At 44.5% G+C, this 128,787-nt stretch overlaps 2 protein-coding genes, 1 long non-coding RNA gene and 1 pseudogene across 3 annotated transcripts; 3 read left to right on the top strand and 1 right to left on the bottom strand.

The window, feature by feature from the left end:
• The first annotated feature begins 26,419 nt into the window (after window positions 1-26,419).
• On the top strand, window positions 26,420-29,569 carry LOC123135022 (ethylene-responsive transcription factor 1-like; annotated as a pseudogene).
• Window positions 29,570-41,704: 12,135 nt separating this feature from the next.
• Window positions 41,705-44,612, top strand: LOC123139789 (haloacid dehalogenase-like hydrolase domain-containing protein At2g33255). Its single transcript, XM_044559490.1, has 5 exons — window positions 41,705-42,242; window positions 42,335-42,377; window positions 43,349-43,409; window positions 43,828-43,962; window positions 44,307-44,612. Exons 1-5 carry the CDS (start codon window positions 41,720-41,722, stop codon window positions 44,493-44,495), a joined length of 951 nt encoding a protein of 316 aa, XP_044415425.1. The 5' UTR covers window positions 41,705-41,719; the 3' UTR covers window positions 44,496-44,612.
• An 8,707-nt stretch (window positions 44,613-53,319) lies between these two features.
• On the bottom strand, window positions 53,320-55,419 carry LOC123139680 (uncharacterized). The gene has a single exon (XM_044559414.1). The coding sequence runs from the start codon at window positions 55,417-55,419 to the stop codon at window positions 53,320-53,322; it is 2,100 nt and encodes a 699-aa protein (XP_044415349.1).
• Window positions 55,420-76,025: 20,606 nt separating this feature from the next.
• LOC123135021 (uncharacterized) lies at window positions 76,026-76,349 on the top strand. The gene is made up of 2 exons (XR_006465799.1): window positions 76,026-76,139; window positions 76,218-76,349. It is a non-coding gene; the product is annotated as an uncharacterized lncRNA (long non-coding RNA).
• Window positions 76,350-128,787: the final 52,438 nt, after the last annotated feature.

The raw sequence follows: 128,787 nt of genomic DNA, 5'->3' as shown, positions 1-128,787 counted from the left end.
TGAAACCCTAGCATCTACATCATCGCACCCCTCGCCCTCCCACGACGGATTCCGGTTGTGCCCGAGGCCACCGCGCCACCTGTCGTCGCCCATCGCCGTTCGTCGTCGACAACTGCCTTCCCGACTCCTCCCCGAACCAGCGTCTCTCACCTATAGGCCCCCTGTGAGCAGCCTCTATCTCCCTCCCCTATTTCTCCTCTTCCAATCGCCCACCTGGCCCCGCCGTAGACGCCGCCCCCGAGCACCCGCGCTCTCTTGGTCACGCCCGCTCGTCGATGGCCGCGCCCCACCTTGCCTTGCGCACGTTCGGAGCGCTCCGCCCCCGCCCCTGGCCACGTCCGGCCACGCACGCCGTACCCTGGCCGCGTCATGCGCGTGCCCCGCCGCTGGCTGCTACTCCCCCTAGCCCGCGCTGGCTGCTGCTACCCGCTGCGTCCTTGGGCCCGCAACCTCTCGCCCTGCTCGCCCCTCGCCTCCTCGCCCTGCCCACTCACTGCTGCTCCGGTCCCCGCGTGCGACCGCCCCTGCGGCTCGCTCCCGCCGCACGCCCGGCCCACGCGTCGCCCTTGCTCCCGCACTGCTGCTCACTGCGGCGGCCGCCAATGCTGCTACTTCCGAGCCTGCAGCTGGCCCCGGCCGCCCCGCCTCCGCCGCTCGCCCTCCGCTCCTGGCCGCGCACTCAGCCATGCCCACCCCCGGCCGGAGCCCGCCGCTGCTCTTGGTTGTGGCCGCCGGGGTCCTCTGCTCCTGTGCACGCCCAACCGTTGGAAAGGAGCGCCGGTGCCCCTGACAAGCGGGGCCCGCCCCTGTAAATAAAAATAAGGAATGAAAAATATATAGATAAATAAATGATTAGTAATATACTTAATAAACCTAAACTTAATTAGTTCAATTATCTAATTAGTTAGTTAATTAACTCTAACAGAAACTGACATGTCGGTCCCCTGCCTAGTTGACCAGTCAACTGGTCGACAGTTGACCTGGTCAGCCGGGCCCACTGTTAGCCTTAGGTGGCCCTGCTGTGTGCACTCTGCTGGGCGCACATAGCAATTTCATTTTATTTTCGAATTAATAATAACTAGCACATATGCATGTGCATTACAACGGGAGAAAAACATAATATGCATTTAAAGTTACTGAGAATTATATGTGTAAGCAAAACCCTATCTGCACGTGAAAATGAAACATTTACCTTCTCGATTTTGTCGGGTGTGAAGTAATCAATCTGCTATTTTAATTCATTGACCGAGGGCAATTAAGAGTTATGTTATGTCATCGTACGCCAGGAAGGCCCATGAATTATTCAATCTATTTTTTCTTTTAATCGAGGAGATTTTAAGTTATGAGTTTCTGAATATTGTAGGAAACATGAACCATTTTTAAATCCTGAACTGGTTTTCGAAAATTATGTACACTTTCAGAAAAACACGAGAAAATGTGAAAGAGGAACATCTTTTAAAATTCACATTCTTTTTAAAACACTAACATTTTGCATAAAAACATGGAAATTATTTGAATCTGTGAACATTTTCCTTAAAACAGGAACATGTGTTAAAAATTCATAGCATTTTTCGAAATTTAGTATCTTTTATACGCGAATATTATTTTGAATGCTGAATATTTCACTAAACCAACAATATTTTTTGAATTCGGAGCATTTTTTAAAATATCATTTTCTTTTTAGAAATCTAGAACAATTTTGCAAAGCAATTGTTTTTTGAGAAAATGGGAAACTTTTTTTTCAAGTTCCAAATATTTTTCAAAATAGCAGCTAAAATTTGAAATTCTGAACAGTTTCCACAAATTGATTTTTTAAAAATTGTGAACGTTTTTTGAGTATATTGAATTTATGAAATAAATTATATAAAAAAACTAAAGTTGGGAGGGAAAAAAGAGATGAGGGAAGGACAATAAAAATAGAACCAAAACACAAAAGGAAAGAAAAATGGCAGCCCATTATTGGTTGTCCTGTGCGAAGGTTCAACTATTTATCGCCCAGTGCGGAAAATAGAATTTTTCCACCTCCATGAAAAGAAAAATAAGTGGGTTGGCTTCGCTGGGCCGCACACATGGAAGAAATTATGGAAATCTTTTTTTTTCTAGCGAGCGAACGCATAAGAATTTAGTACCATTTCGGATAAGAAAAAAAATTCTTTTCGATGGTGAATGATGAAAAAATTGAGGAAACACACCTTGCTTTATTAGTTAAAATAATAATTACAGAAAATGATTAAAGCTTTGGAATTTATTATAAAATAATTCGTAACTCGGATGAAAATAATTTATATATGAAAGTTGCTCAGAAAAACGTGATGATTCCGAATACGCTCTCCGTTCATCCGTCACGTGCACCTAGCATAGCGAACATGAAACCATCCCCCTCCGTTTCATTTGTCCAAAAAATGCCAAACACTGGGAAAACATTCCTGGATGTTTTCCCCCTTCGCCAGTAACGTGTAGTACTGCGTTAGATCACCCCTAACACAGCGTATTGCTATGTTATGCTTTGTGATGCTTGTTTGCTCTATATTTGTTGTTTCTTCCCCCTCTTCTCTCCGGTAGACCCTGAGACCGATGCTGCCCCTGTGATCGAGTACGTCAACGACGACCCTTATTCCTTTTCAGCAGAGCTTCCAGGCAAGCAAACCCCCCTTGATCATTCCGATATCGCCCATTCCATTCTCTCGCATGCTTGCATTAGATTTTGCTACTGTACTTGATTGCTCCTAACGGATGCATAGCCTGCTTTTATAACCTACTATTGTTACCTACCTTTTTATCCTAAACTGCTTAGTATAGGTTGGAGAGTGATCCATCAGTGACCCTTCACCTTGTCCCAGTTGCCCCTACTTTATGTTCGATGACTCGATCATCATGATCGACGTCCAGAGCCCCCCTAATGACACGGACACACAGTTACCTTTACATGTAGCCCGCATGTACTGTTACTGCAGGACTGAACGGATAGGCGGTACCAGCCCGTAGAAGTGGACCTGAGTTCCTGACAGTCTCTGGATAGTCGGGTTGACCTGGAGGGTACTCGCGAGATAAAGACGAGGCACGACCGGGCTGGCAGACCGCCCCGGAGTGGGCTGGGCTAGCCCTTGCCGTATTTCCTCGAGACGGGGCGACGGGGTCACATGATCGGGAGTCTCTGCTCGTCTCCGCGAGCTCCCAATACACTAAGTATTTGGGTATTTGGTCTGAGTTGGCCACTGGCCTATACGCACTAAACGCCAGGCGAGAACAGTTATGGGCACTCGGCGTCGTACGTTTCTTTCGAAAGCTCTGTCAGACGTCCAGTTCAATATTGTGGGCCTGTCGGGCTAGTGTCATCCAGGATGAGGTGGTGCTCGTCCCGACTCATCGCATAACGACCCGAAGTGCAAAGGGTGATGGGCCCAAGACCCCGGAGCTCTTAGGGTGTAGACCGACGGGGACCTCTCTGTGGAGCCTAGGTAGGACTATTACGTGTTGATCTTCCAAGGCCGGGCATGACCTACGAGAGTATGTCCGGCCGGAGTAATCAAGCGTGTTGGGTAATGTGGTGCAACCCTGCAGGGAAGTTATCTAATCGAATAGCCGTGTTCAAGGTAATGGACGCTCGGAGTTGTATCCCGGTCTATTACAAGTAGAAATGGATACTTGAGATATGTGATGGATATGTTGGTTCCGGGATTGCTTTCTCGCAGGGAGCAGAGGAAGGATCTCTGGGCATTAATACTACAACATGCTTGTTAATTATAAAATGCTATTATGTACTCTTCTGAATGCTGCAAGATGCTTCAAGATGCTAGTCTTTGATAGGCTAGACTTTCCCTTCTCATCTGGCATTCTACAGTTCAGTTCACAGATATAGCCCATTCATTTGATACTGATGCATATTTAGTATATATCTGATGTCAGACTGCCGAGTACTTTGGATGAGTACTCACAGTTACTTTGTTACCTCTTTTTTCCCTATACCCGGTTGATGTGATCAGATGGTGGATCACAGGAGCCAGATGCCCCCGTCGACTACTACTACCCGACGGAGCCTACTACTACACGGAGACCGACGACGACCATGAGTAGTTAGGAGGGTCCCAGACAGGAGGCCTTGCCTTTTCATTCGTTGTTACTTTTGTGTCCGCCTTCTTAAGGCAGTCTTGTTTAACTTTATGTCTGTACTCAATATTGTTGCTTCCGCCGACTCTTGTGTATTCAAGCTTATCTATATGAGCCCTCGAGGCCCCTGACTTGTAATATAAAGCTTGTATTATTTTAATTTGTGTCTAGAATTGTGTTCTGATATCTTCCCGCGAGTCCTTTATTTTGATCGTACACATTTACGTGTATGATTGAACTAGGGGCGTCACAGCCACTGGCACAAAGACCAACTGCATCAGGAAGTTAAACAAGTTATATCACGATTAGCAATCACTCGCTTTATTAATTGTCCCCATAAGTCGTTATCGTGAATAGAACCCATCGAGGCGCAAAGACCAACTACACCAAAGAAGAAAAGCAACCAATAGAAAACATGTCGGGTGGTGTTTTATTCCATCTCTATCGGCATTTCACCATTGCGGGCTACAACAACAAACAGACAACCGCATAGAAAAATCCTTTCAGGACTATGAACAAATACGAATACAACACTCCATACAATATGCCCGACCACATTAGCAACTTGCGGATGATTTCTTTGTACACGTGAGTATATATGGAGTAAACTAAAAGCACCCACATTGGCGTTGTTCGTCATCCACTCGAAGTGGCGATCAGCCTGTGACAATCCAGGAACGTCACCATTTCTAGGACGCACATCACCATTTCTTTGCTCACATTAGCGCTTGTTCTTTTTCTCAACGAGAGCAATACCTTCGCTCCTCTGAGCGCTTAGAGACATTGGGAGCCATCTGCATTCTTCTTCTTGAAAATTTTCTTGCCACCACTGCCGGCAAAGAAAGCACCAACACTGAGAAAGCTCCCTTGCCCCTCAACCATCGAAAAAGGGACACCAGATCCCCCTTGACCGTCGCCGGCACTTGTTCCATCTCATACACCTCCGTCATCATCACGTCGTAGCGCTCCTTTGGCTCAAGCTTGTTGGCCCGAACACCGGCGGCTTGCCAGCGTAGGCATGAGCGCATGCTCTTCCTCTGTCGGCTCAGTAAGATCAACTCCAATGGGGCGATACATTTCGTCTGCCCGCGTCCATTTGGATCAGCGCGGATAAAAGTGGAGGCCCAATGCGCCGACCCAAACTTAAATCATGTCTGTCTGGCGTCCGCACCGACCCATTTCCGGCCCAAAATTGTACCTGGAATGCGCCGGCGCGGACGCGCCGCGCGTCTCCTCGCCGTCCGCCGCGTCCCCACTTGGCGGCCACCCAACCGCCACCGTCGTCTGATTTATGACGACCACCGACAGCGGGCCCACGCGTCAGCCAGTGGAAGCGTCCTTTTTTAACCACACGTGCGGCGGGGTCGGCCTCATCCACTTCTCCCGTCCACATCTGGCCCCCCACCACTCCCTTTGCTTCCTCGCTGGCGACCGCAAACCCTAGCGCACCCATGGGCCTCTTCGGCAGCAGCAATGGCAAGGGCAAGGGCAAGGGCACCCCCGGCGCCTCGTCCTCCCGTGCTCCCCTTCCCCCTCCTCCTCTGGCGGCGCCGCGTTTCCGCCCTGGTCGCCGGCGCCTGCACATCCCGGTGCACCAAGCGCGGTGGCACTGGGAGTACGGGCAGCCACTGTCGTACCCCGATGTCACGCTGCCGCACCATTGGCATCTGGATCCGCAGCGTTTCCCGGTGTCGGCGGGTTCGCGTAGCCAGCAGGCGCACGACGACGAGGTGCGTAGGCGCCACGCGCAGCTCACGCCGGAGCAGCGTCGGCTGCTAGAGTACGCCGCCGACTCCCCCAACTAGGAGGCTGAAAGGACATGCGGTGCCCCCATATGTGGTTTTGGTAATTGATAACATTCTCTATGGACTAATGGTTGCATTGATTTATATTTGAAGGATTTGTCCATAGGCATTTCTTGAAGTCCATGTGTTGGTTTCAAGGAGTTTATGTGTTAACCAAGGTGCTATTAAGGAATTATCCAACGATTGGTCATGTGAGTGTTGTGCTTATTGCAAGCATGTCTTGAAGAAGAAGATTGTGTGATCATTCATGTTTACCTTGAAGACATCATCCAAACGAAGAGAGTTGGAAAGATTCAAGGTTGATCAAGACTAAGTCAAGAGTGAATCAAGTTGATCAACTCACAAAGCGTAAAAGATGTACCGAGAGGGATCAAGTGATCCCATGGTATGGTAAGCATTGTCCATTGCACTTTGTGTACTAACCCATGGTCTATGTGAGAGTTCTATGTGGGGTTAGGTACGTGTCCATGGGCTTGCGTCAAGAGGAGGATATCATACAACCCATGGAAAGGATGACATCAAGTGGTGATCGTAATCAAGGTTGTGTTGTGCAAGTTCAAGTGGAGCATCACGAAGAAATCATGCTTCTAGCTTGCCGTCCATTGTGGTGACAATGGCTTGTGAAGGTATACCGAAGAGTGACTCACCCATAATGGAGTATGGGGGAGCAATCAACTAGCCTTCATCGAGCCAACGCGATCACTTGTGAAGGTGTACCGAAGAGTGACTCACCCATAGTGGAGTATGGGGGAGCAATCATCTAGTCTTCATCGAGCCAACGCAATCAAGAAAGGTGGTCCAACTTGAGGGAGTCAAGATCGTCATCATCTAGCTCAAGTGGACCATATGCAAGGCAAAGGTTTGCCCTTGATATGTTTTCTATTTTACCGGTCTCATGGTGGTTGTTGGGAGACCGGGTTATAGGATCGTTTGCCGTACTATCAAGGGGGGCTCTCAAGTTGGTAGCTTGATCATATCGTTAGTAGAGAGCTCAAACCATTGCATACTTGCATCATGGTTCTTGGTTCTTGTTTGGTTCTCTTTGTGAGTCTTAGATCTTATGGTCATCTTGATGACAAGCTTGAGTTCATCAAAAACGGAGTTCGCATGCGTCTTCTATGATGTTTTCGGTGTTGGAGGTTTTACCGGTCTTATGCGAGGAAGGGTTCTCACCATTTTCTTATGGGCCTTTTATCATTTGCTTATTATTGATATTTATTTCAAGATTGTGTTAGCCCATGTCGTTAGCTTTCCAACAAACTTGGTTTCGTCGAATTCGGAGTTCGTTTGCAGAAGTTGTGGTAGTTTTGGTGTTCTGAAAAGGCTCCAGCGGTACTACCGCAGACAGGAGCAGATGTAATTTTTTACTACCGCTCTTGGGAGAGGTACTACCGCTTGGAGCGTTACTACCGCGACTACTTCCGTGGCTACTTCCTCTCCGGACCAAAAACACGTCACAAGTCCAGTGGTGGTAGGCACGGATGTATTTTTTTAGTACTGCTCGCAAGCAGTAGTACCGCAACCCTTTGCGGTAGTACCGCTACCCCTAGCGGTAGTACCGTGAGGTCGAGCGGTATTACCGTGAGGTGCGGGCTATGAGCATTACGGTTGGTTTTTTCCCCACCTATAAAAGGGGGTCTTCTTCCCCAATGAACCTTATCTCTTGATCTCGTGTTCTTCCCCCATTGTTGACCTTCTTCGAGCTTGCTAACTCTCAATCCCTCCATGGATTCTTGCTAGTTTTTGAGGGGAAAGAGAGAGGAGATCTAGATCCATATTTCAACCAATCACTTTCTCCTCTATGTGAGGGGAACCCCCTGGATCTAGTTCTTGGAGTTCTTGGTGTTCTCCTTCTTGTTCTTCCTCTCATTTTCCTCCCTAGAATTAGTTGCTTCGATGGGATTTGAGAGAGAAGGACTTGGGCACTCCGTGTTCCATTGCCATTGCATTTGGTGCATCGGTTTGAGTTCTCCACGGTGATACGTGGAAGTTACAAGTTGAGAAGCTTATTACTCTTGGGTGCTTGGTACCCTTGAGCTTGTTCCTCTTGGGTGCTTGGGCGCCCTAGACGGTTGGTGGTGTTCGGAGCTCAATCATTGTGGTGTAATGCTCCGGGAAAGCGTCGGGTCTCCAATTAGGTTGTGGAGATCGCGCCGAGCAATTTGACGGGTTTTGGTAACTGCCCCCAAGGGTTGCCAGAGTGTACGGGTTCGGTGACCGCCCCCAAGGGTTGCCATTTGTACGGGTTCGGTGACCGCCCTCAAGGGTCCCTTAGTTGAATCACGACATCTTGCATTGTGCGAGGGCGTGAGGAGATTACGGTGGCCCTAGTGGCTTCTTGCGGAGCATTGTGCCTCCACACCGCTCCAAACGGAGATTAGCATCCGCAAGGGTGTGAACTTCGGGATACATCGTCGTCTCCGCGTGCCTCGGTTATCTCTTACCCGAGCTCTTTACTTATGCACTTCACTTTGTGATAGCCATATTGTTTCTTGTCATATATCTTGCTATCACCTAGTAGTTTATCTTGCTTAGCATAAGTTGTTGGTGCACATAGGTGAGCCTAGTTGTTGTAGGTTTTGTGCTTGACAAATTAACCGCTAGGTTTATTCCGCATTTGTTCAAGCCTAAATTGTAACTATTTTAAAGCGCCTATTCACCCCCCCTCTAGGCGACATCCTCGATCTTTCAATTGGTATCAGAGCCTCGTCTCTCTTTATAGGGCTTAACCGCCTAGAGAGTAAGGATGTCTACTAGGGGTTTAGGATTCTCTAACACTCTTAGTTTCAATGGCACAAATTTTGATGTTTGGGTAATTCGCATGCTTATTCTCTTTAGGGTCATGGACCCAAATTTAGAGTGAATTGTAGATATGGATTTTTCTCCTCCAAAGGATCCCCAAAGATTATCTTTAGAGGATGAGAAAAACTCTTATCTCAATGCTCAAGCTTCTAATGTGCTTTTTGATGCTTTGAGCAATGTAGTTATTTTTCCACTCATGCCGTTTCGGGGTGCTCATGAGTTGTGGACAAAGCTTCAAGATAAATATGGCGTGTCCAAGTTTTGTAGGGATGATTGTTCTCCCTCCACCTCCGGCCGTGTTGCTTTCTCAACTTCTTATACTTCACCTACATGTGGATTGCCACAAGGTAATGTTATGGTGAGTAGTGGTGTTCATTGCAATGATGATAGTGTGCTTATCGTTGATGATTCCTCATCACTATCTTATTGCAATGCTCCATCTTTGGACTTCAACACTTCGAGCTCTCTAAATGTTTCACATGCTTGTGTGATAGTCCTTGCATATTATGTAGAAATTGCTTTACTAAATATCATGATGATATGCTTGCTATGTCTTGTTACCATGATAAAAATGCATCTATTTCCTCGAATTGTTGTGCTAACAATGTAGACGAAGACCAACACTCCATGGAACAAGATGTGGTCTTGAATAGTGCCTCAAGGGATCCTACATCATCATCGATTGCATTTTGCCTTATGGCTAAGGCTTCAAAGGTATCTCCCACTTTGAATCCCAATATATCTTGTGATGATATTGATGATGACAAGAGTGATGATGATGATGTTGATAGTGATGAAGAGAATGATAATGTTGCCTCCTTAAAAATTAAGGGGAAATGATTTTTAAAGCTCTTCATAAGAATAAAATTGCTCGTTCCAACTTCATGGAAATCATGTCTATTGCTATTGAGGGCAAGAAATATATTGATGAGTTGGAATCTCATCTTGAGGAGCATGAGGTCACCATTGACAAAATGGAAGGTCATGAGTGTGATTACGCTAATGAGATTGCAGACCTCTCCCAAGCTCTTGAACTTGAACAAACCACCAAGGAATCTCTTGAGGAGACCTTTGCTCTAGAATTATCTAGAGTGAAGGAATCTCATGAAAGAGCTCTTGAGGTGGCCAATGTTTTTAAAACTAGAAATGCTAAGCTTGAAGTTGCTCATGCTAGACTCCTTGAGGATTTTGAGCACCTCGAAAATGGCTCAAGGGTCATTAAGGGTGAGCTTATCAAACTCACCGAGTCTCATGATCAACTTGAAGCTTCGTATTCGAAAGAGCTTGCCAAGTTGTCTTCTCCTCTTGTTGTTAATGATGATGCTTGTGCTACTAACTCTACCTCTTGTGAAGCATCCATATTGAAGGAGAATGTTGAGCTAAGGGCTCAACTTGAGTTGCTATCTAGCAATTATGGGATGTTGGAAGAAAATCATGTGAAGCTCTCAAGCTCTCATGATGATCTTCTAGTATCCCATAATGTGCTAAAGATAGCTCATGAGGCCATGATTGCTAACGTAACATCTAGTGAGCCTCATGTGGATACTAGCACTACTTCTAGTCAAAATGCTATTTTGCCATGTGCTAGTCCTTGTAATTCATCTACTCACAACATTGGAACATCTTGTGATGAATTGCTTTCCTTGCCTTGTTGCTCTAACAATGAAGCTTATACTTCCTCTAGTGCTTGTGTTGAGACTAACCATGTAGAGGAAATCAAAGAGCTCAAGGCCCAAGTCACTTATTTGAAGAAAGATTTGGAAAAGTGTCATGAAGGGAAGGCCACACTCAACAATATCTTGAGTGTACAAAAATCCCCCAATGACAAAGGTGGACTTGGATTCAACTCCAATAAGAATAAGAAGTCCAAGAGCAACAACAAGAAGGGCCAAAAACAAGTCAAGAATTCGGCCAAGATCATTTGCTTCAAGTGCAAAATTGAAGGGCATCATGTTAGATCTTGCCCTTTGAAGAAGAAGGCCATTAGTGACAAGCAACAAGGGAAGCGGCCACAAGTTCACTCTCATTCTCAACCTCAAGTTGAAGAAATGCCTCTTCCCAAGAAACCTCAAGATAATGCTTCTCAAGTTGAGAAATCAAGTGAGAAGATAGTGAAGAGTAGACGTTGCTACCTATGTCGCGAGAAAGGTCACCTTGCTTCCTCATGCACTAGTGGTAACTTATCCAACCCAATTATTATTGATGATATCTATTCTCTTAGGAAGGATAAGGTTGGCAATGTGTTTGTTAAATTTGTTGGTACTCAAAGTGGTGTCAAGAAAAGAACCATTTAGGTAGTGACTAACCTCTTAGGACCCAACTTGGTTGGGGACCAACTAGCTCAAACTTTATCAATATGTGTTGTTGGAGGGCATTGGAGACTTGGCTACATTATGAAGAATTAAGGGAACTTCATCACTCTTATTGTCTCAAGCCAAGTCAATTGAATTATCAAGTTTATATCTTATATCCAATGTGCCTCCTTGCGGTAACTTATACTTAAATTGCTTACATTGAAAGTTACTTGCCCCCTTGCATGTTTTGGTTTTGTTCCTTGCATGTGTTTGTATATGATGTGTCTCCAAATTGCTTATGTGTATGTTGGTTTGCACATCATGTACATGTGTGTCGTACGTTGAGCCTTTGTGCATCTTGTTCGTATCTTAGTTGGCTCTTGTGAGAGATTAATGGAATATCCCATTGTAGGGGAGTGACGTGCTTTGTGCACCTCACAATCCTATAAATGTGTGTACATGATTAATACCATCTAGTATTGATATTACAAGATTATCTAGTCGCTATGTGGTATGTATTCTCATGAGAAATTCAAATTCTAAATAGTCCATTAATTATCTCTTGTTGGATCCTTTTAATTGCCTCTTGTCTATCTTTAATTGGTATCACATTATGGGGGAGTAATATGCTATGTGCATATTACAAGCCTAGAAAATGTGTACATTTGAGATATTGTCACCTAGAATTGATATTGTAAATTATCTTGTTCCTAGGTGGCATGTTAGCTCTAGAAGTTGCAATTTGCTTATGTGTGGTGTGAAGATGATGTTTGATATCCTTGCTATCTACCAACGGGAGTTATTTCCAAATACTTCTTGTCTTTTGACAATTGGTACTCACTTATGTGTGGTAGAAATTATTGATCATCTTTACATTGGCCTTTGCTTTTATTTGCCTTATCTCTTGCCTAGGAATGTATCAACTCCCTTTGTCTTCCATACCACTTGTGGATCTTGTTTATTTCTTGATCTTGTCTAGTGTTTTCTAGATATAGTGAAAGTGGTGATCTCACCTTGTGCATTTTGCATTCAAATAAAAATTCTCTATAATGCACTAGTCTTGGGGGAGCTATCCTATTTTCTATAAAACACTCATCTTGCGATCCTTATCAAGTGTGTGTTGGTGGAAGGCAAGCCGTTTTCGTTTTGGTACTTTGTGCCATCATGAAAATTTGTAGAGAGCTTGGTTTGTTTGGAACCATCCTCTCTTTTGGGAGTTTGATATCTTTTATTTTGAGTGTATCAATGGATATCTCAGTCCTTGATGTATCTTTTATGGATATCCTCCAAGTGATGTTTTATTCATTTGGTATCTTTTCTTCACTTGGTTTTTCTTTGTCATTTGGTATCGGTTCTTGAAGGTCTTGAGCATGCATATTTACTTCATGTAGTCTCTGTGCCATGCCTTCTTTATTTGACCCAATATATAGGGAAACTCCACCAAGTCTCAAATTGGATGAGATGTGCATGAAATTCATTTCCTTCTCTATATGCACATATTTATGTGGAGTTTGTCCTATGTATATTTGTGTTTCTAACTCTTTTGTCCCAATGAGTTTGGGTACCATTTGTTTGTGTTGTTGTTCTAGGAACAATTGGAGATGCATTGGATGCTCGGCTCACTCACAAGGAAGGTGGTGTCACCATGTGCTTATTGGAGTCAAGCTAGGATTCTCAATGAACTACTATCTACTACTTTCCATTGGTTTCTTCTACATCCTTCCAATGATATCTCGGTAACAAGTATCTATTCATGCATTATTTTCTTGCATTCAACCTTGTGTAGGTTGCATCTTGGCATGCTATTCATTCCATCTTGTGATACTTGTTTCCTTTCTCAAAGCATCTCAACGACGATCTCATGTTGCTAGTTGTGATGTCTTTGATGGTTGTATGGTAGGAATTCATTTATATACAATAAGACCATATCTAGCCATGTGCTATGCTTCTAAGCAAATATCTTATTGGTATATGTATGACTTCCTTTTGGATATCTTGTTCCTCGTGTTGTAACTATTTCGGGTGTACATCCTTCTTTGCAGATATATATCATCATGATTTCGTCTACCTAGAACCTTATACACTTGAGAGAAATTACATCTCTAGATGATATCCTTTCTTTCACGTCCACCTTGTCTTTCTTGTGTTATTTCTTTGGTGGCTCCGTGAAAGCTTTTGCCTTGAGTGCGTGTCTTATCTCGTTGCATCTTGATGCACTCTTGTGTGGTGAAGATTATTTTCCTCATGCTTATCTCTACGAGGCTTTTGCCATCTTAATTGGTATCCGTCATCTTGATGAGGCTTTCATTTTCTATCTTCACCATGGGTTGTCGCAAGCTTTGTTGTTATCTTCTTAGTGAGCTTGTGAACCCATTTGCTAGTGGGTGTGTGTGGGAAGGAATGTCATGCACCGTGTATCTCATTTATCCAAGACTATGTTGATGCTTAATGCTCATCCTTATTTTAGTCTTCTCAAGTGCTTTGCCATGACTCACACACATCATGTTGGTTGAGCCTATTCTTAAGTTTCCTCTTTTACATGTTGCTCAACCATGTGTTGTTGCAAGTGCTAGTCTTTGTTTCCTATATGATCACTTACACTTGTTGTGAGTTTCTATTGATTTTGGGGGAGCTATGATCCTATTTTGTGCACTTGGTATCCTAATACAAAAAAATCTTATGTGTGCACAAATCATGGGGAGCTCCTCTAGTTTTCTTTAGAACACTCCTTTACTCATATCGTAATATCCTTATTCATGTGGCTCATAGGATCTTCAGTCTAGTTGGTTCAATTGATATCCTTTGTTTTCTTGCTTCAATTGGTATCTTTTGATTGCTTGATTGTTTGTTTCTCTCTTTTTATGTCTTTGTGGCATATTATTCTTTTGCTATCTTTGTGCCTCAATATAGTTTGTGTTCCTCCAAGTATTTACCTTTGGATATGTGTGTTGCATTCCACTCACTTGTTAAGAAATACACAATTTATGGAGGACCACAATTTATATTGGCCTTCTAAGATTTTCGCCCATTTTGGCAATCGATGCCAATGGGGGAGAAGTTTCACAGAGTTTTGTGGAGAAGTTTAGAGAGTTGTCTCTTCTGGCTTTGGTTTGTTCCTAAGCATATGCATCTCTAAGTTTCAGAGAGTTTTGTGGAGAAGTTTAGAGAGTTATCTCTTCTGGCTTTGGTTTGTTCCTAAGCATACGCATGCATTATTGGTTGTTGCATGGCATGGTGATGCATAATTCCTTATATAAACTCTCTTGAAAGTGATTGTCATCAATTACCAAAATGGGGGAGATTGAAAGGACATGCGGTGCCCCCATGTGTGGTTTTGGTAATTGATGACATTCTCTATGGACTAATGGTTGCATTGATTTATATTTGAAGGATTTGTCCATAGGCATCTCTTGAAGTTCATGTGTTGGTTTCAAGGAGTTTATGTGTTGACCAAGGTGCTATTAAGGAATTATCCAAAGATTGGTCATGTGACTGTTGTGCTTATTGCAAGCATGTCTTGAAGAAGAAGATTGTGTGATCATTCATGTTTACCTTCAAGACATCGTCCAAACGAAGAGAGTTAGAAAGATTCAAGGTTGATCAAGACTAAGTCAAGAGTGAATCAAGTTGATCAATTCACAAAGCGTAAAAGATGTACCGAGAGGGATCAAGTGATCCCATGGTATGGTTAGCATTGTCCATTGCACTTTGTGTACTAACCCATGGTCTATGTGAGAGTTCAATGTGGGGTTAGGTACATGTCCATGGGCTTGCGTCAAGAGGAAGATATCATACAACCCATGGAAAGGATGACATCAAGTGGTGATCGTAGTCAAGGTTGTGTTGTGCAAGTTCAAGTGGAGCATTCGAAGAAATCATGCTTGTAGCTTGCCGTCCATTGTGGTGACAATGGACTTCTGAAGGTGTACCAAAGAGTGACTCACCCATAGTGGAGTATGGGGGAGCAATCAACTAGCCTTCATCGAGCCAAACGCAATCACTTGTGAAGGTGTACCGAAGAGTGACTCACCCATAGTGGAGTATGGGGGAGCAATCATCTAGTCTTCATCGAGCCAACGCAATCAAGAAAGGTGGTCCAACTTGAGGGAGTCAAGATCGTCATCATCTAGCTCAAGTGGACCATGTGCATGGCAAAGGTTTTCCCTTGATAGGTTTTCTATTTTACCGGTCTCATGGTGGTTGTTGGGAGACCGGGTTATAGGATCGTTTGCCATACTATCAAGGGGGCCTCTCAAGTTGGTAGCTTGATCGTATCGTTAGTAGAGAGCTCAAACAATTGCATCCTTGCATCATGTTTCTTGGTTCTTGTTTGGTTCTCTTTGTGAGTCTTAGAGCTTATGATCATCTTGATGACAAGCTTGAGTCATCGAAAACGGAGTTCGCATGCGTCTTCTATGTTGTTTTCGGTGTTGGAGGTTTTACCGGTCTTATCCGAGAAAGGGTTCTCACCATTTTCTTATGGGCCTTTTCTCATTTGCTTCTTATTGATATTTCTTTCAAGATTGTGTTAGCCCATGTCGTTAGCTTTCCAACAAACTTGGTTTCGTCGAATTAATTCGGAGTCTGTTTGCAGAAGTTGTGGTAGTTTTGGTATTCTGAAAAGGCTGCAGCGGTACTACCGCGGACAGGAGCGGATGTAATATTTTTTACTACCGCTCTTGGGAGCGGTACAACCGCTTGGAGCGGTACTACCACGACTACTTCCGTGGCTACTTCCGCTCCGGACCAAAAACTCGTCACAAGTCCAGCGGTGGTAGGCACGGATGTATTTTTTTAGTACCGCTCGCAAGCAGTAGTACCGCTACCCTTAGCGGCAGTACCGCTACCCCTAGCGGTAGTACCGTGAGGTCGAGCGGTAGTACCGCTCGGTGCGGGCTGTGAGCATAACGGTTGGTTTTTTCCCCACCTATAAAAGGGGGTCTTCTTCCCCAATGAACCTTATCTCTTGAGCTTGTGTTCTTCCCCTATTGTTGACCTTCTTCGAGCTTGCTAACTCTCAATCCCTCCATGGATTCTTGCTAGTTTTTGAGGGAAAAGAGAGAGGAGATCTAGATCCACATTTCCACCAATCACTTTCTCCTCTATGTGAGGGGAACCCCCTGGATCTAGTTCTTGGAGTTCTTGTTGTTCTCCTTCTTGTTCTTCCTCTCATTTTCTTCCCTAGAATTAGTTGCTTCGATGGGATTTGAGAGAGAAGGACTTGGGCACTCCGTGTGCCCTTGCCATTGCATTTGGTGCATCAGTTTGAGTTCTCCATGGTGATACGTGGAAGTTACAAGTTGAGAAGCTTATTACTCTTGGGTGCTTGGGCGCCCTAGACGGTTGGTGGTGTTCGGAGCTCAATCATTATGGTGTAAAGCTCCGGCAAAGCGTCGGGGTCTCCAATTATGTTGTGGAGATCGCCCCGAGCAATTTGACGGGTTTCGGTGACCGCCCCCAAGGGTTGCCAAAGTGTACGGGTTCGGTGACCGCCCCCAAGGGTTGCCATTTGTACGGGTTTGGTGACCGCCCTCAAGGGTCCCTTAGTGGAATCACGACATCTTGCATTGTGCGAGGGCGTGAGGAGATTACGGTGGCCCTAGTGGCTTCTTGGGGAGCATTGTGCCTCCACACCGCTCCAATCAGAGATTAGCATCCGCAAGGGTGTGAACTTCGGGAGACCTCGGTTATCTCTTATCCGAACTCTTTACTTATGCACTTTACTTTGTGATAGCCATATTGTTTCTTGTCATATATCTTGCTATCACTTAGTAGTTTATCTTGCTTAGCATAAGTTGATGGTGCACATAGGTGAGCCTAGTTGTTGTAGGTTTTGTGCTTGACAAATTAACCGCTAGGTTTATTCCGCATTTGTTTAAGCCTAAACCGTAACTATTTTAAAGCGCCTATTCACCCCCCTCTAGGCGACATCCTCGATCTTTTAGAGGCGTGGTTCTCCCTCGAACACGAGGAGTAACGGCGCTCAGGTGTCGACACCGTCCCGCCACCGTTCCCATCGCTGCCCCCGCAGGTAGACCCGGAGGACATGGAGGCGGAGGCGGAGTACCAAGCCGCCCTTGAGGAGGCCCTGCAGCACGCGCTGGAGGCTAGCCGCCTCAGGAGGACGCGCACTGGGATGGGCTGGAGCAAGCCCTTGCCCTGTCGGCGGCAGGGGACTCCGTCCACACCCCGATCTTCATGCCGCCACTGCCACCGCCGCCACCCATCCAGCCCAAGCCGGAGCCGGAGCCGACGCGTAAGCGCTCCCCGCCTCCACCCACTTGGCCGGAGGAGGCCTACTCGTGGACGGGCTAGTACCGCGAGTGGGTGAGCGCGCCTCCCGTCCACTTCACCGCAAAGCCAGAGCAGGAGGAGGCCCACCTCGAGCGTTGGAAGGAGCACTGGCTCCGCTAGGGGCAGGCCGACGACGAGGAGCAGATGCGCTACGAGGCCATGCTCCAACATGACGCGGAGGCACTTCGGCTCGAGGAGGAGGAGGAGGGGCGCGCGCGGCTGGCCGCAATGCCGCTGCCCTAGCAGACGCCGGAGGAGGCTGCCCTGGCAGCATACCAGGTGGCTTTCGGGTGGGCTGGCCCTGCTCCGGTCTTCATCGACCTCACCGACGACGGCGGCATCGGCGTCAAGGGAAAGGGCAAGGCCGACGATGTCTAGGGCAGCATGCGGGGCGGAAGCAGGCGGGCGCAGAATTTTTAATGTTTTATTTAATTTTTATTAGATTTAGGTGGACTTTGGTCGGTGTTTGGCCGGCCACTTTATGTTTAATTATGTTTATTTCGTGCAACTTGTTTTTTTTCACGCTGGCACATTTGGGTCGGTCTCCCGTTGGACGGTCAAGCCGGCCCATTTTAAAATGCGGATGCGCATGTCCGCCTGGCCGACCCAAACGGATAAAAAATGGACAAAGCACGCATCCGTTTGGGTCACCCTTAGAGTTGCTCTAAAGAAGCTCGCGGAAGGAGAAATACCAGAGGAAGATCACCGGCTTCAGCAGATGAGGAGGATATGGAAGGCCACACCAAACAAGAGAGCACGTGAAGTGCTTTTGTAAACAACTTGGGGAGGGCAACCGACGTCGCACGTCCCATCCATGATAGCCGGTCAGAACCATGGACAGCTCGGGTACGGGCAGGCCAAGCCTCTGCATCCGGGAAGGACAACCACAAAGCGTCCGAGCAGACCAAATCCCTCCATGGCGCCCTCTATATAGCGGGGTGGACGCAGTGCCAACGCACATGGGCGTTGCACCACGCATGCCACACCTGCGTACCACATGGGGACCAATGAAATAGCCGGAAAAAGGCACCGCGCGTAACCCGACGCTACTACTGGCATGCGCCCCTGCCTGGCGGGACCGAACCATCCCGACGCAAGGCAAAGGCGCCGATAGGTGGGTCTGACTAGATTGTTGTGCGCAGGGGCGCAAACGAAAAGGCTCTCATTGGCGGCAGAAATCACATATTTGACCTGAGGGCGAAATCAAATCACAAACTGACCTGCTCACGAATTTTTTTCACAATGGTGACCCTCTCGTGTGGCGCCCGACAGCGAGGCGCCGCACCCAATGCTGCAGCGCCCTTCCCTTAGCCGTCGCACATCCAGCCAGCGTGGCAGCCCTAGTCTAGTTGCGGCCCCACAGACAGTAGTGCAGCGCCTAAGGCTTGGGCGCCACTCTGTGTAAAGTGCAGCGTCTATCGCTTGGGCGCTGCACGTTGACTTAAGCCGCACCGGGCCAGCCCCTCCCAGGCAGTTCTTTCCCCTCTCCAGGAAGTTGCTCTCTGTACAGAGAGCGGCGACGGCGCCCCCTTCGGATCCCCCCCACACCCCTCTCAGATCTGAAGATTTGAGGCCTGGATTCGATCTCCAATCCCTCCTACTAGGTAAACTCCTCCGTTCCCTTTCTTTTCCTCCGTAAATTCGTTGCAATTTTAGGGATTTGCCCAAGATTAGGTGGAACCTTTGATTTGCTTGGTTTGGATCTTTATTTGTCCAAGATTGGGTGTTGTGATGGAGGATGTGTAGTCATATTCGGTACTATATGATTCTTGTTAGTGAAACCTAGATTGTTTTTTTTAGATATATATGAGATGCCTAGTTTTGTAGATAATTATGAGATGTTGAGTTTTGTAGCTATATCTGAGATGTTGAGTTTTTTTAGATATATATTAGATGTTGAGTTTATTTGAAATATGAGATGTTGATTTACTTGAACACATATGACATACGAGGTATATATGAGAATTTACAATCATTTATTCATTGTGTGACAAAGAGATGTTGAGATTCTTGTAGATGAATACATATGAGATGTTTACATGAACACATATGAAATGTTGAGTATATACCGATATTTGAGATGAACTCATATATGTTTATTGTTTGAAATTTGTAAGGATGGTTTGGCTTCTCGACGATGTCTACGACACGAAACACCGGGCCTACATGATGCGCGAGAAGGAGATGGTAATAATGAGTAATCTAAATATTTTGCAAATTTGCCTTTAGTTGAAATTGACATGCCCTAAGATTTGTCATTACTTGTTTTTTGCAGAAGCTTGAACCTCTGAAGATTCGGTATCACGTGGTCTCTGGTCCTGCCATGCCTTACGTTGAGCGGTACACACCGTACATCAAGCGGGCAGGACTACTCCCGTGGATTCAGTTGGTCAGCCGGTCCACGCCGAATCTCAATGCTCCACTGGTGTCCGCTCTTGCTGATCGGTGGAAGCCGGAGACGCACAGTTTCCATCTTCGGACTGGGGAGATGACCGTGACGCTCGAGGATGTCTCGTTGATCACCGGTCTTGTTATGGACGGGAGACCTTTCTGTATGAGCACCGATTCTGATGGGTGGCGCGAGCAGATGATTGCTCTTATCGGTATGGCTCCTACTGAGGCTGAGGCTAATGTAGAGGAGGGAGAAGAGAAGATGAAGAGGGAAAGCAAAGCAGCCAGAGCTGCTTTCACGTGGATTCAAAATAACTTTGTGACGTGCCCTGCGGATGCCACTGATGATGTGATCCAGACACATGCTCGTGTCTATATGTGGTATGTTGTCTCGAGGACTTTGTTTCCTGACTCCACGGGCAAGAACGCTCCATGGATGTGGCTGAAGGCGTTGACCATCTTTGATAGCAAATGGAGCTGGGGTTCAGCGACTCTTGCATACTTGTACCGACAGGTAGTTGGTTTGTTTTTTTATCAACTCATTTCTTCATTGCCAATGCAACCTTGCTGTCAACTTAACATTGTTTTTCTTTCATATGCAGCTGGACGATGCATGTTGCAGGATCACAGATAGTGCAGGCATTGGTGGTAATATGCTTCTACTTTCTGTATGGAGCTAGGAGCGTCTGCCTGTTGGACGCCCGAAGAGTGTCAGGTTCAATCCTTGGGATGAAGATGAAGATGATGAATTACGGCGCCCCACTTGGGCCTACAAGTGGGATGTGGTTTCCGAGATGACGAACGATGTCAATCTCATGTACCAAAAGTACATTGCCGAGTTGGACACGATTACGCTTGAGCAGGTAACGAGGTCATTACTTCAGTCATTTCTCATGCTTGCCTGAAAAATAGTCATCAATTTATCATTGTTGCCCTATTTCATAGGTGGTATGGCAGCCATATGGCGCCGATGATAGAGTTGGGTACACCGAGGAGTTTGGCATTAACCCGATGTTCTTGCGGGATAGGGATCTCTGGCTTATGCGGTGCCCATTGATATGCAACTGGGTGATTGAGTTTCATTTGCCACATCGCGTGTTTCGTCAGTTTGGTCTGTTCCAGCCTCACCCGCCGGAATGGGTGGATATGGACAAAGCACTTCATAGTTAAGATAGCATGAACCGTATTAACTAAGCATCGTCACTCCTTCTTGATTTTGCTAATGTTTGGTTTTGTACCATGCAGGTTGGACAGGAGAAGGCAGCGGAAGATAAAGGACTGGGACAAGCATCATGCTTCGTATGTTACCCGCTTCCATCTTTGTGTGGAGCAAGCTCGTAGCAGTGCACACGCCCAGCTTCGTGAGCATAACTCACTTGCTTTTGATAACTACATACGATGGCTTCTTGAAAATACTCGAGTTGAGATATGCCCGCCGGCATACAATGAGGATATTCTTGAAGAACCCGTAAACTTTGAGGATCTATCAAAGGGGAAGTACAACAGAGATGTCAGGGAAGGGCAAGGAGTCCCTGCTGTTCCGGTGATTAACTATGTGGTAAAGTGTTCCCTTCTTTACTTTCTCGTTGGCCGTATTACACATGTTTGAATGGCTAACGTGTTCGCTCTTTCTCATCCGCAGCGCACCGAGATCAAGAAAGCAGCTGATGAGAGACAGTCTATTCTGGAGAAGACACCGGTTGGAAAAGGCAATGATGATGGTTCACTACGAGCATTCCTCAAGGTACATGTCGCATTCACTATGAGAGCCAGTCTATGTTGCGGAGTTTGATATCTTATACATTTGTTCATGTTACAACGTCAGGCCAAGAAGTTAAGGCAGTTATGGAATCTTCTCGGTTGCTGTGATCCCGAATTTGATGAACCATCTGCCTCTAGGTCTGCCACCATCAGACCCCTCATCTCACCATCAGGGGGACGATGTGACTTCCTCATAGACTTATCTGGATGATGAGGGTGCGGTCACCCAAGAGGTATGACTAATCCTTTAGATGTGATTCTCACTTGATTACGACGCCGGTCTTCACCATATTGTTTGATTGTGTGATAGGGCCATGAGCATGATGATGACATGACTTTGGCGGACGCTCAAGTTCGGTCCGATATGTTCAAGCCTAGGCAGCCCAGACGCTTGTACATGCCCAACGACTTGGAATTGGCCAGTGCCGTATTCTCCACCGCCACCACGGCCCCATCCGTCCATGTCACCTCTAAGACGCTTTGTCTTACGTCTTCCCCATCTAATGACCTTCAATTCCGGGTCCGGCCATAGTTGAACTCCATGATACTCCGGCCATTGTGATTGGTCCAAGTACGGCTCAAACCGGGGAGCCCATGTATTCTTTACCGTCATGATTGAGAACTCGGACTCCCGCACGGTAAGAGGGTGATTGACATCAACATTCCTCACATGGGCTGCGTTTAACAAGTGCGAGCATGGTAGATGAAGAAACGATGGCCTCATGCAGCTGCAATCACACCGTGTTAGGGAGACCTTGAACGTGCAGCCTTCGTGTTGGTGGCCTTCGTTGTCGTCATATAGTACAGCTTCTTGGGAGTCTGCCTTTCATGATTGAAAGTCCAACCATTCTTCAACCTTTGGTGGGAAAATGTACTTGTGCTTATCCTTGTTCTCACCAGCAATCTGCTTATCCGTCTCCATTGAGTACTTTAAAAAGTATCCATTCATCTTGTCAAATGTGTATTGAACTATTATCGTCACGGGTAATGCACGTACACCCTTGAGCACCTTATTGAAGCATTCTGCCATATTGCTTGTCATTTGACCGTACCTTCGGCCATCTTCATCGAAAGCACATGCCCACATATTCCTTTCGACAATGTTCCTATTGAGAAATTCAAGACCACCGGGGTCAAATTTCTTGTGTCTGAGCAATGCATTGAACAATGTGGCAAACCGCTTGTTGGTGAAAGTGAGACAACAATCTTGAAGATCATCGGCCAACTCCTTGATACCACATGCCCTATAGAAGTTTGCACAAAAGTTCCTCATGCACCATCGATGGTGCAACTTTGTATGTCCGGGATGTCAACCACCACTGCATTTAGAATTCCTAGATGGCGATCCGATATGACACAAATTTCCCTTTCAACCGGTAATACCCTTGTTCTCAGTTGACGCAAGAACCACTTCCAGTTCTCATTGTTCTCCACCTCAACCAAAGCGAAAGCCAAAGGCAACACCCGGTTATTGGCATCACTTGCTATTGAAACCAATAAAGTGCCCTTGTATTGTCCGGTCAAGAACGTGCCATCAATGGCGATGATGGCCCGACAATGCTCAAAAGCCCTCACGCATTGCTCAAAGGCCCAAAATGCACGGCCAAATACTTGGACGGTCGTTATGAATCAATGTTTGGTGCAATGAGGCTCAACCACGTGAACCATGCCTGGGTTTGTGGCGGCCATAGCTAACAACAACCTAGGGAGTCGGTTGTATGCTTCCTCCCAATTGCCATAACATCTTGAATGCGGCTTGCTTCGCCTTCCATGCCTTGCCGTACTTCACCTTGTAATGAAAGATGGCTTTCACAAGGTCAATGACACTCTTGATGCTCATTATTGGAAGTGTGGATATTTGGTTGGATAACCTGTAAGCAATGAACTCGGACGTGAGTTGTCTGTGTTTTTGGTACACAACCTCGCCATCCGCATTCTTGTGCCGGCACATGTGAGTTGGGAGACAACTCACTATGCGCCAAGTGGGACCTCCTTTCCATGGCCTTGCACGCACAATCCATGGACATCTTGGCACTTCACATTTGACCGTGTAACGCACATTGAGTCCGAGTTGGCCACTTTATGTGGACGATAATGCGTAACCGAGTAGTTGTCGAGCCACATCTTCAATTCCAAGAAGGATTGAAACTCACCACCGGGATATATCCCGTTCTTGTCGTCTTACAAATCACGGTGAGAACTTGGCCTAGCTCCAAGAGATATGCATTTGCCACCATCCACAACGGCTTCATCCGCGAGACTAAGATCCTTGAACAATGGTGTCTTGTGATCCCGCCCGAATACCTTCTTGAATGCTTGGGCCTCCTTCGGCGTGAACCCCTCCTCATCATCTTCTTCATCGGGACCATCGTCATCCGAGTCCGATGCATATGCATGGGAAAAAGGGATGGATTGGTCCATTGTCTCTTGCACATGATATTGGTCGAGATCACCCACATTGTTGTCATGGAGATCAACTTCGTTGTCATCCTCCTCGTACTCATTATTCTCCTCTTCAAAAGCTTCATTTTGGTTGTTTGGAGTCGGGCTTAATGTTGGCCAATCTTGTTGCGTGAAATGAGGTTCACTCATTTGATCTTGGTTCACGGGTGGGGGAGTGCTAGCAACCAATGGGGAGGGGTTCCGGTTCAAGTCCAAATTCAAAGTAGACTCAACCTTCTTGGAGGCAAATAACTCAAGAGCCTTGTCTAGAGATTCGGCAACCGTCTCCTTGTATGCAACCCAACGTTGCTCGGAGTTCACACACATTGTCTTCCAACGGATGTGCATTCTAAAACCAACATTATGCCTTCCCTCGAACTCAACAACGTCACTTGGGTCCATCCAATTCAAATCCTTCCTCACTTGTTCCAAGAGCTCCGCATAGCTAGGACTACTCTCAAACACCATGTTAAGCTCATCCGGGTCCGGCTCGACATTGACTTTCAAAAAGGCCTCTTTATCCACATGATGAACATAAACACATGTTCTCCCCATCCCTACAATAATCAAAAACACACATATATCAAGTAAGTACTTAACAAAAATATTTGCACAAAATACATATGCCCTAACATATATATGAATTAATAACCCTAACCCCCACATAACAATTACCACAACCCTAACCATAGCATAACCCTAACACCAACATCAAACACACATAACCCTAACCCTAGCATACTATGAACGCCTAACCATACCAAATTAGCAAAGAAACATAACATGATTCAACACAAAATTTCCAAATCGAAGCCAAAACTAGGGTTTCCCCAAACTAGCTAGATTTGAGCAAATGTGACAATTCCTATGGATGAAAACAAGGGGATCGGAGGATTACCTTAAGGGAGGGGTTGGCTTCGAAATCCACGGTCAAATACTCTGGATTTGCAAGATTTGAGAAGGATTTGAGAGGGGGAGAGAGGAAGAGAGGAGGGGCGCAATGCTAAGGGTTTGGGTGGGGTGGGGGTGTGTGGGGTGGGGGTGGGAGGGGAGAGAGGGTGGGGCCAGCCTAAGTGGCACACAGACTGTGCAACACCTAAGAAACGGGCGCTGCACATTACAAGTGTGGCACCTAAGGGCTAGGCGCTGCACATTACAAGTGTGGCGCCTTGACCTTAGGCGCTGCTCAGCTATCTGTGGGGTCGCAACTGGACCAGGGCTGCCACGCTGGCAGGAGGTGCGACGCCTAAGGCCGAGGCGTTGCATTGTAGGGTGCGGCGCCTCGCTATCGGGCGCCACACTAAAGGGTTAGCAGAGTGAAAAAATTTCGAGAGCAGACCAGTTTGTGATTTAAGTTCGCCCTCAGGTCAAATATGTGATTTCTTCCCTCATTGGCGCGACCGAAGTCACCCCATGCCGATGGTGACGAGTGCGCCCGCGTTCCACTCGTCATCGACCACCAAGGTGGGTTGCCCAGTTGCGCGTCGTCCAGGCAGATCGCACAGCACAAAGAACCCATGAGAGACCCACGCGGCACGCAACCTGGAAACGGACAGCATGGAGGGCACTCTTGCCCACGAAGCATCCTAGGAGGCGGATACTCTGTTATACTTTAAAGGAGTAATAAAATAATCCAACATGCATAGAAGAAAATGCTTGGCTTAAAAGTCCCTAACAAACCAATCACCCACAACAATCTAACCCACCAAAGGCTCGGCCCAACAAACAAATGATGTCATCTTGGTTGTGACATAACTCTTTCACACATCTATACTTGCCGTAGACAAACCCATTCACATAACTTACGTGTATAATGATGACGCTAATAATTTCACACACATGCTACGAACTCAATGAAGTAGTGTTTCCATAAATAACTCGGTGGACTAGTGGCCATGAGTGATTTGCAAGGATGAATTAGACCCTTAATATCTTTATTGGAAAATGCTAGTGAGTACAATACGAGTATAATATAGTAGTACATGAGTGTCTTACAAACTTTTTCTCAGGGTAGGGGTGCTGTACAATCTTGAGCAATTAAATGGCGTGCTACTAAAGATAAATAATCAATTATCCACCCATTCATTTCCTAGGGGCATTACTAGAAATACCACTTCTCTCAAGGGGCCGGCACAAAAGATTCCCCCGAAATGGAAATGCTCGCTTCCGGATCCTACATCATGCCTTTCACCCACTCCATGTCCCCTCACCGATGTGTGGGCCCCACCACGGAAGCCCTCACCAGGGTGAAGTTGTCATGTGCCTCCTCATATATAGGGGACTGTCCTCAACCCCATCTGCCAACCTACACACCCACTTCCCCCACTTCCTTAAAAACTCTGCCAATTCCAGTGAGGCTCCATTCCCCCAATGACTACGATGAGGTACTAGCGGCCATATGCGGCGGTGTGATCCTCGCGAACCTCAAGACACTCGCGGTGACGTGGAGGGTGACGGAGGCAGCGCGGTGGCTTGAGGAGAAGAAGCCCCGACAGACGACACATCCTTGGGCTCAACAAGTTTGGGAGCAGGCTTAGGATGGAGAACCACTATGAGGGGTTAGAGGTTGAATCCGGGGACTCCGACTTGGAGCTCGCGCGTGATGGGGTGGCTGATAAGGATAACAACCACAAGGTTGTGGAGATTAAGCCGTTAGCTGCCGTCAGGATGTCCCTCTCCAAAGGTATCGGTCCCATATCGTGATAACTGCTTTTAATCCATGTATTAGGGTTAGTTTTCATCCTGTTTGCTGTAAAACATATTGTACAACAATTTCTTCTTCTTAGGTAGGACACAAAGGTTTGAAACCGCATATAAGCCTGGCCACAATAAACATTTTCTATTATCATGTGGTTTACACTATGTTTCCTGGTTTTGTGTGGTTTAAGCTTGTATGTCTTTTTAATTTCACGCGATTTACACTCCTTTTCTCTCTGTAAATTGAGTGCCGACAAAAATTCATGTATTGATCCCATGGTAACAATGCAATTTTTGCATCAACCAACCGAGAAAGACTTGGGGCCCCATTGTTAGGTAGAACAAAGGTTTATAAGCCATGTGTATTGTTAAATCTTGGATCTTCATAAAATTTTGTATTTATGGTTTGCAAAATGTTAGATCTCCATACACATGGTTAGTTCAAGGATGCGATGAGAAATTTGCAATGCTAACTTACAATTTATATAACTACCATATGATAATGCTGTCAATTGCACATGAAGTACATGCAAGTAACTCAATGGAGTAACTCTTTGTTTCTTTGAGAACAATGGAGTGACTAGCTATAGGTGATGTACAAAAATTCTAAAGTTATACACAATCAATTATGAGAAGATATTGGTTCAACTTTTGGTTGGATGAACTCATCCAATAAACCCAGACGGAGGGAGTATGACAATGGTAATAAAGCCATATTATTGGTGTGTACTACAATCTTGAGCTAATAAATGAAATAACTAGCTATGAATTATTTGCAGGTATCTTAAAATTACATACAACCATTTATGAGAAGATATTGCTTAAACATTTGGTTGGATGAACCTGTCCAATAAACTCGGACAGGCGGAGTATGACCGTAGTAGTACACTCATGCTAGAGGTGTGTAGTATAATCTTGAGCTCATTAATAAATAGAGTAAGTAGCTATGAGTGATTTGCAAATACCTTGGCATTATACACAATCATTTATGAGAAGATTTTTTAGCATTACACACCATCATTTATGAGAAGATTTTTGGTTAAACGTAGGTTGGATGAACCCGTCCAACCTACACAGACAGATAGTGTACGACAGTAGTAGTACAGTCATACTATAAGTGTGTAGTTCAGTCTTGAGCTAATAAATGAAGTAACTAATTATGAGTTATTTGTAAGGATCTTAAAATTACATACAAACATTTATGAGAATATATGAGTTAAACGTCCACAAGGGAGGGGCGATGACTATGAGAAGATATTGGTTAAAATGTCACAAGTGTGTAGTACTATCCTCACGACCCTCAAGCTACCGACGGTGATGCGGAGGGTGGTGGAGGCGGTGTTGTGGCCTGATAAGAAGAAGCCCTGGTGGTGTGGTGGCGGAAGTCGAGGCTTCATGGGGCTAGGCGGGCTTGGGGTCGAGCTCGGCTTCGACAACGACGACGTGGGCTTGAAGGCCAATTTCAAGGAATTAGGTTAAGGGCTAGGCCATTTTTTATTATCAGCCATGTTTGCCTGATTAGGCTGGTAGGCTAGTTTCGGCACTATTCCTTCAGAGAATCAATTTTGGTTGCTAGGTTGTCGATCTTGTGATTCATATTTTTTGTGAGATTTGATGGTGATTCTTATGTTTACTATTTATAGTCAAAAGGGATTGAAAATCTACAGAGAAGGGGTTGAATTTCGCCGTTTTGTATGGAGGTCTTGGCCTTTTGGGTTGTTGCCTTGTTTTAGATGGTTGTAGATTTGCATGGGGATTTTTCTATACTTGGTTCAATTCTCATTCTGAAGGATTATTCTCGTAATTGTTGAGTCCTACTAGAAAACAATCCTTGATTTTGCATCGTCGATAATCAGATTTTTGTCAGGTGGTCGATAATGAGATTTGTAGATTAATAATTATAGAATGATGGCAAATGTATATATCATGTGTTTGTTTATCAGAAACAGGATTTCTATAAGTTGTGATTTACTTTTTTTGTGGGTGATTAATGCTTTTACCCAAACCTAAAGAGGATTGCATCCATGATGGTTCAATGTTCATAATAATTGTGATATCATACATATGAATTCATGTCCATGATGACATTAATTACTTTTTGTGAGACAAGCTTGTCTTTCTTCCTCTCTCTTAGCAATGACATCGATCTTCCATTGTAGATGACTTAAGCACCATGACTACTGATTTTGATGGTCCAGCACAAAGGTCAGCAAAAAGGAAGAGCAAGAACCAATTCATGGGTATCCGGCAGCGCTCCCGGGCTAGGTGGGGTGCGGAAATTAGAGATCCTATCAAGGGTGTCCGTCTCTGGCTTGGTACTTTCAACAGTGCTGAAGAAGCTGCAAGAGCTTATAATGTTGAAGCACGCAGGATCCATGGCAAGAAGGCCAAGATTAACTTTCCAGAGGAACCAAAACTTCCTCAGAAGAGTCGTGCTCCCCCTGCTTCTCCCAAAGTACCCAAGCCAAGTGCAGCACAGGAACATAGTTTCATACCAGCATTCAACAACCTTGTCAACCAAAATGCTTTTGTCTACCCATCTGCTCACTTTGCATCAAAGCAGCAGCTTGTTCAGCCTGAGAATGTGCCATTTGTTCCTCCAATGAGCACTATTGCCCCTGTTGAAGCTCCTGTTATGAATATGTACTCTGACCGGGGAAGTAACTCCTTTGGCTTCTCTAAGTTGGGTTGGAAGTATCACACCAAGACTCCTGATATATCATCCATTGCTCCCATTTCTACCATTGCCGAAGGAGCAGAACCTGTGCTTGTCGAGAATAACACCTACAACTCATTGGTGCCTCCTGTTATGGAGAATAATGTTGTCAATTTTGAACCTTGGATGAGATATCTTATGGATGATAGCGTGGATGAGATGATTGATAGCCTACTGAATTTTGATGTGCCTCGGGATGTCGTTAGCAACAGGACCTTTGGAGCTTCAATGCCATGCCCATCCGTGGCCAATTTTTCTGAGGGAAGCAAACCTTGTATATAGGGACAAAGGGTAAGCCTTCAATTATGGATGTTCAGTCCGAGATGATAATCTTTTCATTGCTCTGAACTTTTTGTTCTGTGTTTCAGGAATAAGGCTATGAAGATTGGAAAGCACCCTATTGTCTCCTCCGGCTAGCATATGCTTATGTCCAAGCTTAGATGAAAAAATGTTGCATCACAATTCTCTACTGTAATCGACCCATTACCTAGTTGACTGTCGCTATGTGGCAACCATTTATGAGTCCGATGAACCGTTGTCTTGTCTTTTGCCAACTTTTATGTCGTCACTACCATTTTTGAATGTGAAGAACATGAATCTATGTCCAGTTTGCTTTAATCTGTGCACTTCTTCGCATTTCCTTTCCTTCTGGATGTTTATTTATTTTTGGAGATAAAAGTAGCTTCTAAGATACCATGTTTATGTAAGCCGAGTAGCTTATATTGATTTTCAATACTCGGCTTATATTGAATTTGGTGTCAAGTTTGCTTTAATATGTGCACTTGATTGCCTTTTTCCTAGTTCTGGAGTACCAGATTTACTAATATTTGATACTAGATGTGTATGTGTGATCATACGTGGAGTCATTCCTTCTATATGTAGTTCTTCTCACCGATGTAGTTAACTTACACAAACATTTAGTGCACCTAATTCAATATTTGATGGATCTGTTCCATTTTAGTGCATTCTTGATTTATTGCTATAACCTTCACAAACTTTCAATGCATTTTAATTCCCTCGACACCTCTCAATGTGAGAAGACAGGTGAACCACATATACGTTCCACTTGATTTATTGCTATAACCTTCACCAAATTGGAGGTCTCATGTCACTGTCATGTTAGGTCCTTGATTTGATTTAACGTCAGCATAAGTAGTGCATGTCGCCTTCTTATGATGAGCATGTTATTATTACTCGACAGTCACATGGCGCTCATCATAGATAGTTTCCACGGAGGCTATTTTATTACTCACATGGAGGTAGGTTTTCATTATCCGCAGACTATCAGGAAGCAGGTCCCTTTGGTGATCATGTCTCTGTAAAGAATTGGTTGTCACTTACATGGTTCTTTGACACGTATAATGCTACGTAAAAGGAGAAGGAGAATGACTCATGGTCGAGATTAAATCAAAGTGAGGTATGAAGACAACTTCCATGCGAGTGCTTTTACAGCTACCAACCGTGCAAACAAGCTCCAAACTAGTCCGAGCAGGCCAATAATTACTCAAATCTTCTTGTTGTTTTGACGATTCATGGCTAGAGCTAGCTGGAAGCTGTTATGGAGAGCCAATTGTTTTCTTCCTGATGGCTCCTAATTCTAGTCCAATCATACAGCTATGTGGGGCTACCATTTTATCATTGCACTTGTCTTGTCCCCGTTTTAAGGACAACAATTGTGTTTTTTGAGTTCCTTGAGAAGGGCATTTTGGTGACCTGGCTCCCGGAATTTTTGAAAAAAATAAAAAGTCAAAATTCACGATTGAAAAAAAACTTAAAATATATGTAAGGATGCAAAGCTGAAATTTATATGTGTGTAAAAATTCAGGAGGAAATACCTTGAATGTACAAAAAAATCATGGACTTTGAGGATGAATAGTACCATGTGCAAAAAAAAGTCACTCAATGCATGGATGTGCTTTCTTGGCTGGTGGGTTTTCCATCCTAATAGATACCAAATTGTATTAAGCTAACAATAACAAAGTAGATTTTATTTTTCATAATATAGTTTCATTATAATCAACATATTTGACTTGTGTTGACTTTACACATTCTTAAGTGCACTATGAAAAAATAGAAACTTGTCTTATAACACTATTCAAATTTCATTGTATGTCGAGTGTTTGTTTGTATGCCTAGAGTCAAACCACGGGCTCTCGGCTAAGATATATACTCCGAGAGTCATACTCGGAAAAGTCAAGCACACGGGAACGAGATGTTGGAAATATGAGCAATTTACTGAATGATTTTATTAACAAAAATAGTAGATAAAGTATGACTAAAATAGCAAATATAAAGCAAGTCATGCAATCTGACAGAGAGAAGGTAAACATCGTCTGCATATATGAACTTGAGGTAAACACTTCTAGAACAGACACTAGATGATGTTGCTTATAAGAAACAGAACCTAACATACGTAGGGCAGAAACTAGAGCCAAGAACTGTAGGAGGACTTCTAATAGAAAGGAGAAGAACACGTACGACACAGCAGCAGCAGAAGCGCTGGACTTGGGGTCAGTGTCCTCGCCTGCCATGTCGTCGAGGAGGTCGTGGACGTCGGGGAAGAAGTCGTCGTCGGGGAAGTAGTCGTCGACGACCGGATCGTCCGTGATGAAGCAGCCAGTAGTCGCGCTGAGCGCTCCCCAAAAACCTTATCACCCTTCTCCCGTACAGGACTCAAAAAGTGCGGTCTCGGAGGCCTACTGTCCCGACGTGCGGTGCACGCCGCAAGCCGGGATGAGGAAGACAACAGTAGCGCAGAGATTGGAACTGTGTGGCGAGAGGAAGAGGACCTTCTGATGTGTCTCTCGGGAGAGGAGCGACCTCTCTTATATAGGCACAGCAGAGGGACGCGAACAGGCTGCGCTGGGAGGCGGGAGGTGAAGCAACGGAGGGAGACGAAGTGAACAGACAGCACGCGAAGAGGTGCGCCGTTCGTATTCATTATCCACTACCGCAAAAACTTTTCAGCTCCTAGGTGACCTTTCGTATACCCGTAGTGCGTGGCAAAAATTAGACATCGGCTTGGCTCATTCCCGCAACCCGCGGCGCGTCGCGTCGCGTCGTGGCGTGGCGTGGCATGGCGAGGCAGGCGGCGGAGGAGGAGCGCGCGTGGATGTCCCTCTTGTTCTCATGCTCATACAAGTGGGGAAAGAACCTCCCTTATAAGGAGGTCCAATTCCCACTCAACTAGCAATGTGGGACTAAACTTTAGTAGTATCCCTTGCCTTGCACAAATGCGCTAAGTGGGCCTCTAGGATTTATTAGGAATTTCTGAAATAGTTATTGGGCTGCCCCAATATAGACTAAATTCCAGCAATCCCCCACCAGATCCCAGAGGCACACAGAAATTTGCCTTTGGTTCCAAAACACTGTTTTATATACCGGTACTGCAGTGGAGACTGTTAAGTTGAACTTCCACCTAGAACTCTATGCTACACTAGTAAGCAACTTGAACAGTGGACTAGGCCTTGAACTGCAAGTTTTCTGCGAATCTAGCTTCACATAAAGCCTTGACCGATACGTGGCTACCGTGGGTCTTCCCCGCGGGTGGAGCTTATGCGTCATACTACGTGACCTTTCATGAGTTTACTAGAGAGAACCCTACTCTCATAGATTGCGACGTTTGACAATCAGATTCATATAGGTGTGTTCTTCAAAAGATGTTCTGCAGGATAACATCTCTGCTTAAATAAGCCACTTAGAACACATTAAGATATACATCAACCTGCCAGGCAGATTAGGAGAGTATTGCATCTTCATGGAGTGGTATTGTGAATAGTAGGGATACTCTCCTCTCAGTTGACCAACAGCTTGTCTTCCACATCTAATTCACGGGATCTCCGATCACAAAGAATATGTTACCACTGTGAACAACTCATATTGTGGGTCTCATACCCATCTCCCTCGATGCATTATCTATCACATTACGCGATAGACCCTTAGTAAAAGGATCTGCCAGATTTTTAGACGTTTGGATATAACCCAACGCAATAACTCCAGAGTTTTTCATTTTCCTGAAAGACTTTAACCTTCTTTGAACATGTCTTGATGACTTCATGTTATCCTTTGAGCTGCTCACTTTCGTGATCATAGTTTGATTGTCGCAGTTCATAAGGACACCCGGTACAGGTTTCTCAACAACCGGCAAGTCATTCAAGAGCCGGCGAAGCCAATCTGCTTCAACCGTAGCTGTATCTAGTGCTGTGAGTTCTGCTTCCATTGTTGACCTCGTTAAGATGATCTGCTTGCAAGACATCCAAGAAACAGGGCCACCTCCATGAGTGAATACATATCCGCTCGTGGCCTTTATCTCATCAGCATCTGAGATCCAGTTTGAGTCACTATACCCTTCAAGCACCTTTGGGTGCCCGGTGTAGTGAATTCCATAATTTGCAGTGCCTTTCAAATAACGCAAAACTCTCTCTAGAGCTTTCCAATGCACATCTCCTGGTTTTGAGACAAACCGACTCAGTTTGCTAACAGCAAAAGAGATGTCAGGTCTTGTAGCACTGGCTAAGTACATAAGCGAGCCAATAATCTGAGAATACTTCAATTGATCTCTAGCAATTCTTCGATTCTTTCGAAGCAGCACACTAGCATCATATGGTGTTGGAGAGGGCTTGCAGTCACTATAGCCAAAGCGACTCAAGATCTTTTCCACATAGTGAGATTGAAGCAATGTAATCCCACCATCATCATCTCTCAACAACTTGATGTTCAGAATGACATCAGCCACTCCTAAATCCTTCATCTCAAAACAGCGAGATAGAAAATCCTTGACCTCCTTAATAACATTCAAATTTGTTCCGAAAATCAGTATGTCATCAACATACAAGCAAAGCATAACTCCCTTGCCCCCACCATGGCGATAGTACACACATTTGCCAGCTTCGTTCACAACAAAGCCTGCAGCTGTTAAAGTTCTTTCGAACTTCTCATGCCACTGTTTGGGTGCTTGCTTGAGTCCATACAAAGACTTCAGCAACTTGCACACTTTCCCTTCCTGACCATCTATTACAAACCCATCTGGTTGTTCCATATAAATTTCCTCATCCAACTCTCCATTTAGGAAAGCAGTCTTAACATCCATCTGATGAACGAGAAGACCATGTGAGGCGGCTAGTGAAAGTAGAACTCGAATAGTGGTCAGTCGAGCCACAGGTGAGTAAGTATCAAAGAAGTCTTCACCTTCCTTTTGGGTATAACCCTTAGCCACGAGCCGAGCCTTGTACTTTTCGATAATACCATCAGGCCTAAGCTTCTTCTTGAATACCCATTTGCATCCTGTAGGTTTGCACCCATAAGGACGATCAGTTATCTCCCAAGTTTCATTCGCCAAGATGGAATCCATCTCGCTACGAACTGCTTCCTTCTAGTAGTCAGCACCTTCAGATGCATAGGCCTCTGAAATAGAACTGGGAGTGTCATCTATGAGATACACAAGAAAATCATCACCAAAGGACTTTGCAGTCCTCTGTCTCTTGCTCCTAGTAGGAACTTCATTGTTCTCCTCCACAGGACTTTCAAAGTGTTCCATCGAAATGCCAGGTTCGGTAATTGTAACTGGTTCCTGATTCGATGAACTAGGCATCTCCTGATTAGATGAGGTAGCCATATCCTTCATGGGAAAGATATCTTCAAAGAAAGTCGCATCATTCGACTCCATGATCGTACCGACATGCATGTCAGGTACCTCAGATTTTACAACCAAGAATCTATAGCCAATGCTATGAAAAGCATATCCCAGGAAAACACAATCCACAGTCTTTGGTCCAAGCTTCCGCTTCTTTGGAATTGGAACATTGACTTTCGCCAAACAACCCCATGTTCGCAGATAAGAGAGTTTTAACCTTTTCTTCTCCCATTCCTCGAATGGAGTTATCTCTTTGTTCTTTGTGAGGACTCGATTTAGGACATGACATGCTATCAATATCGCCTCCCCCCACCATGCCTTGGAGAGACCCGATGTGTCTAACATGGCGTTAACCAAATCAGTTAGAGTACGGTTCTTTCTTTCGGCCACCCCATTTGACTGAGGTGAGTAGGGAGGCGTCCTCTCATGGATTATACCATGTTCCGCACAAAAAACATCAAATTCATTGGAAAAATACTCTCCACCACGGTCGGACCTAAGCCTCTTGATTTTTCGATCAAGTTGGTTTTCCACTTCAGCTTTATAGATCTTGAAAAAGTTCACAGCCTCATCCTTAGATTTCAGAAGATACACACGACAGTATCTAGTGGAGTCGTCAATTAACATCATGAAATATTTCTTTCCACCTTTTGTCAAAACACCATTCATTTCACATAGATCTGAATGTATAAGTTCTAGTGGTGCAAGATTTCTCGTCTCTGCAGTCACGTGAGACTTACGAGGTTGCTTAGCTTGCACGCACACTTGACACTTAGATCCCTTGACAATGGTGAAACTAGGGATTAAGTTCAACTTCGCTAGTCGCGACATGCAACCAAAGTTAACATGACAAAGACGTGAATGCCACACATTTGATTCACTATTGTTGCAAATATGATTAACAACTTTATTGCAAACGTCTGACAAGGATAAACGAAACAGGCCTCCTGAGTCATAGCCTTTACCGACAAAGGTTCCATACTTGGATATTACAAATTTATTCGACTCAAAGACAAGCTTGTAGCCATCTCTACACAGAAGAGATCCGCTAACAAGATTTTTATTGGCGGAGGGGACATAATGCACGTTCTTCAGCCGCACGATCTTCCCCGAAGTAAACTTCAGATCGACCGTGCCAACACCACGAACAGAAGCACTTGAACCGTTGCCCATCAGCACGGTTGAAGTCCCTGCGGTCTAATAAGACGAAAACATGGAAATATCACCGCATACATGCACATTAGCACCCGTGTCAATCAACCAATCAGGAGAATGACATACTGAAAGAACAGTGGGAAATATACCATACCCAGCATCTTTCATGTCAGTGTCTCCAATGACAACATTAGCAGTCTTGCCGTCTTTCCCAGGATGACGCTTGTCATAGCGATTAGGGCAGCTAGGAGCCCAATGATCAGGATCTCCACACACATGACAAGCACCTTTCTTCTTGCCATTCTTCTTCTTGAAGTTCGTGTGTTGCACAGCCTTGTTCTTTCCATCAAACTTTGCTTTACCATCAAACTTGCCCTTGTTCTTGAACTTGTGGGGCTGGAAGTTCTGCTTCTGTACCACATTGGCACTAGATCCTCCCTCAATACCTCGAGCACGTGTGTCCTTTGCTCTCGCCTTTTCTTCCACATCAAGAGTACCAATGAGATCCGGAACAGAAAACTCCTGTCTCTTATGCTTCAGTAAGGTAGCAAAGTTCCTCCATGAAGGAGGAAGCTTAGTAATGATACCCCCGGCAACAAACTTGTCCGGTAGGACGCAATTGAAGTGCTCAAGTTCTCTAGCAAATGACTGTATCTCATGAGCCTGCTCAACCACGGAGCGCTCTTCAGTCATCCTGTAATCATAGAATTGCTCCATGATGTACAACTCAGTGCCGGCATCCGAGACCCCAAACTTGGCCTCTAGTGCGTCCCACATATCTTTTTCACTGTCAATTGACGCATAAGCATCAACTATGTTCTCACCAAGAACACTCAAGAGAGCAGCCTTAAACAAGGTATCCATTATCTGAAAAGCTTGTGCCTGTTGGGCATCTTGCTCTCCTTCAGGTTTGCCAAGAGTGGCGTCATAGCAGCTCATGGTCTGAAACCATAAGACTGCTCTCACGCGCCACCTCTTATAGTGGATACCCTCAAACATAGGAGGTCGCATGGAAGCAGCAAAACCACTCGGGGTAAATTGCCTATAATAAGGTTTTTGGATTGTTGGAAATATGAGCAATTTACCGAATGATTTTATTAACAAAAATAGTAGATAAAGTATGACTAAAATAGCAAATATAAAGCAAGTCATGCAATCTGACAGAGAGAAGGTAAACATCGTCTGCATATATGAACTTGAGGTAAACACATCTAGAACAGACACTAGATGAAGTTGCTTATAAGAAACAGAACCTAACATACGTAGGGCAGAAACTAGAGCCAAGAACTGTAGGAGGACTTCTAATAGAAAGGAGAAGAACACGTACGGCACAGCAGCAGCAGAAGCGCTGGACTTGGGGTCGGTGTCCTCGCCTGCCATGTCGTCGAGGAGGTCGTGGATGTCGGGGAAGAAGTCGTCGGCGACCGGATGAAGCAGCCAGTAGTCGCGCTGAGCGCTCCCCAAAAACCTTATCACCCTTCTCCCGTACAGGACTCAAAAGGTGCGGTCTCGGAGGCCTACTGTTTCGACGTGCGGTGCACGCTGCAAGCCGGGATGAGGAAGACAACAGTAGCGCAGAGATTGGAACTGTGTGGCGAGAGGAAGAGGACCTTCGCCTAGGTGACCTTTTGTATACCCGTGGCGAGGCGGGCGGCGGAGGAGGAGCGCGCGTGGATGTCCCTCTTGTTCTCATGCTCATACAAGTGGAGAAAGAACCTCCCTTATAAGGAGGTCCAATTCCCACTCAATTAGCAATGTGGGACTAAACTTTAGTAGTATCCCTTGCCTTGCACAAATGGGCTAAGTGGGCCTCTAGGATTTATTAGAAATTTCTGAAATAGTTACTGTGCTGCTCCAATATAGACTAAATTCCAGCACAAGATGTTGTTGCCGAGTTGAAGTAACAAAGAACACGACGAAGGAAGCATACTCAACAAAAACAACACATGCCAAGAGCTAAACACGGCAAATAGATGCCACGTGGCATGTCTGTTTGCGCTTGATTTGCCGAGACCTCAGCCCGGGCGCTCCGCATATATTCTCAAAAAATAATTCCTCCCGTATAATTTACAGCAATCGATGTGTAGGCCTCATTTGTTAGTGACTGCTACTTGTGAGTTGTGTTGGGATTTTCCCCAAAGAGGAGGGGAGATGTGGTACAATAGAGATAAGTATTTCCCTCAGCGAGAACCAAGGCTTATCGAACCAATAGGAGAATCATGCAAAGCCTCATGAATAGCACCTGCACACACAAAAGCAAATTTTTGCACCCAACGCGGGCAAGAGGGTTGTCAATCCCCTTGAATTCGTTACTTGCAAGGATCAAATTTTGTAGTGGTAGATAGATAAATTGCAAAACAAAATAAAAGAAATAAAAATGCAGCAACAATAATTTTGTTTTTATAATGTGATAAAGGTAGACCCGGAGGCCATAGCTTTCACTAGAGGCTTCTCTCTCGAACACATAGCATACAGTTGATGAACAAATTACTGTTGGACAATTGATAGAAAATCGCATATTTATGACGCTATCCAAGGCAATGATCATGTATATAGGCATCATGTCTGAGACAAGTAGATCAACTCTTGCCTGCATCTACTACTATTACTCCACCATTCGACCGCTATCCAGCATGCATATATGGTATTGAGTTCATAAAAACGAAGTAACACCTTAAGTAAGATGACATGATGTAGACAAAGTAAACCAAATCAATATGAATAAACCCCATTGTTTTACCCTTAATGGCAACAATACAAATATGTGTCTTGCCCTTTTCCGTCACTGGGATATAGAGCACAGCAAGATTGAACCCATTACAAAACACCTCTCCCACTGAAGATAAATCAATATAGTTGGTCAAACCAAACGGATAGATCGGAGTAATACAAAGTTATAACAATTATGCATAATAAAATTCAGAAAAGACTCAATTACTTCCCATAAATATTCTGATAATAAACCCAATTCATCGGATCCCAGCAAACATACCGCAAAAGAAGATTACACTACTACCGTCCACGCGTGTTGACTTTCATGTGATATGCGCCGCGGCGCCTCCCTTGGCGCGGGAATGTCACCGTCCGCACCGGTCTTCGACGCGCTGTCGGGTTCATTATCGCCTACTTCGAGCACCGCCATCACGCTCCTTCTCTAGCCACCGCCGCCGCCTCCTTAGGCCTCCGCCGCCGCTGCTCTTCTTCCGCGGCTCCACGGCGACTACCTCGACACCGGCGACACCCGACTCGACACCGACCACGGCGTTCTTCGCACGGCTACCTCGACTACGGCTACACCACCTACGCTCTCGGCTACCTCGACAAACGGCACAAAGGGTTACCGCCTTGCTTGAGCAACCTCGTCGGTTTCCACTCCAGCCACGCCTTCCGCGATGCGTCGACCGTTACGACTGTGGGGGGGGTGTCCGTCGGCTTGCCTTCGGAATCTTCTCCTGTCTCACTGTCTGCGTTGCTACAGTTGTGACTGCGGGGGGATGTTGAGTATCATTGTTATTATGGAAACATGGGATAGTGTAGGATCTTTCCACCTTGCCTTGTACTCCAAGACGACCTTGTACTCCTATATATATGCCTATGAGGCTCAAGCAATAAAGAATTATTCCATCAATCCCCTCTCTCCCTTTTAACATTATCTTCTACATTCTCGAGATAAAAATTTCTCACACGCTTAATCCTTTTTATTTTCTTCTTTTCCCTCGTTGTTGTTTCTAATTATGATGAATTTAACCCATACTTTTTTATTTCTATTCCACTCTTTTATCTTTGCCATTTTACGATTTTATCATGAGTTCTTTGTTTGCGGGTAAGATTTTATCATGAGTTCAATCTATTATAGAAGCTTTCACATCTGGTTCCATACTGATACTAACAATTGTTGTAATGCATCCTAGATACCCTCTTAGTGTTGTGATGGAAGGTGCTCTGCTAAAAAGATTTAGCAAGAAATATGTACAGCTTAATGTTTATCGTTCCAATCAGAATAATATGGGAGCACTGGAGCACTAATCCCTCCATATTGTACAGTCTAAACTTTGTTATGGTTGACCGAAAAGGTGAGAGCAGCTATTTTTTGTAGTTAGATTTGTGTTGCTTAGTACCTTAGTTAAAAATGACAGATAATGCCATTGATTTTCTTTATACGAAAATACAAGATGAGCAAGTTCAGAGACAGAAACCCAGTGGAGCGGTGTACAAGATTGAACGACATTTGATAATGAAGGCAAAGGAAAAGTACAAAGCAACATATCACATTATATAACCTTTTGTCGGCAGAACCAACGTGATTCTTATAAATCCTCGGCCATCGGGCTTTCCTATGCTTTGCTTCTAATGTGCTTCTGCTTTCCAAGCTTGAAAAACATATATGATCAATTGTGCTTAATTATGTCAGGTTAGTTTGCATGAATTTTAATTTGTGAAATTCAACTTCCTTACCAGTTTGCTCTGTCCTACTTTGAAACTCTTGCATTTTTCTGAATTTATAGATGTAGTTGGTTTGGTTACTGTTGTTGCCAACCTTTTGCCCCCTACCGGTGCTGCTAGAGAACCAAGACACCAAATTTCCAGCACAGATGAAGAGTGTGTATTTTTATTGAGATCATGGCATCATACATTTTACAAGTAGTTTCATCGCATGAAATAACTCGATAATGAATTGTGAAGAAAACATGCAATTGTTACTCTTTGGGGGAGATTTTGTGCATGACTGGTCTAAAAAGGAAACCCATTCTGATATTGTTTGTTGGAGTAATGGACCAGTACAGATGCATGTATAAATATTGGCCAACATGTGTTCAGATTTCGTTTGTTCACTGAAACTTGCGCAAGCCACCTAAACAAAATGTCTCCAAAATGTTCAGGTGCAACGGCTTTCAAGAACACATTCTCAACTGCTCTCATGTTATAATATTTCATTCTGATCTCTCTGATGCTTTGTGCACTAGCTAATTATGACATGTTGTAATTGTATAGAATTAGGAATGATCCTAGACAAGGCCGTCGAGAAGCAAGTGAAACAACTATCAATGCCTTGGCTGGTGTAGAACCTAATGATTCTATGGTACCGTGAAAATATCTTGATGTTGCTTTCATTGGTATGCACATTTTGGGCTTAAACACATATTTTCAACCCCTATGCAGAACCAGTCTTACAAGCTTAAGACCAAGATCATTGAGGTGGTTTCCATTAGCGAATGATGATATATGGGTTGTAAAGTTTGTTGGAAGAAACTGAAGATTTTGAAACAACACATGGGTCCTTCGGCCATGGGTCCACTACAACAATCTCTCGATCCTTTCATGGCAAAATCTGAATAATATCCTCGTGAAGACCAGGAAGCCCGCTAAGCATGATTTTATAAGCTAACTGTCCATGAGTCGCATGAGAACCACACTGCCAAATACCCAGGGTATGATAATGCAACGGCTGGGGAGACGACTAAAAACTCCCCAGCCAGGCGCCAGGCGGGATGCAACAGCAACTGCAAACCTGTTTTTTTTTCTCGCATATACCCGTGACCCATACTGGAAGACGTAAAGCAGTTAGATACCTGTAATAGCTGTGCGTGATCCGTACCGGAAGACGTAATCCCGTTGGAGAACCATGCGGTGCGTAATCCAGGATCAGAGCCACACGCGCGGGCTCCGACTCCCACCCACCACACGCCCAGCCGCCGGCACGCGCGCGCGCGCGCACGCCACAGACAGACGCGGCCGGCCGGAGACCGCGCCACGCATGCTCCTCCCCCGCCTGCTCCCCGCGCACCGCCTCCTCGCCGGCGGCCCCCGCCCTCTCCTCCTCCTCCCACGCCGCCGCCTCGCCCCCCGGCCGCCCGCCGCCGTCTCCATGTCCTCCTCCGCGGCCGCCGCCCGCCGCAGGGGGCCGCTGCGGGGGGTGGTGTTCGACATGGACGGCACCCTGACGGTGCCCGTCATCGACTTCCCGGCCATGTACCGCGAGGTGCTCGGCGGGGAGGCGGCCTACGCCGCGGCGCGCGAGGCCGGCGGAGGCGCCGTCGACATCCTCCACTGCATCGAGGCCTGGGGCCCCGACGAGCAGCGCCGCGCCTACGAGGCCATCGCCCGGTTCGAGCGCGACGGCCTCGACCGCCTCCAGATCATGGCCGGTGAGCCCCTCCCGGTCGCCCCCCCCCCCCCCCCCCCCCCCCCCTGCGTCGGATTCTGATTCCCTTATCGGCGTGTGACGGTGCTTGTGCAGGGGCCTCGGAGCTCTGCGGGTTCCTCGACGCGAGGCAGATCAGGTGGGATAAGTTTGTTCTGAAATGTATCTCAATTTGCATACGGGGATGCTCAGTTCAGTTCAGTTAGTTGTACAGTTCACTGTGTGCTCAATTGCACTTTGTTTTCAGAATTGATTTGGTGCAGGTGTACACCTGGTAGTACCACTACCACGCAGTTGATTAAACGTTGATTCATGCCATGATTTGGGGCTTTGCTGTATGAATAGTGAAATGTCTGTCGATTGATGCACGGACTAACATTTCAGGAAGTTAGAGAGGTTGTTTTTCAGATGATAGGAAGAGTGCGTTGTAGGCTATATAGATTGGATGGCTCGAACTTTGATACGCAAACTCATGCTGTTGCAAATCCGCGATTACAATATGCAGTTATCTGTTCGCACAACACTATACCTCACTTAGAAACCTCACTTCCTAATGATCAGTACGTCTTGCTCTGTCAACTTTTTGATGACATCGTGTTATTCCAAGGAATTCCCATACATCTTGGAGTGGGAACTTCCACTCTCTGGAGCCATAAATATCGTGTCACAAAATCATGCATTTTTATTCTTAATTGGGTTGTGAATTACTAGATCACTAATTATGAATCTTCAACTGACTTCTTAATACCATCAGCCCTCGTGATCAGTAAGAAGCACTCTAGCAGCAGGTGCCTTACTAGTTTATTGTTTAATTGTATATAACAGACACGGTTGCTTTCGTTCATATATTTTTTTGAGCTACGCATCAGATTTGGATGTTGCTTACTAGTTTGTTGTTTACTTGTATAGAAGTATATAACAGGCACTGTTACTTTTTTTGACATGTGCCATTGAGTTCATGTGTAGCATCTGTTTTGTTATTGTAAAAATCTGCCAGACTAATGGTACCGAAATAACTGCAATTATTAGTGGCATCTGTATGTAGTTAATTTATTAGATTAGAGATATTTATGTTTTTTGTTACTGATTCCTACCATTGCTATTACACAGGAGGGGTCTAATCACCCGCAATGTGAAGGACGCAGTTGATTTGTTTCACCAAAGGTTTGGTGTAAGTTGTTGCACTAAACTCATTCTGTTCATCTCGTGGTTATACTTTTAGTATGATATCCATTTTTCTTGCCCATGTATATTACTGTGATATACGCACATTCAACCCAATCTGTGTTTATTTTGGTAATGTTCTGCAACTAGTTTCTTCTTTCTTGCGCCTTTCTGAACATACCTTCATGTTGATCTCCCCAATCCTTATGTCATGTGGAAAGGCTGAATGTTGATATTTAGCCAAATTATGAGGTTATGTTGTAACTCTGCATAATATATGTCTTTTAATATTAATGTGTTACTGCTCAACCAACTTGATTTTTTGCTAGTCATATATTGGTATGGTGAAGTGAAATAACTTTCCAGGATCTGTAATATTGCAATCATCTTCAATATGCTAATCTCGCACTATTAAACTTATGCAGATGACATTTGTGCCTGCATTAAGCAGAGAATTCCGCCCATATAAGCCAGATCCAGCTCCATTGCTTCATATTTGCTCCACTTGGGACATTCCACCAACCGAGGTGATCATGGTTGGTGACAGCCTCAAGGATGACGTGAGCATTTTTCATCCCATTATGTAGCTTAGCATATGAAGGATTCCTTTACAGTTGACTTTGTGCCATGGTTTGAGTTATCAAGGCATACTATCAGGATTCCTAAATTACTGTAGATATTATGAGTTCAAAATTTGAAAGCTCCACAGTAAGTTATAGTTTCATACTTCCATCATACCCATGAATCAAAAGGAATTGTGCTTGTGCTGCTTTCGCTAAATGCTCCTTGATTCTACTACTTACGTAAGCCGGAGTTCAGGACAGTTTTTGTGAATCTTGAACTTTTCCGATAACTTGTGCGTGTGTACTGATTCATCTGCCTTGCCTTTGAAAACCTTGCGCAGATCGTTTGTGGAAAGAGAGCAGGAGCATTCACTTGCCTACTTGACGAAACAGGGCGATACGACCCCCACGATTCTTTGGCTGAAGATGTTAAGCCTGACTTCATGGTGTCTTCACTCACCGAAGTACTGTCGGTGCTGGAGGAGCATTTCGATGTGGCTCCAGTGTCTGTCGCCGAGAGTAGAATATGACAGGAAACGTCGTACACCTTGAATGTAATATTTTGGTATATGTCGAGCTGTATCGATCAGTTTATCCATACCCTCCAAAAATATGACTGCTACTAGAAAGGAATTTGTTTGCAGTTCTGACCGTGATGCAGCTTCAAGCAATGTGTCGATTAGGGATGCATCAGGCACCAAGGAATTATGACCGTGAAATTTGCCTGTCATGAATACCTAATGACCATATATAGGTGGTGACTGGAATTTAGTAGTAGAGTATAGTTTCTGTCGAAAGAAAACCATAGATGATTGTGATTGTGTAGATTTCCAAGGCATCGCAGGTACGCCTTTAAACCTTGCCGCCAGCTGATAAGCATTTTTGCATCCACCCTTGCACATGTTTTCAGATTCTTTTAAGTATCTATAAAACATCCCTCCTTCGATTTCCCCACACCCGTTGGAAGGCCCACTCTCTGAAAGTGACTCATTCTGGGCTTCAAGAATATTTTTTACACTGGCTCGCAGCCCTTGCTAAAATAAATAGAAGACTTATCAACATTGATTCTTTGTCTAGTCGCATCACAATACCTTCTCAATAGATCCTTGATCCGTACATCATTGACACTGGTTGCTTCAAAAAACAAGAGACTGTCATTGGCAAACACGAGGTGATTTACTTCTGGTGCAGTTGGTGCCACTGTTATACCCCGGACTCCATCAACATGAGTTTTTGAGCAAGCATGAAAGCCCTTCTACTGCTAGAAAGAAAAAGGTATGGAGAAATAGGGTCCCCTTGTCGCACTCCCTTAGATGCCTGAAAGCATCCAAACCACCACCATGAAAAGCACCGAGAAAGAAACTAAAGACACACACCTCATAAAAGTTTCGATGAAACATGGGCTAGTGGCTTAGTTTAAGCATAACTTCCTTCAAGTAAGGTCATTCCAGTCTATCATATGCCTTCATCATATCCAGCTTTGAAGCATAAAACCGGTTACTCTTGACCCTTTTTGTTTTCATATAATGCAAGCACTCATAGGCTGTAATAAAGTTTTCCGTAATGAGGCGTCCATGAACGAACATCATCTGCTCTTATGAGGTTATCTCGGGGAGAATTAGTTTCAGACTATTCGCTAGGATCTTTGAAGCAATTTTGTAAATTACATTGCATACGCTGGTAGGCTGGTAGGCCGAAACTGTCCCAAAAAATTTGGACTTGTAATTTTGGGAATCAAAACCAATGAACGTGCAATTAATCTCCTCCGGTGAGTCATCTCCATTGAGCCTTCTGAAGTGTACAAGTTTGAATAAAACTCATTAGTCATCTGCACCATCTCTGCTTTGATCAGTAACAGAAGTACCATCAGTTTTCTCTAGCTGCTTGATCTTGTCCTTTCCCGCAAAAAAAAAAAAAAAAACCAAACAAAAAACAGCCCCCTCGGTCAGCCATTGGATGCAGGACCTCTACCTCATGATGATCTCCTCTGTGTACATCAGTTCTATCATGTGACGTAGGGTCCTTAGCTCCTGCCGTACAGAACCAAACGTCACCTGACCCCAGCGGGATAAGGACCTTGCCACGACTTCCAGTTTCCTTGCTAAGCCGCCCACCGACGCCGCAGGTGCATCGGCTTGCCATGCCTCCTCCACGACACCGGCTGAAATTTATGTTGGTCTCCCGCATGCATTCATACCTAAAAGGTTTCTTTAGTCGGTGCCGAGCACTGTTTTAACTCCAACTCATCTGATTTTGCGGCCATCAGCTCTATGGAGCATTGTTTCTTTAGTTCACTGATTTTTCAAAAAGTTCATAACATTTTAAAAAATCATCGATTTTGAAAAAAGTTCATTGAATTTTAAAAAAAGTTTATTGATTTTGAAAAAAACTTCATCGCGTTTGAATAAAGTTCATGAATTTTTTAAAAGTGCAAAATTTGAAAAAAAATCATCAATTTTAAAAAGTTCACCGCTACACTGACCTTTTTAGTGGACACATCAATTATCTCTCTTGTTGCTTCTCGCAAAACAAATTCTTTCGCGTTGCAACACACGAGTATATGTGCTAGTGAAAAGAAAAATGGAGAGCAAATGGCACAAGAAGGGTTCGTCTCTCCACATAAAGTACTCTGTTCGCCTAAGAACCCGAGAGATTAACACGAGGGACGTGCTCCGCTCTTGTAAGGCGCGGCGCGTACCCTGCCCGTGTTGAGTAACGACCCGGCCGGCGCCGGCGAGCACCACCAGGATGTGTTCTTTGTGTGTGTGTGTGTGTACACGACGCACACATACATGTGTCCCCGGCGAGGGGAAATACCCTTTAGTTTCTGGTTGTATATACACCCTATATGGGAATTATTTTAATAATTAAAAAATAAAATAGTTCAAAAGTAGTTTTAGATTAAATTCAACTTTGTTTTGCATAGTATATAAATTTTCATGAAAAAATAACCAACATTGACTTCAGGGCAAAAAAGACAAAACTTATATGCTATTATAGGTCACTATTCACACTATTTTGACCAAAAATTTGTCCTTTTCGAAAAGAAGTCAAAGGGTGATTTTTTTTCGTGAAAATTTTCTCACAAGTAATAGAAGGTTAAATTTATTTCAAAAATATTTCCAGAGTTTTTTGACTTTTTGTTGAGGAATCAAATCCCGCCCACCTCGGCGTGCCCTTCCCTTCCCTTCCTTCTGCTGCTTGTGTTGTGTTGCTGGCCCTCCACTTTCAGCAGGCGGACTCTGTACCTCCCTTGCTTTTCACAGGCCAGCGCCATCCCGCCGTTGTGAAAAACAAGGGAGGAGGAAACCTAGGTCCGCACGGCGACACCCGAGTGCACAGCATGACCCGCCCTCTACCCCCGTACGTCGCCGATGCGGCATTGGTTCTTGCTGCCGTCATGGGTGAGGCCGATGCGGGTCGCACGCTCTGAGGAAGCCAACACGTGCTTGTCTATGAGGTCGCGTGCCTTACCTCACGCCTTTTCGAACTCCGTCGCAAGGTGGCAGCACGGAACTGGACGCTGCAGACCAGATTTCCGACTGCACGGCGCGCGCGGAAGAGGCTGGCCACCAGGCCGCCGCGGTCCGACTAGACGCTGGACAACGGCCCTGTTTGGATACTCTAACTTAGTTAGAGGTTAGAGTTAGTTTCTAACTTGTGTCTAACCCTGAACTAACTCTAACTTTGGTGGTGTTTGGATGAGAGGATTAGATTGACAATAAATGCACTTTCTCAATCATTTGGCCCTCTTTTTAGCCGGATTTGTTGTGGTCGGCTCTTGTGTGGCCTCCTTCCGCTCAGAAATGACATAAACAAATTATCTACCGTCACGGTGCGGTCGTTTGACCAGCGAGCTCGATCTCGACACTTTCTACCGCTGCACACTAGCTAACTAACCAGTAGCTCCACCAATAAATCTAGCTATGGAATACTCTTGCTGACTTGCTGCACAGACGGACGCGTATGAGGAGGGAGAACACAAATACAGAAGGAACGGACGGACTCACCTCTCGCTGGATCCCTGACAGATGCGTCGCCTCCCGCACGAGAGAAAGAGAGAGAAACGACCGGGAGCGGGGCGAGCTTCGGACTGGGGAGGACGAGCGGCGGCCGGAGGAGGTCGAGCGGCGGCCGGAGGAGGTCACGGCTTGGGCCGGCGGCGCGATGGGGAACGAGAGGAAAGTTGCGCGAGGGGGTGTTGGAGTGAGGGTGGGATCTGGTACGGGAGGGAGGGATGGGAGGGCGATTTTTTTAGTTATTTTTTTGAGGGCCCTGCGAAAACTAGCTGAACTAGCAACCTCTCCACCGGGATACTTTTTTTACATGGGTTAGAAGCAACTAACCGAAACTAACCCACCGTTTTGGATCCTTTTGAGCTATTTGAGCCCAAAATAACTCAAACTAACACTAACTCTAGGATCCAAACAGGGGCAACGGATGTCCGTGTGCATGGCGCAAGTCCAAGAGTCTGGCCGCCTGACGGACGATGCCGATGTCACGACTGGCATAAGGATGTCCATCGCCACGTGGTACGGGGAAGACATCATGAGCCAAGCATACCAAGCCGTTGACGCGGCGCGGAATGCGCATTGCCTCATCGATGAGTACGACGTCGCGTCCAACAAGGGCGAGGACTCGGTCGAAGACAAGTAACATCGCACCATCCACGGTCCACGGCGTCTCGTGCAGCACTATGTTATGTTACGTTGCTGCATGCTTTTGATCAGTGCTTTTCCTATTTCGTGTCCAATAAGGTGCATCGCACTAAGCTATTTCTCTGTAAGAACTGCTGTTCGACCTCGTACATTTGCCGCACTTATATCTGAATTGGCTTTCGGTGTCTGAATATTTGCTAAAGTTTCATGTTTTCGTATCAGCATTTCATTCGTGTTTACTGAAATATGTGCAAGTTTCGTCTGTGAAACTGAATATATTGTTGACAGATGCAAAGTAAACTTGAAAGACTTGCAGACAGACAAAGAGAGTTTAGTACAAACTTAGATTTAGGCTAATACACACGACTTTTTTACATAACAGAGGATCAATCCCTCTACAGAGAGCAATGTTTGCGCTCTCTAACTACTATGTCCGGACTACTTGCATTGCCTAGTTGTCGTCATCCTTGTGCCCATCATCTTGGTTGCAACCCAGCTTTTCGTCCTGCGCCGGTACCTTGGCCGCCGCCTTTGCCCTCCCCGCAATCGCCTGGAGTTCTGCAACTATGCGCCGTTCTTTAGCGTACCGCAAACGCATGGATTAATCCGGCCCGTTGAAGTCTTCGACCTAGATTTCCAACCTACGGCGAAGGACGAACTGTCTTGCTTCACGATGGTGAACGAGTTATCTACAGCGGCGGCTCACATGCAACGCCTCCTCGTCCATCGGAGGCAGATTCGTAGCGGTGGCGATGGCCAGCAGCACATCTTCCAATGGCGGCACCTCCATCGGCTCTTGTTCTTCCTCATCTGTGGCATCGTCGAACGGTGCCACATCTTCCTGCATCGCGGCTTTATCTTCCATGATATCGTCGAACGGTGCCCCCTTTTTTTTGAAGGGTAACTACATGTTCATATAAAAATATGGTTGCAACCCCACACGTATACCTGAACAAGACAAAGTAAGGAAGACATTTGTCCCGGTACAACTACAGAAAAGATCCCCACAAATGAAAATATACAATCAAATCATTGAAGATGAGAGCAATTCTCCATCGCTGACACCCAGCACCGACGAAAAAACGCCGGAGGGGAAGGTGATGAAGGTCCATCACACCCAAATCCAAAGAAGCACCATCGCGACAACAACCGCTTTGTGAGCCGAAGAACACTTTCGCCGCGAACGACAAAACTATTTCCAATGTGGCACGTCGGCCGGGGGCCCAACGGCGGAGCTACGTGAACGGCTGGGGTGGCTGCGGCTCCCCCAGCCCAAACGAAAATTTCTTTTCATCACGTACAACTGGCCCCTGCTGCCATGCATGCATCTCGCGTTAGGAGTTTTTTTTCGCGGGGGAGTTAGGAGTCGCGTTAGGAGTTCGGCCCATCTTCACCCACGTGGGGGAGTTACAAGTCTACGAGGACTCATCGATACATGAGGAGTCAGGATAGGAAACGGAGAAGAAGAGACAGAGGGAAGTTTAGATTACAGAAGGTTTAAACGAAATTCTAACAGCCTCCCTTAATCTAAACTACCCTATATTTAAATTTTTCTTGAACTCTTCAAATGGCTTTGCCAGAAGAGCTTTAGTAAACCCATCTGCCACTTGATCCTTGGATGGAATAAAACGTATCTCCAACTTCTTCTCAGCAACCCTTTCTCGTACAAAGTGAAAGTCTATCTCAATATGCTTAGTTCTGGCATGAAAACTGGATTAGCACTCAAATAAGTAGCACCCAAATTATCACACCATAGACATGAGATACGGCGTTGCTTCACTCCCAATTCCTCAAGCAAAGATTCAAGCCAAATAATTTCAGCAGTAGCACTTGTATTCAGCTTCAGTACTTGACCTTGACACAGTTGCTTGTTTTCTGGCACTCAATGAAATAAGATTAGAACCAAAGAAAACAACAAAATCTCCTGTTGATTTTCTATCATCACTGCAGCCTGCCCAATCTGCATCAGGGAAAGCACTAACAAGTGTAGAATTTGAACGTCTGACTTGTAGTCCCAATCCTATAGTGTGCTTGGGGAACATGAAGAACATTATTTAGATGTAGATCTTTTACGGGAGTTTTAACAATTGAGTTACCAACATGAGTAATATCCATACCTGTTTCACTTGCCGTGTGTATTTGATCACCACCATGGTACCTTTCTCGCATGGTTAACTTGTCGAGCTCCCCTGTGATGTGTTCGGTGGCTCCTGAATCTGCATACCAATTTGTGTCTATCCCATAGGAGTTGGTGATGAGATTTGCCGCATTATTCTTCTCTTCTTGATCTTCCTCATAGCGCCACCAGCAGGCTCTTGCCCCGCCGGGATGAAACTTGTAACAGATCTGGCACTCTGGGTAGTCTCCTTGCTGCTAATGTTGTTGTGGTTGCGGCCGAGGATGCTGCTGTTGGCCACCGCCACGAGTAGGCGAGGGAGAAGGGCGGTTCCCACGATCACGTCCCCCTTTGTTACTTCGCCCACGGCCTCCTCTGCCGCGAGACAATCATATGGCCGTCTTGAAGCATGCAAATTATATGACATGTTGGATACTCAATTGTTAGTCCGTAGCAACACCGGTATTTAGCTGGTCCAAGTAAACATGAGAGCTAAACTAAATAATTCCAGATCGATGAAGCCAAAAGCAGACAAATAAATATAAAGATGGCGAGGAATCACGCATGTTCTCATTGCATTAGCATGTTACCCTCCGTGCTTGCATCTTGCGGACCAGCTCATCAATTGGTAGTTCGTTTGTTTTAATTGGTAGTTCGTTTACTCTATTAATCACTATGCATACCTACACTGATACATATAGTATATACAACATTGTTTAATTATGTATGCAAAAATTCATTTTTTTTAGAAAAGGAGGATGACCCCCGGCCTCTGCATCTGGAAGATGCATGAAACCACTTTATTGATTATTCTCGAGAACCTTACAAAGTATTACAACAATATGCCTGAATCCGCCATCCTGGCAACAAATGCCACTACTTCTATCCATATGATGAAGGGGTGCTAGCTGGACCAAATACCCAAACCACTCACCTAAGCCTATCAAAAGCCGGAAGCCCCAGCCGAGCCACATACCGGGTCTGGGGCACTAAGCGGTCTGGCGCACTCACATGTGTCGTCACCGCCATTTTCACAGGTCCTTCTTCAGAGCAGATATTGAGGCTTCTACCTTGTCAGGCCACTCTGTCATCGACGCCACCATGACGCCAGATAGCTACCTCCTCCTACGCGAGTCCATCACTGCATCGGCCGCCGAGTCTCCACTGTGCCACGCCGTCGAGATCCGTCGCCTTCAAAGGGTAGGATGAAACACCGCTCCCCCAAAGAAACCGCCCACTGGTCCCTCGATCCCGTGTACGCCTCCAAGAATGACGGCCCCCAATGAGGAAACGACACCAACGCGCCGCCGTCATCCGATCTACTGATGTAGGGTTTTCCCGGGAGGTAGCAGATAGGGGTCTGGAGCTTCTCCACGGCGATGCCTTCAGGAAGGTAACGGCATAAAAGTGTGCCACCATCGCCAGTCTTGGCATCAAGCCGAGAACAAGGTTTTCACCCGGATCCGCTCGAAGAACCTCCATCAAGCATCGTGTGCACGGGTAGGCGCCGATCTGAGCCGCTGCGCATCGAGCAGTCCGCACCGGCCAGATCAGATCTGTCCGGAGGGCAAACCACGCATGGCGCCGACCCAACCACCAGGCCCTCCATGCCGCCATCGCTGATCTGAGATCCGATGGTCCGCCGCCGTAGACCCGACCGCTGCCGCCGAACGCAGCCAAGGCCACTGCCCGAAGCAGGGCCGGCCGCTGCACCCGCCACCATCGCCACCCTAGGCTAAGGCAGCCGCCGCGCCGCCACCGGTCAAGGCATGCCCGCCACGCCGCCAAGGTCAGATCGGCTGTGCCACCACACGCCGCGGGGTTCCGCACCGCCCCCATGGCGCAGGAGAGAGGGAAGGCCCCCGCCACCGCCGTCAACCCCCGGGCTAGGCCGGCGGCATCCTTTGGCGGTGGCGGAGGGAGGGATGGAAGGACGGGGAGCCCCCGACGGCTAGGGTTGCGACCCCGCCCGAGTCGCCCGAGCGGGGGCGACGCGGGGGGAAGGGGGGCTACAAGATAGAGACCCCGCCACCTTGAATTTGGATTGTAGTTGTTTGCCCTAACCGGCTTGCCGAGCGGCGGCGATCGGTAGATGGGTGAAGGGAGCGGCGGAACGGAAGATTTGCAAGATTTCCTACGCATCCCATGTTTGTAATACACGACACGAGGCTGCTCGTATGCTCCGTGACTGATTTGTTTCATGAATCTTCTGCCCCATACACATTCGCTCAGTGTAATTCTAGGTTGCTGAGACAAAACGAAGGTGTCAACTGGTACACAACAGAACTTCGGCAGGTAGGATGCGCGGAAAACAAGGAGATGAGTTGTATTAGTCCTAAAAGAGAGCGGATTTGCTAAACGTCAGGTGTCTGATGAAGACGATCATCCGGCCGTCCATTCGACATCCAACGGTTCTGATTTTTGACTGGCGCCAATTTTATTTTTCAGATACCTAACATATAGGCGGCCCCAAAAGAGACTTGGTAGTCGATGAAATGCAACGGGATCTTTATTGAAGAAGAAGATGGTACAGTTTACATGGCTTCAAGTCAAGAATATAAAGAAATGTGGTACACTTCATCATGTCCCTGCCTGATTGGTGCCTTCTACAGGTAAGTTATTTTTCTCTTTCTGGATAAGGCCCTCCAAATAAAGTTGGTAGAAGTGTTCGGCCATAAGCCAGAGGATGGTTGTCAACTCGCCGCCACTGTTGAGCTTCTCGGCATGAGCCTTCCTGCTGCATTTGTTGCTTGCATAGACAAGAATGTCCGTCCACACATCAAGGACAAGTTTCACCGAATCGACCGTGCCATCTTCCTCCATCGTTAGCAGGTGCTTGGCAAGTTTTGCTACATAGGGGAGTCGAGGAGCGTCATGGCTGAAGCCTTTGGTCGCGTACTCATCGCATAGGATTTTCGCAAGCTCCTCTCTGTCGGCGACCCTGGAACTAGAACTGGGGTCATCGTGCAGGCCGAATAGATTCTTGGGCTTAGCACAGAGGTTCATGCGTTGGCGCCTAGAAGTCGTCGACCGTCTGGTTTTGACTAGATTTTCACAGGTTCGTTGATACAACCTGTTCTGGGAGAGGCCTGGCAGCATGTCGGGTTGTTCCACAAGGAGGAACATCATGTAGTTGGATATCACCTTGATCGCCTCGACGTCGAGCGATGCATCTTCGTCCTTAGCCCGCTGTCTCTTGGCGAGGAAAACATCGCTGCCGATGTGCCAGATGATGATGCACTCCTGGAACTCCACACCGAGCGAGTCTTTGAGTATGCCATGGAATAGCTCCTCACGAACCAATGGCTCCTCGCCCCACCTGTTCCTGAGCATGCCTAGTGAGTTCACACCCCCTTCCATGTACATTTTTGTCATGTGCCTAGAGATATAATCCTTGACATGGTTGGGCATCTCAATGGTCCATGAGTAGCGCTCCATGTTCCACCACTCATTGAGTCCCAGTCCCACCATCTTGGCGAACTTGCTGAGCAGAGGCCTTGTGAATAATCCATTGCCGACGTCGGAGCGAGTGCAGAAGTGCAGCATGTTGTACTGGCCCATGGTACGTGACCACCTTCTTGATCTGTACCGGCTTCCTCCTCCTACCCTCACAAGATGGTGAAGATATGCAACCAAACGTCTAAGTCTGTCCCACCTTTCATTGCACAGAGCTGCGTATCGAAGCCAGCGACATCTCGTGGTACTCAGGAAGGCGAATGTCCAGGAGGAGCCTAGCGCGTTCAGCAGCGATGTCGTCTCCATGAACAAGGCGCCACCATACAAGGCATAAGTGATGACGACGTCAACTCCGCGGTGGCCGTCCTTGCCAATGAGCTTAAACAGCAGCAGTGAGCCGACAATGGCGAGCGGTGAGATAAGACGTACCGTGAAGCCGAACCAGGTGTGGATGACTGGCGCCTTGGTGTACAGCATGTCGTACATGAGGGAGAGCTCGGTCTCCATCAATCGACAAAACTTGACCCGGGCCACCATTCTGGTCGTGTCGTGGCCGTGTGAATCATCTTCGATGACCGGACAATCAACTATGGCACGCTTGCAGATGTGGAAGAGGGAGTGTGCTCGTCGCACAAGGGATTCCTCGTCCAACACTCCATCCTTGAACACTTCATCATGGGGGTGGAAATGTCTATGCATGGCAGGTGGTTGCTTCTTGACGGATCCCCGGATGCTGTCCAGGTTGCCCCACATGAGCGCCCACGTCTTCTCGCCGTACTTGACGGCACCGACGGCGAACATCAAAATGAAGGCAAGCCGGAGCAACGCGCCCCTTGCCGAAATATGCTCATAGAGGACATACACCGCTGCCAACACCTGAAGTACGGCGTGTAGCAGGTGACGCTTCCAGAGCTTGTTGTCCTCCAGGGAGTAGGCGGTGATGTTGTCCGGGCCTCCGAGGTGAAGCAGGAGGAATGGCGCCCAGAACGCGACGATCGGGTGCTCACGTGGCGCGCCCTTGAGGGAAAGGTGGCCAAGGGCGTACGTCGCAGTGTAGTCGGCCAGCCGATACGCCAGCCAGAGCAGGAACCGCAGCACACGATGGGCTCCACGCCTACGGATCCCGGCGAAGAGGAAGAGGGCGAGCTGGAGGCCGAGGCTGAGGAGCACCAGGACGAGCTGGATGGACCAATTGTTCCAGAGGTTCCGCGGCCAAGCTGCCATTTTCTCCTGTTCCAGCGAGGAACTGTGCTACATGCCTGCCTACAAACCGGTGCCTACAAATGTCGTGCGATTCACAAAATATACTACTGATTAGCTAGGTAATACTAGGATGCGACTAAGCTAGGCCCGCTGCATAACAATTGACGTATGATGGAGTATCATAACAATTGGTATGATGAAGAGGCCTGAATCGAGACGATCTCGTTACTTGAGTCTTGACTCACAACTAAAAAGTCGCGAGATTGGGGTAGAAAACTGATTACTCCATGTGCATGCATATGAGTATGATTCCATGCTTGATGCATGGTTCAAATAAATAATCGACCATGTTCCACCCATGTGAGGACGGACGGGTGGATATGTGCATCACACCACAAACCAGCAGACATGACAAAATCCAAAAATCGGAAGCTTTTCTTATAGGGACAAAATAAAAAGGTTTTGGGGCTAATTTGTAGTAGTTGTACCTTCTTCTTTTCGTTTCTTTTTTTCTTCCAAAAAGTAGTTGTACCTTCTAGTTGGATAAATGGAAAAAATTGCCAATGCCAAGTTGGCATACCCCAATATATTAGAAGACACTTGTAGATTGGATCACCGTTGCCTTTGCATCAATCGATGCACCCAACCTTACATTATTGCCAAGTTTTAAGGTCCAAAATTTCACAAATGTGTACAAAAGGCCACAAGGTTAAAAGAACCAAAAGATAACATGTTGCACCATGCTACAACGATCTTACTAGTGGATCACCATCCAAACCAGTTCAATATAGTCGTGCTGCCGTTTCCCATCGGTTGCAGGCAAAGTTCATGGACCCTCACGCATTGCATGTAGTGTAGGACAACATATGGATCTAGGTAACCTTGAGACCTTCAGATGGTAGGTACGTATGAGTGCGGTGGGATCCCGAGCTAGGGTCCTCCCCAAGTTCAATATGAAATTTCAAAATTTTGGAATGAGCTTATATTCAAATACCAAAAGTTTCTAATCTCATCACTAGGGTTGTGATGGCATGGTCGGCCAGGGCCTTCGAAACTGCCTCAATCCAGTGGAGTCAGCCTGTGCATTTGGTATAAATTGAAACTCCGGTTAGTCAATTTCGTTATTATTATTTTTCAAATTTGGTTAGCGCCAATGATGACCGAAAATGTCATAAAAAATAAGAAAACCAAAAGTTTGGTTAACTTTCGGTTTGGTATTATTCAGTTGATACTTAAATGACCATTCAGTTGCGCGCATTTAACCACTTGCATCCCACACTATTATATAGCCCAACTCTCCTCCTGTTCTACGTAACTAGCCGAGGTTGAGTGCAAACTTATGGTGCTCGAGTCACCATGGAGGCCGTTTTTTCCAAAAAAAGCAAAGACTATATTTAAAAGTTAAAAAGAGTAAAACAAATCAAAACGTGTACATGTTTACTATGGATCCATGAAATATTGTTTGAAAAAATTGCAGTTTGCAAGCTGTATGGAAATACATAATTCCGTCCCATCAACAACAAAAATCGACACATTTGAAAATAAATATTTGTTTTTTTGTACACCACGTGTGAAAGTAAAAGTGATTTCTCAAAAAAAGGTACTATACGTATGTATGTTTGTTTAAAAAAAATCACGTTGTAAGAAAAATGGCGTCTTGAAAACGTCCTCCATGGTGCTCGGGCATCATTGGCATTTTTAAACAAACTAGTAAGTCTGCACGTGCAACGCACGTTATAATCTTAGCAAGAAAATTTCTCATTACCATCTTAATATATATGATTTCTGATCTTCCTTATATACTTCCAATTTCGAACAAATGATGGGCAGGAATTATGTTTCAAAAACATTTTGTAACACAAGACAATACAATGTGATAATCACACAGTCGTAAGGGGTGAAGAATGATTACCAGTATATCTACATCTCAGGACTAATAAGAAACAACGAAAATGTAGTCAAGATGGTCAACAAAGCTAACCTTCTTTTCCATTGAATCTTTGATATAATCACACCAATGCGAACCGATGACTTTGAGCTTTTCAAATGGACGCTTCTCCCTTAGTTCTTTATGTTAATTTAATACTTGAATTGTTGCCTTTGCTACCAGCACATAGGAGCTGTTTAGATACCGAAGACTGGGGGAGTAACATCCTTCTCGATATGATTGCCATACTTCATACTTGTCATAACTTTGACATGTAATAGTTGATAGCTTTGCGAATCTGAGTTTGATGTTGAAGCAAACTTAAAATTAGCAAGACGCACTGGTGTTCATTGAGATACTCTTTTCCTGGAAAACTTATTTTCATAATATCATTTGATGCCCATCTCATTTCTGAGAGGCAGATAGGCCCCACTGCTACATAGCAGTTTAATAAAAAAGGTTCAAGAGCAATTACATAAGGGAGGGTGGATTAAACAGAACGCCTCCATTTGTTGTGCTTCCTTTGTCTTCCAAGCTACATTTACATACATAGTACCGATAATGCTTCTGTCAACCGAAAAAACATAATGTTCAGTCGTGTTGCAGAGCAGACCTACACAAACATCCTGATGGCCGCAAGAAAAATTCCAGTAAAAACTGGCCTCCATGGTTGATATGTATTCTATTCTCCATGCAACCAGAAAATCATCTGATCATGTCAGACACATTAGAGTGTTGTAAAAAAAGTGCATGAAAGGACTCATCATATATGCTTGAGCTAAAAGAAAGAAAGTGCATAAACACGTTGACAGGAAAATACTAATCCACCGAACAAGGGACAAGGGAGGAATGAGGTTGACAGAGGATCACTCACCATTTGTTTCCTGGTAGATCCATGCACACACAAGGAAAAAAAGAATGAATTTCACAGAAAAAGAAATAAACAAATAAGAGAATCTAGAATAGTTGAAACGAAGAAAAATGATATATGTGAACTTGGTTGTGTGGCAACACCACTAACCACCAAATTATCGAAGAAAACAAAAATGATATTGTGATCTATACCTCAAACGCCTTGAACTTGTGAGTCATGACCCACACTGCCTGCTGCGTCTTCTGCTTCAATAAGATCGGTGACTAATCTTATTGGGTCTTCCACAGTACCAACACTTTCCAATACGTCTGTCTGCTTTCGATCTTTTTTATCTAGCTGCAAAGCCTCGTGCGTATGAGACGATCAGCACTTTGCTAATATGACGGCAATGAATTAGATGCTCAAGATCGACACACCTGTGATCAGCACTTCCTAATAAGTTAAGCTAGTAGTGCAATATCTAAGCCAGAAATCTAGTCAAGCCACTGTACGCATGCGGTCGTGGGACGACAACCTTGGTGTTCCATGGCTCCGATGAGAGGGCGAGTGGAGTCTGGTCATTGGCCTCCATGAGGACGCCGTTGTGGGGTTGTTGACCTCTCAGTCCGCCGCCGGAAGCCGTCTCAGAGCGAGGGGATGTCCCGCAGATCAAAGCAGTCATCGCCCCGTAAGCTCGCATCAGTGCCATGCGTCGCCTCTCGCCAGAGACTGTCGCCACCGGAGGTTCACCGTCGAGGCCACCGGCCGCGCCCCTGCCCTTCCTCATCTCCCTTCCTTCTGTTCGTCTCTAGCTCCTCACCTTCGAAGCTCTCTCTCCCTGGAACCGCAGCTAGCCAGGGAAGAGGTCAGCCGCCACCGGCGTCCCTCCGACTCGCCGGAGCCGCCCGTCATCGACCCATCCGGCTGCCATCCGCCAGATCCATGCCAGCCCCGCCGGAGCCGCCCGTCGTCGACCCATACGGTTACACAATATCACTCTCAATCTTCATCGGTTAAAAAGGAGATGCGGTCCCTGTCCACCCTGTGCTTCCTGCTATTGAGCTTGGGCAATGCCACCATCCAGGAAGGAACCTCGCAGCCCGAACATACCAGTATGTTGGCGATGTTCCGCAGGAACGGCTTGTCCTCCTCCGTGAAGAACGTGATCACCTCCCCCGATCTGCCTGCTCTTCCAGACCGTCCTACATATAACAGGGGAATGGAGTTATTAGAATCTTATTGCAACAACTATGTCCAGGTGGGAAAGCCGGATATCTTTCGTACCTATTCTGTGAATAGGCAGACGCGGACTCAAGGAATCATAGTTGATTACACAGTTGACACATTTGAAATCCATTCCCCGCGCAAGAATCTCTGTTGCTATTAGCACCCAGCTTTTTCCAGCTCTCAAATGAACAGCATCTTGACGCTAAAGTAAGGAAATACAGAATTCAGTCAGTGAGCCTGATGTCGACAGTATTAAACCAGTGAAAACGAAAACTACAGGAATATCTATCAAAATAAGTATCAATAAATTATGCAAAAGTAATACCTGCTCTTCAGTAAGGTCTCCATGGATTACATCAACTCTAATGTCGTCATATACCAGCTCTCTGTAGAGCTTTTTTGCCCTCTCTTTGCTTTGAACAAAGACCAATACCGGTGGATTCAGGGACTACAATTGAAGACAATACAACAACAGTAAGTTTCAAAACACACACCGAGACTCCTTTTTAGTAAGGACAAATGTGCAGTTCAACGTTTTAAATACTTTGCAAGCAGTCAGTTTATGGCTACGAGCAGCACAACATATGGCTTAGTTTTGCTACTTATATGCGGGCATGCATTAAACTGCAGTCTGCTGGTTTGGCATGACCAGTACAAACCAGTTCTAAAACAACGAAATGCATGGAAACCAGGAGAAAGAACTGCGAATGAAAAAATGTGCATAACGATCTTTTTGGATATACGGCAGACTGCAGCTAAGTGGTAACAAAGAAAAGTCATTTTCCGAAAATTGATTCAACACTAACAGAGTCACCATGAGATTTCGTCAGTACATGCACCTCTGAATTCCATCAATCGGTCCAGGTGGATTTGGTCCTGAACTGCACATCAGATGTTTCGCATTACACGTCTGCTTGCTCGCTCGGTCGTCAATGTAGCTGGGCAGGGCTGTTGAAACATCCAGCTAAATATCAACCACCAAAGCTCGTGAGCATTCGATTCAAGTATGAAGGAAGGCTACATCGCACGCATCGTCTCAGCTCCAATGTGGTGAAGTTTGTATCACAGAGATGAATAAAACCTGAAGGGCTGCATGGCCAAACAAAAACATGTTTTTCACAAATATCGATCAGACAGGAGCGCATTTGTTCATCTCTTGAACCAAAAATACATAAACACATTGGGTTATGGGTCTCTGGGGTCAAAACATGATTATGACAAACTGATGGATAAATAGCACGAACTGAAGATAATCTGGACACAGATTTGTTACTTATCCATCTTCTCTCAAATGTGAAAAAAAAACCAGAATGGATCTGCTGTACCAGTGACAGGGATGGTGGCACAACAAATTGGGGGCTGACCTGTGAAACGAAGGATAGGTGAGGTGCGTTCAATCTTGAGACGGATATGACAGTAGGTGGGTTTGTTCACCGGCCACCCATAACAGTACGCAATGAGACAGTGAGAGGTCGATGAAGACGGCGGCATGGCGATGCAAAAGCCGGCACAGATCGGTGAGGGGCCGACGTGGACGATTCGTCGCGTCGCGAGCACCCTTGCCCGCGCCAGGCGGCGGCTCGGGCGCGATGGACGGGCTCGGTGGCGGCTCCCGCGGCGAAGGGGCTCCTGCGGCGGCTCGGGCGCGACGGACGGGCTCGGGGGCGGCTCCCGCGGTGAAGGGCCTGGCGGGCGGCTCCCGGGGCGACGGGCGCGCCTGCGGGAGGCGGCAAAGGGCCGGCGGGGCGGTTCCCGGGGCGACGTGCGCGGCCACTGGCGACGAAGGGCGCGGCCGCGGGAGGCGGCTCCGGGCGCGGCGACTGGCGGCACGAGGCTGCGAGAGGAACGACGGGGCGGCGAACGGCACGGGAGGAGGAGGATGGGGCGAGAGAGGTCGAGGAGGGGGCGAGAGACGTGCGGGGAGAGGAGGCGAGAGGGGTCGTGCGGGAAGGAGGGGAGAGGTCGTGCGGTCGTGTGCGGGCAGCGTTTTTTTTAACGGCAGGTCAGATTAGCTATCGATGATGGATTAGTGGCTTAATAATGCGTGGCTTGCTGTGTTAAACACGGGAGGATTATGGGCCGTCAGATATTATAGATGGACGGATAAAATTGTTTGGATCTACTCCTCTCTTTCTTTTATAGTAGTAGTAGATAGTAGATAGCAACAACACGCATCATGCATTCCTGTTGTGCTCGCCGTTTTATAGGTACACATATTACAGGAAGACTGTGATATGCTACACTTCATTAAAAAGCCCACGGAAGGTCGGGCCTTGCATGCAGCTAATTGGTCGGTCCATGGGGTGAGTTTCATGTCGCATGCATGGGGACATGCCTATGTCTCGCTTAGAGCGAGACATATGGCTGCCTCACCGGCGAGCACAATACCAGGAGTTGATGGCGGCCGTCCCAGTGGGGACATGGGTCATCATGTTAACGTCATGCTGATTATCTATTTTATTTTCATTTTTGTTATAAATTAGTATAACTAAAAAATATTTACTTCAAAACATAAAAACCGTGAATTTGAAAAATATCAACACAATATAAAAAAATTAGCAAATTTAGGAATTGCTAATAACTTTAAAAAAATCGTGACAAAAAATGTTTCTGCGTTTCATAAGAAATGTATGTGGATTTTATTTTAATTGTGTATACAATGTAATAAATGTTTTGTGTAGTACAACAAAATGTTTTGCACTATTTATTAAAATGTTAAAAAATCATATCTATAAAAAAACTTTTCAAATGTATAAAAATGTACAATATGTATAAAAAACATAGACATCAAAAGTTATATTTGAAAGAAAAAAGTTAATCATGTACTTGAAAATTGGTAAACTTGTATAGGAAAAATGTCCCTTATATATACAAAAAATCTACAGTCTGTATGAAAAATGTAGACATCAAAAAATATTACTGAATTTTTTAAAATCATGTATTTTAAAAATGTTGAATGTGTAAAGAAAAATATTTATTATGTACACTGAAAATGTACAATCTGCATGAAAAACTAGACATCAAAAGATATATCTAAAAATTGTTAATAATGTATTTTCCAAAACAATTAACAAGTATTAAAATTATTCTTACTGTATACAGAAAATATACAATCTACATGAAAAAATAGATCTCAAAGCATATATTTAGAAAATCATTTAAAAAATAAAATTTTAATTAGTCTTTCAAAAATGTTAATCATATACAAAATATCTACAATCTGTACGAAAAATGTAGACATAAAAATATATTAATGAATTTATTATGTACACGAAAAATGTACAATCTGCATGAAAAACTAGACATAAGATATATCTAAAATTTGTTTATAATGTATTTAAAAAAATTAACAAGTATTAAAAATGTTCTTACTGTATACAAAAAATGTATAATCTACATGAAAAAATAGACCTCAAGGCATATATTTAGAAAACCATTTCAAAACTGATAAACATTTAAAAAAATGTTCCTGCTATATACCAAAAATGTACAACATACATTAAATAAAAGGAGGCACAATATATATGTGTGTTTGTGTGTGTGTGTGTGTGTGTCTTTAAAAAATGTTAATTAGTCTTTCAAATTTTTTAAACATGAATGTTTTTAAAATGGCCATCGTTGTAATTGAGAAAATATTGACCATGTATTCCAAAAAGTGTTCAAAACATGTATTTAAGAACAAAAATATACATCATGTATTCAAAATCTGTTCAACGTCTATCAACGAAATGTTTCAGGTGTACACTAAAACTGTACACTGTCTAAAAAAATATTAGCCATGTGTTCAATAAATAAGTAAACGATGAAAACTGACAAAGATGCAAATAGAAACGAAGAAAACCAACGAAACCAAGAAAAAGGAAACAAATAAAAAGAAAAAGGAAACCCAAGAGGAACAACAAAATGAATGAAAATAGTGAAAACCGAGAAAGAAAGAAAGAAAGAAATCCAAAAAAGAAATGAAATCCAAAGAAAAAGAAAGGAAAGAAAAACACCAATGAAATTAAAGAAAGAAACAAAGGAATGAAAGAAAGTGTCAAATAGAAAGAAACCAAAAGACATTGAAAACCCAGAAAAGAAATGAAGATAGCCGGTGAAGAAAGCAAAGAAAACAGAAAAAAAAAACAAAGTATAACAAAGAAAATCTAAAAATATGGTGATGATTAGAAAGAAAACTGAAGAAAAGGTAGAAGATCGAATAAAAACAATGGAGAAATATAGAAGACTGAAGAAAAACAAAAGAAGAAAAAAGGAAAGAGAAGCTAAGCGAAGAACGAGCGAAGCAAGCGGAAGCAACCACGAGAGAGCGAACCAATGGGTTGGCCCAGTACTTCCGCGCCCATGAAAATCTTTGAGGCGAGAGCACCTTCCATCTCAACAAAGGTGAAAAAATCAAAAAAAAAAACCAAAGGCGAGCAAATGGCTTGCCTAAAAAGAAAAATACGGAGCAAATGGCACAAGAGGCGTTCGTCTCTCTACATAGAGTACTCTGTACGCTTGTAAAAATCCATAGCTGGTGTGTTGCGTAGCTTATCCTCCGCGTACTTATCAATGATTTGGCTGATTCAGTGTTCGTCTCTCTGTATGCGTACTCCTAATAACGCTCAAGATTAAGGTGCAGGCTCCCGTTAATCCATCCTGTAAAAATCCTTAGCGCGTGTGTTGCGCAGCTGTAGCTCGGCTGCATTTTGAGGACGCGCCGGTCGGTGCCATGCCATCCGGCCGTTGTGAAAAACAAGAGGCCTACATAGATCAGCTGCAAAAGTAGCCTTTAGAGTTTTGGCCGGGTGCGCTGCTGGTCACTCTGTTGCGTGATCACCTCTGTTGCTGCATAGCACGCAGGGAGGAACGGTAGACAGACAAAAGCTAAAGCAGCTCCGCAGTAACGTAGCCCTGTTTAGATCCGTAGGTTTGAGTTAGTTTTAGTTAGTTTGGACTCAATTAACCCAAAAATATCCAAACAGGGAGGGTTAGTTTGGGTTAGATGCATCTAACCTATCCCAAAAACTAACCCATCCAAGAGGTGCTTATTTGGGTTAGTTCTTCTCGGGACCACTAAAAAACACATTTTCTCTCGCTCTCCACGCAGCAGCCCCGCTATATCCTCCCGTTCCAACCCCATCGTCTCACTGCGGCCCGTCCGCCCGCCGGTAAGCAGTTGCAGTTCCCTGCGCGGCCCGTCCCCGTCGGCCAGCGCGGCTCCTTGCGCAGGGATGGCGGATTCGGCCGGTGGGCTGCGTGAGAGGCCAGCGCGGCTCCTTGTCGGGCGTGTCCCCGTCTGCCTCGGACAGCGCAGCTCTCGGCCAAATGATTGAGAAAGAACATTTGTTGTAAATCTAACTCTGCTATCCAAACACCTCTTTGGTTAGAGTTAGTTCAGGGTTAGTTCAGGGTTAGAATCTAAATCTAACCTCTAATTAAGTGAGAGTATCCAAACAGGGCCGTAGGTAGACCAGCTGTGCGGTGGTAGACTGACACGAGTTTGGTTTGACGCGCCGTGCATGAAGCCGCGCCGGCCAGCGCGCCGTGATCACCGGTTTTGCTAGTTGCACGCATTTTGTGTTATAAATTTAGGGTTTGGGGTCTACCCCCTATTCCTCTGCGCTTATCCGTGGTGCCGCTCACAATTCGCATATCTGAGGCTAGGGGGTAGGGACCTTCTTATATTGTCTTTTCAAAGAGTCCACCTCTTATACAGATATAAGATTCCTAGTTTTTTTCACTAGTTTCCGGGATAGAGTCCAGATCAAATTATCAACCACGATCATATTTGTCTGTTAACGAATTCTACCCGTTATGTCCCTGAAGCACGCGCTTGTGAGCAACGCGTCATAATAGAGTGTAAATTCCTCTAATCATGTAGATCAACATTAGGGTTGTAATCTAACTATACGATCTAACTCCTTCCGATTATCACTATACCCGGGTAGTCATTCCAATATAAATAGTATATTATATTCTACTGATAATCGACCAGCTTCCTTAAGCATATAACTTAAGTATGTTCCAACAAGCGATAATTCCATGATAATCATGTAAAGTAATTCCATGCATAAATACATGTATAATTCCATAATGAGGTATTCCGAATATTATTAACTCCTAGTAATTTGAATATAGTTGCAGGACACATAATTCCAACATCTCCCACTTGTCCAAAACGATCATTCAAATATTCGTAAACCCATAGCCTTAACATGCTTACCAAATACCTCCTGACTAAGAGGCTTAGTCAAGGGATCAACAATCATATTAGCACTACGTTGAAAAACCCACACTAAAAATGTGATACTTTCCCTCAATATGTTTCCTTGTTGTGACACTTAAGGTCATTAGAGACCTTTAGTTTCCGCCTAACTATTCCAACACACCTGTCCTCGGCGCCTCGAGTATTTTTTTTTCTCGAGTGTAATTCCACCTTTATAGGCACCTTGAGTATTTTGTTTCCTCAAGTGAAATTCCGCATCAATTATTTTCAGTCACATATATCAATAATATGAATAATTCCACATTGAGTCAAATAGAAGATAACCGTCTTGAATAAAGTTTCCAAAAACCAAATAAATGTCAAATCCAATCAAATGATGAAGTTCCATCAGTAACCATGTTTTGAAAGAAATTCCTGACTTCGGTCAGTGAACCTGCACCATATTAGTACAAAATACAATAATTGAATATGCATACCTGGATTATTTCTCATCTCGTAAAATATAGTAATAGCTTCCTCAATGTGTTTACTTTTAATAAAATTCCTAGAATAAATGTCACATTGTGATGCACTTTCCATGATCATGATGTGTGGGATTCCCTTAACCACCCTTTTATCCTTCCACTGCTTAAATGCTGCAAATAATTGTGGTAGCCAAGGTATTTTGTATAATGAAATACATTTTAAAAATGCAGTCCCATTTATTCATTCCTTGGCGCAGTGGTAAAGCTGCTGCCTTGTGACCATGAGGTCATGGGTTCAAGTCCTGGAAACAGCCTCTTACAGAAATGTAGGGAAAGGCTGCGTACTATAGACCCAAAGTGGTCGGACCCTTCCCTGGACCCTGCGCAAGCGGGAGCTACATGCACCAGGTTGCCCTTTTTTAGTCCCATTTATTCATTCCTTTTCCTCATGAGTTAAACAATAATTCTTTTTCCTCATGAGTTAAACAATAATTCCTCATTGAGTGTCGTTCCCTTCACCAAAGGTGCTTTAATAGGTTTGCAATTTTCCATAGAAAAAACGTTTCAAAACGTTCCCTATGTATTTCCACTCCCAAAACATAGGAAGCTTCAAATATTGCTTTCATATGAAAGTTAAAACATGACCAAGCTTTCACTTCCATCAAAGTGATTTTATCATTGTAAACAACAAAACAATGTTAATATATACAATGATAATGCAAAAATATTTTACACTTACATTTGTAGATGAACTCCTTTCTTCATTTAGAAAATGATATGACATGTTATTCCATTGATGTGAAGCTTGTTATAAGACAATACATAACATATTCAGTTAGCAAACCATGTCATTAGTTCCTCTTTCCCAAAATTCCAAGAGAGAGTTTTTACAACGTATATTTCCCTTTGCGCAAAGAACTGAATGGCAAGAGTGACATTATAATATTCTAAGGAGACAAAATTCCTTACTAATAAATAAAAACACTTACAAACAATGGGCTTGCGGTTGTTTGGTATGATAATAAGTTCCCAAACAATATAATTCCTCGTTGAGTTTATTCCTTCCCACATTTCTTCCACCCATAGTTGAAGATGATGAAAATTTAAGCCTTCTTAAGAAACTTCAGTTATTCCTCTAAAATTTAGAGTAACTTCCCCCCCAAAAAAGAAACACATAACAATTATCCAGATATGACATTCCCAGTTAATTCCTCCCACTTATCCTAACTATGTTAGTGTCGGGAGTTTCACTTGTAGTCTCATTTGGGGTCAAATTTATATTCTAGTATGTTTGCCAATAATTCCATCATTATTATCCATAAAAAAATTGTGCTCCTACTTTCCACCAGTATTCCTTTTCCAGATAACTAAGGAAACACCCTTTGATCCACTAGAATAACCATGAAAAAAAATCCTGGTGTGCGCTTTGTAATAACTGAGAATTTCGTGACAAAATAGAAGATTTCCTTCCAGTCACTTGACTGTGCTAGATGGATAATGATATCAACAAATGACAGTATGCAATGTTTCCTTCCAAAGAAACAAGGGAGTATCAAAGACATTCAATTGTGGAGTGTACTGTATATTACAATGGTGAATAGTTCCATGCTCTTTAGCTGAAAAAGATATATTCCTGAAGTGTACTTCCCCCCATCAATCAGTTGTTAAAAATATGATATTCTTTAATCAACTGATTTTCCACTTCAGTATAACATGTGACCAGCACAATAAAACCTTCCGACTTGAATAATAAAAGATAAACATAACCATATAAAAGTGTAATCATCGAAGAGTGAGATGAAATAAATAATCTAACCTCTAGTGGGAGTGTCCAAAAATACCATAAGTATATCAGAAGAGAGAAAAAATGATGTGAAACTTTTTATCTCCTTCCACCTTAAGAAAAGGTGTGTAAACCAGAAATAACCATTATATATGCTTCACGAGTACGATAGTCCTCCCACTAATATTTAGAATTCCAGAATAATGAACCACTTAATCATATTCCAAGATATGTGTCCAAGTCGTACATGTCATAAATATTGAGATTCCAAGCATGTATTCCCATTGTAGGTATTCCTCCATGTGGAGTTATCTTCCCCAAATAAACAGTTTGGGTTGCCAACATTCATTGGACCATCAACAAATAAGAGACCATCATATAAAATTCCATAATGTACTAATTTTACCATTGAGCAATATTTTTACTCTTCCTTTTCCAAATAGAATGACAGTCAATAGACTCCAAGATAGAACAATAAATCAAATACCTTCTCACTGAAGTTTCACAGAGTGTTCTATAACAATAATAGTTTTCCTCCACAAGGGAGTTTCATGGCAAAATTTCCAATTCCAAAGTGTAGCAGATTTAGCAGCAATGACAAAGCACATAAATACTATAATTTCCTTTGAAATTGTTTGTATGTCAATAAAATTGCTATTGTATTCCAGCAATAAGACATGTCCACAATCCAACTACTTGAAAAAGTAGCCCCAAATAAATAAATATAGTGCAAATAATATCATTAAACATACCGACTGATGAAGAGCAATTTTCCTTGTCCACATAGTGGTTTCTACCTTCCTCCATAAATAACTGATGTTCCATAATAGACAGTTCCTCTTAGCCAATTATATTTGAAATATTGTATATTCCTCTTCAAGGTGTAGTCAACCATAATTGACCAGCTCATTCCCTCAAAGAGTTTTCCTGTCTTCCTCAATAGAAAAAAATAGTATCCCATATAGCGCAGATTGCATAATCACTCACGATGACAAGTGTATATAAAATTATCACAATAATTTTATATTTCCTTTTCCCTTTTCCTCAACAGTGGCATTTTCATTTTGGCCTTTTCCGGTTTGTTTTAGTCATCAGTAGCAAAACATTTGTTCTCTCCAGAAAACAAAAAATATGACTTATCTTTCCCAAACCGTAATCTCCCCAAGAAGTAACTGACTCAAAGAAAATATTATTTAATACCATTGCCGGAAAAAGAAACATTACCAATTTGTAGACACTTGACAAACCAGTCTAAGTAAAATCTTCCTCAAGCTGAGTGCAATGGAGTGTTTTGGCCGAAGAATCACCAAGTCATCAGGGAGTAGTATTTTCGTACGTCTTCCTCCATCTATAGAACTTGCGACGTATAAAGTCGATTGGAGCAGCAATAGGCGTGGACGTGACATGCAGTTTCCGAGCAGCTGGCTCGTTTAGCTTAGCGAATCCTCGGGTGAAGATATCGTAGCAACGACAACCTCGTCAGCGCAGAGAACTTGCGAGTGCACGGACAAACGGCCGCCACAGGAGGCGCAGGGTTCCACTAGACGTCGACTGGGCATGGCGGAAGGCCGCCGGTTCCGCTCGAGGTCGATGAGGGCCAACTTGGAGCTAGCTTGGCGCGTGTCGAAGATCCCGTGTGCTGGATTCCGAAGCAAGGTACCGGCAGCTATGCGCACGTACGTAGTAGTACAACTCGTGCGTAGCAATCTTGGTTCCCTCCGTCTTGATCCACGTGAACATGCAAGAATCAGAGACTTGAACCTGGATGCAGCACCCGAATAAAACACGGCAGAAGAAAATTCCAAGCGGCGATGACCGTGAGAGTTGCACAGCGGATTAGGATCCGAGCGGCAGCTAACAGCCGACAGATTACGCAGCGGATTTTGGGTTGAAGCAACGGCGGCCGAACATGGCTCAAGAAACCAATGCTATAAATTTAGGGTTTGTGGTCTACCCCCTATTCCTCTGCGCTTATCCGTGGTGCCGCTCATAATTCGCATATCTGAGGCTAGGGGGTAGGGACCTTCTTATATTGTCTTTTCAAAGAGTCCACCTCTTATACAGATATAAGATTCCTAGTTTTTTTCACTAGTTTCCGGGATAGAGTCCAGATCAAATTATCAACCACGATCATATTTGTCTGTTAACGAATTCTACCCGTTATGTCCCTGAAGCACGCGCTTGTGAGCAACGCGTCATAATAGAGTGTAAATTCCTCTAATCATGTAGATCAACATTAGGGTTGTAATCTAACTATACGATCTAACTCCTTCCGATTATCACTATACCCGGGTAGTCATTCCAATATAAATAGTATATTATATTCTACTGATAATCGACCAGCTTCCTTAAGCATATAACTTAAGTACGTTCCAACAAGCGATAATTCCATGATAATCATGTAAAGTAATTCCATGCATAAATACATGTATAATTCCATAATGAGGTATTCCGAATATTATTAACTCCTAGTAATTTGAATATAGTTGCAGGACACATAATTCCAACATTTTGCAGGTTGTACAAAATTATCAAGGAGTGCCCTGCCACTGGGGGATGCCCCATGAGTCGCTCGACACTTCCATATATATATATATATAGGTGTGTGGTTTTGTAGAGGAGCATCCCAAATGGATGGTGGTGACGACAACGGCTCTTGCATGCACATCATCTTTCTTCTCATGCATGCGTGTGGCGACCGAGACGACGCCGGCGACGGGCACTTGTACAACGGCCACGCGTCCGCTCCGGCACGGCGAGGGCGAGTTCTTCGTGTGTGCATGCCCATGGACAACCAGCCCGTGATGCGCACCTTGTCACGACTGTCAAAGGATATCTGCTGGCCTGCTAGGTGTCCAAAGTTTTTCCTCCCGTTGTGGAGTAGGCATGCAATGTAGGAGTACATCTCTGGTCAGGGAAGGCAGAAAAAAAAAACAGAAGAGATGCATGCATGCACATGGACTCCCTACCTGTTCCGTCCAAAGCCACAAACTCCCTTTTGGAAGTCCATTGTGGCCCTTTTACTCTGCGCAAAGCTACTTCTCTGTGGCCCAACCTCCAATCCCATTGCGTGTGTACTGTAGCAGTACTCCTAGTACTGGCCTATAGCTGGTACTCCTACTCTCTGACGATCTGCAAAAGACTACTCCTACTACTTTTGCGTGTAGGCATGCAGGACCTTTGATTTGGCTTGGCGTGGATGAGGCACCACCGGGACGTGTTCGACGCGCGTGTGTGTGTGTCCCCGGCCGGCGCGCTTGCTACCTCCTCTCGGTCCTGACTGGGTGCCCGTTGCATGCATGTCCCTTCAATCTGCTGCATGTGTTGTGTTCTTGGGCCCCCACTTTGAGCAGGCGGACTATGTACCTCCATTGCCTTTCACAGGCGAGGGCCATCCTGCCGTTGTGAAAAACGAGAGGCCTACGGAGATTAGCTGCGAAAGTAGCCTTTAGGGTTTTGGCCGGGTGCGAAAAAACTGCTGCTGTTGCTGCACAGCAGGGAGGTACGGTGGACAGATAAAAGCTAAAGCAGCTCCGCTGTACCACTAGTATACGTAGGTAGACCAGCTGTGACGGCTTGGTTTGACGTGCCGTGCATGATGCCGCGGCGGCCAGCGCGCCATGATCACCGGTTTTGCTAGTTGCTTTTAAATGCTCGACGCGTCCATTGGTGTGTGGTTTCCTAGGTGACGGCGAGGAGCATCCGGATGGATGGTGGTGACTATAACGGCCCTTGCATGCACACCATCTTTCTTCTTGTGCATGCATGGGTGTGGCGACCGAGACGACGCCGGCGACGGGCAGTTGTACAACGGCCACGGGTGCGCTTCGGCACGGCGAGGGCGAGTTCTTCATGGGTGCATGCGCATGGAGAACCAGCCCGTGATGCATACGAGAGAGAGAGATGAATGGAGTGCTCGAGATGCATGCATGCATGCATATGGAGCCCCCCTATCGGCTCTATCCAAAGCCACAAACCCCCTTCTCCTTCTGGAAGTCCATTCTGTCCCTTTTGCTCTGTCCAAAGCCACCCGCGAAACAGTGGTGAAACTTTTCTGTGGCCCAGCCACCAATCCCATTGCGTGTGCACTGTAGCATCACTCCTGCTGGTCTACAGCCTACTCTCTGACGATCTGCGAGAGCCTGCTACTTTTGCTTGTTGGCGTTTCTGCTACAGGACCTTTGATTTGGCTTGGCGTGGATGGGGCCGCGCGGGCCAGCGCGTGCATGCACAAGCGACCTCCTCCAGTTCAGGTGCATTCACAACACAATCGTACGCACAAAAGAATAGATTAATGTGTGATCCGTGACTTTCAAAGAAGGGATTAATCAGGTATACTGGCGAACAATACCACATGCACCTCAGGTTCCTTTATGTTCACCCAACATACTTGATACGATAATTTCGGGTTTTTGGATACCACAATTTCCTTCCCTTCTCGTCATCCTCAAATCGTTAACAAATACTAAAATATGTTAAAATAAAGTATATATTGACCGAAAGAAAATGCCAATAAATTCTTTTTCCAGTCAAGCGCTGTGCTCGAACAAACTCTTCCCTTCCAGCTTCGTCGGCGACGCCATGGATTCACCTTCCTCTGCCTACCATTACGACGACCGGTTGCGGGGAAGAGAGTCCCGATGCATCGGCTTTGGCTAGTAGCTTTTTTTAGTACTCACAGGATGGTGCAATAAATTAAGGAGAAGACTTAAGAGGATCAGACTGATTACCCACTCCCACCAATGAAATAAAGGATGCTCCATATTCACTACCCAAGTGTGCATATTTAGAGGCTGACAAGGCTGATATCGAGCTCGCTCGAATCCTTCTGCCCCATGTGGAATGGAAAATTTCAACCCTTCTCTCTCTCTCTCTCTCTGTGTGTGTGTGCGTGTGTGTGTGTGTGTGTGTTTTGTGCCTGTATTTGTCACAGTAGCATTTTCGACCAGAACATGAACCCCTTAATGCACTAGTAGAAAAAGGGTCAAATGTGAAGCACAATAGTGCCGGTTTGAATTATAGCCGGCACTAATGTGTACATTAGTGCCGGTTCGTGGCGGCGATCAATAGCACCGGTTCGTGGCGAACCTTTAGTACCGGTTCATGCCACGAACCGGTACTAAAGAGGTTTTGTCAGCCTGCGATCAGGCTATGGCCCCACCATCACCATTTAGTGCCGGTTCGTACCACGGACCGGTACTAATGAGGTTATGGCAAACTGTTTTTAGTCCCACCTCGCTCTCCTAACAAGCCTTTTACCACCTTAAATATATTATTTCTCAAACTATCACAAGCACTTGCTCTTCATTGAACTCTATGTGTAAAATTTGTGGCCGCAATATGAGTCTTCATCGGTTTATAAATCGTTGATGACTCATATTGACAATTCAGATTGTACACACAAAGATCATTGATGATCAAAGTATTTTTGATGTTATAAGATCATGTTGACAATTTAGACTATAAAGAAATATAAGATCATGATCTAAATGCTCTTATATTTTTTGCGTTCAGTATGCACCAACTGCTAGGCGGGAGGAGCTGTTTAGTACCGGTTCGTGGCGAACCTTTAGCACCGGTTCGTGCCACGAACTGGTACTAATGAGGTTGTGTCAGGTAAGGCTGGGGCCCCACGAGCACCTTTAGTACCGGTTCATGGATGAACCCATACTACAGTTTCTTAGTAAGTTGTTTTTTAGTCCCACCTTGCGAAGAGAGAGGGACTAGGAGCGGTTTATAAGCCCTAAGTGCAGAGACGATGAAGAAGAGGCTCAATGCTCACATTGCTTAGCTTCAAGCCTTCAGGAATATGGTAGACTGCACGGAGCTATGCGCAGTGCAGTTTACACTATTCCGAAAGGCTTGAAGCAAATTAACGAGCATTGCACCTATTTTTTATTTTTAATAACTTATTACAACTCCGGACTTCTTCTGTTATGGCAAAAACTAATTGCACGTCAGCATTTCTTTTTTTTAAACTTTGGTTATAACTCCAGACTTTGACCATCAAGTTTTGCAGAAAAGAAAAAATAGCAGAAAAAAAACTATAGCTGAAAAGAAAAAACTATATAAAATGACCGTGAAATTGAAAATCACTACAAAATGAACTCTGAAAATGTTGAATTTTGGCAAACTAGATGAAAAACTACTCAGAAATAAATAGAAGAAAATAAATATAACAGAAAAGAAAAAACTATACAAAAAACTACGCAAAAATAAATAGAAGAAAATAAAGTAGAAAAGAAAAAAAACTATAAAAAATTGGGGCGCTGCCCTGTGGGCTTGCTAGGCCACGGGCGTGCAATTACAGGCCTTAAAGGCCCAGCAGACTCACAGGACAGCGCGCAGAATTTAGGCCCACAAGCCTGCTATATAAAGGAGTTTAAAGAGGTAGCCGCGGCTGGGTTTTTATAAACCAGTGCAGCTGCCCTTCGCCCGGCGAGGTGGGACTAAACTTTGGGGTGGCAACGCGAGGCCTTTAGTACCAGTTGGTGGCTCCAACCGGTACTAAAGATCACCGTTTAGTACCAGTTGGAGCCACCAACCGGTACTAAAGGCCTGCTCTTCCCGCCTCTTGGCCTGGCCAAAGTTGGCCTTTAGTACCGGTTGGTGGCTCCAACCGGTACTAAAGGCCCATCCTATATATATAGCACTTACGAAAATTTCAGTTACATCTCCCCACTTTCGTCTGCAACCTCTCGACATCGCCGCGCGCTGCTCGATCCCGTCGTCGCCGCCCGTCGCCCGTCGTCCGTCGTCGTCATCGCTGTCCCCGCCGCCGCCCGTCGTCGTCGTCGTCTCGCGCCGCCGCCTCGAACGCCGCCGCCGTCCGTCATCGTCGCCGCGGTCCCGTACGTCTCTCCCACCGGCCCGCGCGCCAGCGCCCCCGCCCCGTACGCCGGCGCCCCCGCTCGTACGTACGGGGCGGCGGCGTACGAGGCGGCGTACACACACATACACACATACACACACTACACACACTACACACACACACATTTTTTTTACTTATTTTCTGTTTTCTGTTTTCTGTTTTTTAGAAAATTTAATTAGATATTAATTAGCTAGGTATGTGAGATTTGAACTAGTTAAATAATTAATATAACTAGTTTATTTTTAGTAAGAAAATTGTCGAACTAGTTTATTTAGGTATATGAGATTTGAACTAGTTGAATAATTAATATAACTAGTTTATTTTTAGTAAGAAAATTGTCGTATCTGCGATTTGATTATCTAATTAAAATATTATTTCTTAATGAGTTTTTCTGGCTATTTAATGTTTTTATATATTTTGAGTTTATATAAATGTTAGATTAATGTCGAATGTTAGATGAATTAGATAGAAAAGTTAAATATATAGTAATGTCAATTGTTAGAGATGAATATAGTTAGATATATATATTTGAATTGGCTAGATATTAATTAATGTTAGATAGTAATAAGTGTTTAATGTTTCACCTAAGTGGGATAAGTCTGAGAAAGAGATGGAGGATTAGAACTAGTTTATTTTTAGTAAATGCTTAGTTGAACTTGTTGAATTAATATATAGAACTAGTTTATTTTTAGTAAATGCTTAGTTGAACTAATTGAATTAATATAACTAGTTTATTTTTAGTAAATGCTTAGTTGAACTAATTGAATTAATATAACTAGTTTATTTTTAGTAAATGCCGGCTTAGTTGAATTAATAGAAGTAGTTGAATTAATTGAATTAGTAAGTGTTTAATGTTTCGCCTAATATGAACATAGGAAATGTCGTCTGACGACGGAAAAAATTTCGGTATGTGCACATACTGTGAAGACGAGTGCGGCCAGTGCGACAGAAATTTCCTTGTTGATGGTAGGCGATTCAGCATCAAGCTGGATGAGACTTTCGAATTCGATACAGTAAGTCACAACGACAAGTCTGTTTTCGTAATTAAGCATGACTTATATATGCTTCATTTGCCTGACTTATAATTTTTAATTTTCACTATTCTACTAGCGCATCCTATCCCATGCAAGAATTTTTGTCTTGGATAAGATAGGTTTCAAAGATATGGAAACTATGGAGGTAAAGAGAGCTTACCTGAAAACCGAGCATGATGGTTATACTTTTAACGTCAAAGTATACAATGCACACACGTACACCTATTTTGAATGCAAAACTTGGCAAGCACTATGCAAGGCTTATGCATTTGAGCCTGATATGGTTATCACCTTTGATATTCGTCCGGAAGATGATATTGAAGGTAATAAAGACATATGGGTCGATATGCAGACGCCTCCAGTTCTACCATTATGTGAGTTCTTCTCAAATATATTTTTGTCTTTGATATTGCTTATTTCAAAAATAACTGACAACTAATTTCTATTGACAGCTTATCTCCATTCAACCAAACATGTCCGGCGCTTGGTAAACAGGACCTTCTACTGTCCCAGAGCTAAACTAAACTGCGAGGAGATAAGTCATTATGTTTCATGGCTTGAGGATCTTCATACTGTCAAGACAATTTTTTTTCCTGCACTTGGAAATGTTAGTACTCAAAACGTGCAACCAATAGTGATGGTATTGAACTACGGTCACATCTGTTTAGGAATGATGGTAAGATATTTACTATTTGTCCTCGGTGCATATTTTGCATACATATTTTGCTAAACTTTCATTGCTAAGTATATTAATTAAGTACTATACGATGTTCTTCAACAGGGACTCCCGATGACAGTTGTGCCTCAGGGGATCGAGACTAAAGGTCAGATGTCAATTGTTAGCTTAAGGCCAAGATATCCTGCATTGCACATGAATGCATTCAGGATTTCTAGAAGCAATGAATGCTTAATAGTGAAAGATTGGAGGAAAATTGTTAATGATCGCAGAGAAGTACTAGGGGGCAGCAATGAGAAACGCAGCCCACGATTAGGAGACAGGTTCATCGGCATGCTCCAGTATGATCAATCAGGAGAGCTATATATGTTCTATGCTATTTTACGAGAGAGAGAGTAGCTAGCAGGAGTGATTTAGCTAGTTCTTCATGCTGCTCTTAATTAGTACTTGTCCTTTCATGTCCATGTTCTTTGTTCTGAACTTAAGTGATTTGCTTTTGTGGTGTTATATGAACGCTTATAATATCATGACAATCATGTTGAACTCGATGATTGGTTCTACTAGAAATTCTCTCTCTCTCTCTCTCTATATATATATATATATATATATATATATGCATAACGTTTACAATGTGTAGTATCGTAAAATACCAGCAAACGAAAAAGAATTAAAATGGAAACACAAAATTAAATGAAAAAGAAATCATAAAACTAAAAACCCCCAAACCTTATAGTACCGGTTGGTCTTACCAACCGGTACTAAAGGGCTCCAGGCCCCCGGAGCTGGCTCGTGCCACGTGGTTGCCCTTTAGCACCGGTTCGTGCTGAACCGGTACTAAAGGGGGGGGGGCTTTAGTGACCACACTTTAGTGCCGGTTACGGAACCGGCACTAAAGGGCCTTACGAACTGGTGCTATTGCCCGGTTCTGCACTAGTGATGGTTGCCACTCTGCCTGCTCAACTATCCGTTGATGGTTGGCACAACTTCCTCCATTGCAGTACTCCCCTCTCCGGCAACTCCCCATTCACATCTCCTCTCCCTCAATGGCGCAACACCCAAGGTAGAACCCCGATGACTGCAAACAACAAGCAAGCCCCGCACCCATCGAACAACAGCAATGAGAGGACCCCTGGCCTGTTTCCACGCCATCAAGGCTCACGATGTTGCATTTCGTGTCGGCTATTTTTGGGACTGCATTCCTGCTGATATGTCTTCGTCATATCTATATTTTTTGATTGTTTCATGTTAATATTTTACTACTTACACATACTTTTGGCAACAATTTATACGATTTTCTTGGACTAACATATTAATCCAGTGTCCAGTGACAGTTCTTGTTTGTTGCATGTTTTTTATTTCGCTGAAAATCCATATCAAACAAAGTCCAAATGCGATAAAATTTTATGAAGATTTTTTAGGAATATATGTGATTTTGGGAAAAAATAATCAACACAAGACGGTGCCCGAGGGGCCCACAAGACAACAGGACGCGCCCTACCCCCCAGGCGCACTCTGATGTCTTGTGGGCACCTCATAGGTCGGTTGATGCCATTCTTTCGCTACAAGAAAGCTAATTTCCAAAGGAAAATAGTTTAAAAATTTCAGCCTAATAGTAGTTACGGATCTCCGAGAATTTAAAAAGTGATGAAGGTCTACAAAGACAGACGAGAGAGAGAGAGAGAGAGAGAGAGAGAGAGAGAGAGAGGGAGAGAGAGAGAGAGATCCAATCTCGGAGTGGCTCCTGCCCTCCGGGAGCAATGGTCGCCAAGGACCAGAGGGTAAACCCTCCTCCCATCTAGGGGGGGCCAATCAGGAAGAACAGGATGGGGGCTCTCTCTCCCTCTCTCCCCATGGCGCCGGAGTGCCAGCCGGGGGAACCATCATGGTAGCGATCTACTCCAACAACTTTGACATCCTCATCAACACCTCCATCAGCTTCGCCTCGTCTATTATCAACGGGCCACTCTCCCGTAACCCGTTGTACCCCCTACTTGAACATGGTGCTTTATGCTATATATTATTATCCAATGATGTGTAGCCATTCTATGATGTTTGAGTAGATTCTTTTTGTCCTATGGGTTGATTGATGATCTTAATTGATGTTGACGCTCAAAAGTGGCACAATCGTAAAAGGTGATTAAGGCTATATCAAGACTAATTCAAACTTATGATTGGAAGTCACCTCCGGATAGCTCACTTCAAGAAGATCAAGATGGATACAAAGATGGTCCAAAATGGAGCTCGGATGCAAAAATTGCGACAATTTCAGAGATTCTCATATTGACATTAGATTATAAAATGACCATAAACTCAATTAATATGGCCTCATATGAAAAACGTTTCAATATGAAAGTTGTGCGTCTCATAGAAACGGTTGATTTTGATATAAAAATCGTCTTAATCCGAGTTTGTATGCAACCTGTGAGCCAAAACAAGGACAAAACCAGAAGCTGCAAAGTCATTTCGGACCGACCGAGTTGATTTGACTCGGTGAGACCGAGTTGATTTGGAAAATTATGGAAGGTTGGCAACGTTCACTCGGTGGGACCGAAGCAAAGCACTCAGTGGCTCCGAATTTATCCGGAAAATTGCCAAAAATTCATGTCCGAGTTAGGTTAGGGTTTTTGATGTTTTGCATGGAATTTTTAGTCCTTTTCTTGTACGGGAAGTCCAGCCGCCTCATAAATAGGTGAGAGGTGATAGCCAATTGAACAACACAATCGACATATCAATCTATCAACTTTTACCTTTACTTTTATCTTGTCCCTTTGTTCTTCTTCTTCATCATTCTTCGTTCGTTCTTCTTGTTGCAGGGTGGCAAACTCGAGGCCCTAGGGGCGGTCAAGCTGACCTAGGGAATCCCATAGCCGTTGCGCGCCCTGACGGGGTCCTCCCGGGTGTGTGGGGTTTCGGGTCCTGAAAAGCACCCGCCAGATTGCTTGCGTATCGCACTTCTGAACGGGTCTCCTTCGACGTGAGCTGTGGTGCATCACCCTAGGCATTGGAGGTACATGGTGATGTGTTCGTGTGCGAACACACTTTTTGGCGACTCCACTGGGGAAGAAGCTTTGAACGGTCTCCAGTCCGTTCTTGCTACAAAGAGATCGTCATCAAGGATTTGCTATCTACAAAGGTAATATGAATACTCAATACCCTTATGTAGATGAAAATAATTCATATGGTGTTAGTAGATCGCTCAATGAGTATACTCTATTGGCCATCCCTAGTTTTGTCAATCATGCATCAAATTATGTGCAAGGGCTGATCCAAAGTAATTTACATGCTTCAACTTCTTAGGATACTAGTAACATGCATCATATATATTCCAACTCTCATAAATCGACAACCCAACAAATCGTTATGCCGATGAACAACACGATGAGTCCGGTAAATAAATTTGAAACACCAAATGTTGGAAGTGTTTCACCCTTTTATTCATCGGCAACTAATTTGCAATATACTAGTCCATCCATGCCGATGGATGAGAGAATTGGCCATTCTACTAGTTATTCAGCCAATTAATCTCAATCATCGTATGCTACACCTCACATTAATAATTTTCCAGCATCATACACAACTGTAGATGTTCATAATTCGCCATCACACATTCATGGTTATAGCCGAATAAATGTAAATTTTACAAGAACGGTTGTGCCTAATATTGTAGAAGATGAGGTAGTTGTTGCTGCATTGAAGAGTACATCATATTATACACCCTTGAAGAACATGATAAGGGGCTAGTTCCTGATTATAATGCAATAAAAGCTAGACACTAGTAGAAAACAGGGCATACGTCCGGTCCATATAAGCCCATTAGTCCTGGTTCGGCCATGAACCGGTACCCATGGGCCCATTGGTCCCGGTTCGTGAGGCCAGGGGGCCTGCCGGGCCTCGTTGGGCCATTGATCCCGGTTCGTCTGGCCCCTTTGGTCCCGGTTGGCGGCACGAACCAGGACCAATGGGCCTCGCTCCTAGCGTACCACCATTGGTCCCGGTTGGTGCCCTGAACCGGGACCAAAGGGAGGTCTTTAGGACCGGGTCAAGCCACAAACCGGGACCAATGAACCAGTCAGAGGAGAGGGCTTTTGTGTGTAAAACATTAAAAGCAAAAAGAATTTTCATAAAATAAATAAAAAAGTGAAAAAAGAAAAGAAAATAAATAAGTAGAAACAAAATAAAATAAATAAGTAGAAACAGAGAAAACTTTAATAAATAAGTAGAAACAAAATAAACTTTAGTAATGTAAAATAAATAAAAATAGCAACAGTAAGTAGAAACAAAATAAAATAAATAAAGAAAAAAAGAAAGAATTTTCATAAAATAAATAAAAGAAGCAAAAAAGAAAAGAAAAGAAATAAGTAGAAACAAAATAAACTAAAATAAATAAGTAAAAACAAAATAAACTTTTATAAAACCTCTAGTATTATTGAAACTAAAATTATATAAAATTTATGCAACTAAAATTATCAAAGTATTTTCTGTTCAAAACATTAAAAGAAAAAAGAATTTTCATAAAGAATTTTTTTGTTAGAAACTTTATAAGCAAAAAGAATTATCATAAAGAATTTTTTGTTAGAAACTAAAATAACAAAATATGTTTTTGAAGATAATGGTAAAACACAATAATATTAAATAGTAGGAAAAAGAATCACTCATAAATCTATGTTTATAGTACAATTATTCAAAAACTAGTGATTCACACAAATTTTTAAAAAAATCAAATTTAAACTATTCAAATTGGAAAACAAATGGCACTAACACAAAGTTTATAATTTTTATTACCTAAAAGCAAAAGGAACTAAAAAATAAAGCAAAAAACAAAAGAAAATAAATAATGCAAAAAACAAAAAAAACTGGGAAAGATAAAAAATGCCACCTACTAGGCCACTACGGCCTGAATACGACTAGAAACCCTACCATGGCCCAGGATTCAGGCCCGCAGAAGGCCGAGTAGGCCCAACAGGCATAGCAGTGAGAATTAGGCCCGTAAGCCTGCAATTGAGAGGAGCTCGAGAGGGGTGCGACAGTGGGGCTTATAAACCACTGCGCGCCCCTCTCAACTAGCGAGGTGGGACTAAAGTTTTGGCCACGGGGAGCACGAGGCCTTTGGTCCCGGTTGGTGGCACCAATCGAGATCAATGCCCACCTTTAGTCCCGATTGGTGGGACCTGCCCCGCGCCACCCCTACCTCGACCTCGCTATCATCGCCCTCTGCCCCGACCTCGCCGTCGCCGCCCTCTGCCACGCCACGTCGTCGCCGCCCACTGAGCCCTCCCTTCCCACGTGCCGCCGCCCCTGCCTGCTCTGCTTGCCGCCCTCTGCCGCGCGCCGCCGCCGCCGACCCGGCCGGCCTGCTCTCTGTGGTGCTTTCATAAACTTTTTTGTTCATTGATGTATGTATATATGGATGTTGTATGTATATGTATATATATGCAGATGTATGTATGATCCATGGATATGTATGCATTGATGTATGCTTTTTTTCTTCATAATTTTTTTTGTCAATTTATGTATATGTTCATATATATATATGTGCATATTTAGAAAAAATTGTGTGGCAAAAGTTACATTTAAGGTTAGTTGATTTAGTGCATTTTAGGTTATTAGTAAGTGCTTAGTAGTTGAACTAGTTGATTTAATAAGACTACTTTATTTTACTATAGAAGTAGTTTATTTTTAGTAAGTAATACTTTATTTTATTTATAGTAAGTGCTTAGTAGTTGAACTAGTTGATTTAATAAAACTACTTTATTTTATTATAGAAGTAGTTTATTTTTAGCAAGTACTACTTTATTTTATTTATAGTAAGTGCTTAGTAGTTGAACTAGTTGATTTAATAAAACTACTTTATTTTACTATAGAAGTACTTTATTCTTAGCAAGAAAATTAATAGAACTAGTTTATTTTTTTAGTTCTTATTCCCCCATCGACGTCGACGATGCCTATCCCGCATCCTCGTCATCGACTCGGCGGAGGAGGCCTGCTTGATCAGAGGGGCCATGTCCGGGACTGGGCTCCGCCGGGCTGGTATTGGGAGGTGCTACCTTCCGGGGGCATAGGTTGGTGAGGAGCCAGTCCATCGTTGACCCGATCCTTATTTGGTGGCGGTCGCGTGGGCCAGTGACGGTGCCAAGGCTTTCGGACACCACGGAGGTGATACATCACCGTGTCAGCGAGGAGGACAAGCACGTCCGTCGTTACATGGTTGCGTTGGAGGGCAGGTTCAACAATACCTGACAGGTTCTTTAGGGATCTCACTGGAGCTATGATCCTGTGATGGTTCCTTCTCTTTGGGTGTCCACCGCCAGCGCCGATACTCGTCGGGCGCTATGGTTCTAGCTATATTAGCGATGCTATATGTATGATAGTATTCGAGGTGTATTAGTGATAATATTCGACGATGTACGGACGCAAGAGATGATGTAGTTCTGCTTATAATTGAGTGCATGCTAATTTGAATACTACTTTATTTTACAAATTGGTTTTGCTAAAATTGGAGAGCACTATGCAAGGCGTATGTGCATTTGACTAGTCGATAGCTTATAGGGTTTTTGTTTTTGCAGAAATCTAGGTGCCCCCTCCATCATCCCCGCCGTCGTACCCGTCACCGACCCCCCTCTGACCTCGAGGTGAGACTAGACAAATCTCCATGCCAATATGAGTCCTATAAGATATTTTGAAATATTTTTGCTCATATTTTCAACCATTGAAATTTAATGGCCATCAAGTTTGAATGCTCATATGAAGTAAATAAAAACATGTATATTTCCTTGTCGGCAAATTTCAGGCGCTCGATATGTCCTTTTTTAGAAAGATAATTAAACGATATTTCGGGTTGACTTTAAGTCTGTTGAGTCTCCACCATATATGAGAGGACGAAGAATCCTGACTGTTGTCGTGGGGGTAGCTTCTACTTCGTTCCCGTGTGCTCGAGAATTTGGTGTAATGCACTCGGGAACGAAAGGAGGAGCTACCATCACCGACGGTCGCAAATGTCAGAGTGACATCAATGAGGGAGAGTCTCCACCATATATATATGAGAGGACGAAGAATCCTGACTGTTGTCGTGGGGGTAGCTTCTCCTTCATTCCCGCGTGCTAGAAAATTTAGTGTAATGCACTCGGGAATGAAATGAGGAGCTACCATCACCGACGGTCGAATATGTACACCACGTGAGCTGAGAGTTTTCAAGAAAAGGCTCGACAGACCAATAGTCAACCTGTGATGAATAATAATGATCTAATTTAGGTTTTTTAGTACATATATTTAATTGTACAAGTTTAATATTTGAATTATGAACATAGGAAATGTCGTACTTGGACGACGAAAACCGCCCGGGGGAGTGCGACTGGTGCCACGACGACCGAGGTATGTGCGACAGGTTCCTTCAGCTGGACGAAGATCGGCGCTTAAGCATTAAGCTCGAGGAGACCTTCGATGTTGAAACGGTACGCAACAACGACAAGTGTTTTTTTTCGTAATTAAGCACGACTTCAACTATTTCAATGTGTACTTTTCATCTTTTACAATTCGACTAGCTTATCCCATGCTATGCAAGACTCTATGTCTTGGAGAGGATGGGTTTTGAAGACCATGAAAGTATGGAAACAAAGAAAATTCACCTAAGGACACATCATGGTATGGATTTTGAAGTAAATCTGTACAGTTCTGAGAGCGTAACCCATTTTGGTTGCAAGAATTGGGAAGCACTTTGCGAGATGTATGGTTTTTATGAGGGTATGCTTGTCACCATGGATCTTGGTGATCTGACACTGCCGGAGACAATTTGGACATTTGGGTCCTTGTTGATACGCTTCCAATTCTTTCCCTATGTGAGCTTCTCAAACATGGTTATTAAGTAATTTATATTGTTTATTTCAAAATAGTTAACAACTTATTTCCATTGACAGCTTATTTTCATTCTTCAAAGAATGTGCGGAAGATGGTAGACAAAACCCACTACACCGATGGCTCCGAATTAACTTATCAGGAGAAAAATCATCTGATCGCATTTTGTACTGGTCTATCTACAATCGAACTCCTCAACATTATGGTCAATACGTGTTGAACTACGGTAACTACCATGGAGATACCCTGGTAAGATTTTTTACTATTACGACATACGTGCATCTTTTGCATACTTCTAAAACTAGTACATCATTGCTAACTACGAAGTTATTACTATGTTTTTCAACAGATAATCCCGAATGATTGTGTGCCTCATCTGATGTATCAGCATGGTCGCCTTGATGTTTTGAACATACAACCAGGTCATCCTACGAATCTCAACTGTCCATACCGGATTTCTAAAAGAAGTAGAGACATGACAATCAAAGAATGGAAAAAATGTATGGACAGTCGTAAGGAGGTTCTTGGAAGCAAAAGGAAGCGAAGCGCAAGAATTGGAGACAGGATGATCTCCATTCTCCATAATGGAGAGTCAGGGTCTATATTGTTTCATGCTATTTTACCTTAAAGAGGGTATTTAGGTCCTACCTAATACTGATGATCATGTGCTAAGAACAATTAAGTAGGGTTGGTTCGATGACTATGAGGATGATGATCGTATGACTTGTTATTAATAACGAGTAGAAGTTGTATGATGATGATTAGTAGGACTTGTTATTATGATGATGCATGATGCGAGCATGAAGAGTTATTATATATCAGTGGGTGAAATGAACATGGATTGGATTAAAGTGAAGGCAACATGCATGTGGTGCATGTCGAAAGTAGTACAATCCAAACTTGATCAAGTTAGGATTAGTATTACTTTCGACATGCACCACATGTTGCCTTCACTTCAATCTAAGCCATATTTAGGCATAGCAGTAGTGTTGGTAAACCAAGCACGGAGATAAGAGAGAACACTTCTCTTTATTAGATAGCTAACAACCTAAATTAACCCCGAAAACCCCTAAACCACCCCTTTGAAAAAACAAAAACCTCAGCTCCTGCCAGCTGCTGACGCGTGGATGCCTTTTGGTCCCGGTTGGTGCCACCAACCGGGACCAAATGCCCTCTTGCCTGGGCTCGCCGCAGCGGCCACGAGGAGGCCCATCTGTCCCGGTTCATGTAAGAACCGGGACTAAAGGCCTAGGGCTTTAGTGACGACCCTTTAGTCCCAGATCCACAACCGGGACAGATGGGCCTTACGAACCGGGACAAATGGCCCTTTTTCTACTAGTGAGAGTTTTACAAGAAGATGTATCTTTGCCAATTGATAAAAATGGCAAGCAAAAATATGGTTTTACAACAGTACATACGCCTTCACCTACTACTACATCATATTATACACCCCTACACAATTGCAAAGTTTTGGCAACACCCATGTGTCATTGCAGAAAGAATCTAAAAGCATTGGGGGGCAATCATATCTGGAGTGGGCTAAAATTGAAAAAAAAAGCTTAAAGCAAATTTTGACGCTCGCCTCCAGAAACAAACAGAAAAAGAATTGGCTCAAATAAAATAAGCATTGCCAATTCGTAGAATCAATTAAAAGAAGGATGATTCGGAACATGAAAGTGCTTCGGTTGAAAACCCCGAATCAAGTACTGTATATTCTGAATCCATCAAATCCAAAGAGGCAAGCATTATTGAGAAAGAGCATGGCAAGCATAGGAAAATAGTGGTGCTTGATTTTTCCAAAGTTAATGGAACCTACTTCCTGCCCTATGAGTTTCGTGTCGCAGAAATTGACAAGCCTCAAGGACAAGAACAAATAGCCGAACAAAGTTCGGTTGATAAGGATCTTCAATAGAATGATGCACGGAATCATGAAAAAGAGGATGAAAAGGTGTTGGGGAACCATCCAAAGATGGAGCAAGATAATTTTCAAGTCACACTACCATCATGCTCTCCCAACATATTTGAAGATTTATGTTTAGCAAGTAGTTTACCTATATTCCGATTTGGCCATAACTTTGTTGTTGATGCATCTATTAAAAAAATCTTCATAAGCAATACTGAGAGACCAATCAAGAATGGTAATTTATTTGTTAGCAATCATATTGTCACAAAGTATATCAGTCAACATATTGCACCATTCAGAAAGACCGGTAGTGAAACAAATATTACAATCAAGGCTTTTCCCATTGCCTTTAGAGTTTTTATATCTACATGGATAGCTTTGCTTGTTTCATACTTGGCTTACACTTGGTCTCAATTAAGGCATATATGTTCTAACTATTTTCATTTCAGAAACTTAAAGCCAAGGTTAAATTCTTTTGTGAAAACAGAAGCTATTATTATGTCTTATCCAATGACGTCGGGAAAAGAATATGAAAGAAAATTCATAGTCGAATGAGGAGATGCCAAATCTGAACCATTCATGTGCTTAGTTCCAAAGATGTTCTCACGGCAAGATCGGATTGAAAACAAGAAGTATACCTTCAATTCAAGCATGTGTGATCAAATATCTGATTTGTTGCTGAAAAATAATTACACCAGAATTCTTGATCACCATCACTACAAAAAAATACACTTCCGTGATGATACGTGTTTGTCATAGTAGGTCGCGTTTTTTGTCATGCATGTACATCCATGACGATTTTATGACAGAATCAAGATAGCCATACCTGTGCTGTCGTAGAAGTGTTCCATGACATTAACAAAATTATCATCACGGAAGTGTCCACTTCCATGACGATAAATCGCGCATCACAGAAGTGCTTTCGTCAAGGGTGACTGACACGTGGCATCCACCGTAACGGAATGCCGTTAAGCTATCGGGTCGGATTTTGGATCCGATAACCCGTTAACAGCCCTGACCAATGGGAAATTTCCACGTGTAAAATTCTGATTGGCCGAAGGGAACACCTGTCAGCTCGTCAGTGGGCCAGATGTCGCCCGTCCATTGGAGGAGACATGCCTATGATACATCGACACGTGGCTGGGCCCAACAGAGGCCCATATAGGTTAAAAAGGCCGGCCCAGTCAAAGGCCCGTAGAACTTAATCAGGTACTAGTGGGCCAGCCCAATAACGGCATGCTTAATAAAGGCCCATTTACGGCTTGAAGCTAGATCTGGCCCGTTAATTGTTCGCCCAATATTTGGGCCCATTTACGGCCCGAAGCCAGATCTGGCCCGTTAATTGTTTGCCCAATATTTGGCCCATTTGCGGCCCGAAGCTAGATCTGGCCCATTAATTGTTCGCCGAATATTTGGGCCCAACTACAGCCCAGTGACTTTCGGCATGTTAGAGGCCTGATGTAGACATGGGCCCATTTCAGCCCGGTGTGACTTTCAGCCTGAGAATGGCCCGTGCTGCCCATGGGCCATATATGGTCCGACGGGACATCGGGCCCACTAACGCCCGTGCTAAAGGTGGCAACAGTTAAGCCCAATGTGACTTTGGGCCTGTTAAAGGCCTGTCGCGTAATTCGGCCCGTTGATGCCTGTACTAAGCTTTCGGCCTCTTAAAGGCCCATGATATTAGTGGGCCAACTAAGCCCCGAGATATGTTTCGGCCTGGTAACGGCTCATGAGCTAACTGGGCCCAAAATGGCCCGGTCTACATTTCGACCTGCTGAAGGCCCGTCGACGACTAGTGAAAATTGAGGCCCAACATGCATTTTGGCCTGCTAAAGGCCCGTGGTTTCATCTCGGCCGTAACAGGCCAGTACAATATTCAGCCTATTAATGGCCCAACACTACCTGGGCCAAACTAAGCACTGGGTCGACAAAAGGCCCAACTAAAATATAGGCCGGTGTAAGTTTGGGCCTGGTGAAGGCCCCAATCATTCAGGCCCAAGAAAGACACAGGCCGACCCAATTGTGGCCCGCTAAAAACCTGGCCCGTTAGAGTCGAATGTTTCGGCCCGGTCGACTACATCTGATTTTTTTCGAGATAGCAAATGATGGCAGTAACTAGTAGGAATTGAGAACAAACCTACTCTATACAATAAAGAAATTACGGCATAGTAACTAAGAACAAACCTACACTATACAATAAAGGATTTAAGGTATATTACATCCACTGGGCATCGAAGTTCGCCACTAGTGATCATAAAGCGCAACGAAGAAGCAGATTACAAAAACTGGGCACCATTGCAACGTAACAAAATAATACTGAACCGAGACCACTTCCAAGACAGTTCAAGAAAGGTTAGCCTTGCGGGGGAACTGCTACGCAAGCTGCTGAGCAAGGCTGTGAGACTGACCTAGCATGTCGGTCATAGCTTCCAGGTGTAGCTGTTTAGCAATGAGGTTCTCATTGGTGTTCTCTGCAATCTTTCTTAGAGATAGGACTTCAAGTCGAAGTTGAGTTGCAGAATGCCTTTCTGCTAGAACTTGGGACTGAAGAAGTTGATCTAATTCAGATAACGAATTCTGTGAGCTTGTCTGACTGTTAGTCTCAAGTAACTTGAACACTGCATCAATACAAGACTTTGGGGTTGTCTCGCTATCTTCAAGATCTTTTGCCTTCTTTGCTGCAATATATGTTGGGTTTGTCTCACAGCCTTCAGCAGACTTGTGCATGCCATCAGGCATATCACCCTAAAACAAAGCAGAGAGATGACAAGTTTTGGATGTGTATAAACAAAGATGATAACTGTTCTGTCAATTCTATCCAATTTCAAATTAGAAAATAAAGAGTAAGTTCAAAATATCAATAGCATAATTTGGCATTGTTCATAATGCGGGGAGCTTCACCACACTACTGGATTACCATGTCAACATAACAAGCATAGATGAAGGGCAAAGAAAATCATTGTATCTATTTTGGATAATGTGCATGGCATGTTGTTCATATCATCAGCCACATCAGTAAGATAAAATAGGAGATGACAAGGTGCAAACTGGGCTGCTTCACCACACACTGGATTATAGATCCACAAAACCAAGCATACATATAGGGAGTATTAAGTAATGTGCATGGTATGAATAAGGAATTTGGTTTTACAAGTAAAACTTAGAACTTACGGTTCTTACGAACATGCATTTTGGTAGAAACAGCAAACTAAACAGCAGTAAAGGACAAGGAGTATGAGAAAATTAAACAGCAGTTGAGGATAAAGGCTTTAGAAGGACTGACTTACATTAACAGTTAACACCGGCTTTATAATGCCCTTCTCCATGTCAAGGGAAGGATAACTCAAGAATTTGAGCACATAATCTTCTTCATAAGCATTGCTTGTACTCTACATTTTGTAGAGAGTAATTATAGATATGATAATACTAGAAGGGATAGAGGATAATGAAGATAAGATGCAGATTGATGCTACATAATCAACTACCAATCCCTGGAAGTACAAGCGTTATAGGACAAAATGTACTGACAAGAGCAATGGGCTACACTTCTGCACTGGCATTGTCTGTGTATTCTACTTGTTGGTAAGATTAAATATAAATCTGATCTTTTTTAGTAAATCCTGGGTGATAACCCACAAGTATAGAGGATAGCAACAGCTTTCGAGGGTAGAGTATTCAACCCAAATTTATTGATTCGACACAAGGGGAGCCAAAGAATATTCTTGAGTATTAGCAGTTGAGTTGTCAATTCAACCACACTTGGATAATTTAGTATCTGCAGCAAAGTATTTAGTAGCAAAAGTGGTATGATAATAAAGGTAACGGTAGCAAAAGTAAAGGTAATTGTTTCTGGGTTTTTGTAGTAGTTGTAACAGTAGCAACGGAAAAGTAAATAAGCGAAGAATAATATATGGAAAGCTCGTAGGCAATGGATCAATGATGGATAATTATGTCGGATGCAATTCCTCATGCAATAGTTATAACATAGGGTGATATAGAACTAGCTCCAATTCATCAATGTAATGTAGGCATGTATTCCGTAAATAGTCATATGTGCTTATGGAAAAGAACTTGTATGATGTCTTTTGTCCTACCCTCCCGTTGCAGCGGGTCCTAGTGGAAACTAAGGGATATTAAGGCCTCCTTTTAATAGAGAACTGGACCAAAGCATTAACACATAGTGAATACATGAACTCCTCAAACTACGATCATCAAAGTATCCCGATTATTGTCACTTCGGGGTTGTCGGATCATAACACATAATAGGTGACTATAGACTTGCAAGATAGGATCAGGAACACACGTATATTCATGAAAACATAATAGGTTCATATCTGAAATCATGGCACTCGGGCCCTAGTGACAAGTATTAAGCATAGCAAAGTCATAGCAACATCAATCTCAGAACATAGTGGATACCAGGGATCAAACCCTAACAAAACTAACTTGATTACATGGTAAATCTCATCCAACCCATCACCGTCCAGCAAGCCTATGATGGAATTACTCATGCACGGCGGTGAGCATCATGAAATTGGTGATGGAGGATGGTTGATGATGATGACGGCGACGAATCCGCCTCTCCGGAGCCCCGAACGAACTCCAAATCAGCCCTCCCGAGAGAGATTAGGGCTTGGCGGCGGCTCCGTGTCGTAAAACGTGATGAAACTTTCTCTCTTATTTTTTTCTCCGTGAGACGGAATATATGGAGTTGGAGTTGACGTCGGTGGAGGTCCAGGGGGCCCACGAGATAGGAGGCCGCGCCCTAGGGGGGGCGCCCCCTGTCTCGTGGACAGGCTGTGGCCCCCTGGCATTAATTCTTTCGCCAAAAAATCTTATTAATTCCAAAAAGTGCCTCCGTGGATTTCCAGGACATTCCGAGAACTTTTCTTTTCTACACATAAAACAACATCATGGTAGTTCTGCTGAAAACAGCGTCAGTCCGGGTTAGTTTCATTCAAATCATGCAAGTTAGAGTCCAAAACAAGGGCAAAAGTGTTTGGCAAAGTAGATACGTTGGAGATGTATCAACTCCCCCAAGCTTAAACCTTTGCTTGTCCTCAAGCAATTCAGTTGATAAACTGAAAGTGATAAAAAACTTTTACAAACTCTGTTTGCTCTTGTTGTTGTAACATGAAAAGCCAGCATTCAAGTTTCATCAAATATTATGAACTAACCATACTCACAATAACACATAGGTCTCACAATTACTCACATCAATAGCATAATCAGCTAGGGAGCCATAATAATAAAACTCGGATGACAACAGTTTCTCAAAATAATCATAACATGATATAACAAAATGGTATCTCGTTAGCCCTTTTTGAGGCCGCAAAACATAAATGCAGAGCACCTTTAAAGATCAAGGACTGACTAAACATTGTAATTCATGGTAAAAGAGATCCAGTCAAGTCATACCCAATATAAACCAATAATAATGAATGCAAATGACAGTGTGCTCTCCAGTGGGTGCTTTTTAATAAGAAGGGTGATGACTCAACATAAAAGTAAATAGATAGGCCCTTCACAGAGGGAAGCAGGGATTTGTAGAGGTGCCAGAGCTTGATTTTAAAATAGAGATTGGATAACATTTTGAGCGGCATACTTTTGCTGTCAACGCAACAACTATGAGATGGATGTATCTTCCATACTACATGCATTATAGGCAGTTCCCAAACAGAACAGTAAAGGTTTATACTCCCCCAACCACCAACAAGCATCAATCCATGGCTTGCTCGAAACAACGAGTGCCTCCAACATACAATAGCATTGGGGGAGTTTTGTTTAATTATTTTGATTTGCTTTGATCTTTTTGGATCATGGGACTGGGCATCCCGGTTACCGGCCCTTTCTCGTGAATGAGGAGCAGAGCCCACTCCTCGTGAGAATAACCCACCTAGCATGGAAGATATAGGCAGCCCTAGTTGTAACATGAGCTGCTCGAGCATACAAAACAGAATTTCATTTGAAGGTTTGGAGTTTGGCACATACAAATTTACTTGGAACGGCAGGTAAATACCGCATATAGGTAGGTATGGTGGACTCATATGGAACAACTTTGGGGTTTAAGGAGTTTGGATGCACAAGCAGTATTCCCGCTTAGTACAGGTGAAGGCTAGCAAAAGACTGGGAAGCGACCAACTGAGAGAGCGACAATAGTCATAAACATGCATTAAAATTAATTCACACCGAGTACAAGCATGAGTAGCATATAATCCACCATGAACATAAATATCATGAAGGCTATGTTGATTTGATTCAACTACATGCGTGAACATGTGCCAAGTCGAGTCACTTAATACATTCAAAGGAGGATACCATCCCCATCATATCACATCATAATCATTCTAATAGCATGTTGGCATGCAAGGTAAACCATTATAACTCATAGCTAATCAAGCATGGCACAAGTAACTATAATCTCTAAATGTCATTGCAAATATGTTTACTTCATAATAGCTGAATCAGGAACGATGAACTCATCATATTTACAAAAACAAGAGAGGTCGATTTCATACCAGCTTTTCTCATCCCAATAAGTCCATCATATATCGTCATTATTGCCTTTCACTCGCACGACCGAACGATGTGTATAATAATAAGAGTGCACGTGCATTGGACTAAGCTGGAATCTGCAAGCATTCAACTCAAGAGAGAAGACAAGTAATATGGGCTCTAAATTAAATAAACAATCATGCATATAAGAGCCACTAAGCATTTTCAGTATGGTCTTCTCGAGCCCCAAAGGAAAGAAAAGAAAATAAAACTATTTACACGGGAAAGCTCCCAACAAGTAAACGAAGAATGAGAAATCTTTTTGGGTTTTCATTTTAATTCCTACTATAGGCAAGGAAATTAAACTAACTAATTTTTTTGGTTTTTCTCAAGGGTTTTCAAACACACAAGAAGAAAACTAGAAAAAGAAATTTAAACTAACAAGGATAATACAATGAAAGAGTATGAGCACCGACGACTAGTGCGTGAACATGAATGTAAAGTCGGTGAGAAATACGTACTGCCCCAAGCTTAGGCTTTTGGCCTAAGTTGGTCTAGTACCAAGGACCGCCGCTACTCTCCTCGGTGACAACATATCTTCCTTTTGCCTGATAATCAAAAAGGTAGGGAGCAGGAAGAGTAACAGGGACGACGTTGCGTCTGTCATAGATTAGTCGATAATGGAGGAATTGTTCATTCCTCTCAAGAAAATGATGATCAAACATAGCTTCTTTATCCAAATAAACAAGAGGTACAATCTTATCCCCCTCTCGTGGAGCTATATTAAGAAAATTAGCCACACGGGTTGCATAAATTCATCCAAAGAAATCTCCCCTTCTACTATTATTCTGCAACCTACGTGCAACTATTGCCCCCCAAGTTATAACTTTTATAACCTGACACTGCACTCTTGAGGATACAAAGATCAGGGACACACATGTGACATGCCTCGTCCTTGCCGTTAATGCATCTACCAATAAAGAGAGCAAAATAATGTATAGCAGGAAAATGAATGCTCCCTATGGTAGCTTGTGCTATGTCCCTAGATTCTCCCATAGTAATACTAGCAAGAAAATCTCTAAATTCAGATTTGCGAGGATCATTGATATTACCCCACTGAGGGAGTTTGCAATCAGTTGTGAAATCCTCTAAATCCATGGTATAAGATGGATCATAATATCAAACATGACACTAGGAGAATTACGCGTAGAAATATATTCGAACCTCCGCACAAAGGAATCGGTCAATTGATAATATTGAGGACACTTATCTTGTAAGAAGTCCTCCAGCTCGGCATTATGCACATACGCGTCAAATTCTTCCTTGAAGCCTACTTCGACCATAAAATCATCGGATGGCCACTCACAAGCCCGTACATTTGCGTCCCTTGGAAAATTAACATCTTGTTCATGTATAGTAATTCTTGGCCCTTTCTTTGCTGAGGAACCTCCTTGGTACATTCTTCTAAGCATATATCTTTTTCTGAAAATTTCTGAAATTTTAGTAACTTCAAAATAAAAGTGAATAAAACTAAACAAGATTGATAGCAACTACTCCTACAAGTGCCTAGAGCCTATATCATGCATTGGAATTGCTTGGGACCTCAAAAATTTAACATACAAGCTCAAGAACATGGTCACCTATGCAGCAAAAATTTGCAATGAATAAAGCACTAGAATAAAAACTAATTGGACCAATGGAGGAGTCACATACCAAGCAACAATCTCCCAAAGCAGTTTTGTGTATGGAGCTTTGAGCTAAGAGATCAAAAATCGCAGCAAAACGAGCTAGAACTCGTGCTTGAGCTTGATGGGGATTTTTTTGGGTAGAAGATGAAGTGTGTGGGTGCTGGCATAAGTGGAGGAGAGCCACCAGGGGCCCACGAGACAGGGGCGCACGCCCTATAGGGGGGCGCCCTCCTCTCTAGTGGCCTGGTGCTTGACCCTCCTGCAGTGTTTTCAGTGCCTAAAATTCTCAAGTATTCCAGAAAAAATCATACTAAATTTGTAGGGCACTTGGAGCACTTTTATTTTCGGACTATTTTTTAATGCACGGATAATTCAGAAAACAGACGGATAATACTATTTTTTTTCTTTATTTATTCTAAATAATAGAAAGTAAAAAGAGGGTACAAAAGGTTGTGCCTTCTAGTTTCATCCATCTCGTGATCATCAAAATGAACCCGCTAACAAGGTTGATCAAATCTTGTTAACAAACTCATTCCGAATAACACGGAACCGGAGAAATTTCGAATGACACTAAGTTACCTCAACGGGGATATGAAAATCCCCCCAATAAGAATATCATATTTTTTCTTGACAGTAGAGAGAGGAAATTCAAAACCTCCAAAAATGATAGTTGGAACTTTTTCAATAGAATTGATGCTATGAGCTTGAGATTGTTTCCTCGGAAAGTGTACCGTATGCTCATTACCATTAACATGAAAAGTGACACTGCCTTTGTTGCAATCAATAATAGCCCCTGCAGTATTAAGAAAAGGTCTACCAAGGATAATAGACATACTATCATCCTCGGGAATATCAAGAATAACAAAGTCCGTTAAGATAGTGACATTTGCAACCACAACAGGCACACCCTCACAAATACCGACAGGTATAGCAGTTGATTTATCAGCCATTTGCAAAGATATTTCAGTAGGTGTCAACTTATTCAATTCAAGTCTACGATATAAAGAGAGAGGCATAACACTAACACCGGCTCCAAGATCACATAAAGCAGTTCTAACATAATTTCTTTTAATAGAGCATGGTATAGTTGGTACACCCGGATCTCCAAGTTTCTTTGGTATTCCACCCTTAAAAGTGTAATTAGCAGGCATGGTGGAAATTTCAGCTTCCGGTATCTTTCTTTTATTTGTGATGATATCCTTCATATACTTAGCATAAGGATTTACTTTAAGCATATCAGTTAAGCGCATACGTAAGAAAACAGGTCTAATCATTTCAGCAAAGCGCTCAAAATCCTCATCATCCTTTGACTTGGTTGGTTTAGGAGGAAAGGGCATGGTTTTCTGAACCCATGGTTCTCTTTCTTTACCGTGCTTCCTAGCAACAAAATCTCTCTTATCATAATGTTGATTCTTTGATTGTGGGTTATCAAGATCAACAACAGGTTCAATCTCTACATCATTATCTTTGTTAGGTTGAGCATCAACATGAACATTATCATTAACATTATCACTAGGTTCATGTTCATCACCTGATTGTGTTTCAGCATCAGAAATAGAAATATCATTGGGATTCTCAGGTGTGTCTACAGTAGGTTCACTAGAAGCATGCAAGGTTCTATCGTTTTTCTTCTTCTTCTTTTTAGAAGAACTAGGTGCCTCTCAATTATTTCTCTAAGAATCTTGCTCGATTCTCTTAGGGTGGCCTTCAGCATACAAAGGTTCTTGAGTCATTCTACCAGTTCTAGTAGCCACTCTAACGGCAAAGTCATTTTTATTATTCAATTCATCAAGCAAATCATTTTGAGCTTTGAGTACTTGCTCAGCTTGAGTAGCAACCATAGAAGCATATTTGCTAATGCGGTGAAGTTCATCTTTAACTCTAGCCAGATTATCACCTACCCGTCCTGTCTGTGTCAAAACCGGCGGATCTCGGGCAGGGGTTCCCGAACTGTGTGTCTTGGCGGATGGTAACAGGAGACAAGGGACACGATGTTTTTACCCAGGTTCGGGCCCTCTCGATGGAGGTAAAACCCTACTCCTGCTTGATTAATATTATTGATATGGGTAGTACAAGAGTAGATCTACCACGAGATCAGAGAGGCTAAACCCTAGAAGCTAGCCTATGGTATGATTGTTGTTCGTCCTACGGACTAAAACCCTCTAGTTTATATAGACACCGGAGAGGGTTAGGGTTACATAGAGTCGGTTACAATGGTAGGAGATCTTCATATCCGTATCGCCAAGCTTGCCTTCCATGCCAAGGAAAGTCCCATCCGGACACGGGACGAAGTCTTCAATCTTGTATCTTCATAGTCTAGGAGTCCGGCCAAAGGTGATAGTTCGGCTATCCGGACACCCCCTATCCAGGACTCCCTCAGTAGCCCCTGAACCAGGCTTCAATGACGACGAGTCCAGCGCGCATATTGTCTTCGGCATTGCAAGGCGGGTTCCTCCTCCGAATACTTCATAGAAGATTTTGAACACAAGGATAGTGTCCGGCTCTGCAAAATAAGTTCCACATACCACCGCAAAGAGAATAATCTTTACACAAATTCAATCTGCTGACGTATTCTGCGGCGTGACGTCACACCGCGGCCAAGCCTTTATTGAAATTGTTTTTACTGTCCCACCTCAGCGTGTCTAGCGAGGCGGTTTCCTTGGCACGTCTTGTCAAAGCAGAGATCGTGTCCCCTTATTCCGGGATTCTCATTAATACGGGCGCGGGTAACCCAGTCGTGCCCGTTGGCGCGCCTCCTCTATCGAAGGCGAGTCCCGAACGGTCATGGGGAGGGCTCTTGGTATTCAACCTCTTTATAATGAGACCAAGGCCCGCTCCTTCCTTTCAATCTCAATCGAATCCGCCCCTCGCCTCGATTTCCAACTCCCAAAGCTCTAGATTCAGGCGCTTCAGACCTCCGAGGATGTCCGGCTCCGACCTGCAAGGCCGGTGGATGCCTTCCTCCGTCACGGAGGAAGACATGCTAAAGCTGAGAGACGCTCGGTACCTGACCGGCGAAATTGCGCACAGGCTGCCTTCCCAAGGGCAGGTTACTCCTACTCCCAAGCCTGGCGAGAGTGTGGTGTTCATGTCTCACTTCCTTCGGGGGTTAGGCTTCCTGTTGGACCCCTTCGTGAGGGGGCTCATGTTTTATTATGGGCTGGAATTTCATGACTTGGATCCGGAGTCTATCCTCCACATCTCATCGTTTATTGTCGTATGCGAAGCCTTCCTCCGCATTACCCCTCACTTCGGGTTGTGGCTCAAAACCTTCAAGGTGGAACTGAAGATGATTAGGGGGCAGCTGGCAGAGTGCGGAGGGGCTGTTATAAGCAAGAATGTGAACACTCCATGGCCCAAGGGCTCTTTTCGAGAGGAGCTTGGATTATGGCAACATGAGTGGTTTTACATCACCACTCCCAGGGGCACCAGATGGGTGGCGCCTCCTGCCTTTCGCTCGGGTCCTCCATTGTGGCTGGCATCATGGGTCAACAAAGGGCTCGACTGGGGGCCGTCCAAGGACGTGCCCTTGTTGCAGGGTCGCATTCGAGACCTCCTAGAGAGGGAGATCAATCTGGTCGTAGTAGCACAGGTCATGCTGATTCGTCGCACCCCGCCCTGCAAACGTCGCCCCCTCCGCCTGTGGGAGTTCAATCTGGAGGGACCACAAGCTCTCAAACATTTTATGGGCGTAACGCCCGTGGTGATGTACCAACTGTTCTTCGGATCACAAGCAATGTGTCTGGAACTAACCGAGGACGCAGGTTTATGCTGCAATCGCCCGGATACTCAAGTAAGTAGTCCTAAACCCGGACATGCTATCTGTATATCTATCATAAGCTTCCCTTTAAAAGAGCTGTCCTTTGAACATGAGTGGATAGCGAAAGTAAAACTGATCCGGTGTCCGGCTTCCCTCCCTGAGACCACGCCGGATCCTGTGTTAACCAGGATGCTAGAGGCTGCGCCTTTTGAAGAAGGCAAAGGGGGAGCAAGGGAGCTACTTCCTCCGCGAAGGAGTTTATCTAGAAGGGAGGGATCGAGGATCCCTCCGTCCCAGGGGAGAAGAGGACCGCTTCTGAAAATCCGAAGGCCAAGGCCTCGAAGCGGGGGAAGAGATCCTCGCTAGAGGGTCCTGCACCGGGAGTCGCCCCGGCCGCACTATCTCCCCAGAGAGACCAGCCCTCCAGCGAGCCATGAGTAAAGAGGGGCATCTTCTTTAAAATGAGAAGCATCCCCGTTTTATTTCAGAAGATAACCGAAGTTTTTTCTTTGTAGTTCGGATCTCAGCCCTTCTCAGCAGAGCTCGTCTTCAGGGGATCTTGATCCGGAGATGATGGAGAGCGAAACGCCTCCGCCTGCCGTCCCGTCATGCGAGGCGGACAACCCTGAGGTGTCGTCGCGGAGGGTTTCTCCGAATCCGGCGGGGCCCAAAGGCGGTCGTAGGTCCCCTCAAAGCCCTCCGCGATCGGCCTTCGAAAAAGGCCATTGGACGAGTCTAGCACCAACTGGTGTGTGGTCGGAGGAGCTGAAGGATCTGCTCGGGCGAGCGTCTATCTCGGAAGATCACCGTGCGCTAATGGGTACAGTGATTAAAAGGATTTCAGCCGCTGAAAGCGGGTTGCATGAAGCCGTCATAAGTTTACTGACGGTTTTTGAGGTACGCAAAATGATGTACCTTCTAATACTTTGGCATGTAGAATGCGCCCTGTATAGATAGTAGCCCCTGAGACTCGGTGCGTTGCCAAAAATGACGGCGCGCCGAGTATCATAACCCCAGTTATAATATGCGCTCTTCCTATGTAGGTGGCGAGGCGTCCGGTGGCAAGCCGGACTGATGAATTTGCCGAATCGAAGCGGCAACTTGATGTGGCGGATTCTGACATCGCGCTTGTTAATAAGTGGCTTGACGAGTCAAGTGGTGTGCAGCTTCTCTGCGGACACCCGGTAAGGTAGCTTAATGTCTGTGCCTTACAACTTGTATGCTTGACGCAGATGGTGACGCTGCCGTGGAAAACCTTCGGGCGGAACTCGCCCGAGCCGAGGAGCAAGCCCGAAAAAGTGATGCGGCTGCTTTAAAAGCGGCCGAAGAGCTTAAAGCCGAACAGGCTGCTCATTGCCGAAGCAAGAAAGAAATGGCCGAGATGGCCATACAGTTGAAGAATGCTACCGACCGTTGCGGGCTTCTTGAAAAAGAAGGTCAAGCGGAACTAGAGGACCTGGAAAAGGACACTGCTGAATCCAAGGATGCTCGCTCTGCAATGAGAGCCATGAAAGAGGAGCTACGTCAGGCCGGAGATATTGCGGCTGGAAAGCCTTTTCTGCCGCGGAGGAAATTCACAGACCCCAAGTATGCTTAGTTGGGCCAGCTGTGGGGTGCGGAGGATGCTTATCTGGATTTGGCGGCGAGTGCCGCGGATGCGGCCGAACACTTCTCAGGCCAAAAGGATCACGGAATGGAAGAGCTGTTTTGGTCGCAGTTCCATAGTCCAGAGCGTCCGCTTCCATTGACCGATCCTTTGGCCGAATGGGCTGAGCTGAATAGGTTGTCCGGTCTTGCCATGAAGTCTGTCGTGACTCATTTGTGGCCAAAGAGGCCCGAGCCGAAGAGTTATTTTGGCTTGGTGCAGCAGTTCCTTGGTGCGGTGCCGCATATTAGTGCAATGAAGCGGTCAGCATGCATAGAGGGTGCCGGATGGCTCTCGCCCATGTCAAGACATACTGGGTGGAGATGAAGGCCATCGAGGTTGCATCCCAGGATTCGGACCGAAGCCGATTACCTGCCGAGCACTACTTTGAGGAAGTCCTTCAGGGCGCTCGTTTAATAGAGACACAATGCTCGAAGGATATTATGTTTGAATGACATGTATGATTTGTAAAACAATGTTGCAATATAATATAAGGGCTTTGTATACTTGTGCGTTCAAGTAGTAAAGTACCTCCTGTGCGTCCGTTAATGTATATGTATATAACCTGAAAGATGGCAGTCCTTGGCTTCAGCCCCTACGCACATAGTGCGGGGGTATTTGCAAAAAAGCGCATTTTCACACTTTATCCAACGTCTTGGTCCTGTGAAGGAGGTGATAGCGTAGCAAACTAGGCAACCAGACTATAATGCTTTATCACTTTCACTTAGCCATAGGAGTTCGATGGTGGGGCTACTATATAGCCCCTGGGGGCACCGCGCTCTCCTGAATTCGGGGCACGTATGTGCCTGACCGGGAAACGGTCCTTCGTTAATGCAGAGGAATTCTAAACATTCCCGTGGGTCATCGAGTGGTTGACCAGTCTTACGCTATATCAAGACAGTCAGTTTTCGGCTTTCTCTACTGAGGTGCTCGCCAGGCCGAACCGGGGCACAATCACAGTAGTTCTCCTGATGCCGCGTTAGCCATTAAAACGGAACGTAAGGCAGCAAAACACAGGAGCCGGGCAAACCCAACATTTGACCAAAGACATGATTCGGAGTTGATGCATATAAGGCCTAACTCGAGACGTCGAACACTCCCTAAGGTATTCGATCTTTATGAAAACGGGCAGAACAATGTCCTAAGCCCCTAGTGTCCAGGTATGCGCAACAATTACTGACGCGGCCGATGCCAAAACGTCAGCCTCCTCCTCGGTTATAGCAAGAAACCGGGGGAGGTGTATGAACAAGAGACGGTAAAATAGGTTTACGCAGGGTCTTAATCTGAAAAGAATCCTTGCAACGGGTCCCTACTGCACATCTGCGCCTGTGTCTCCGTTGTGCCGTATCCTGAGCGGGTGTAGCACGGTATTCATCTGTAAAGGAGAAGAACCTAGCTGAAGAAAGATCGTTTGAAAAATGTGCTTTATATTTAAATAAAAGGAATACGATTCGAAAAACGAATAAGATTGAGCTTTATTGTCTCTTGTTGTACGTTCATGCAGCCCCTTGTACGGGTGTGTGTGGTTAGTAGACCTTTGTATGATTGCGCCGGACTCGTCTAGCCGTGTCTGGGGTCCGAAGGACCTGTTTAGGTGCTTGGTTTAGCGGAGCCGGATTAGTGTGTGACTGTCCAAGCAGCCTCACGTTTTTCCGCGCTCGAGTGACACTTGATATTTCCCTTTAATGAGATGATGCCGCGTGGATCGGGCATTTTAAGTGTAAGAGATGCATAATGCGGTATTGCGTTAAAGCGGGCGAAAGCTTCACATCCCAATAGTGCTTGATGACTACTTTTGAATGGGGCGATATGGAAGTTTAACCTTTCACGGCGGAAGTTATCGGATGAGCCGAACGCAACTTCTAGCAGTAGGGAGCCCGTGCAATGGGCATATAGGCCTGGCATTACCCCCTTGAAGGAGGTGTTGCTGTGGCGAATTTTGGTTGGGTCTATCCCCATTTCGCGGATTGTGTCCTGATATAGCAGGTTTAGATCACTACTGCCGTCCATTAGGACCTCTGTGAATTGGAGTCCGTTGATTAGAGGATCTAATATCAGGCCAGTCCATCCTGCGTTCCGGATACATTCGAAGTAATCCTGATGATCAAAGGTGATTGGTTCCGACAACCAATGTTGGGACTCCGCTGGGATAGGCCGTGCGGCACGTATTTCTATGGGCGCCGTTCTAATGTTCCCTTTTGTCACTTGAAGTGAGTTTACTGTTTTGACTTCTTGTGGGAAATTCTTTTGTTTTCCGGTGCTCTGCTTGTGGGGTTCGTCATCGTCTTCGCTTGGTGTGTCGAGCCCCTTGTGTCCGGCATTGAGTTTGCCGGACTTCTTGAAGACCCAACAGTCTCTGTGGGTATGATTTGCAGGCTTCCCGGGGGTACTGTGGATTTGGCATGTTTTTCCCAAGATTTTGTTTAAGTTGGATAGCTCGTGGCTGTTATCCTTGAGGGGCAGCTTTTTATGATTCTGCCGAGAGCTTTTGAATCCGGCGTTGACTGTCGTGTTCTTCGGACTATTTCCCCTTGTCCGGCGTAGGTCCTTGCTGCGTCGTGGTTTCCCGTTTCCATCTCTGACTTTGGATGTACTTGGGTCGCTGGTATTACATCTTGCCAGCCAACTATCCTCTCCCGCGCAAAAGCAGGTCATGAGGCTTGTTAGTGTGGCCATTGTTCTTGGCTTTTCCTGGCCAAGGTGCCTGGCGAGCCATTCATCCTGGACGTTGTGTTTGAAAGATGCTAAGGCTTCGGCGTCCGGACAGTCGACTATTTGGTTCTTTTTGGTGAGGAACCTGTTCCAGAATTTGCGGGCTGACTCTCTGGATTGTTGAGCTATGTGACTTAAATCGTCTGCATCCGGAGGGCGGACATAAGTCCCTTGAAAATTTGCCCGAAAAGCATCCTCGAGCTCTTCCCAACTTCCAATGGTATTTTCGGGGAGGCTTTTAAGCCAGTGCCGTGCTGGCCCTTTGAGCTTGAGGGGTAAGTATTTTATGGCGTGGAGATCATCTCCTCTAGCCATGTGTATGTGGAGGATGTAATCCTCTATCCAGACTCCTGGGTCTGTTGTTCCGTCGTATGCCTCTATGTTTACAGGTTTAAATCCCGCTGGGAATTCATGATCCAGCACCTCATCGGTGAAACATAGGGGGTGTGCAGCTCCCCTGTATTTGGGTGTGCCGTGATGTCCGGATATTTGGCGTGTTGCATTGCTTAAAAGAGCTTGCTTTCTTGGCCCGTAGATGGATCTAACTGGGCCATCCTTTGGATGCGAGTTTTGATGCGGATCATGTGCCGGTTTATGTGTGGCGCCGCTTGCTGCTCTATGCTTGTCATGTGGTCGTCTATCCGACCGGGCGGCTTCTTTGTTCTTTGATTGTGGGGGCTCTAAGGCCTCCTCATCGAATTCGGGCAGTAGTTTGCGTTTCGAGTAGCTCTTTGTTTGGCGACTGTCGCCGTATTTGTCTGCGGTGTTGAGTACTTTGCTCCATCTGATTCTGAGTGCATCTTCCGCTGTTTTGAGCTTCCACTTCTGCTTTCTCAGGCTTCGCGCAGTGGCGACGAGCCTTTTGTGGAGGTTCTTCTACTCCAACAACTTGTCCGGTGTGAGATCGTCCGGACTGTTATCTTCACCGGGGACGGGTTGCTTATCCAAGTTGTCCTGTTCGGACAGTTGTTCAATGGCATGTTCATCGTCCACCGGTTCGACCTGCTCTACGGCTGGGTCTGTCTGGTCGCCGCCTTTGTCGAGGCGGGATTTAGTGTGGCGCTTTCGTCGCCGTCTTGATTGCTTTTCGAGGGATTTATCCTTCATAGCGTCCCATTGTTCCTCATCGTCGCTTCCTTTAGGTGTATCCACCATGTATACATCGTGAGACGGGGTGGCTGTCCAGTGCCCTATAGGCGCTGGTTCGTGGTTATCTCCTACATTGTCGTCCATACCATCAATGTCTTCGGAGTCGAAATTAAGCACGTCGTTTAAACTTTCGACCGTGGCTATGAAGTGGGTGGTGGGTGGGTGTTGAATTTCTTTGTTGTCCGCATCCCAACCTTCCTGACCATAGTTCGGCCAGGGCTCTCCTAATAGAGTGATTTTAGTGAATTCAGGATGTTGCCAAAGGGCGAGCGCTGAAAGATGTCCGCGGCAGTGAACTCCATAACCGGCGCCCACTCGAAATTGATTGGCAGGAGTGCGGGAGGTTTGGAGTCCGGAAAAGAGTCTGGCACCTCGGAGTCACGGGCTTTGCCACGGACAGGGATGGTGTTTGGCTCAATCGCCGTAGAGGTAGTAGCCCCCGAGGCGGTGTCCAACCACTTGTCCTCGATCGACGAAGTCGGCTCCGAACTTAGGGTCGGAGCGGATGCTGGTGCGGCCTCCAGGGTACTGTTCGGTGGCAGAGCTAGGTCATACCCATCGAGACAGTGCGGCACGCTTGGCTGTCCGTCGAAGATCAAGTCTCCGCGGATGTCAGCCGTGTAGTTCAAACTTCCAAATTTGACCTGATGGCCAGGGGCGTAGCTTTCGATCTGCTCCAGATGGCCAAGCGAATTGGCCTGCAGTGCGAAGCTGCCGAATACGAAGATCTGTCCGGGGAGAAAACTCTCACCCTGGACCGCGTCGTTGCTGATGATCGAAGGAGCCATCGGGCCTAAAGGTGACGACACAAAGGAACTCTCAATGAAAGCACCAATGTCGGTGTCAAAACCAGCGGATCTCGGGTAGGGGTTCCCGAACTGTGCGTCTAGGCGGATGGTAACAGGAGACAAGGGATACGATGTTTTTACCCAGGTTCAGGCCCTCTCGATGGAGGTAAAACCCTACTCCTTCTTGATTAATATTGATGATATGGGTAGTACAAGAGTAGATCTACCACGAGATCAGAGAGGCTAAACCCTAGAAGCTACCCTATGGTATGATTGTTGTTCGTCCTACGGACTAAAACCCTCCGGTTTATATAGACACCGGAGAGGGTTAGGGTTACACAGAGTCGGTTACAATGGTAGGAGATCTACATATCCATATCGCCAAGCTTGCCTTCCACGCCAAGGAAAGTCCCATCCGGACATGGGACAAAGTCTTCAATTTTGTATCTTCATAGTCTATGAGTCCGGCCAACGGTGATAGTTCGGCTATCCGGACACCCCCTAATCCAGGACTCCCTCACGCCCTATCTCGAAAGCATTATTCTTTAACTCTCTACCAACATAAGCATTAAAACTTTCTTGTCTAGCCATAAAGTCATCAAATCCATCTAAGCATGGGCTATCAAATTTAGTAGAGGGTATTTCAACTTTATCATATCTGTAGAGAGAATTTACCTTTACTACCTATGTCGGGTTATCAAGACAATGTGGTTCTTCAGGCGGTAAATTAAGACCGTGTATTTCTTCAATAGGTGGTAAATTCTTAACATCTTCAGCTATAATACCTTTTTCTTTCATTGACTTCTTTGCCTCTTGCATATCTTCAGGACTGAGAAATAAAACACCTCTCTTCTTCGGAGTGGGTTTAGGAATAGGCTCAGGAGTTGGCTCAATTGGTTCAGGAATTGCCTCAGGAAGAGTCCAATTATTTTCATTAGTCAACATATTATTCATTAATATTTCAGCTTCGTCGACTGTTCTTTCCCTGAAAACACAACCAGCACAACTATCCAAGTAGCCCTTGGAAGCATCGGTTAGTCCATTATAAAAGATATCAAGTATTTCATTTTTCTTAAGAAGATGATCAGGCAAAGCATTAAGTAACCGGAGAAGCCTCCCCAAGCTTGTGGGAGACTCTCTTCTTTAATTTGCACAAAATTATATATTTCCCGCAGGGCAGCTTGTTTCTTATGAGCAGGGAAATATTTAGCAGAGAAGTAATAAATCATATCCTGGGGACTACGCACACAACCAGGAGCAAGAGAATTATACCAAGTCTTAGCATCACCCTTTAATGAGAACGGAAATATCTTAAGGATATATAAATAGCAAGACATCTCATCATGAGTAAACAGGGTGGCTATATCATTCAACTTGGTAAGATGTGCCACAATAGTCTTTGATTCAAGGCCATAAAAAGGATCAGATTCAACTAAAGTAATAATCTCCGGATCAATAGAGAATTCATAATCCTTATCAGTAACACAGACAGGTCAAGTAGCAAAAGCATGATCGGGTTTCATTCTAGCATTAAGAGACTGTTGCTTCCATTTAGCTAATAATTTCTTAAGATCATTTCTATCATTGCAAGCAAGAATTTCCATAGCAGCTGTTCATTCATAACATAACCCTTAGGAACAACAGGTAATACATAATCATTGGGGGAACGTTCATCATCACTATCATCAATAATAGGTTCTTCAATATTTTCATTCCCCCTAACTCTAGCAAGTTGTTCATCAAGAAATTCACCTAATGGCAAAGTAGTATCATGCACAGAAGTAGTTTCATCATGCATAGCAGAAGTGGCATCATCAATAACATACGACATATCAGAATTCATAGCAGTACCAGGTTTAGGTGTCGCAAGCCTACTAATAACGGAAGGAGAATCTAGTGCAGAGCTAGATGGCAGTTCCTTACCTCCCCTTATAGTTCAGGGCAAAATCTTGGTCTTAGAGTCTTTCAAGTTCTTCATAGTGATCAACAGATATAAATCCCAAGTGACTCAGAGAATAGAGCTATGCTCCCCGGCAACGGCGCCAGAAATTAGTCTTGATAACCCACAAGTATAGGGGATCGCAACAGCTTTCGAGGGTAGAGTATTCAACCCAAATTTATTGATTCGACACAAGGGGAGCCAAAGAATATTCTTGAGTATTAGCAGTTGAGTTGTCAATTCAACCACACCTGGATAACTTAGTATCTGCAGCAAAGTATTTAGTAGCAAAAGTGGTATGATAATAAAGGTAACGGTAGCAAAAGTAAAGGTAAATGTGTTTGGGTTTTTGTAGTAGTTGTAACAGTAGCAACGAAAAAGTAAATAAGCGAAGAACAATATATGGAAAGCTCGTAGGCAATGGATCAGTGATGGATAATTATGTCGGATGCGATTCCTCATGCAATAGTTATAACAAAGGGTGATATAGAACTAGCTCCAATTCATCAATGTAATGTAGGCATGTATTCCGTAAATAGTCATACATGCTTATGGAAAAGAACTTGTATGACGTCTTTTGTCCTACCCTCCCGTTGCAGCGGGGTCCTAGTGGAAACTAAGGGATATTAAGGCCTCCTTTTAATAGAGAACCGGACCAAAGCGTTAACACATAGTGAATACATGAACTCCTCAAACTACGGTCATCACCGAGAAGTATCCCGATTATTGTCACTTCGGGGTTGTCGAATCATAACACATAATAGGTGACTATAGACTTGCAAGATAGGATCAAGAACACACGTATATTCATGAAAACATAACGGAAATGTTAACGCCCACACGTGTGGGCGTTTGCACATCGCCCACACGCCTCCATCACCACTCATTTTGCCACGTATGAATAGATGACATCAGCAGATTTTTTTTTTGGTTTTCGGCTTAAAAATGTTGTATCTCCTAAATAAAAAAGCAAACTAAAAATCCGTTTTCACCATTAAATCCGTCTCGACGAGATCTTCAAAACTAGACCCTATGTTGATATGTTTTGACGAATGTTTTTTTGCCAGAAGTTGCCACGATGTTTACACTGCAGTTGCCATAGGGCTTAAACTAAAGTTGCCATGTGGCAATTTTAGTTTGTAGATCATGGCAATTTTAGTATTTTGATGATGGCAACTCTAGTACTTTGACCATGAAAATTATTTTTTGTATGAACCATGGCAATTTTACGTGCATGTATCATGGCAATTTTAGTTTATGGTTCATGGCAAGTCTAGTTTCTTAATTCCCCGTTTTATAAATGTCAAAATTTACTTTTAAATGTAGAAGAAAATAGCCGAAACATATCATGGCAACTTCAGTGTAAACATCATGGCAATTCATATGCAATCGACATGGCAACTTTTAATCCAAAAAAATTTGCATCAAAACATATCAACATGGGATCTAGTTTCGAAGATCTCATCACGAGGGATTTAATGGTGAAAATGGATTTTCAATTGGATTTTTCGTTTAAGAGATAAAACATTTTAAAAGCTGAAAATCCAAAAAGATTCCTGCATGCATGCAGGCGATGAGGTGGCAATCTGTTTACATTAGAGACGTGTGGTGCGTCTCCCTTCCTGCGACACGTGTGGCAGTTAGCGCGACCCAAACATAATAGGTTCAGATCTGAAATCATGGCACTCGGGCCCTAGTGACAAGCATTAAGCATAGCAAAGTCATAGCAACATAAATCTCAAAACATAGTGGATACTAGGGATCAAACCCTAACAAAACTAACTTGATTACATGGTAAATCTCATCTAACCCATCACCGTCCAGCAAGCCTACGATGGAATTACTCACGCACGACGGTAAGCATCATGAAATTGGTGATGGAGGATGGTTGATGACGACGACGGCGACGAATCCCCCTCTCCGGAGCCCCGAACAGACTCCAGATCAGCCCTCCCGAGAGAGATTAGGGCTTGGCGGCGGCTCCGTGTCATAAAACACGATGAAACTTTCTCTCTTATTTTTTTCTCCGCGAGACGGAATATATGGAGTTGGAGTTGACGTCGGTGGAGGTCCAGGGGGCCCACGAGATAGGAGGCCGCGCCCTAGGGGGGCGCCCTCCTGTCTCGTGGACAGGCTGTGGGCCCCCTAGCATTAATTCTTTCGCCAAAAATTCTTATTAATTCCAAAAAGTGCCTCGGTGGATTTCCAGGACATTCCGAGAACTTTTCTTTTCTACACATAAAACAACATCATGGTAGTTCTGCTGAGAACAGCGTCAGTCCGGGTTAGTTTCATTCAAATCATGCAAGTTAGAGTCCAAAACTAGGGCAAAAGTGTTTGGAAAAGTAGATACGTTGGAGACGTATCAGTGGGCGAGGGAGATAAGATGCAGAATGCTACAAAATGAACCAATCCCTCTTCCCATAATACAAGAGTGTTTTGAACACTGGTGTACTATACAAAACGTTCTTATATTATGGGACAGAGGGAGTAGCTGTTAATGTAAGTACAGTGATAGACCATGTTCAGTCCTTACAAGAGGTCTGCAGAGCTAAACCTCTTCAAAAGCATTGGGTTGATTCTAAATTTGTGTAAGAGTCCATACGGATCTTATAATGTCCACCAAATGGACGATTACGAGGCTAACATGTGCAGTGATGCTACATAATCAAACAGCTATGAAAGTAAGTATGGTCATACAGGGCAAGAGGTACTCACAAGAGCAATGCAGTGTGCAGTATAATTGCGAGATTCTGTGGTCCCTTGAGAACGAATGTTCTTCTGCTAACAGTTTTCATACAAGTGAGACATTAAGGCAAATGTAGAAATGTAGTTCAAATTGTGATGTGATATCATAGACAGTACCTTACGCTGCAGCCGAGACCAATGTGTAACAAGATTATTCTAGTCACCGTCGGATAAATGTAGCACCGGAGACTTTACAGAAATTTTGTTCAGAGGCTTGCCATCGAAGTGCGCTTGCCTCAGGTAGGAACGATACTTCATCAACGAGTGCTTGAAAAGCGCAACCAACCCTTGCTCGTCATCACAATCCAGTTTGCTCCTCGCCTATTTAATAGAATGAAATCTTGTGTCTTTTGTTAGCAGAAACATATGCAGTAATGACCATGAATAACATTAGTACATTACTTATGCGTAAGTTGCGGAGGAAGACTGGAAAATGTTCTGTGTCTGCGGTATAATTTTTCCATGAAGAAAAAATGCGCACAAAGTTCCTGACAACAACATAAGCTTCGTCTTCTAAACTGGGAAGAAATGGAACAGGGGTCCTTTTTGCTGCAATTGGGGCTCTCTCTGGTTCGAAAAGGGATTTGGCAACTGGATTTGGTGTACTCTTTGCTGGAATGGGGGTTTTGCGTCGTACAGCTGGTGCTATGTCAACTGGCATAATCATACTGTTTACTGCAGTTGGGGTCTGCTGAGTTGGGGCATCAGAAATGACCAGTGTAGTAGGGCTAGAGTCTGCAAGAGTTGGGGTATTTTCTGGGTCAGGTGATATTGCAACTACACCTAATGGGCTATTTGATTTATCAGGTGGCACTACCTTTTCCAAATACTTTGCTTGTGCTCCTCCACGATCAGCAATCGCCCTCTTCCTTTTGAACGTCTAATACACAAGAACATCATTTGAATGGATAAATATGGTATGATGACAGATGGAATATGTACTGAAACGGATAGGCAGGGCGTATTCACATACACGATGTGTAAACTAAGCTAATGGAAGTTCAACAAAGTAGAAGCAATGCAAAGCATCAGTTGCAAGATATGTGCGAGCAATGTAACCTTGGAAAGTTAGAGCAAGTACCTTGATGGGTGAATAAGATAGGACATCTTCCTCTGACTCCTCCACTAGAGAGCTACATTGACTTAGGTCTCCCTCTAGCTTAGAATCACTGTTAGGATCATATTCTGAGCATGAATCTTTAGGTCGAGAGCGTTTGCATTGCATTGCATCCAGCCTTGATTTCAGTCCCTTAATGCCAAGTTTGACAACCATGGGATTGTTCTACTTTATTCTTTTCATGTGCGCAAGCTCATAATCATTATGATGCTGTTCAGAATCTGAGATTCATGAAAACATAAAAAGTAGTCAGGTTATCTATGGAATGCATTGCGGATTCAACTTGGAGAGTGTCTCCCTATAAACCCCTGCATATGCAAAGTTCACCTCCCCAACCATGCTGACCAGACCACACACAGAAAAACAAACCCCTTATGTCTCTATAACAGGTAGGCACACATTTCAAAACTGAAGTAGGAACATTAGAATCATATGAAATTCGTATTTGAACAAATAAACTAAGCAATTATGAGTGGCGTAATGTTTAGCTCCAAGGGTGGAGTGTTGGTAGTGCGACACAAAGCAAGTAGGAAGATTGTATTCCATGTTAAAGATCGAAACCTATGTAAAAGCTGGAAATTACACTTTCTTTCTATACAATGCAGTGTTCGTTACCCACACATGATGGAAGAGATCACATAGAGAAATACTATTCACTCATGTCTACGATTCCAGTATTTAGAAACAGGGTGGTCCACCCTAAAAGAATACTAACAGCAAATATGACAAGGCAAGCATAGATGTAGTGAATCAATCATTTACTTGTGAGCTTATTAGGACAAGTATGCAGAATTGTAACTGCAGTAATTGACCATCCAAAATCTGAATGAAGAAGTTTGTCTAGCACTTATTTTTTGCAACTAATTGACGTGAATAATTGGATATTATATCGAATGAGTAAGAAAGACAAGTAAAATTATCAACAAACCTGGCTTGCAGTAGTAATCTGGGTCAATGTCACTACGACCAACAATCCAAAATGACTAGTTTCTGTTCCGAGGGCCGGAATTTTGAAAACCCTGTGAACTTTAGAGGTACTAAAGATTACCGAAATATATCTGAACCATTAAGTGTAGGTAGCACTGAGCACACAACAAACCCTAATGAGAGTCCTGCCTAATGAGTAATGAATCAATTAGAAAATGGGTGATGAGGAGTGGCTGCTGAGTGTTGAGGACGTATCTCAGGATAAATCGGGTTGGCTTGGTGGGTGCTGCACGCCTGAGCCCTGAACGGACTGGGAAGGTAGGCACGGCAGCGCACCCGGGCAGCGGTGACACTGTTGGGCAAGCGGCTCCTGGCCACCTGTTTGTTCGGCGTCTCCTCCTAGAGTCATGCCGTCCGGGGACGGCAAGTCGCCGGCAAGGCAAGCGGCTGGGGCGAGTAGAGATCGGAAGCGCACATCAGAACAGAGGGGAATCGGGGCCTGGGACGACCCAAAATCCCAGGATGGGCCGGCGCACCGTGGGCACCCTGTAGAGATACACACCCGAGCGACGAATATGCATTTTAGAAACTAATTTAGGAACATTTAGCGGACCAATTAAACAACTCTGTTTTAATACTATCAGATTCGTATTTGAACATCTAAGCTTGTTCAGCTTGATGGGTGGAGCAGTGTTATTATGACACGAAGCACGTATTCTGATTGTATAGTGATCATAAAAGGAGGAAATTCTAAGCATATTTTGTTAGCAAAAGAGGGTTTCCTCTCCGATTTCTATTAAAGAAACAACCACAGAACCAACATGATCAATTAAACCCTAAGCATGATCAATTAAACCGTATTATGGCTGTGCCATGGCAGATTTGAAGCTGCAAACCGGGGAAATGATATTTAGCATCCATTGTTTGCTTCGAACTAACAACTAAATTCTAAGAGCTGAAAAGAAAGTAGAGTAACCAAGTTAAGATCTATTTTCTGGTTGAGATCAAAAAGTTGAGGAGATATGAAGTACCACCTCTCTTGCGGCACCGTGTAGGCATCGCGGGTGCGATGGCTGTCGGTGGCGTTGAAGCAGATCTGCGACGGTAGACGGGTGCATCGGGGGATAAGTCCCATTGCGGTGGAAGAGAAGGTCATGTGAGCGGCCCCGGTAAAGAGGACGACGGCGCCGAGAGGATGCGATGCAAGGCTATTGGTCCGTCGCCAAGGATGAGAAACGTCCATCTCTAGCAGTGGATGACGCGGTCTTGGTAGGCGCTCCGGCATGGTGGAGGACGGTGGCGATGGATGTGGAGGACGGCGGCGATGGATGGGGTGGCGGACGGAGGCTGGTGTGGGGATGGGGTGTTCTAGCGCGGATGGTGTATGAATGGGAAAATGGAGGGAGAGGTATGGGTAACCATGTTTTTGGGATGCTCCTGTCTGAAATATGGGAAAGTTACGAACTTAGCCCCCGTTTAAAATTTGGACGTCTCGTCGGTTGGGGATAGGATGGTAATCTCGCATCTCGCCAATATTTGCCCAGAGCGATTTCGGGCGAGGAGAGGGTGGTTGGCGCCCACGGTGTATGAACGGGGCTGACATGTAGTGCGGTTGTGTCACGTCTGAGTGAAGTTACAAACCTGCCCCTATTGAAAATAGTTGCCTACATCGATTTCGGCTGAGTCGAGTTTGTTTTGCCGCCGACCGTGTATGAATTGGGAATGGAGGGAGAAACAGAGGTCTTTCGGACGAGCTTGAATCAAATGTGTTTTGCCGCCCATGTTTGACGCCCACCATGTCGGAATGGGCTCAGAGGCGGTCGTGTCACGTCTAATTGAAGTTACTAACCTACCCCTATTTAGAGCAGTGGAAATCGGGCCGATGGATTGTCCGTGTAATGGGTAGACAGTAATTTCCATCTCCCAAACACTTGGCTTCGGGCAGCCGACGTGGGAGTGGACATTTTGCTGCTTCTTTCGAATTTTGGGACAATAAGCATCCACGTTTACCCTGGCAACTAAATTCTAATCCATTTTGTATTCCTATATGAATCTTTATAAATCATTCTATGTGTTTTTATATATCTTCAAAAGGACGACAAAGATGTATTCCACTGTCATATATGAATATGGTTTACAAATGCCGATACTCAAATTCAGAAACTAGAATCCAGTTTAAGGTGAATTCGAATATTTGGAACACTTCATGTCCAACTCAAATGTCACACGCAGCATAATGTGTACTTCCATTTAGATATGTACACAAGCGATGTATCAAGATTCAAATACCGAGTCAATCAACCAAGAATGTACAGAACTAACAGACATATAAAAACTTATAGATTATATGGATCAATAATATCAACTAACATACATAAGCCAGGTTGTTGTACTTTTTTTTGGCTACAACAGCATCCTTTTTTTAGCCAGCATCTTGGCCCTTTCCGATGCGTGCCACTTATGGTCCATTCGGCCCGATTGGCATATTTGTAGGTCTGGCACAACAATCCAAATGAAATGTCTCCGAGTCCTATCAATTAATACAGACTTGTGCTCTAAAATTACAAACAAAAAAAACAATTATTACATGATCTCTAAAACAAATGGTTTGATTGATTACAGGAACAGACAACACAAAGGTTATTCAACTATGGAAAGAACATTTCACCTATGATTTACCAAGTAGGAATTTAATTTCCTTTTTTCCTTCAGGACCTTAACAATCTGGTCAGTCTCAGCTTGCTTCGTTTTGAAATCCACCAAATATTTAATGGTTGTCTTGAGTACTGCTTGTGATTGTGCTGTTTGCTTCCTCAACATGTCAACTTCATCTCTAAGTGCAGAAGCAGAATCTCTTTCTACCACTAGTTTAGCCTCTAGAGCATCAGCAGTTGGCAATTCATAATGCATGATTGGGCCGGTGCCACTGCTGTGGGATGATGCAACGTCCATGGGGACCTCGCTCTTTGATCTTGGGCTAACCTGTTTTGCCATTAAAGTTCCGATTGGATTCAGAAAAGTTGAAATTAGCAAAACATGTCAACTGGGAGTTATAACAGCAAACCAGTTAAACAAACAAGGAATTAAAGAGTTTCAATTGGATGCTGAAGAGTAGTTATTAACATCATTGTAACCCGCTGTTGCAGCAGCAAAGCAATTAAACAAACAAGTAGATATTTAAGTTAAGGCAAACAGGTAATTCTTAATAGTAAGTATCAAACACATAGATAGGCGCAGTCTACAATATGATTAACAGGCTGTGCCATTATGTAATCAGTAGCAAACTAAATTAAGCCACGCAACATAATTGAACAATTTTGTAATAAGTGGCTAACTAAAATTCCGAGAAGCAGGTAACTGAACTTACGCTAGTTCTTTGTACAGGCACACTGCAACTTCTTTTTTGCTTACAAGGTTGTACGAAGGAGTCCATGGCATCAATTGCTTGGATACGCAGTCCCAATACTTCTTTCTTCCCACACTACATGGGTAAGTCGAATGGTTAATCTGGTAAGATGGTACATCCTTGATATGTTATATGAGGACGTGTAGTCAGACTAGTTGTAGCCAAACACATCACACTGGCTTTTACTGTATATTTCATGCGATTACTTTTGGCATATCGAGATCTAAGCAATCTACAATAGGATGAAAAGACTGGCATCCTTCACATTATTGGCGAACTCAGTTCATAGAAACAAGCATGTCAACCATTCTATGGGTAAATCAAAAGCGCCACTGGAATATTTTTCACTATCCAATCATACACGCAAAAAGGGGCGATGCCACAATAGGGGCTGGTATGGGCGGCCGCCTCAGGTGGCTGGAAAGTGTGCACCTAGTTTGAGTCGTCCAGGTTGGCCCATGCTAGTTTTGTTTGTCCCAACGCACGAGCAGGCAATGTACAAAATGAAGAAAAATGTTTCAATTGGATGGGCCAATAACATAATTGCAAGGAAGGCCCTATAGCAGGCTCGCGGCCCAAACGAGCGCCTCCCATATCGATCGACAGTAGGAAAAATCCCAATTCATTCGCTCCAACCTCCAGTCTAGTTCGCTCCTAACCTAGCCGCCGTTGGACAGACCGACACAACACTTCCTCGCGCCCTCGTTGGAGGGCGGTCGCCGGGCTTCAAGCGAACGAAAGGACAAGAAGATGAAGATCCAACCCTGGGTGTAGCCTGCGTGGGAGGCAGCGGCGGCAGCACGAGCATGGCATTAAGCTTGTGCAAACGGACAGTCGCAGATTGCAAGAGTAGCATGCGCAACAAGCAGGTACATCACATCCCTGATTATATCCAATTCAACTCTTCAATTTCTGGCCAATAGTTAAACCTGACGGTGTTGTAAAACTGCTTGTATGTAGGGAATCTATGAGAAAATGAAACCAATTTCTACTTATTTTATAACTCCCCCAATCAATACTGAACTGACTGAATCTGATGTATCTAATCAAGTTTCCAGTGCAAACATACAAGCTCATGTTGTTCTTGAGCCTGAAGTGTCTAATGAACAGACTGCTAACGAAGGATTTGATGCAAACATTTTACATGCTCCTGGTGATGAACATATAGTGTCTAATGAGGGATCTAATGCAAGCATTTTGCAAGCTCAATGAAGGATTTAGTGTCTAATGATGATCTACTATGTTGAGAGAGACAGAGATTTGCAGACATTGATGACAAGCAAATTATAGTGCATTTTCATAGCTTGAGGAAACGTCGAGGCCATCTACCAGAAAGTCCCTGTATCATGACAACATAGCATAAATACTTTTCTAATCTGTTGTTTAAAACTATTGGCATACTTGTGCAGGATAGATATATTGATATGCAGTTTACGCACTGGTTATACGTGCAATTACACTTTGATATTTATAGCCAGAGAACGAATAATTCAAGCAGGTACAGACCATGTTTGTAGTCCCTGTAAACCATGTTGCATTTCGTGTTTTTTGGTGCTTGCATCATTTAGTGTTTATAATCTGAACTACTTTGGATCATTAGCTGGTTTTCAAAGTGCATGTAGCTTCACATTTCTCAAGTTATGTTGATTTCCGGAGTGCAAGTGCCTTCGTATTTTTAAAGTTAAATGTTCGCCCCAGGTAACTTGAATTCGTGGATCAGCCACTGCACACAAATCATACACGAATGTCAGTACAAATTAAATGAAATGCAGGGACTTACGCTAGCTCGTTGTACATGCTCACTGCAGCTCTGCTTGCACTTGGGATGTTCCATGTACAAGTCCATGTTACCACTTGCTTGGATGTGCAGGCCTTGTGCTCCTTGCATCCCCCTCTGCATTTTTGACACGACGAATGGTTGATCAAATAAGAGGAGTCGACCTTGATGTTGTACCGGAGGACAGATACTTACAAGGTTATACGGGTGTGCAGGATGTGTACCAGATCCCGTAGCACCGTCATGCTTCGCTAAAAAATGGATTTGCTTGTTTCAGATGATATCTCTAGAAGAAATAAGAGTTAAAGTCAGAGTTGCATAGGCGTGTAAGCTAAGAGAGCAGTGATAGGATATCCAAACATCGTTGGAACAGTGCACAAGGGAGTGATGTGTGGATACCTAGTTCGGGCCGGCGTTTGGGCATGCTCGCCTAGCTAGAGTGCGGGTCACTTCAGAGCCGTTGAGGGTGATGCGCTGGCGTTGGCTGGCCGTGCACGGATGCAGATCTTGAGTGGCAGCAGAGCACTACGATGCAGTGGACGAGACCGTTGGTGAAGCCCCAACGGCCTCGGGGGGCGGAGGTGCGACGATGTGCTCAGTGAAGTAGCTCTGGTGAGCTGGGAGACGGCGTCGGTGAAGCGCACCTGATGCGGTGGAACTCAGTGTCTGTGAGGCACGTCAGTTGCGGCGGCCGACGTTGTCGGTGGACCACCCGGTGCGATGGACGAGGTCGTAGATGAGGTAGCTTCGGTGCGGTGGTGAAGAGCGACCGTCGTCTTCGTCATCGTCAACCGACACAGAGGTGGGGAACGGTGGGGAAAGAAACGAGATAAGGGGCGATCCGAGGGATGGCGACAAATTAGGGATTTGAGCAATCTGGGTGTAGAAGGGGACGGTGGAGAAGAGAGATTTTGTAGGGCTGGAATTGGGGCCACGAGATATTTCAATCCAAAATGTGGAAGCGCAAACTTATATTGTTGTCGTCCTTTTTTTGGGGGGGGGAGGGGGGTGGGTGGCTGGGTGCTACGCGTCCGTCCGACACACGCGACCACCCCGACAGGACTATGCCTCGGTGCCTTAAGGCACCTGCCTTTGTGTCCATGACATGTGGACCCAACAGGTGGCTGGCCCACATGTCAGTCACCCAAGGGCAGTTGCCTTTAAGGCACCGAAGCAGCGTCCACCCGACACGACCCTGGTCTGCCTGGTGCGCCTACATTTGAGAATGCAAACGAATCTTCTTTCATTTGAAAACGAATCGGTATGTATTACCATGCCCGTGCTTTCCTTGCAATAATTAGTCATTCGAAACGAGATACTCCATCCGTTCACTTCTTTAAGTCGTTTCAGACAACTTAAAATGAATATTTTTGCACATTGTCTGAAATGTCTTCAAGGTCTTATAAAAGTGAACAGAGGGAGTACTATAAATTAATTAATGAGGAGTTATTTGAAAAAAAAAATCAAAACGGTACCCACGCTAACGTGGATTAGAGTGTGTCACATAATTAGTTATTTGAATTAGAGTGTGTGTCACGTAGTTAGTTATTTGAATTAGAGTGTGTGTCACGTAGCGATCTCCAATTCTAACGTGGATTTCGCATTTCACTGTATCCACGCTACTTTTTAGTACAAATTCCTATGTATATGATGAACACCATGGTAGTGAGAAAACTTTTGGATGGATTCAAACATATGACCTACAAAATAGCACAACAAATTGAGTCAATGTCAACTTTTTGAAACTTAGTATGGCACGAATTCGAAATAATTACCCGTATGCCTGGTCCGCGGTTCAAATCTTACAATGTACACCGAATTGAAACATCGATATTAAGTCTCATACTATGTACATTCAAATGTTGTTTTTAGTCCCCCCCCCACACAAACGCTACACACTTCCTGTATCGGTCAATCTTCCTCTCCTAATCACCTTAGGTAGCTATCGGTTTCCAACACACGTTCATTCTTTCTCTCCATGTTTCGATCTCTAAGTCTCTCAACTACACAACCCCCTTTTCCACTCTGTTACCAAATGTATTTACCTCACACACCCGCCATTGCACCCCATGCCGAGCTCTCTCTCTCTCCCCCCTCTCCCTCTCACCCTCTCGCACTAAATACATGCATTGCCTATCTAGCCCCCCCCCCAATCTCTCGTGTGCATGCACACACGTTGTATATCTAGGTCACTCCCTCGAGACTGTCTCACTCTATCTTCCGCACGACGGGCCACACTCGCTCAATCTCGCTCTCTTTATCTGAGTCTCGTTTAACCTTGTTTCCTTTCACACACAAATGATATATCTCCCTGTTCGGGCCTCGATTGACACACTCTATACTCTCTCACATAGATTGCCTATCTAGGTCAGTCCATCCAAGCCGCCGCCACTCTTTCGACCTCATGGTGGGCCACTGAGGAATCCTGGATTAGGGGGTATCCGGACAGCCGGACTATATACATCGTTCGAACTATCCAAGCTTGAAGAAACAAGACTCAAGACTTCGGCCCGTGTCCGGATGGGACTCTCCTTTGCGTGGAAGACAAGCTTGGCGATCCGGATATTGTGTTTCCTTCCTTGTAACCGACTCCATGTAAACCCGGAGAGGATGGTCCTTAGAAGGCCAATCACAATTACAATCATACCATCATAGGCTAGCTCTTAGGGTTTAGCCTCTATGATCTCGTGGTAGATCTACTCTTGTACTACTCATATCTTCAATATTAATCAAGCAGGAATTAGGGTTTTACCTCCATCGAGAGGGCCCTAACCTGGGTAAACATTGTGTCCCTTGCTTCCTGTTACCATCAGCCTAAGATGCACAGATCGGGACCCCCTACCCGAGATCCGCCGGTTTTGACACCGACATTGGTGCTTTCATTGAGAGTTCCTCTGCGTCATCGCTTCAAGGCTTGATGGCGTCTTCAATCATCAACTACACGGTCCAGGGTGAGACTTTTCTCCCCGGACAGATCTTTGTGTTCGGCGGCTTCGCACTGCAGGCCAATTCGCTTGGCCATCTGGAGCAGATCGACAGCTACGCCCCTGGCCACCAGATCAAGTTCGGAAACTTGAACTACACGGCGGATATAGGCGGAGACTTGATCTTCGATGGATTTGGCCTTGTGCCGGGAGTGCCGGACAGTCACGACGGGCACGGCCTAGACCTGCTGTCAGACAATGCTCGGAAAGTCATCCCTGCAATAGCCCCGGATCTAAATCCGGAACAGGTTGCGTTGCCCAAGGACGGAGGGGTAGACCGCGCCCCGCAGGCCGCATACTCATCGGCGTTGGAGCCGAACACAGGTCTTACCTCTGTGGAGACATGTAACCTCGGACTCGTATCAGGTCGTTGGCTCCAGTCCGCACACCCTCGAGCCAGTCGAGCCAGGTTGGGCTCCGGTGATGGAGTTTACCACAACGGACATCTTTCAACACTCGCCCTTTGGAGACATGCTGAACTCATTAAAGTCTCTCTCTCTGTCAGGAGACTCTAGGCCGAACACTAGTAGAAAAGACTGCTTTGGTCCAGGCCGGGTTAGCCCATTAGTTCCGGTTCAATCCAGAACTGGGACTAATGGGGGCATTAGTCCCGGTTCGTGAGCCCAGGGGCCGGCCGGGCCACGTGGGCCATTTGTCCCGGTTCGTCTGGACCTTTTAGTCCCGGTTGGTGCCACAAACCGGGACTAAAGGGTGCGATGCCCATTAGTACCGGTTCGTGGCACCAACTGGGACTAAAGGGTTAGACCTTTAGTCCTGGTTCGTCCCACGAACCGGTACTAATGGGGTTCGAGGCATTAGTACCGGTTCATGGCACGAACCGGTACTAAAGATCCCATTTTCAAACTCTACCCCCCCCCCCCCCCGTGGACCGCCTTTTCAGTTTTCAAAAAAATAAAAGAAAATAAAAGAAAATAAGTTTCCCATGTGATAGGTGGTCTAGTTGTTGGGAAAACTTGCAAATGTGAATTTCGACTTTATTTGCAAAATCTCTCTAGAATTTAGTAAAATGGGCATAACTTTTGCATACTAACTCGGATGAAAAAGTTTTTTATATGAAAAATCATCTACTCGAAAAGTTACATCCAAATTTAACATGGGGAACCCCGTTAAACATTTTTAAAATCCTCAAAAACCTAACAGAAAAAAGTTACGGGGCTTTTAAGATCTAGAGTGGAAAAAATCGAAAAAATTTCAAACTGTGTGGTCAAACTGTGGTCAAACAATGGTAGAACTAATTATTCTAGAATATTAGTGTTACTAAATAATTATTTCAGTTATTTTGAATTTTGGTCAAAACTGGTCAAACCGTGGTCAAACATTGGTCAAACAATGGTCAAACTAATTATTCAAGAAAAATTAGTGTTACTAAATAATTATTGTTTTTTAAAACAATAGTTTCAAACTCAAACAGTGAAATGTGTCACTTCATGCTCACGCAAAATTCCTGAGGGTTAATAGGATTGACATCTTACTATTGTCAGGAAACAACAAGTGCAGACTTGGAAACTAGGGAGAATAGAACCCGGAAGTTCAGCGTGCTCAGGCTGGGGGAGTGGGAGGATGAGTGACCGTTCGGGAAGTTAGATGATTAGGAATGATGAGGGGTGATTAGAGTTTAGAGGATAAACTGAGCAGTGATGAGGGGTGGTGATTAGAGATTAGAGGTTAAAATAATTCAGAAATTTAAAAAAAAATAAAAAAAAATAAAAAAAAAATTCAAAAAAGAAAAATCATAAAATTTCCTTTAGTCCCGGTTGGTGTTACCAACCGGGACTAAAGGTGGAGCTCCACGTGGCCGCGACCTTTAGTCCCGGTTCCAGTTTGAACCGGGACTAAAGGGGGGACGCATTAGTAACGACCCTTTAGTCCCGGTTCAAGAACCGGGACTAAAGGCCTTTATGAACCGGGATTGATGCCCCCTTTTCTACTAGTGGAACTATGTTTGGCTTGAGTGGGAAGCAGGCGACGAAGGAATTTGCTGCCCACCCACCACCCACTTGATTGCCATGATCTATGATTTAACCGATGTGCTGGACTTTGACTTCGAAGACATCGACGGCATGGACGACCATGCCGGAGACGTACAGGAGCCACCGCTCACAGGGCGGTGGACAGCCACCTCTTCATACGATATATACATGGTGGACACTCCGAAAGAAACCAATGGTGATGAGGCAACGGAGGATAACCCCTCCTAGAAGAAAGCAAAGCATGGGCGTCGCCCGCGCCACTCCAAGGCCCGCCAAGGTAATACCGGCACCAGAGACGAAAACAATCCGGACGGTGCCGACAATGAATACAACCCCGAACAGCCCACCTTTGAGCAGGCCGAACAGGAAGATGGGCATGACAGCCCAGATGAACATGCGACTAACGGGTATCCGGAGGAGGACAACTACATGCCCCCTCCTAAGATGAGATTAGCCTCAGCGATGATGAGTTCGGCGTGCCCGAGGACCCCGTGGAGCAGGAGCGCTTCAAGCGCCGGCTTATTGCCACTGCGAGAAGCCTGAAGAAGAAGCAGCAGCAACTCCAAGCTGATCAAGACCTGCTCACAGATAGATGGATATAAGTCCTGGCAGCCGAGGAATATGGACTCGAGCGCCACATGGCTGACCGGCCGCCTCGAGGCCAGGATAAAATGGCATATCAGCCTGAATACCAGCCCGCACCCCCGCGCCAGTTTACTACGGCCCGGGGTAATACTCAGGACCTGCGCGATAAACTGGATCACGGGGGCGCGCCGCAACACATGACGATGACCGTCATACCGGATACACTAGCAGCAAATCCGGCTGGGCCGAATATATCCAGTCAGACGCAGGTGGATTGCGTCGCGACATAGCCCGGCACAGAGGCGCCGCACACCCCCTCTACTTCACCAATGAAGTAATGGATCATGAATTCCTAGAAGGGTTCAAACCCGTAAACATCGAATCATACGATGGCACAACAGACCCCGCAGTATGGATTGAAGATTTCCTTCTGCACATTCACATGGCCCGCGGAGATGATCTACATGCCATCAAGTATATTCCCCTTAAGCTCAAAGGACCCGCCAGGCACTGTCTTAACAGCCTGCCCGCAAATTCCATTGGCAGTTGGGAAAACCTGGAAGACACATCTCTTGACAACTTCCAAGGCATATATGTGCGACCTCCGGATGCCGATGACTTGAGCCACATTACTCAACAGTCCGGAGAATCAGCCAAGAAATTCTGGACTCGGTTCCTAACTAAAAAGAACCAAATAGTCGACTGTCCAGATGCCGAAGCCCTGGCAGCCTTCAAGAATAATATCCATGACGAGTGGCTCGCCCGACACCTCAGCCAGGAGAAACCCAAGTCTATGGCAGCTCTCACGACACTAATGACCCGCTTTTGCGCGGGCGAGGATAGTTGGTTGGCTCGCATCAGCACTACACCACATTCTGGCATGTCAGATGTCCGTGACAATAACGGCAAGCTACGGCGCAACAGACACAAGCGACGGAACAACGACGACAGCACCGAAGACACGGCGGTCAATGCCGGATTCAGGGAATCCAAATCCGGTCAGCGGAACAAGCCATTCAAGAGAAATAATCAGGGACCGTCCAGTCTAGACCGTATACTGGAGCGCTCGTGCCAAATTCATGGCACCCCGGACAAGCCAGCCAACCACACCAATAGAGACTGCTGGGTATTTAAATAGGCCGGCAAGATAAACACCGAAAAAAAGGACAAGGGGCTGCATAGCGACGATGACCAGGAGCCCCGGCGTCCGAACATGGGGGGACAAAAGAAATCCTACCCCAGGTGAAAACGGTCAGCATGATCTACGCCACACACATCCCCAAGCGGGAACGGAAGCGAGCACTACGGGATGTCTACGCGATGGAGCCAGTCGTCCCCAAATTTAACCCATGGTCAGCTTGTCCGATCACCTTTGATCGTAGGGATCATCCTACTAGCATCCGTCATGGCGGCTCGGCCGGCACTACAAGAAATATGTCAAGTAGTGACCTTTTGTTAGTGACCCTGGAAGAATTGGTCATAGATCTATGACCATTTCAGACCAATTGGTCAAAAGCTGTTCGAGGGGCTCTAGACCCTAAACCATTGCAACCATTTTGGTCAGAAAGGTCGTAATTTCCTTACACGAAAAGGTCACAAAGCAAACAGTGCTAGTCCGCTGCCTTCTTTCTAGTTGTTAATGACCAATATAGATGGTCATAGCCTTGTAGATTGTGGTGGGTTGTGATGACTAGGCGCTATCTCATCAGTTTTGCCTATGTGTCATGTCCATGTGGCGGTTTTTGCCCTAGGTTGTGAAGCAACCTATATTTCTGTTATTCCCAAAATTCCCAAAATAAATCTCATAAATTCTTTGGGTCATATCTTCGTCAAATATGTAAAAACCTTCCTTGCCTAGTTCAAAAATAATTCAAAAATATTCATTTTCCATTTCTGATCAGAGCAGCACTTTGTGAAGGAAGTACCACTTTGGCATGTCCAAATGGTATCCATTTTCTACAGTGCTTTCCTATGCCCAAATAACCATCCTCCACCAAATGCTAGCTCAATCCATTCATTATTTTGAGCCCAGCTTCAACATTCTTATTTACGTCCAATGTGGTACTTTGTAAAGCAAGTACCACCTAGGCTCCTCCTTTTGAGGTGAAAATTTGTGAAGACGGTCTTCTTAGTAACTGATCATCCTCAGCCAAAACTCACACCCATTAGCCATGTGCATTTCTCGTACCGCAAATCAAACACTTGGCTGCTTATTCATGTTTGAGCATCGATCGGTCTCCTCTTGAGAATCTTATGTTGTGATTTTCTTCCTAGCACCTACCTGGGGAGTGCCCAACCCACTAGACATGCCTAGGCCGCCCAGAACACATGGAAATGCCACGGTCACGCGGTGACCACGCGGCGGGCATGCGAGCTTACGCGCTCTAGAGTTGGGGCCCTCGGCCACCGTCCAAACCTCGATGTCTCGCCATCAAACCATGTATTTCTGATTAAATATATACTTATTTACCTAGAAATGATTTTTGGAAAAAATAAAGAGCAAACTATGAGGCAGCTGTAGTTCAAATTTGAACCGCTTCCAGCTGAATCGACGGCAATTTGTCTTTTTCACCAGAGGTGGATCGAAATTTTGACACCCAACCATTTTGTCAATTGTGCATTATATATGGCCTAGTATTTTAGAAAAATGATTTGGTCCATTTTTGCAACAATTATTTGGTAGTTCCTTCACAAAAAAACCTCCTTTGGGGCACTCGGAAAATAAAAAATGAATTTTCCGTGTAAAAAAAATGAAAACTTCCTTAGGCAACATTCTTTTGGAATTCCAAGATGTACCCTTGTGCACAATATGAGATCATTTGAACAAACTATGCCATGAATGTGGCCATAAGATTGATCATTTGGCTTGAAACCCTTGAATCTTCACGCATGATTGCTCATTTCTGAGAACACTTTTTTCAAATAATTTCCGTATTGCAAGTTTATTATTTTTTCTGGAAACTTGGTCACATATAATGACACAATGCGAAGGTTCTCCAATTTTTTGATTTTTTTTGAATTTTTTATGCCCGTTTCAAAATGTGGTCAAAACGGCGGGCTTGACCGTTCCTACCTAGTGGTTGAATCTTGGAAATTTTTTGGTGTTTCTCTGATTAAATAGATACTTATTTACCTGGAAATGATTTTTGGAAAAAATAAATAGCAAACTATGAGGCAGCTGCAGTTCAAATTTGACCCGCTTCCAGCTGAATCAGAGGGAATTTGTCTTTTACACCCAACCATTTGGTCAATTGTGCATTAAATATGTCCTAGTATTTTATAAAATTGATTTGGTACAATTTTGCAACAATTATTTGGGAGGTCCTTCACAAAAAAACCTCTTTTCGGGCACTCGAAAAATGGAAAATGGTTTTCTTGTCCAAAGAAAATGAAAACTTCCTTAGGCAACATTGTTTGCTATTCCAAGATGCACCCTTGTGCACAATATGAGATCATTTGAACAAACTATGCCATGAATGTGGCCATAAGATTGATCATTTGGCTTGAAAGCCATTGATCTCCACACGTGATAGCTCGTTTTTGAGAACACTTTTTTAAAATAATTGCCGTATTACTAGTTTGTTATTTTTCTCGAGAACTTGGCCACATATAATGACACAATGCGAAGGTTTCGCAATTTTTTGAATTTTTCTGATTTTTTTATGCCCGTTTCAAAATGCGGTCAAAACGGCGGGAATGCCCGTTACTATCTAGTGGCTGAATCTTGGAATTTTTTTAGTGTTTCTTTGATTAAATAGGTACTTATGTACCCAGAAATGATTTTTGGAAAAAATAAATAGCAAACTATGAGGCAGCTACAGTTCAAATTTGACCCGCTTCCAACTGAATCGGAGGGAATTTGTCTTTTTCACCAGAGGTGGATCAAAACTTTTTACACCCAACCATTTGGTCAATTGTGCATTAAATATGTCCTAGTATTTTATAGAATTGATTTGGTACACTTTTGCAACAACTATTTGGGAGGTCCTTCACAAAAAAACCTCCTTTTGGGCACTCGAAAAATGGAAAATGGTTTTTTCGTGGATCAAAAGCATTTTACATAAAATCATTTGGTCAATTATACATAAAATTTTGTCTAATACATAGAGTTGGTAGGTTCGTCACAACAAAACTATTTTTTATACTTCAACAATGAAAAATGATTTTCATCTGCAAAAGAACTTATTTTTAATCAATTACGACCTATTTATATGGTAATAAAGTCATCAAGGCCTTTATTGCATTCTGATTGGTCCACGAGCACCTCACGCGGATCATGCCCGACCACCGTTGGATAGGCCCGGATCTGACGGCAGCCCTCCTCCCCCACCCCCTCTACCCCTCATCCCTCTCATCCCCCTCCTGAATCAGCATAGCTCCCTCTCCACTCGTCCAAACCCTAGCCGCGCCCTCCTCCGTGCGCCGCCGTCCCCATCAATTCCGCCGAACACCGCCGTCCCCCTCCACTCGTTCTCCTCCATGAGCCGGATCCCCACCTCCTCCGGCTCTCCTCCGGCTCTGGCTCCCCTCCTGTGGCACACCCACAGCCGCCGCCCTCTCCCTCCCTCAGATCTCGATCTCGATCTACGACCCAAACCAACCCACCTCACCGCCATCCCCGGCCGCCGCCCCCTTCCACGATGACCCGTTCCTCAGCTTCGTAGACGGCCGGGCCTCGGCGGCCGACGTCCATGTCTCCGGGGGCGGCGGTGACGACTTCTCGTCCTCCCCCGACCCCTACACCTTCCGCCACGACTCCGCCGCCGCGCACCCTTCGGCATGCCCGACTCCAACGTCAACGACATGCACCACGAGGCAGAGGATGACGACCTCTTCACCAACTCCGTCCCCGTCTTCACCGACCCTGGCCGACGAGGGCTTCCTCCTCCGCGATTGGCGCCGGTACGTGCGCTTCCTCCCCTCGCCTCTGCTGCTCAGATATGGTCGGGTACGGTGGTTGGTCCTGTTAGATCTAGCTGCGCGATCGTGGTGGAGTGGGTTTGTTTGGGTCGTAGAGCTGCCGCGCTGGGTCGCGATCTGGCCTGCCTCTTGCCATTACCTGGGGCGTCGAGCTGCTGTGTGCGCGAGATTCCATCGTTTTGCTGCAGATTCGGGGAACGCCTGCTCGAAATTCGGTGCACTTGCCATGTGTTGATGTGATCCAGTGCCTCCAGGTTCAGTCTGGATGGTCGTCACATAGGACTGCATGAGCTCTATTGAACCTGCTTTCTACTTGTACAAGTTATGCCACATTGGAAGATTGCCTTTTGCATTTACGCTTGCTATAAGTGTACTCGTGATATGTGAGACAAGTTTTAACTCTTTCATGCTAGATCTATGACAATGTTATATTAATCAATTAGCTCGTGGGAATTGACTATATTGGTATTATAAGTGTTGCATGTGTAATTAATAAATGGAAGAAATAACACCTGCTTGGAATCTCCCAGTCCTGGCGCATGTGATCTGACTGGGTTGCTTTGTTGTGTGGTTGCAGGGCAAGGTGGTGAACCCGCTATTCGAGAAGAGGCCAAGAACATAATATTTTCATATTTGCCATCTGAACAAGTTACTGTTATCCAAATGATTTTGCCTACAATAACCTATTATTCACCATTGGTTCAGTAGATGTCTATGTAGTAGAAACTTACACTACCAGTGATAGTTTGAATCTAAGAACTCACCCTGTTTATCTGGTCTTTGTAGCTGCTAGATTTGAGTGGCATCCTCACTGTATTCTTCCCTGGTATTGTGATGTCACATTACACCTAGCATAATGTGACAGAGAGCTCAAGAGTTGCAACAAAGTAATCTTAGTTCTTAGTCTGTGTAATTTCAATATAAGTAATCTTCTGTTCAGTCAAAAACTACTGCACGTGCTACTACCAGTAGTGCTTGTGATTTTGTTTTCCTCTTAATTTCTGTACAACTGTTAGTTGTGAGAGATTACTAGCTGTTGTTGTATTGCTAATTGATATACCATTTTTATGCCGTTACCTTTGTTGGAGCCCATATGCTTAGATCTTTGCTGGAGTGCATCAATGCTGGCCATGTTGCTGCATTCACATCACTCATTTCACCACGCTGACAACACAACATTCTGTGGATTGGATAAGTCTTTTGTCTATCCCATTCTCTTCTTTTCTTATTTGAGTATCCACTGAAGTTTATGGAGGAGCATTTGATATGCATCTCTCCATTATTCCTGTCTATGTCTAATATTGGCTTGTGTATTGAGATGTTTTTGTTGTAAAAACAAGTAGGAAAGCACCATTTTGGTTGATCATGGTCCCACAACCGTATGTGATTTAATTGACTAAGCTGTTGCAATACGTCCTTGGGTCTTGTGTTTGTGTGATGATTTTTTGAATCTCTTGCAGACTGGGGTGTTCAGTACGTCCGTAGGTGCCACAGATCCGGAGCCTGATGTTGCTGCTGAAGATCGGAGCGATCAAGATCCCCCAAAGGGACATCTAGAGGGTTTTACTCATTAGGTGAGCTGATGTTTGCCCGAGCGCTTTGAGATGGTAGTTGGTAGTGGGATAGGCTGCTGTCCTCGTTGGGTAGAATGTCTGCCTCGCCCTAATTTGATCTGTGTGTCATGCATGTTTTTCGATGCTGGTAAGATTGCCAGAATCCAGCAACAGATGTTAATACTGTATAGATGTTGTTGGCCAACTTTTTTATAAACCGAACACTAGTAAGAAAAGGCCTATGCAGTATTGCTTAGTCTATACTTAATACTATACAGATTTTGCAACCTGATATGATCAACAGAGAATAAAACAGCGCAAGTGCCTGCCAGTAGCACCATGATCAAATTTGCATACTAGTAGCTGTATAGATGTTATTCTAGGCATAGAAGCTGAACCCATCTTCAG

This window comes from Triticum aestivum, chromosome 6B, assembly GCF_018294505.1.
Source record: "Triticum aestivum cultivar Chinese Spring chromosome 6B, IWGSC CS RefSeq v2.1, whole genome shotgun sequence".
Taxonomy (NCBI): Eukaryota; Viridiplantae; Streptophyta; class Magnoliopsida; order Poales; family Poaceae; genus Triticum; species Triticum aestivum.
This window is presented reverse-complemented; position numbering and strand designations above follow the sequence as displayed.

Coding starts and splice junctions, on each gene's coding strand:
- LOC123139789 (XM_044559490.1), top strand. CDS start 41,720: ATGCGGTGCGTAATCCAGGATCAGAGCCACACGCGCGGGCTCCGACTC. Junction 42,378..43,348: donor CTCGACGCGAGGCAGATCAG/GTGGGATAAGTT, acceptor GCTATTACACAG/GAGGGGTCTAATCACCCGCA. Junction 43,963..44,306: donor GTGACAGCCTCAAGGATGAC/GTGAGCATTTTT, acceptor AACCTTGCGCAG/ATCGTTTGTGGAAAGAGAGC.
- LOC123139680 (XM_044559414.1), bottom strand. CDS start 55,419: ATGGCAGCTTGGCCGCGGAACCTCTGGAACAATTGGTCCATCCAGCTC.